The sequence below is a fragment of the Molothrus aeneus genome, chromosome 4, assembly GCF_037042795.1.
Source record: "Molothrus aeneus isolate 106 chromosome 4, BPBGC_Maene_1.0, whole genome shotgun sequence".
NCBI classification, from domain to species: Eukaryota; Metazoa; Chordata; class Aves; order Passeriformes; family Icteridae; genus Molothrus; species Molothrus aeneus.
This window is the reverse complement of record NC_089649.1, coordinates 505515-633013: the sequence shown is the minus strand read 5'-3', so window position 1 is coordinate 633013 and position 127499 is coordinate 505515. Positions and strand designations below refer to the sequence as shown.

Genomic DNA, 127499 nt, shown 5'->3' with positions numbered 1-127499 from the left:
TCCGTCTCTCCATCCACGGGTACAGGGGGTGCTGGTTTTTGAGGTGCAAGTAGGAGATGGGACAAGGCAGGAATCTGCAACGGGATGTCCTGGGGGGGAGGTGACAGTGGCTGACTGTGCCACTTCCCGCATAACTCCTCGATATGGTATCTACACATCCACCCCCTCGTCCTCGTTCCTGCAGCTTAGGGTTATTTAAGAGAGGCAGGAGATTTCCTTTATGACACCAGGAGCGCATGCGTGTAAATCAAGTGGGACAGGACAAAGGCCAGGGCTGGGCTCAATTAGATCAGTGATGCTATTAAATTAGCACCAGCACTGAGCTATGGCTGGCAGTTCTTGATTGATTCTCCTGCAGGCAGGGTCCGTGTCCTTCAGAGAGGAAATTAAAGGCTAGGGAAGAAGGATTAATTGGCCAAGGCTGCCAACCACAAATTTGGTCTCTGAACCTCATTAAACTTCCGAACAACAATAGTTCCTCTAGAGAATTTTCAACAGACATCCCTGAGAACCCCCTTTTTCATGAGGCTGCACATCAGATGCTCAGGATGAGACACTTTTGGCCTCTGAGTTGCAGCGTGCCTATAGCCGAGGTCACCCCCTCAAGCATCACACACTCCCTTTCCAGCTCCACACCCAGATTAGGCTTCCCTGTCCAAACCTCCAAACCCATCACACAAGCAGCCTGACATCAGCCTGAAGCCCATTAAGCCAGCACAGCAGAAGATCTGTCTCAGGTGAAACATGCCAGACCTGAGAGCCTGTCCAGAACACAGCTCTGCTCTTCTGTCTCCACCCTGCCTCCTCAACCCTTCCCCACCCATTTTGTTCCTGTAACAGTCCCCTTCGTGAACCAGGAGAGAGATTTCCAGGAAGAGCTACAGTACACAAAGCTCATTACCCGTCTTTCCAAAGCAGCCACTTTAAAGGGCGCACAGGTTAACTAAACTAAACCAGAGTCTCTCTGCAAGCCCTTTCCCAGCATCTCACACTGCACCTTATGCAATGCACTGTGCATCGCTGCGCGTGTTTAATTACAGCGCAGCAGCTTTGATTGCCGTGCCACACCATCACAGCGCCCGCTGCACTGCTCGTGTCAGAACTGCCTTTTACGCACGTCTGAGTAACAGTGGAGCCTCTGGGCAACGGCCTTCGATTGTTTACATGGCTCCCATAAACAGGATATCACCCATTTGTAAATATCCTGTCAGAAGCCCCTCAGCTGCACTTGACCAGTCTGATGCATGCCTGTCTGCAGCAAGTCTGCCTCTCTCTCCTGTGGCTTCACTGATAACGTTGCACAACCCCTACTGACCACGCATTGCCTCTCATGGTACATACCAGGACTTCTACCTCGTGGCTTCTACAAGTTGTTTGTAGAGCTGGTGCACTTGGAGAGCGTTTTCTGGGGAATTTTAAGTCAAAGGAATGATACGTTACTGTTGGCATTATTTCCCACAGGCTTATGCTGTGTAGCTCTCACTGAGGTAGAGAAGGCCAGGGAGTTACACTGGTGGAATGCTTATTGCTACATTTTACCTCAAGGTAGGGGTTTTTTCTCTTTCATATAAACAATCCATTCCAGCTAAACAAAGAAAATGACACACAGAGAAAAACCTAAATTTTCTTGTGAGTTTCTTCAGTGTTGCAAAATGGATTTTTTTGATGGTCAATAATTAGATACCTGTCTGTAATCTGCAAATTTTCTGCAGTAAACTCAAAGATAGCTTTCAAAAAGAAGTCATAACACCTAACTCTTTTGTTTTGGCAGTGCATCTCAGGACAGAACCTCCTAGCAGACCTAGAGAGAAGCTCAAAGTTCCCTGTCAGTTAAATACTTTATTAAAAGCAAGGCACGCCTCTCCTGGTTGGCTCATATTTGACAAACTGGGTAGCCAGCTCTGAGAGATGGAGGAATTGCTTTCATGCAGAGGGAAGCTCCAGCTTGGAAGAAAACAGAAGAGCAATACAGAAGAACTCTTGGTATAGAAGTAGAAGGACCGAGTTGAGTCACCACTCATTCGCATGGGAACAACCCACTACTGGGAGTATGCTGATGCCAAGTAGTCTGACAGGACATCCCTAGCTCCAAAAACAAGTGCCTTGAAGAACTGTAACTCCAGGCTACAATCATGGTAGCATCAGGTCAGATGTCAGCAAAGCATTCAGCTACTTCCCCCTAACTTTGGCTAAAAAGACAAGACTTTTAATGCTATATCACAAGCAAGAAAAAACTAGAACCAGTCTCATTTCAGTCTGATTCCCAGCATAACCTCAGTGGCGTTCCCAAAACCTTCCCAGACAAGACACCATTTTCTTCTCCTCTGCTCCTGTGAGTGGCACAGACTGCTCTGGTGACATCCCTACTGTCACCTGCAAATGTCAGGCCTGTGTTACACCCCTCTAACCCATCGTTAGCACCACTGGAACAGCGACAGCCGCACCTGCAATAAACGTTCACTAGAAAGGAAATCATCAGGAACTGGTTTTATTTAAAACAAGGGGCAAAGGAAGCAATGTCAAGTCCTGACCCCACTTGTTCTAAGGTATAGCACTGCACACTGCACTATGAACTCAGCTGGGATCCAGATTGCTTTGCAGATAAAGCAGGAGGAAGCTGTAACTTACACCCACTACAAGTGTACCTACAGCCAAGGAGCCAGATAACTAAATGCCCTTGGGGAGATATGAGAGGCATTTGAAGCATAAAGATTGCTTACCTTTCCCTCACCAGGTAGGCAGATAAATACAAATGCTTCTGTTCAATAGTGCCTGACAGTCTGATGCAAGCCCTCAAAAAAGCAAAGAAAATTAAGGCTTAGAGTAAAACATGGTGCAAGGATGTGCATCCCCAGTGACAGAACACTCCCCATCATCTCCAAAATAAGCAGTTCCAGAGAAGTGCGCAAGTTGGCAGAGGTCATGGGCCCAGCAAGCCTGGAGAGCACAGGCTGGTGCTTGTGTGCAGGACAGGGAGCCTGCGTGTTCCACAAGGGCATTCCCAGCTTCCCAGGTGCTGTGCCGTGCTCTGACTTTCAGTCACGTGGCTGCCAGGACACACACAGCTTACCGCATGCTAAGGGAGGGTGGGAGCAATTGGCTTTACTGCTCCTGCCAAAAGCCTCTATTACAGTATGTTATGAAAGCTCTGGAGAGGCAAAACATTCCTAAAACCACTTTATTAAAATTAGTAACACCCGAAACTCCCCCCAGTTTATGGATGGCAGGGCTGAAGGAGGCAAGGAGCAAAAGCAAAAGCAGAGGCAGAGAAGGCTCCGCTTTCTCTGCAGCGTGACAGGCCGAGGGAGGCTTTGGATCATTTCAGCTGGCTACTGCAACATTGTCTGCTTCCCCCAGAGGTCACACTAGGAGCAAGGCTGGATTTTCATCTACAGATGCAAAGTGTTAGGTATGGACTAAGTGCTGGTTTACTATGCCCCAGCATCTCTGAACCGCCTCCAAAGGCTGTAACACTGGATCCCCGTGGCATCCTTGTAGCTATCTGAATATTTGTGTGATGGCAGCAGGAGGGTCTGCAACTTATCAAACATGTGCAGAGGTAGGGACTCCTACCTCTGTCCCTGTGCTCCACTCCTACCCTTCTCATGGATCACTTCTTCTGTGGATGCTGAGCCAGAGCAGCACCGCTGCCTCCCCAGGCTCCTGTTGCTGATGCTGCAGTCCTGATCCATACTGCAGGAGAAGGGAAAGTTAAATGTGACCACAGAGAGAGATGTAAGTGTGGAAAACCATCAGGTCATTATATTCCCATGCCATGACTGCTGTCCCCTGGGCCTCCTTCCTCTAGGACAGGTCAGACCCTGTGCACAGCAGGCTCAGCCCAGCAATCCATGCTATTCCCTTTGCTCACCCTTAACACAGGCTAAATCCATGTTTGTTCCTGCCAGCCACCCAGCTAGCTTCTTGCTTTACAAGAGGCAGGAGCCACATTCAGTCCAGCCTCTGAACTAACAAGCCACCTGAAACAGATCAAGCTGTTTTTGCACCATCTCACTCTTGGTGATATGTGGGAAGCTCTGCTTAGACTTCTCTGGCAATGGCTTGCATTAAATCATATGGACGTGCAATTTTGTCTTATTTATATTAATTGTAATTTCTACCAATTATCATTTTTGCATTCTGCACAGGACCATAGACCCTAGGGAAATTTTTGTGTGGAAAGGACTGGACAAAAGCTCTGGTGCAGAATAAGAAGATTGAGCAGGTCCTCATCTGCACGATTTGCATACAGACCTGCCCCTGTGCCAGGGCAGAGCCCCCCACTCCAAACCTTCCACGGGCCACAGGAGGGACAGGGCAAGGGGGCACAGGGGCTCCAACTCTGCGCCACAGTGGTGGGATTTGGGTTTCCCCGAGTTCTTTGAAGGATAATGGAATGTTTTCTGCAGGGCTTTCTGCACATGTACTGATCTGCATGAATCCTAGCTCTGGGTCAACAAAGATTATTTTTATGAGAAATAAAGACAAACTTGTCGTTCAACATTACAGAACCACCTGATATCTACTAGGGCAGAGCCTCAGCTCCTCATCAGCACAAGGTATGGTATGCACATTAAAGTCTGAGATTTTTTTATCAGACACAGAGGGCACTTCCTGTCAATATTTGACCATGCTTTTCCATGTCACCTGGACACTGATCACAGAAAAAATCCTTTGGCATAATAGGAATTCAGCACACAGCTTAAGTGCTGAAGGAAGGATGTGCAAATAATGAAGCAATGCACAATCCTAAACAAACATACTCCAATGTTTGGAAGACAAAGGGAACTCGTCTCCCCTCTGTGTCATGTTTTCTTTCAAGGTACATACACAGGACTACTTGTATTGACAGAAGCAGTCTCACTTCAATTCACTGAAATTATGGACAATGCACTGTCCCCAGAAACCCCATGGCAGCCCAGGACTTGAAGAGGCTTTACCCAAAATGTGCCTGTGTACACACACACACACTGGGGCCAAGTGCCCCTGAGTTTCCTCCTCCAGCCAGGGTTTCTAACCTTCAAGTAGCATTCAGAGTACATGCTGTTACTGTTGTCTTACTGTTGTGACCTTCGCTTGTATCTCTCACCTTGTTCTTGATTATCATGGTGCTTCTCACTCAAGAAACCACCACAAACAAATAGGCATTTTTAAGAATCCCACAGTACTCAAAAGCCATAAACACCTTAATACCTGTGGACTGAAGGCAGTGCAAGTAGCCTGAGTCTGCACCCTCTGAAGGCAACAAATGCTTTATTACAGCCTGCAGCAGGGCTTGGAGTTAGGTCAGAGCTGACTGGGAAAATCACAGAGCCCTACTTTATGATTGTCTTGAAAAGCCTTCAGTGGAGCCATTCCACCAGTACATTTCACAAATGCTTCATGGTTTAAAAAGGAATCAAACCAACCCTTACTAGAATCATCTTTACAACTCTTTTGAAGTCCTTTCAGGCTGCAGTTTGGATGTGGCATCTGAATTACACAAGGGCACCTGCTCCTGGCTGGGAGGCACCTCTTTTGGGTAGACCAGAAAGGATGACCCTGAAAGAAACTCTGCTGGGCCAGAAGGAAAAGGTCAGGGAGGAATGCAAGGGGACACCCAACTGGGTCAGAGCACCCCAAATTCCTCGCTGTCGTGCTGAGGTCATGGACACTTCTGTGCAGGTCTTGGAGTGTGTGTGTTGGTGTAAGGTCGTGCCCTTCCCCTGCGTCACTCTCCATTCTTCCTGGGAACAATCAGGAAGAAACTCTGGGTGTTTCTTGGCTCCTGCACACACTTTTCACGCACAGGGGAGCACCTAGCCCATAGAGAACATTTTTTTCCTGCTGTAATCTTGATGGAAAACGTTGTTAGTGATGGAGAAAGGAATTCAGAAGATGACTGAGAAGTGCCTGAGGGAGAACTTTCATATCTATTTGCACAAGACACGTCGTGAACATGCCACCAAAGTCAAGAGAAGCATTAACAAAGCAAGGGGAAAGGGCAGGAGAATTTCCTCTTTCAGCTTCTTGCGAGTCCTGCCTGTTTCAGGGCATTGGTTTGCTTTGGCAAACCCGGACAGCCTGAAAGGGAAGCGCAGCAGTCATCCATCCTGAGACACAAGGCAGATTAAGCTCCTGAAGTACTGTGTCAGAACTACAAAGACTTACACCCAAAAACTTGGCACCCGAGATGCTGAGTTTCCAAGAATCACACAGACAAGGCCACTTGGAGGCCCTCCTTGAGTTTGCCTGCCTGAAGAGCATCCCTCCAAGAAACACCCATGAACATGCAATGCCCTAGCCACTAAAAAAGATGAGGAAAAGCAGAAAATTCTCAGCCCCATCTTGCATGTTCTGGCATGGCCTGTAACCAAAGGTCCCCCTCCCAGCCCGTGTCCCTGACTCATCCTGCCCAGAGGTGGCAGACCAGGGATGCGCTCAGGGGAAGCGCTCGGGTCCTCCCTGTGGCGAGGCTGCCACAGCTCTCTGCGAGGCCCGGCTGTGGCTGTGTGGTCATCTTACTGCAGGGGTTCCATACTGTTGTCTCCTTATCACAAAAGTTTCAGACCTTCTTGGTGTTTCTCGTGGGCTTTTCCTCAAAGCACTGACTCTTTCTTCTTCACAAAGTGGCCACCTAACTCCAATTCCCTTCTCAACCAGCCACCCTACTCTAAAAGACTCTTCTTCTCATTGGTTACAGCTGTGGCCTGTTAAAGTTAGGCCTGCTTGTAGTCTTTGATAATTGGCCCAGCTGCAACTCCTTAGGGGTAAAATTACTTTCTATCTACCCTATCTTTATTTTCTTATATTCTATCCCCCTACATTGCCACACAGCCTCTGAATTCGGTGTTGGCACCTATTAAGGAACAGTGCTTCTGGCCAAACCCGCTACCGGGCTCTGCCGAGCAGCCAGCACGAGTCAATAAAATTCCATCCATCGCGGGATTTGCCATAACAATGGGACACAAACAGACAGCCTTACATACTGAAATGATGTCAAACAAATTAGCTTTGCCCAAGTTACTCAGACATTCCTGCAAAGCTCAGCCCTGTCCTCTGGTGTCTCGAGCCCGGCTGTGCTGTTTGCCAGCGGGAGCTGTGGAGAGGCCTCTCTGCACAACAGCCTTGGAGAAGGAGGAAAAAGGAAGGTTCTTGCATTCCCTGTGCCCCCCAAACAAAAAACCTGAACAACAATTAAAAAAAGGGCAAAGAGCATAACAGATTTATGCAAAGAGCATAACGGGCAATGCTGCCATGCCACATTTTTCTCAGTCCTAGCCAGGAAACACAGCTGGCATTTGAATATCAGGTATTGAAAATGCAGTAAACTGTGTTTCTGCTTATTAAAGGACAAAACAACTTCATAAAAGAAATGGCACTAGGGAATCTATACAAGGAAACTTCCTTGCCAATACCAACCAGATAAATTCAACACAAAGTTCTGATTAAAAATTAGCATTTCATTGACTTGGCCTTAGACATGGAATCAAAACCTCACCTTTGGATACCTTTAACCTTTTTATGAACTAAAAAACTGAGCCCAGAGCTAAGGCAGGTGACCATTCACAGATGGCCCTAATTCTACAATGGGGCAAGACCCCCAAAACCATCAAATGGAAAATTCCTCCAGAATGGCTATGCAAGACATACCTCAACTACCAAGCTCAACTCATCCCAAACTGCTCCAGAGAATAAGCATTTAGAGCAGTTTTAACCCTAATTTGTCTGTTGAAACTGTGTCTCATGGGCTATTTTTATGTTTATACTTATGAAAAACGGAATTAGAATTTTAATTGACTCAAGCAACCTCTCATTTAGAGGTTTGCTTGCCCACAGGCCATGGGCTTCATACCAAGTCAAACCCTGCTCTCAACCAAACCCAGCCTGTGCCCAGCTCCCAACCCTGGCAGCCACAGAGAGGGAGGGAGCTCTTCCCACCTGCACAGCCAAGAGCCAAAGGGCCCGGAGTAGCAGAGCTCCCAGAGCAGCCCAGTAAACAGTTCCCTCTCATGCATACCTCCTCCAGCTCACCAGGTCTGCTGCTCACAGAACCTGCTCTCCCTTCCACTCAGTTCAGCAAGAGTAGGAGCAGCCCCAAGTCTAATCATAGTACAAGATTTTATTGCTGTCATGATAATTAATGACTACTTACACTGAGATTTTAATGAGTACCTGCACTTTTTTGCCATTGTTCCTCAACCGGGTCATAAAGGAGGAGTCCCAAGCGGTTTCCTGGATTTGCAGTACAATAGGGACCTCTACAGGCGTTTCCCTGCTCCGAGCTAGGCTCAGGAAGGTAAGAGCAGCCAGCCACACCAGAGCTCTGTGACACACAGACCACGGAGCAGCCAGCACTGGGTTCCGTGCCAGCATTCACTGAAATCAGCAGGGCTATGAAGACCCTGCCTCTGACAAGGCTGGAGCTGACTGAATCTGAATCCTTCAGATTATTTATCTGCACATCAATCCTGCACATTGTCTGCTTTCAAACACTTAGATTTTGCCATGATACTTTTCAGGACAGCTCTAAAAGTTAAAACACAAATAGTAAATCTGCACTCATATCACACAAGAGAGAACTGAAAGGAATATTCAGAAAGAAATTCTAGCTGTTTGCCATCAAACTTGCATGTTACCAAATCTGACCCATCTTTCCCCTCTCTTAACACTTACTGTGTTACTGATCTACCCAAGCAGCATTTCTTAAAAGAACTCACAGAAGAATAATGAACATCATTCTCAAAGCCTTGCTTCTTAGGGATAGTCTAAAGGCAATCCATTAAGAACTGCAACCTTCAGGGGTGACAGGAGTTATTCTGAACTTAATTATGAAATCAATTGCATTACCAAATTAGCCTTCTCCTTGTGGGATGCTACAGTGTATTTCATGGACCAGAAATGAAACAAAACATATAACAGGTATACAGAATTACAAAGCTCTTTTGCCAAGAGGAATACGATTTTTTGGGTTTGATTTTGGTTTTGGGGTTTTGTTGGAGGTGGAGGGGAGAGTCAGTTGGGTTTTTTTTTGGGGGGGGGGGTGGGTCTTGTTTTGGTGTTTTTTTTCATGAAATTGAGAGTCACTTAGAAGTGATCCATTTCGCAGCTCGTTCTTAGTACCCAAACACAAGGCAGGGCTGTATTGCTGCAGCAGCATCAATGAGATTTGTACTTTTATTGTAAGTGGGATGGAGAACAAACCCTGGTGTGTCATTTTCCAAGTATACTATGGGTTACTAAGAATAGCAGAAAACCTCCAAGGAAAAACTGTCTCTTACCTGTGTGCCAGCCACCAGTGTGCCCCAACCAGCCCGAGGGACAGGGACACTGTGCACTCAGAGCATCAATTCAGCTCCTTACACTTCCCTCCAAAACCAAATCAAGTGTCTTTAAAGCCATCTTGTCCCCAGGCTTACATCTCAGTGTTTGCAGCAGACCTTGCTGGGATCAAGGAAACTTGCAGGCCATCCACACAGCTGAGCAGAAAATGGGACCTGAATTCAGGGAAGATGTTCCAGTGGCAGCCCAGCACACCTGCACAGTGGCTGCAGATGCCAGTGGAGCAGGTTCAGGGCTGGGTGGCTTAAGGGCAACCCAGCATGAGAGAGGTGCTGCAGGAAAAGCCAGTGTGGTTCCACCAGCCTGGATCATTCACAGGGCAAGCGCTCGGTCCTTGAGAAAGGAATATCCTGGTCTTTGATGTCTCTGGCTTGCCCCTGCTAAGCTGCTGCCTCCCATAGCTGAAGCAGCCCTGCCTAAAAGTCACATAAAGCAGAGGCTCCTCTTGAAATGACAGTTTTCGGCACATGCAGCTGGAAAGGGAAGGAGAAGCTTACGACTCTCTTAATTATGCCACTACACAAAGAGTCTGAGCCTGATAAATGAGCTAGGAAAGATGATCCTGATCCTCTGACAGGCCAGTTCTGCAGGAAATTCAGCACCGTAAGCAGCAGCACACCATTCCAGACTGGCAGCATCTGTCACTTATCAAGGAAGGGCTCAGCAGGGCTGACTCCCTGCAGCAATGTGAGGCCATGCAGATTCCCTCAGCCCAAGTGCACCATGAGTCAGTCAGGCAGCCATGCCTCACACACAGCTGGGGTCTGCTCTGAGGCTGTGCTTCTGCAGGGTGGGCACACAGCACCCAGGGGGTGAGGAACACTGTGCTGGAAGCCGTGACTCCACTTGGAAAAAGAGAACTAAAATAAAGCAAGCACCTTCTTTTCCTTCCTGCCTTGCCTTCTTCCCATCGTCATGTTTCTATTTTATTCTCATGCTGTCCTGACACCAAGTCTCATTTTGCATAGCACAGGCTTACCTGGTGCTTCACTCTCCACTTCTTCCACTGGCAAAAAAATACCAGCAAACTCTCACTTCCAAAGACTCCTTGGGCCTGAAAGCCAACTAGAAAAACATTTCACTATGTAGGCTCCTGCTGAATTGTGGCCCTTAAGTAGACCTTCCTTTTCACTTACGAGTAACCAAACTTGAAAAAATCAAGTCAGAGTATGTTGCTGTAGGTACAAAATGGCTCACTGCAATGAGTAAATACCAGTGAAAAGGCACTTGCACATCCTGCAGGGCACCTGCTTGGCCTCTGGTACACAAGGGGTGTAACAAACATCAGTAAGAGGACATGCAAACAAAATCCATCTCTCCAACAGTTCTCTTTGGGCAAGGTGAAGTCCAGATGTTCCAACTCGTGCCCTTAGAACTGGTGTGCCAAGTGCACAGACCCCCTGAGGCAGTTGTGTAGGGTGTGTGTCTGCTCCAAGAGAGCCTCTGCAATGGAGAAGGGCTGGTCCTTGGGAAGTGAATCCAACACCAGCAGTGTGAGCACAAGAGACAACTCACTGGGGAGAGGCAGATTCACTCATGTGACAAAAACCCTGAGGCTTTTCATCCTTTGGATTTTCAGCGCCACCATTTTCTCCTGAGACCAACAAGCAGAATCTCTCACCTGTGCTTTCCTAATGACATGCACATCTTCCATTTCCATGTGAGATGGGTGAAGGGCGTTTTGCATTTGTGAGGATATGCAGACTGTAATTTGTGCCTAATTGCCCTCTCACCACATGTTGTGACACAAAATGATAGGGCCACTACCAAAAGCTGACTTGAAGATAGTCACAAACACAAGTTACCCAGCAGTGGAACCCAAGAAAAGGTCAGAAGAATGGAAAAAAACAAGCAGTGCAAAGATTTGAAGATTTGACTGGAGATGAAGACAAAAAGGCTGAGGGATGAATACAATGGTGTCAATGTGCAGAGGAGTGGTGTCCATCCACTCCTCACCAGCAATCCTTTTTGTGTGTGCATATGCTCCTTGCTCCCTCTGTTACACAGGATTCCAAACAGTGTATGATGTGCTGTTTTATTTACTGGTATCACAGAGCCAAGATGGCTCAGCTATTCTTGAGCATGCCCACATGAGAAGCCCCTGAACTTCAGACCATTGACATGCCACACGCACCTTTACCCTTTCAAACCCCACCTTTCATACACATTTCAGCATTGTCACTGTAGTCTCACAAATACATAGTTTTTTCAACCAAAAAACATGCATCCCTCTTGTCAAAATTAACTCACATAACCAAAAAACTGAGCTTTCAGCAGGCACCTGAATTTAGGAGCCAATATGACTCCACAAGACTTTAAAGTACCAATTGCCTTTCTCTGGTAGATGGCTGAGCACAGCAGATGAGTCTACAACGTGCAACAGCTGAAATGAAAATCTCTGAGAGCCATCTCTAGTCACATCAGCATGGCAAACACTCCAGTTGTCTGTGAGACATCCCAGTTAGTGCCATCATCTTCAGAACCAATTTTCTTCCCTTTTCCTTGAACCAAATCTCTGTACCTTACCAATTCTTTGTAGATAAGATGACTGGAACCAAGCATCCAATATGCAATCTGTTAGTCCAGGGTGGAACTGAATCCCTAAAATAACTTCTTATTTGAGTGGTCACATTGTTCCCATAATGTGCAAATGGAATAGAGAAAGTCTATTTCCTGGGAAAAACTGTAGTGAAGTTTCATACCAAAATTCCAGCTTCTCTAGCAATTCAAGTCTTGTGCAGGAATCAGGGTGCAGCAAGGCAATGTTCTGCCTGAAATTCCACGGAACTGAAGACCTGCTGTAGGATGTTTGGGAAGCGGACTGTTCTTTGTCACAAGCACACTCCATAATCCATTTTGAGAAAGGCGTCCTGTTGCTTTGCTTATGAAAACAATAAGAACATGCCATGCCCAGAGGTGTCATGGTCTGATTTTCCAGGAGAATTGCCTAGTCTCTATATTTTAATTTAAGGATGGTTTTGAGAACCAGACACTTTCCTCAGTCCGAAACATTTGTTGTCCTTTATGGCACCAGAAGCCCATACGTGGCCCAGCACACCAAGGGTAACCATTGGGTTGGGAGAGGACTGTTTATCCACACACACAGCCAGCAGACAACAAAATCAGAACCCAAATGGTTAGTGGTCAGTGCATGATGTCCAGAACACAGCTCCACTATGAGGGAGGTGGTGCTTATCCTCCAGAGGAGAAAAAAAAACGAAAACAAAACCAAACAGAACACACAAAAGACCAAAGCAGAACACTGTATGAGCACTTGAAATGACTGAAAACGGCTAAAACCAACCAGTCCTCCCCCCAGAGCAAACACTAGGCACAGGACAGTGCTGAGATGCCTGCCAGTGTCCTCAGCTGCTTGGGCCTGGGGACCATCCACCCTCACCCAAGAGAGGAAATCTTTCTTCAACCACACCCAGAGCCTGTCAGTGCTGCAGGAGCTCCCTTGGCACACTCCTCCGCCGTTCCCTCGGGCTCATCTCCTCTGCAAGGCCGGGGCACCTGTCCCATGGCACGGGGGCCTTCCTCCTCAGCAGGCAAACCGGTGAGAGTTCCAGCACAGGGCTTCACAGCGTCGTCTCACCCACACACACCTTGTAGGGGGATTGCAGTTTCCTGCATCTAAAGCAGACACCAGCATGTGATTTGCATCAGCCAAACCTGAAACTGCAGCAGCCTGCACAGAACCAAATTCTAGCCCCCCTAATTCACTTGGGCAGCCCAGAGGAGCCCCACGGTTCAGACAACTGCACCACTGGTAGATCAGAAATCAGAAGTATAGAGAGTTAGTTCCTTGAAAATCACACCATAGATTAGTAGCAGGCAAAGACACAACCCCAGTGTCCCTAAAACTCTGCCCATTGAAATTCAGAACAATCTAATCAGAAGGCTCCAGATTTACCCATACCTCTTTCTAACATAGCAGTAGATGATGGCGAGTATTCCACTGGTCAGTATTCCAATCCCAATCCCCACAGCAATGTAGCGCTCATAAGAATTATGTGCATATGAATTTAGTGTTAAATGTTCACACCTCTCTCCATTATAACCTGCAAGGCACCTACAAAATAAATACACATCACACAAAAATCATTCAGAGCATGTTTCATTTTCTATTTCAAACACACATTAGTTTCCATCAGTTTTGAACAGATCACAAGAAGTCTAAACAAGGAGGGGCTGAACCTGGTGCTCACTCAGAACCTCTTCCCTCCACCAAGACTACCAGTTGTCCCAGTTTATCCAGGTTAAAACTTGCTTGAGTACTGCAGTCACAGCAGCAACACAGTCTAAACATCCCCTGGTTGTGCAGGGTGTGGACCAAGAGCACTGTGCTCTGCAGATCCTCAGCTGCTGTTATGTCTCCAGAGGCCAAGGCTGCCCACTAAGCATCCTAGAGAACTGTAAGGACACCATGGTTCTGGTTGGTATGGAGTTGTGGAATAAGGCAGTTGGAGCTGGTATGTTGGAAGGTGCTGTTCCCTTCTTAATACTCACTGTGAACATGTATTGATTCCTCTACTACTAACTCCAGTACCAGCTGTGATTTGAGATGGCACCATGGCAGTGACCTACAAAGCTGTGAATTGCCCTTCTCCCTTCCAGTTTCCACTAGCACAGTACTGCAGCCTTGTTTGCAGTCCTGAAACACCACAGCACTCAGGTCTGTGACAAAGTTTAATCCTGCAAATATCTGACTGACACTGTGAAGCTGCACATGCAGCACATGAAGAATCAATGCCAGTGCCATTTTTGAAGAAGGGTATAACAGGCATCATTCCTTACTTGCATATGGGTTTCCTCAGCTCACTGTGGAAGGCGCAGAGCCCATTGATACAATAGCTGTGGTGCTCCTCAAGGCAGGTCTGCATCAGCTTCAAGAGCTTTGGCTGCTCTGAATAATCTACTGTGAAACAGAACAAAGTCATGTTACTTTTAGGACAGAACATTGTTTGAACATATTTTCACACCTGGAGGAGAACAGACACTGTGCAGCAAACACTCTGTATGTCAATTTACTGTGTGGTGTCTCGTGAGCTGGTTCAGTCAAGCACCGAACAGAGCAAGCTTCCCAGACAGTCCAGCACAGCTTTGAGAAAGCACTAACTGTAAATAAATCATCTGCTCTTGAGCAACATGTACAGAAATTACTATGGGAGATTCACACAGGGTAACATCAGCACTATCCAATCTGCAATGCAATCAGAAAAACTTCCCCAGTAATAGCAGGGGTTTAGGACACAAGGAGAGCACTGCATTACTCTCAGTATCCTTCCCAGTCTGGATTCAATTAATAGTTAATTTTTCCTTGTCCCAAGACAAACTATTGCACTTCTGGTGCTCCTGCCTATAAGCTCTGGGTGAGGATGAATGGTGGGACTCCTCCCTCCCCTCCCTTCTCCATGGTTCAATGTTAGCTGAGTGTCCCAGGACAGTTTTAAGCTGCCAAGACTGCCTGGTTAGTTTTGCTGTGCAAAAGCACAGTCCATGGTCAGCAAGGTGGTGAACTTGTGCTGAATTCTACACAACTGGGTCAGCAAGCACATTTCTCGCACAGAAAACACTACCTTATTCCCTTTTTCACAGTGGTTCAAATGGGAATAAAGAAGTCACAGGAACAGGGGTGCAGCAGGTGAGGAGAAAGCTCCAAAGCTTTGCCATCACTGCAGGCATCTGTTCCAACTGGTCTCTCTACCCAGTTCCAGGAATCACTGGTGGGGTGGGGTGTCCAAGCAATGACTTGCTATTTCAGGGGACTGCTTCAGTGACAGCTGAAGGTGATTTCCTAACAGAGGGCATGTCAACAGCAGCTTTCAGTTATGACCACAACAAAAATAACATCTTGCAGCAAGGTGACAAGGTCTACCCAACAAAGGTGACTCAAAGGTACAGCAAGCAGAACCCTTCCTTTCTGACTAAGTGCTGAATCTAGGTCTGGAAATGGTACAATCATGGAACCATTGCCACGCACACAAGCCTCAAGCCTCCTTGAGGGCAACTTGTGAGCCCACCACACACTTTTCAGGATTAACAGCACCAACCCCCTAAATTCCCAATCAAATTCCAGTCTGAACCATCTAACTGCAGGAACCTCCTTTGTGTGCTCTTCTAAGTAGTTTTGGAGGTTTTATCCTTCCTCCTCTCTGCAGCTTTATCAGAGGCAACAAGCAATGACAAACAGCTGTCCTTGCTAGAGCAGCTCTCAGCTTGAGCTGTGAATGATGTGGTTTGGACACCCAAAAGGCATGATGCTATCACTGACACTCAGATCAAACAATTCATTTGAGAACAGTGTCTCTCAAACCTGACAGAGTAACCAAACTCCCAGCTTAGCATGAGACCTAGGGAGAACAAGTGACAATTCAGGTCTGCTTGAAAAAATGACACATGGGCTTACTGCACTTCCTCAGAAAAGCTACAGAGGTGGGGAAAGCACATTTTGTTTCAGAATGAACTTCTAATGGCTGAGAAAAGGGCATCTTAGCCATCCTTCCACAGAGAAAAAGTTACCCCCAAGTTTCTCTTCACACTATGGGGCCCAGAAACACAACGCAAGGGAGGAAGTTGGTGCTAGCTAAACAAAAGTTTAGTATCCAGCTCTGGCTCTTTTTGGGCTGCCTCTGGGAAGGTTGCTGACAATCTCTGGAGACAGGCTTGTTGGCTAAGAGCACAGTCAGCCAAGGACCAGGCCTTAGTGGGACAGACTCCAGGAAGGCGTTAAGAAAGGGCAGTTTTCAGGATGAAAAGACAGATTTTGGGACAAGAGATAGATGACCCTACTGGCTGCACAGGAGAACTGTACACTGCTCTCTCATGAGGAAAGCACAAAGGAAAGCATGTGGGCAGCAGAGCTGCAGGGCTCAGCATGCCAAGGAGATCCAGGGTGCCAGAGACTCTCAAAAGCCCACTCTGGTTAGGTCTAAAGAACCTGCAGAACAGCTACCTAAGCTCCGCAGGGAAGAGTTTCAGAAAACAGACAATGGCAAGTCCACACTTTTCCCAGGAGCCTCCTCAAACACTCAGGCACCAACTGTTTTGAATCACCATTTCAGCACAAAGTGCACTGGAAAAACCACTAAAAATATCTTTCAATGGGAGACTTCAGCCAGCATTTCCCACTGCCCAAAGTACTGCTCTCCTGCTAGGCCCTGAGAAGGTGTCTATCGCACAGGTTTAGTTTTTCATTTCCATCTCTTCCACGAGGGGAAGAAAGAAAATAAACATGAGGAAGGTACAAATTCACACCCCAGAGGCACAAAATCCCCAGCCACCTCTACCCCAACTTCGACCAGATGGATTGCCACATCCCAAAATCTCTCCTTGCTCATGCCAGCTCTGCCGAGAGGTGGCAGACTTCCACCTACCCACACCTGCAGGAAACCTGGCTTTGCGCAGGCACAGGAACCCCTTTCCCTGAGTGCCAGTGTCATTAGAAACCCAGGTTAGCCCGGAGCAGCAGCCTGCCTAGAAAGCACTTGAGACAGACCAGCACATTCCTTCTTCGCTGTCAGGAGGAACAGCTTGTGGGTAACATCAGCTATTAAGTCTACACACAAAAATTCCGTGAGCTAATTATTTTGACATTGCAAAAGTACAAATTACCTCTGAAAGAATGAGTCTCAAAAACAAAAAGGATGATTTCCTAGCCTGCCCCAGAGCATTATGTTAATTCCTATCATACTGCCCACCTAGATACTAAACAAGTTGTTGAATAAACAGGTCCATGTGCCCTTTCATGTCACATGAGGAGAGAGAAACATGCCATGTAAGCACTTGACAGCTGCCTGCAACTGAGTCATTCAGATACACCTGGCAAGATCCGACATGAAATCAGGGTTACAGGTACTTGGAAGCCTGGGCTTGCCAAAACTAACAGACTGGCAACAAAAGGATCAGCCAGTAAGACCATGACAGCTCAGTCCACAAGTATGGTGCATCAGGGAGGAAAGGCAGTGGGAAAGAGGAGGCAGGGAAGGGCTCAGTCCCAGCTCCAGGGCCTCCTTTACTACCTTTGAGTGGAATTCTCTTAAAGGAAAATGCTGGTGTCCAGTTGACTACCACAGCTCCAGCTGCCACAAAGGTTCACAGACTACTGCAGACATGGCTGTGACCCTGTAAATAAGCCTCCTCTTTGTTGAAACATGACCCAATGCTCCTGCTTTCTAGAAACAACACTAACAGGGCACTTAACAAGCCACAGGGTATTTCCACTTCATTATCTTCCTGTTTGCTGTATGCAGCTCAGCAAGAATCATGTCACAGACTAAACCAGACCACAGTGCTGCACTGATAAACCAAAGTACTGTGGTCAAAAACCAACACCTTACCAATTTCACATGCATACAAGTGTGTGTATACGTATTTTATGTGTATATATATAAGGAACCCACACATACAGTATGTGTGTGGATGAATGCATATGTAACACTCTGCCACTACAAGAGATCAGAAATGAAAACAAAACAGCTGGACTTGTTATGAGAAAATAAAAAGCTTATGGAGCTACTAAAAAGGCTTGGAAGACATCCTGTGATGACTTAGAATTGACAGAAGATTATTTGTATGTAGGTTTATTCACCTTTCAAAGTACAGAGACACTAAAAAGTATCACAGTTAGGTTCCTCTCTACTGACCTGCCAAAACCTCATTCCCAGATGGCACAGCTCTCTGAAAGCAATGACATCACCAGCATCTCAGGTAACATCAATGCAGCTGGCAGGATAAACACAGCTCTGCTCTCAGAGGTTGGCAGGTAAAAGAGCCTGAGTTCACATTTCAGTCAGGAAAGAGAAAGGAAGAAGAGAGAGCCAGCACTCAGATCAGAGCTGTGAAAGCCCAGACAGCCAAAAGCAAAACTGCAACAAAGACAGAAACTAGTGAGTAACAACTCATGACAGGCATTGTTTGACGTTGTGCCTGTTCCTTCTCACTTCTACACACTGAGGTGCGTGCTGAGCACAGTCAGAAACCAAGCACCAGGTGAAAGTAACAGAAATTAGACATCAGCCTTAAAATGTATCCTTCAAATCATGACTAAACTTGAGTTCAATGATCCTTCAGCTGCTCATCGCTGAGCCTATCCCAGCTGGGTGGCAGCCCTTACTCCAGAGAGGCTTCAAAGACTCCATGAAGAAATCAGCTTGTCTCACAAATCCCACAGTGTCCAAGGGATGGAGCATCACAGATTTTGGTGGAAGTTTTATTTTGTTGGTTGGGTTTTTCCCCCAGTCGACAGATTAACAGAGACAAACAGAAAAAAAACCAATACCTTCAGCGTTGTTTTTTGTCCAATTAATCCGTAAGTCTGTGCTGAGGGATGAAGCAGTAATAGTGGACTCTTCACTCAGTGCCCCCATTGCTGTGTAATGCAAATAGATGCTTACTGGAACAGAAAACTCAGTGTATCTATTCAAGGTTCATTTCACCCAGAAAGCACTTCATACAAGATGCACTTCAAACAAACCCCAGAGAAGGCAGCAATACAGTAACAATTCACTTAAAACACTCTTCCTTTTAACGCAGTGTAATTATGATTGTGGGACAACAAACAATGGCTTGTAAATGTCCCAAAATACAAATCCATTATGTTTTCCATTCTATTATCCTGCACAATTTACAGCATAGATACACGTAGCATAGTACAAACCTTACACCTATTTACCAGTTTAAGAAGCTTATTTTCAGAGTCTAAATTACACCCCATCAATTAAAATTTCATCCAGGTTTCAAATGGCTGAAGTAGCTCTGCTCCCTACATCTCTGCACACCTCCCACCCCACTGCCTATCTCAGAAGGAGAAAGGCTTTGTTTCTGTTTAACAAATCCTGGCACCTCACAACACAGAAAAGCCTCTTCCAAACCTACCTTTCAGCAAAATATAGATTAGCATTCCAAACACCATGGCAGCTACTTTAACACCTTCTCAGGTCTTCTTTCCAGGTGGCTTGCTTGCTGTGCTTATCTGTGCTCCCGTGTTTTCTCTTGCACTTATACTCCAGGAAGCGTCATCTCCTGTTCTCACCAATCAAGAAAAGGTGCATCTGGTAACAACCTAACCCCCGGGGCAACCACACATGTATTTAGGAAACTGCTATTATCTAGCAATGGCATCAGGTTTTCTTTTGAAACCCTGGTTTCCTATTACCTGTGGGCATAAAGGTGCAGTTTTAGAGCGAGACCCAGAATCTGACAGTGCAGAAGAACAAAAAAAACAGCCAAACAAAGGCGAGCCAAACAAAACACGACTGAAAGTGTAGTGTTTTTTTCTCTTCACAATGTAGGTCTTGTATTACTTCCAGAAGGATATTCACCCTCAGGATGCTACACTGGAGTTCAAGTGCAGACACCAGTCCCTGCTCTGCTAATGTCCCTCCCCTGGTCCTCCCATCTCTCAGTCCCTGCCATCCAGAAGAGGAACTGCGGGAACAGCTAGTGCCGAGATTAGGAAGCGATCAGGCACAAAGATAATGGATGGTGTTCTTCATCAGTGGCTGCCAGCGGGAGGCCTTTGATCCCAGGCCCTGCAAGCCTGAGGGCTGTGCTAATCACTTTCCACTCAGCCTGGCTGTGCACAGCCCGGGAAGCCAGGAAGCCCACTGGCCGGTGGCAGGCCTGGGATTGCTGGCTAGAGCTGCAGGGCACAAGTCCAGACCTGGCCAGGCACAAACAGTGACAAAACACAGGCTGAAAGAGCAGGTAAACTGCTGCCTCCTACAGCAGCAGATCCCTTCATTTCTGCCAAAAAAGCCCATCTCTGTCTCTCCAAGAAGTGACTATGCTTAATGCAAACACTCATACTTGTTACATAGTGTTTGCAGGGTCTCTAGAACAGACCTGTCAAACATGCTTCTCATACTAAACCACTCTCCACAACTCCAAACACTGTCCAGCTTCCTTGGTCACAGGCAGCTTGGAACAAGCAGGACTGGTCTCTCTGAAGGGTACTGATGTGCCCAGACTAGAGCAGTTAATTGGAAAATCCCAGTTCAGTAACACACTGAGACATCAACAACCTGACTGACCAAAGGAGAGGTACATAGCTCACCTCAGCAACAACTCTCACTTCCTCAACTGTAAGCTCCAATCAACAAAAACATTGCACAATTTTTAGATTTTAAAACCCAAAGCCTTTTAATAAGTGCCTTGGTAACTCCAATCAGCTCACATCCTCCCTCTCCATGGCATTCTCCTCAGTGATCTATAGGACTACATCCAACCACTTCATGTGTTCAGGGAAAAACACCAGCTAGTTATGCATATTTTAATTATTGCCTTTTCCTGCTCATGGACTGCATTCCAGGAGGCTTTTCCCTTCCTTTACTATCCTGAATTACTGCATGCCTGCACACTGATTGAGTGCAACTTGCACACTTCCTGGATGGACAGGAGTGTTTATGCCTACCCAGATAACCTCTGCTATCAGTCCCAAGCAGGGATGAGGTTGGTGAGCCTTGCTTTCAACACTCAGCTGCACAATGGCAGTTTAATCTGGCCTGAATCAGAGGGCAGGCTTTGTCATGAGGCAGCACAGCAGGTGCGGTAGGCCTGGGACAAGGCTGCAGTGGGCAAGGCTGTCCTCTGTCTGCCGCAGGGCATTTGTCCTTGGACAAACCTTGACCAGGTCAGGCACACCAGCCTGCTTTCTGGGTTGTCTAATGGGCCCTTCCCTCTGGATACTCCTTCTGGATGTTCTCCCAGCAGAGAGCACTCTCATGGAAGCCTCCAGCAGCTCCGCAGACAGCATGTAGTGGAGCCAAGCCCGGGCCCCAGAGGTTGTGCTGTAATGCTAACCCAGCTCCCAACAGGATCAAGGGAAAGGCTTGCCATGCACAGTGACCTGCTTGGAGGGCATGACACAGGCAGGCTCGCTCAAGGAACACAGGCACAGTGCCTTAAATGGCTACTCTGCCAAAAATTACAGAGATGATCACAGTTAAACCAAAGAAAACAAACAGCAGTGCAAACAGATGGACACAGCAATGACTGAACACACAATAAACAAAGGAAGAACACAACCACGCCCCAAACCACATCAACACCCTCTAGCAAGACCAAGGTAACAGCAAATAAGTTTTATTCCATCTTTCAGTCATGGGTTGATGAGTCCAAGTACAGTCTCCATAGGTGCCTTCATCCTCCTACCACTTAGATTACCACATAAATTTATATTACCACCTACATTTAAAAAGACAAGCATCTGCACCATTGGCACTGTATACTTAGCAATAATCCTGTCAAACTTCTGCAAACACCGTGCTAGAGCAAACTCAAAATCCATCACAAGAACAGTCAGCATGGAAAGGATGCTCCACCTTGACTTATCACAGTAAAGGCATTTTCCCCTTTAACAGCAAGGGAACTAAACCACAGTCTTTTTCCTTCCCCTTCCAAGTTAACTATAGCCCAATAGCAAACACCTATGGCTCCTGATGAAAATAAATCAGTAATCCTGGTGCCGATATAAAGATGTAGACATCCTAACTGTCTACCCAGTGCCTTCAGTGGGAATGTCACTGTGCACACACTCAGCTGATCTGGCATCTCAGAAGTAACTGTTCTAGACCCATCCAAGAAACAGCTTTGGGAATAGAGGCACACTGATCTCATCCCATGTGCTCTTCTCTAAGCAGCAAAATACTGTGGCCATTGAAGGCAAGGCTTACAACATGGATTAAAAAAAGCCCTCTTTACACAGTTTTGAAAAATAAGAGAATAATTAAATGGCTTAAAGTTCTAACACAAATATTTCATGAAGGATAAAGCTTTGGTTTTCTCCTCCTCTTGATCTCCAGCTGCACTATATATGTTGTACATGTAGAGTAGTTTTAACTATGGTCCATTCAATTCCAATACCATTCAATTTCAATCAAATTCAGCCCAATCAACTGGTCAGGTTTGAGGGGTTTTTATGAGATTGCAGTATTAAGCACCAAAGCAATTTTCCCAGACATGGAAAAAAAATAACTCCAGTCTCAATTCTAGCTACTTATTCATGCTTACCTCTTGCAGATGTTTCAAGTCAGAATTTCAAGCTTGACTCTTTTAAAACATTTACTGAACATTTGCATTCATGTCAACATTACTGCCTGGCCACTGCTGGCTCTACTTGTTCAAAAAAAGTATTTAAAGACCCTGAACTACATCCAGAGTGCTTAGTGACCTCAGAACCCAAACCACGGATTTGAAAGATATTTAGCATGTCTTAGTTTTTATATTGTTTGAACAGGTCCCAAGTGTTTACAAGTCCTTAATAACTGCCCCAATACATAGGTGAAGTTGTAATTTATGCTTCATTCTTCATTCTCAAAGACATAATTGGCCACTACCGCCAACATACCTGTGTAGGCTGCATTCTCCAAGTCAATTTTGCTCACAATAAGTCAGTAGGAGGAAAGACAAAGTATCTGAACATTTTATAAACCATCAGATTTAACATACCTGACATGAAAAAATAAATACAAGGTAGAAATAAATATATTTATAGTAAAAATAAGTGGTTTGTGTATCAATAAATAGAACAACCCGGATTCTTCTTCCAAGGTAACCCATTTGCTCTAATAAATGAGCTTTTTAGCGACCAGGAGTGTGTTCTTCAGAAGCATTGCAACAGTCATAGGTCCTACCCCTCCTGGCACCGGAGTGATAAAGGCAGCCTTCTTCTTCACTTCTAAGAGAAAAGAGAAAAAGGCATTGACTAAGAGCATTTCCAAACCTTTTTTCCCACATATGCAGGAAGGGCTGTGACTGGCAGGTACTGCAGGGAAGGGATCAGCCAGGGCAGAAGCCTGACTGCAGCCAGGGCAGGGATGGAACGTGGCCAGCACTGGGGCTGCGAGGTTCTTCTCCTAATGTGAATGTATCACCCAGGGCTAGTTCTGGGTCATGGCTGCATAACCTGTTCCAGCTGATCTACCTGCAGCACCTTGCCCTCTCCCCATGGCAGTGCAGGCACTCACACAGCCTGTGCTCAGACAGATGGAAGGTTAATCCCAAGGAATTCTTTTGGTAAGGGGCAATTTCTGCCCCTGTGACACAGCTGACCAGCTGTCCCAGGAACATCTGTGTGACAGGAGGTCAGGATGAGCCCAGGAGAGCAGCATGAATGTGGATGTGCATCACCCCCATCTGTCAGCTGGGACACTGCACCTCCAATATCCAGAGCTATGGAAGCTGGGGATGCCATTCTGTAGGTAAGGAGGTGATCCCCCCAGCTCTATGTTCCTGAGGAGCAGCACACAGAGCAGGAGGTTGCTGGAACTACTGCCATCCACAGCAGACCAGCAGCAGCCAAGTCACCTAGTCAGCCTCTGTCCCCCACGTGACAGAGGACACACAACCAACACCACGAATGGTTTCAAGCATCAGCATTTTTAAACTCCCTAGTACAACCTTTTCTACCCTGCTTCTCACATGCACAACACCTGTGTGGCCTTTTACTCCTTTGTGATTGGTCAATGCATCTCAGCATTTCCTGCTCATTTTCCTTTAACAATGTTCACCTGTTTTACACAGCTGTGCCCCATTAGGGATGAGGCTCAGCCAGAGCCCCACTCCCTCTGTCCCATAATCTGTTCTCCTATACCACAAGCTATAAAGACACCCTGAGATCACAGAAAGAAACTTAAAACTGGAGAGGGAGAGAGTACAATTTTCTGTTTGATTTGTTTTTCTGATTCACACTATAGACAAGGACAAGAGTTTTCTTCAAGAAAAAAAAAACCAAACAATTCTAGCAGCAGAATTTCCACTGCAATTTCAGCCATAAACACCCAGTTCCTCCAGCAAAGACTTATTTTTTAAGATCAGTTTTACTAGGGTGCCTAGGTTAAACCAGGATGCAAAGGGGCAGGTTCTCTGCAAAGTATCACAAAGGAAAATCTTACTGAAGTAGCTCCAACCATTAGCCATGTTAGACTATTCAAATTCAGTGTACACTTTGAGTGCATTTAAGTTAACCTGTTTGTATGAGGAATTCATACAACACAGCAATAAATCCTGGCTTGATCTTCTTATCTACTGTGCAAAATGCCATGGATCAGAATTACAGGCTGTTGGCAAAGGAATTCTGCTCAAATTTGTAGGAACTCACCTTGTTAATACTGAGAGTCAGGGTTTTTTTAGGGCACCACCATGAGAGGTTTTTTGTTTGTTAGTTTGGGGCTTTTTTTGGCTTGCTTAGTAATAAGTTCTTGGTAAATCATTCCCCACTTACAGAAGCTTTGCTTTTTCAAAGACTCACACACAGGAGACACCTAAGCAAGCATAACTGACAGAAACACATTCAATTTCACTGACGTCCCTACAGAGCAGACTCTGCCTGCCTATCAGAAGAGATTAAGAGACTGAAAACTAGGCACCTGGCTTTGAAACAAACAAGATCACTTGCTACTGCTTTTAGTGTATTTATCTTGAATCTCTGGAATCTATGTGGTGCTTAACTGTCAAGAATAAGGTCTCAAGAAAAGAAATATTACAAAAGAATTTGAAAAACTGGACACTGGGGGTTTTGGGAAATGATATTCACTAGATTTGAGGAGCCAGACGTAAATGAAATTAATAAAATGCTGTCTGAACCTCCCCCATGGCAGGGAACTCATAAGAGCATTTGAGAAGTTAACAGCAAATATCTCACTGAACTAAAGAACAGAAGTTCAACCCTCATTGAGGAGAGCTGGTAAATACAACCAGGAGGGTTTTAATTACCCTGTTGACTGGCACCATCAGATATACTCTTAAAATATATGGAAAGGAAATCAGGCTACAATGTGGTTTTTGTTCAGATGTAAAATTTAACAAATTTAATTAAGATGTCATATGACAGTTACTTCTCAATATTCTCAAACACAAACAGTTAACCTTTTTAACAGTCATACTATTTTGAAGTACCTACCATTTCAGAATGATGCTTAGAGTTAATACAGTTACTATGAATTCTCAGATTAATGTCAATTATTGAAATGTACCCACATCCGAAGAAAACACAGCCATTCACACAGAAAGTACTGTAGGCACTTTAAACCGAAATATGATGGTCTTCATTGCAATGTTACCTACCTCTTTTTGTGGTGTTATTCAAACTACTCCCACCTTACCTACAAAGAGGACAACCCACAACCAGACCTTGTCTTTCCTCAAGAAAGGCCTTCAATGCCTGTCAGGTCACTGTCAGGTACAGCATGCATTGCCTGTGGTGTTAGTAACCCTACCCAGCAGGAAACACACAGTGCACTGTTTTCCCAAGTTGTTGGGGAATTCCTCTGCCCATATTATACCATTATGGAAATCCCTGTGGAGAGGTGTGGCAGAAGCCAAATTTCTTGTCAGTTAGCATAAAACCACCCAGATAGCTTATGCACAAGAGCTGATCCAGATTTTTGAACACACAACAGGTGTCTGTGCTGGGGAAATTGCCATCTGGTAAGTTTCCATTGGTAAGAGTAAATACAGATATGGTGAGTGCAATTTTCCAAGATGAATGCCAGCGACCAAAGGGGGAAGATAGCTTGGCCTCAAAAACGTCAATAGACTTTTCCTGGTCAAGTGAAATAGGCCCAAGCACGGTTCTCAGACACCACGTAAATGTGTGACTGATCTCATCTAGGCAGGTGAGCTTGTGTGCTGTCAGTTCCATCAGGTCCTGCTTCTGCCTCTCAGGAATGAGGTAACTTTCAGTTACTTCGATGTAAAAAAGTCCACAGCGTTTCTCCTGGTTTCTCCAGATGGGCCCTGGTCTCCCAGGCCTTCCCCTGACAATCTGGAAAATGCAAATCAGACACCTATGGGGGAGGAGCTGCTATTTTGCAGCTTCTGTAGAACCTCAAAATCTTCCTTTGATTCTTCAGAAGAAATGAAATGTAGATTGTTTCCTTGAAAAACAGGATCCACTGCTTTGGAGACAGCCCTTCATTCCTAGGTTCCTTTAAAGCTGAGGACATCAGACACCTAATAGGGTTAATCACACAAACCAATGGCAAGTCTCAACCTGAAGGCAGTTCTGGGTCCTGTGCATCTGCATTAAGCGATGCAGAGTAATTCCTGCCTAAGCACTGTTTCCACACAGCTTTACGAGTCCCCGTAAAGCTACACCAGATCCCTGCAGCACTGCCCAAGTGTGAAATCATGTGCTCAGCAGCCACACTAGATATCCTCTGTTCTGCTCCACACGTTCTGGGATTCTTCCCACTACGCACTGTGGGATACCAACCAGCAAGCATCTACCCCATTTCTCAGAGTACCTTCTTTTTCTCATCCTTGTTTCTCTAATTGTAGCTATTTTAACTGCAATATAAAGGAAAACTAAGGAATTCTGGTGCAGTGCTGTAATTCCAACAGTGTGTATCAGTGACACCGCTGAACAAGACCCTCTTCTGTGCAGGAGAAACTTAACAGGACATGCAGCAGCTCACTGACCCCCATTAGCCAGCAGCCTTCTGGCTTCTATCACAGCCTAACACCAACCTTCTGATTCATTCCTTGCAGTCATGGAGCACAACAGGTAATGGTTCCCCTAAGGTCTGCAGGGCAGCGATGTGGTGACCTGATCACACAGACTGGGCTCTTCTCCATGGCAAGTAAATGCCAGACCTTTGAAATCAACTGCAAAAGGAACTAACTAAAGTTATAGCAAAGGCACCTGGAACATGCACATTCTGTTTCCATGATGACTGTTTGGGAACGCTGCACAGGGAGCTAGTTTGGAAAAGATTCAAGGAGTGAGAAGCAGCCTATAGCCAGGCAGGTACCGCAATGAACGCGGAGAGGCAGCAAACACCATCAGATGCAGTGGCTGTCACAGAGGCCAGGCTTCCTGCACACTGCTGCCAAGACACACCTGAAGGACCACCACTTCCACTAATTAATTGGATTTGAAGACTGTGGTGGGTAATCCCATTCAGAGAAAATGCATAATATACACCCATCACCTCAGACCACATCAATCACTTGTTGGAGCTCTCTCTTCTGCTCTTGAGTGCTGGCAATCCCTCCCTGCTCATGGTGGCACCAATTCTCCACAATCTCTTTCACACTGTCCAGTCAGAAAGAACAGTTCTCATGTGTAAAGCCCTCCACTCACATCACAACTATACCACCTAACAAAAATCTCACACAAAGGATACCTTTTCTACATAGGCATCTAATCAAGACCGAACAATCAGCACTGCTGTTTGCCAAAAATCTGGAAGGAATTGTAAAGAAATACAAGCAACTTTGGTTTCATTGGTATTTCCAGTTCCACCTGCAAAGGTGAACCACTACTGCGGCGTGTTACTAGCCTGCTCTACCAGTTACTCCTGGAAACGGTGCTCCAATCAAAAGAGCTGTTTCAGCTAAATCTTCTGGGTAAGTTGTTGCTTTATTTCATGTTCCTGGTCCTTGTAGCCCTCCTCCTCCCTTGGCATTATAGTTGTGGCAACAAAAGTGTATAAAACAGGGCCAAGTGCACCCACACATCCACCAGGCTGCTCAGAGAAACAGATCTCCCTTTCTGTCACTGAAACTTGCTGCCCCAAAAGCAGCTAAAATGGTGCTGGGGATCACACAGGGATGCCACTGCTTCTCCTCGTTCGTGGAACTTCACTCTTCCTCCTGATGCCTCCAGAAGGCAGGACAGCCACTACCCGGAGGATAGAATTCTTAACATAAGCAGGGATTCTCCATGTGCTGTGGTGGTTTTACATGGAGAGTAGCACATGCAGCACCATTTATCCCTGCAGTATCAGGCTGGATCTCAGTGCTTTGCAGCTGACCTCCACATGCACAGTGTTCTCCTTTCTTGCTCTTTTAGATACCTGGGAACTGCACAGTAAACTATTCTGGACCAAACAACTACTGGTTTTTGATGTGCACACAGTTTGGAGTGTCAAAATAAAGAAGACATGTGGGGAAATGGGAAATCACGAATACTGTTCACTAAAGACATTCCATTAATTTCACAAATGTGTACACTGAATTTAACAATGAAAGACATAAAAAAGAAACTAAATTCATCCCTTTTGTTGTTAAAGAGATATAAATAACTTCAACTCTCTCACCTACCTTGCAGAGATTAGAAGATGGGATCCAAGTACTGGCAAGATAAGCAACTGAATCAAAACACCTTCCACCCACCTAATAAAATTAATTTCCACTACAGGAACATTTCAGCCAGATGACCTGGTGAAGGAAGACATTTCCATCTATTTTTTGTAAATGAAATTTGAACTCTGATTGCCCACTTAAACCTTTCTCTCTTTCCACTGCCGGATTTTTCTCCTAAAGAAGCGGATGAAGAGACAATAGATACTGGTGGGCTATGTGATGTTACACAGGTGCCACATGTCAAGCCAGCCATTTATGTGCCTGGCCTCAACCTGCAAAACCCATTTTCACTCAGGCTTAAATAGAGATTCAGCCAAGTGATTAAATGGGGGAAAAGGATAAAATTATTTGCTACACAAACTTGCTGGCTTGTTCCATTTCCTAACTGCCAGATCAAGTACTTGCCAAGGGTGGTTTACTTGCTCATCTTCAGAACTGTATACACTGGGATATTTTTTGTTGTTGTTAAAGATTCAGTGAAACTTTCACCGATACCAATGAACCAACAACAGCTTCCCTTTGGCAATGCACAGAGAAATGCTACTTGTAACTGCAGTGGCATAATCCAAGCTAAAGTTCCTCCCTCTTTTTTGGATCTTCCCTCCCCCCAGGTGAAATCTCGAGAACAACCCACAGCAGACATGACGAGACAGATACAGGGCATTGCTGAAACTCTGAATCATGGCCTTGCCACTGAATCTACACCTTTATTGCAGGCACAAGGTCCCGTGTTTGAAGAGAAATAAACAAGAAGGATGCAGGTTAACATGAAACGTTGCCAAAGTTACAGCTTTTGTCCTCCCCTACCTGCTAAAGCTAACCAAACACCTGGAAATTCTCTGTACTTTAGTTCAGCTCTGAAAACAGAAAATGGAACCGTTTCTTTGTGATACCAGAAATCCAGGCAGGATAAGGGGGGAAAAAAATTTTTTTTCAAGCTGTCCTCCAAAAGATTTCTTTTCCTGGAGCTCTGTTGCACACATCCACTTACACATTTCCAAACACATTCCAAGACAGTCGCTCAGCTATATTCATGCAGGTAATTTCACAGACTTCAACAGACAGGTAACATGCATGATGAATAAAACCAGCAGGGAACTAAGGGAGTGATGTAATTAGAAATACACGCAGCTGGCTAAAACCATTCTGAATATAATTAAGCTTTGAAACATTATGCCAGCCAAGATGTTAATAACTGTGGAAAAAAAACCTGTGGGTGATTTTCATACTTATCAAAACAAGGAACTGTTGAGAACCATTAATAATGTGGGTAAATGCTGTCTAAGCTTCCCACACTCAACCCTGCCAATAAGTGCAACAATCCTGCTATTCCAGTCTGGAGCTCCTCCAGAGCAGAGATATTTAATCAAGTTACATTGTGAACTTGCTCTGCAACAAGTTAAACATAAAAAGATCAATATATAACAACAATTTTTATCTGTTAGGCTTGCCTGGACCAAGATATTAAGCACTTTAGATGAGCCCACATTAAACTTTAGCATAAAGAATATTTCTAAAGCCAAGTTATCATTTTCACAGACAAGTGTAGAGGAGGAGAACAAAAGGAGGCTTTGAGAAGCTGTGGTTTAATAATAGTTGCTATGAACAGCAGGAGACCCTATGCTTGAGAAAGAGCAGAAATTGTTTTCATTGATTACTTTTCAAACATTCCACAAACTCAAAAGATTAAAGGAACTGGACACAAGCACCTTCTAGACCACTGCCAAAGAGCTCATCTGTGTCTCTTAGGGGTTGCTGGTACCTGTAATTAAAAATGACACTTTGTCTCCTAACTAACAAACAATTTAATAGCAGATAGATTTGTGTTCTTATTTAAGTAAACACATAAAAAACTGAAAACAGTCTCATTTGAGATGCTACCTAGTCCAAAAACTTACCATGAGTGAATGCTATGAACTTCAATGTATTTATCCAATGGATTTGTATAAAGAGTGTTTCACTAACCTTCAAAGTCCACATCCCCAACTAATTTGGTTTTTCCTGTAAGAGGATCATGGATATGGTTGATGCCTACGTCAATCACAGCTGCACCTTCTTTGACCATATCAGCTGTAATCAACTTTGGGATACCTGGAATCATAAACACATATTTCACTACCCTGGCCAGGCAATCTGAAGTTATCACTTTTGAATGATATCAAAGGGTGTGCATGCACAGCTATGCATGCACAAAATAGAAATCTACAACATGGAATATTTCTTGATACACTCCACACTGAACACAGCTATTCCTCAATTGCATACTGTTTGTAACTACTACTAGAGAAAAGAGAAAGAAAACCCACAAAAAACATCCCACCAAAAGTTGTGCCATGGGATTGGTTTTGGGTCAAGAAACACACTCAACCAGTAGGCAATTTGAACTGTTACAGTAATCCCAGCAGACAACACTGATCTTCCACAGGGACAACAGACCATTTCTTGCTCTTTACAGCAATTCAGGAGACTTCTGCACTTGACCTGGGAAGCCCACCCTGGGCACTGCACACATTATGGCCTTCTTCATCTCTGTGTGGGGTCCTGGAGTAGGAGTATTTTGCTATTAAAAAATTCCAGCTGAAAGAGCCACAACAAACCACCTCATCTTTTTTCATATGCACCATATTTCTCCAGCACATTTAAATGTGAAGCTTTTGATACTCATCACGAATATGTGCTTCAGTTGGGACCCAGAAAACCTAAAAGGTCACTTCAAAGTCAGCTAATGAAATGTATCCATGGCTTTATGACTCCTGTCAGGATTTCTTCCCTACCGTGCAACCTCCAACTTTCAGTAGTGGTACTATTTAGTTTGGAAATTCCAACTCACCTTGCTTCTTGAGCAATTCCATCAACTTTTTGTTCTGAGAGCAATGTTAGACTACCTCCAAAAAGGGAGTCTGAACTCCCCTCTCCCCATCAAAGCAGCTTTCTCTCAGATGGGGAGAAGGCAAAAAGGAAAAGAAACCAAATCCATACAGGTTGAAACTGCAGTTTTTTGGAGGGAAGTGCTGGTGTACAAGGCTCTGGCTCCATGTGCAGTGCTGAAGCACTGACACAGTCATTTGGATACAGACAGTACCAGAACACTCCTTGCTCTCCATTTCTCACTCCCCCATAAGATACTTGCTTGAAACTCTGCTTCTCATGTTGAGCAAGCCAAGATCTCAAACTCTTTCCTACCCTGTTTGATAACATCTGACTGCATCTCCTTCATCCCCCTCTGATGTAATCCATCGCAACCTGGCTGGTAACTGGATAATGCTTCAGCCTTATGGGGGTAAATGATCTGTGTGTGATAGGGCTGGAAGTATATTAATGGAAGCTGCACAGTTACACACTTTGTAAAATCGTTTGATAATAAGCCAAATACTTAATAGCAACAAATGAACTAACCCCCAAACCAAATGAGCATATCTAGCTACTTAAGCCTACTTTACATACCAAGTAGGAAGGGATAAACATTAGGATACGTTTTCCTAAAATGCATTGACTGAAGAATATGGAAAAATCTTTCATTGGCAATTTTTGCAGAAAATGATGAATCACATTTTAAACAAAGGAAAAACAAGGCCCTACCTAATCTGAGTTTAGGTGCAAGAACCAAGAATTTCCAAGGAAGCTAACCAGAATAAAAGGTCTGATCGACCAGCACTTCCGACACAAGAAGACCACAGATCATGTCCTGAGGGACAGCACAAGCAGTCCAAGCATAAGTTCATCCAGAATTTGACACAGTCACTACTTTTCCTGTTTATCCCTCCCTCCAAATGTGGCAGGCAGATGAGCCCTGTTTCTCTCAGCAGACTGGAAAGCCCAGAGAGCAGGAGCAGCAAGCTGACTGGCTCAAGAGTCCTGCTGCTTCTATCACAGCCTTGCCTGTCCTGAGGAGGCTCTAGGAGCACTGCTGGGTAAAGCTGCACTTACACTGATGCGATGGGGCTGGGCTGATAGCAAAAAGAACAGACTCCATGGGATGTCTGTACAGACAGGGAGTGCAGGCCAAGAGGGGTAACCCCTGCAGAGAGATACAAAGTGTCAGGTGTGCTTAATAGGAGACAATGCCTTAGAAATCCAAAAGCTGTGTGGTATTGAAAGAAATTTTAGGGAGGGGTAGGCTGGACAAGAGCAGCCTGTTGGAATTTAAGATGCAAGAAGTTGGGTAGGAATAAGAAGGAATCAACTGCATGGATAGTTACAATCCAAATAATCAGGAAAACTGGTGCCCCGAACCTGGGGGCAAATGAGAGCACACAGAGCCAGATCTTCTTACATTCAGGAGTAAGAGAAAAGAAGCACCTGATTTGAAGTACCACCAAAACCATGAATGCAAGTGAACAGGAAAGCACTCAGAGGTGGAGCACCTGATCAGAAGGGACTCACTGCAACAAGTCACCAATCAGGAGCCAGGATGCAGATAGCTCTTGTAAAAGTACCACGCAGGAAAAGGAACCTTGGTCTTCCAATGCAGACACACACAAAAAAGCTCTCTTCTTCTGCACATCTTCTGCAGTGGCCTGTAAAAGCAGCTGTTCCAACCTGGTAAGGTATAAGTCGCAAGAAAGGTAACACTCACTGAACAGATCACCCCTTTCCAGGGAGTGCGTGATCCCAGAGGTAAAATGTGCACAGTTCTCATGTAACAAAAGGAAGCTTGGAGTGATTCCACCTTTCTAAAACACAACTTTCCCCAGAGCATACACGAGGGCAGGGCTGAGTGCTGTTTGCACAACCTAGCCCCAAGATTTTTCATCATTCCAAGTATATCTCAAGTTGTGTAATGAGTGTTGTATCATGCTCCTGTTACAAATTATAGAAGGAAAATAATGTGAAAGGTAAACATGGCTGAATGGCTACTGGACCATTTAACTCCAAGCATAAACAATGACAAACCATGTTCAGCACAGAAATCAGAAGCAATGACTAAACTCGAAGCAGTGAATTTGGATTAAAAGTCACTGGTTTATTTCCAGTTAGCACACCATTGCTGTCTTTTATTCACAGTGGTGAATTCTGGTCAGGCCCACAGTTAACAATTAGATGTGGGATAAATAAGTTGTTTCTTGATCCTGGCCTGCCAGTGAAGTTAAACCCTGAAGGCAAGGGCATCTCACTTCAACACAAAGTGACAAGTTTTAGACAGGTACCTGTCTTCATCTAGAAAATACATAAGGAAGTCTTGGGTCTTCAGGATGAGAAAGAGGGGGAAAGGGAGCAGAAAAGAGGAAAGACAATCCTCTTGTAGTCCAACAAAACAGTACAAGAGAAGGATGATACCCCTGAGCTGCAAAGGGACCCAGAATTTTACCAAGATCATACTAAGTTGGGTCATTTGATTTTTTAAAATTATTTTGTAATTCTACTTCAAATATCTGTAAACAAATAAAAAAGCTGCTTAGAAGCAGAGTTCCACTTGTTTCTTTGGGAAAGATCAGCTAAACTCCAAGTATTTCAGTTTACATTGCTTTAAGAGTACAGACACTGCTCTTTCAGTCCCCTTCCTCTAGGCAATTACCATTGTCTTTCTCTTGACATGATAATTGTAAAAGAGAAAAAACCCCAGCCATTACTAACATAGGTTACCCAAACCTCCAGTTAATTTGGCAAGGTTGGCCTTAATTCTAACAGCAATGGAATGATACCGTGGGTTTATGAATGCAGGCTCCAGCTGATTTAAAGAAACCCTCCTGTCAAAATTTAAATGACTCATGATTTTTCCATGGCACAGGGAATATTTTAATTTACATAATTACACCTGTATAAACTATGCACTGACTGCTTCCCAATCTTGAGTTCACCCCGAAGTCTCCCTAAGGGAAAGGTGTCACATGTGACAAGAAAGAGTTTATGAGTCTGCAAATGTGAAGGGCAAGAACAAAGAGCCAAATCACTTGCCCTTCCTACAGTGATAAATCCTACCTACTGCAACACCCTCAGCAAGCACTGATTATTCAGTGGAACATGAAACAGCCAGTGCCACAGACACAGACTGCCAAGTCCTCTTTTCAGAAGGTTTGAAATACTGCAATTGGAGCATCAACACCAACGATTATTACCTGCAGCAACTATTACTATGTCAGCAAGCTGTGTATGGATCTTGAGCTGCTCTTTTGGGGTGTATCTGTGAGTAATGGTCACTGTAGCATCACCTGAAACAGAAGAGAAAAACAATGAATTGTCAGATGTAAAATACTATAAAAAGCACAGCATTTACCCTCAGGTGCAAATTACTTACTTTGGTACATTAACAACAGAACAGATGATCAGATTTGTCTTGGGATGTGACTTTTAAATCAGCATAGGCAGAACACTCACACGACTTGCTGCTCGCACATATGAAAAAACATTTGTTCTTAAAAATTCTTGCAGGATGAATTCATTTACATACTGTGGACTCAACTCCCTTCCATGGCTTTGTTACAGTCAGTGGAACCCCACAAAGCAAACCCAGCACAGAACCCTGTGTGTTTTACCAAGCCCAGTGTGTAGAGGGTGCCACAAGATTCAGCTGTTTGCCCCACACCAAAGCTTCAATACAAGACCACCAGTAGAAGCACAAGAAGCACACATCTTTCTGCTCCTGCAGAATAAACTCTCCTGGTAAGACATGAAAAACCCTTGTGATGTTTGATGGAGATATTGAGGAGAGACCACAACATGAGCAGTCACGGGGAGAGGGTCCAAAGCCTCCTACTGCATCCAACAGCAGATGTGGTATTCCCTTGAAGGCTGCCCAAGCAAGCAGCAAAGAGAACAGCTCTCCAAGAAGACTGCTTCCAACCTGCTCTGTAATTATTTTTACTGCACAGTGTTCAGGTGTTGCATACCCCCATCTCTGCCTTCTACTCATCACAGACACCTAGGCCATGTTATTTGCAATTAAACTAAAACCTTTTGCCTTCTCAGACATGACCATCACATCTGCTCCCTTTGGAATGCATCTGACTGGTCTAATATGTGCCTCTCATTAACTCTCTCAGGCATCTCATCTTCAACCTTTCTGCGCCCAGGCTTCACTGCTCTCTCCCCTCATTTTTTACCCCTCTTCTTCAGGCTTTACAGTGCACATCATCTCCCCAAAGACAAGCAGATCAAAACGTTTGCAGAAAAGTACAAAAACAGAAAAGTACAGGCTAAAAAAATAGCCTGTATTCTTCCAATACCTGCTTTAAGCAAAAGAAGTATGTCTCACCCAAAATCACAATCATGACTCATCATAAAGGTTGAGAAAAACCAATGGATAAAAGCCAAAGTTACAAGGTTATCTCTAAGGAATAAAATTGGTGCTAATTTGCCTGTAAGATTTTAGTGAGGAATGTGTCTGTAGTCAGCTCCTGAAACCAAGTAACTGCCTTCACTACCAAAAATGAAAGGAGAAAAAAAAAGCAAAAAAAAAAAGCCCCTACCTTGAGAATAGCAGTCCAGAAGCTTACAGACACCTCAGAAAGGGGAGGTTTTCCATTTATTTGTGATCATGCCCAAACAGAAAATAAACAACTATTTTTACACTGCTACTTCTGCTGAAAGAAGAGGAATATATTTAACAATTAAGATTCCACATCATACTCCCAAGCCAATTCCCTAGCTTACAAAACAGAGATAGTCTCTTGACCTGCCTACACAGAACAATATTTATTTTGGAAGGAGTTCACATAGCTTTTCCATCTGATCAGATATTGCCACCTGCAGGACATGAGTGCATCTACATATGAAACATCACAAATTATGACAGTCCCCAACTTGAAATTTTTGTTCATAATCTAGAAAGAAAACGAACGAAAATGTACAACAACAAAAAAAAAGTAGTACCAGGTATACCCACTCCTTGCATCATTTCTTAATTTAAAAAAAATTAATCAAACCAGCCCAGTCGATGCAAAAACCTCTTTCCTGACTGATAACCTGAGAAAGTTTTTTCAGCATCTCACTGTAGGTCTTCTCTGGTCCCTATCCTCCTGAGTTTCAAAAAAGAAAAAAAACCTGAAACCACGGCCTGGCCTCCCTTCCTTTCCACATGCAATCCAGCCCAACCTCTTGCTGCTCAAAGCAGAAATTAAACTCAAATGCAGAAGATGAAGCAGATCTTCAAGAAGAGCCCCATCTGTGAGTCAGGGAGGAAAACTCCACCAGATCACCCCAAATACAGAATTATTTATCATCATGTACAAAGCACAGACATTTAATGCCAGCTCATTATCAGAGGAGTACACGTTCCTTTGTTTTCTCATTGCCAGCTATTTTATACTGTGTGCCAGCACTCAGCAGACTGGAAAACAATGAAACTACCTGAGAAATAAATCCATTTCTTCAGATTAGGCAAAGAACTTCTGTGAGTTAACTCTTTCTGTATCCAGGCTCCAGTGTCAGCAAGGGACTATGAAGATTCTTCTGTCCCTGCACCAAATATGTGACGTGCCTAGAACCACTGGCAATGCCAGCGAGCAGGGTTTCAACCAAAGTCTTCTGACATGTCAGGAACCACAACTTTGGCAGAAGGCCATGAAGAACCACAAAAATCTCACAGACTGACCCCCCAAAACAAGCTGCACTACCAGACAGTCAAACAGGAACTAGAAACCCAGGATACAGGACAACAAAACTGAGCCGTGGATCCAATCCACTCAAAAGCTGGAAGCTGCAAACAGTATTTAGTTACAGCTAGAAGCTGCCCATGCAGCTGCTGAGGGTTTTGCAACAAGCTGCTGAAAGCATCACAGGTCACCAGGTCCCCTAATTTCCAGGTGGGAAATGTGTAAGTAGTCTGTAACACGACCTTGTGTTCTACCAAGCCTACTTCAAACATCAGCTACACTGCCAATAACAAATGTCACCCAATATTTGCAGCAAATGGCAAAAATGCTACTAATTTCCGTGGGAATGAGGATGAGACCAGAACTATGCAGCAATGGTAATTACAGTCCAGGCACTGAGAGAAGTTCCAAATAGCAACTTTCCCACAGAGGCTGAATGGAAAAACCAACTCTATGATTAGTATAAAGCTTTTAGCATTTTATTATATTAATAACAGATTTCACTCTGCTCCAATTAAACAGGCCTGGAATTAAATATCCATGTTTACCTCATTTGTGGATACCACCACGGCAGTTTCCAACATCAAAATGAAGTGGCAAAAGGGCAGCATTCTATCTAAGCTATATTTGCTTTAATTTCTACAGCACTATTATAGCAGCACATATAGGCTTCTGTAATTAGGATTCCTTAAAAATATTTCCACCACAGAACTCAATTTCCACAGGCATATAAACTGCACTGCAGAAACAGCCCCCAGGCCAACAAGTAATCATGGTACTCACACTGTAGAGTTCCTTGGTGGGTCATTCAGGTACTTTTACAAGCAACACCTCACTGACAGAGCACAACTCAAGGGTCATGCCACACCTTTTTGTTTATTCATACTTAAATCTGTGTGTGTACATGTATACTTATGTGTACATGTGTGCTCATTGGTGTATGACCAACGAAATCAATATTGAACAAGCATGAGGGTAAGGCATATAAACAGCTACACTGTAAAAACATTACGGGAGCCTCTGCAGCTCTTCAAGGCTACCCTCAAGGATCAGTTGAAATAGCAGCTGTTTCAAATGGAGGAAGAAGTGATGACTTAACACCACAAAAAGCCAAGTCCAGAAACTGCTCTCCTGAGAATAAGGCAGGAAATGTGTTAGCAAATTTATTTTCTTGGTCTGGTTGAAAGTATTCACAAGTGTGGAAAGCTTGCTCTTAAATCTGAGTCCTCCAGCCAGCTTTATTTTCAGGACTTCACAAATGGAAACATTGGGATAACATTCCTGGACTTACCTCCAGGCCTTTCATGCTCTCCATCAGTATGTAAAAGCATTGAAATAGGCATTCCAACATTTTTGGATCTTCCGGCTACAAGAACATTTTTTCCAAATGTTTGTATTCCTTGCAGGAAAAAAAAAGTAAAAAATTATATTCCAGTATTTTGATATATCTAAACCCTTCTTCTCAATCCCCATGACAGAATTATTTATGGTTGTGGACTGCTGACATCAACATGACTTGAAAATCCACAAGGTTGAATTTGAGCGATGAATCCACAAAACAACTTTCAGCTTACACCTCAGAGAAAGAAAACTGACAGCTCATTCAGGGTACCTGAATCACCCTTAGCAAGGACTTAATTTCCTCGCTCCAGCCACAACAGGATGTACTTATGTCTACCAGTAAGAACATGTACATTGTAAATAAAAAATTACAACTATTGAAAACTTATGCATTTTTTCCCCTTCCAGTACTGAATTAAGTGCTCCCATTTTTTGTTCTTGTTTTTTCCCCCTTCTCTACAAGAACTTATGCATCCCATCTTTTATTTGACAAATAGAACAACAACAGCACAGAAAATTTCCTGCAAAATTACGAAACCCAGAAAGTTACTGAAGTGTTCCACCAAATACTACTGTCCACACTTAAATAATAGCTGTGCTAATGGCACAAGTGGCCATCTACTTGGCAGCTCCTTATTCAGATTAATGCTCTAAATGTTTGTTCTTCAATCAGCCCAACGCATTTAGAGAACCTTGACCTTTTAGCTCACACCTGAGTTGATCCCTTGTTCACCTCCCAGGATAAGAAGAGTTCCAGGAGAGGAGAGTTGCTTACCTGTCCGTTTTATGATCTCCCAGACAGCAGCAGCGGTGGCAGGGATTATGGAAGGCTGATCCAGACACAGCCGCCCAATGTTCATGATATGGAACCCATCCACATCCTTCTCAGGGGTGATGGCATTGCAGACTGTCCGTTCATCTATGTGATCTAGGAGACACACAGCCCTCAGCTACAGCTCCTTCAGGTGCCATCAATGCATCATCATACAGCCCAGACCTGGCCAGGGTAATCAATTACTGCTCTTGATTGAGCCAGCTACACTGCCCCTAAAGGCAGTTTTACATTTTCAAACAAACAGTTTACTGAAGATTAGGTTAAGCCATTTGTCACAGTGTTGATACAACAGACTCTGTCAAAATATGAGAGCCCAGTATGCAGCTGAGAACGAGGACAGTAACTATTAGAAGAAATATTTAAGGAAGTCATTTCTGCAACATAGAATTCTTAAACATTAAATGACTCAAAAAGCCCAACAAACCACAGGAGAACAGTTATATGCATTTTTCTGGTTTCTAAGCCCACAGAGGACACATGAGCTAATTTTTAAACAAATTAATGGAAATCTCAAGCTGAAGTAACTTTGAAGGTCTAGCTTTCCTTTTCCAACAACACCTTTTTTTAGTCAACTGTTCATCAGTAGGACCAAAACATAGCAAACAGTTTGGTGTCTTCTTGTTTTTTTAATGAAGTACACTATTGTTGATCTCAAAACACTGAATATGGCTTAAATGGCATTGCCTGCACAAATTTTGTATTCATATGTACTCATACTAAATATTTTTCATATGCACTGATGATACAGGACAGCTCTCTAGCTCCTTAAAGCTTACGCAGCATAAACATTAGTACCAATTATGAAAAAAACATGTTTGCCAGACCTCTCCCTGCAGAGTTACAAACCCAAGCATAAACCTGGAATACATAACACCACAGAGGAACAGCTCCACAAAACATCCCATACCAACCCAAAAAGCAAACTGCTTAATGACTGACCCATAGCCTGCTGAGAGCCCCAAAATGGCACTGACTGACCCACAGCCTGCAGTAACCCAGTCCTGTTGAAAGGTTTGGTCTGGGAGAAAGGCAAGCTGACCCCCAGAGCAGGTAAATGGGGCAAGAGCCACTGACCCTCTATGAGTTAATGACCCATTTGTTACTGAGCCTCCTGGGAATTTGGTTGTTCCTCCCCAGCACCAGTAAGAGTGAACCAAAGTACTTTCCCCTAAACCTGACAAGTAGGCTGGGGGTTTATCATTTCCATCTCAAAGCAATTGCTTTTTGTATCCCCTATGTGACTCACAACCTGAACAGAATCCTGCAACTGTGTGGCAAAATGTCCCAGTGTCCAAGTCAGAAAGCACTACAGGAGGTTTAAAAAAACCAAATAAAGGAAAATAAGCATCAACAAGGAAATTCAGATGTTGCCAGTAAAATATTTTAGAGACATAAACAGGATGTTTTAATTCAGTAGGTTTGTGTGGTTTTCCATTAAAAGGAGCTAGATAATTAAAAGATAAGCATGCTGTAGAACTTAAACCATGCTAATCTCCTGTTAAAAGACTTCCAGTTAGAAAACCCCAAGAGTTAAACCAGGCTGCTAAGATTTACAGTTTAATTCTCCACTTGATGAAGAGAGCAAGTTTGCTTTTGAATCCTAATGAGAAAAGACTTTGGAAATTAAGATATTAAGTACATTGATGAAAGAGTCTCAGAACTGAAACTTGCCTCACAGAGACTGAAAGCAACCATAACCCTGTTTTTATGTCAACTTGGGAATTAAAGAAAACAAAACCAAGGAAGAAATTTGGAGTAACCTATTAAATGGCTTTTGCAAAAGAGAACTTGTTACCCTTAGGCAAGTCAGTTGTTCTTCCAACACAAACTTGGCAGCCATGCTTTTCCTTGTGCCTAGGATGAGCAGAACACTGCTCTGAAAAACACCTCCTCCACACTGTGTGTCTTTAGCTTCCCAAAACCACACAGATAATGGACACAATTATGTTAAAGGAAAAAAAATCATGCTTTACATGGATATTTTCAACATTCAAAATTGATTTGCAGAATTCCAGAACAAGGTTTACAGTACTGGGAGGAAATGCTGCTGCACAGCTGGGGACAAGTGAGCTGTGAGCCAGAGAAGCTCCCACATGCCTTCTTAATTTCCAGAGGAACAAAATAATTTCTTAATTATCTTACTGTCAGTCTCATAAAACATGAGCTGATACCCATACAAATTTCCTTGCTGTCATTACAAGCCACTCCCCTGGCCAAGTTACTCCCTACACTTCTCCTCTCCTTTTTGGCTGAACTTGCAGGACTACACTGGGCATCACTAGCCAAGCATTTGCCCACAGAGAAACTCCTATTTACACAACAACTGCCTCTGGTGCTAGGACATGGAAAATAAAGACTGGTTTTCAAAAGGGAAGAGTATTAAAAATAATAACATAGCACAAAAGGCATTTGAAAAAAACTACTGCATGGATTTTCATCTTCTGTTGCAAATATATTAATATTTTGTGGCCCTCCCCCAGGCAACTCAAACCAATAAAAAGGAAAACTTCTAGAAAACTATCACAAGAAATGCACTCGAAAGGTGCACAGAAAAGAATTTCTCCTGAGGCAAAGATTACAATCCTCAAACTTAAGTTGCCCCAGCTTACAATAGTGCAACAGAACAAAGCTATTTCTGATTCCCTTTTTAACCCAAAATTGATCAAAAGCCACACCTTACGTAGTTTACTGCAAAAAAGCCCCAAACCCCACACCACAACCTCAGTTCTGGAATAAGCAGCCTCCACTGACAGAGTTTTCGCAACTTCTGAGCTTTGTCTCCTTCATTACAACATTACAAGGCAAATAAAATTTGGAAAACGAGTTAAATTAACTTTTAACCCTTTAGTTTATTAAGTTCCTTAGAGGAAAAAAAAAAAAAAAACCACTTAACTGAGTTATATTGTTATGGAATAACAATATAACTCACAGAAAGAGCTTACTGAATATTTCCAGTTCATGAAAAATTGCACATTTTACTATACAGACACTGCAATACTGATAGAGTTCTGCTATGGATTAACTTGTTCTAAAGCTTTTCCTACCACAAGCAACAGCTATGCCTGTCTGATAGGTTGGAGGGAGGCTAATTAGTCTTCATGTAGTTATTGTGTCACTTCTTGGGAGGAATCGCCAAACAATTTTAGGACTAATCCTTATAAGGACTTGAGCATTTCAGCACAGAAGAGAAGCATCAGACAGTTCAATTGACACAGCTAGAATTATCATCATGCTTTTTTTCCTTTCCTCACGTTGACCAGGTTTAAATTCACTACATTTTGAGACTAAAAGAAGTTCTGAACTGTGCACTGATGAAAGCAGACTTTAGCAACCTGATATTCTCCTCATAAATGCACTTCTATGAGTGGTACCTAACCACTCCCCTGAGTACCCTCACCAGCAAGACACATGACACCTCCCATTTTTAGGGAACACTGGGAGTCCAGTGTACAAGCCTGCTTCCTTTGCTACAGACTTCAGACAGGATGATTGCCATCCCCAAGCTGCTGGTGCTTCATCTTCTGCAGTTCTCATGGCTGCAATTAAACTTTGTTAATTACATCACCTGCTGCTGCGAATCTCTGGCACTGGGAGAGATGCTCCTCCAAAGGAAACTGTCCACATTCCATCAGCTCCTACCTCGAAGGCCAGGACGTGGCTCCTGACTTGTATTATACTCCCACCTTGTGGCAAATTTATTTCACTACATGGCGCATTTTGGGGAGCTTTCATGTACCACCAAGTGCAAACCCTCCTCACCATGAGCACTCCTGTTTATTACAAATACAACCAAAGCATTTCTTCCTTCATAATACTCATTTTGGCTGTTTTATAGATAAAAAACATTTTCAGTTTAGTTCTTTATTTCTCTGCAAGTTTTATCCCCGCAAAAATACCACTTGGCCAGCTACTCCCCAGTGATATTTTATTATAAATTAAGAGAAGGTAAATAAAAACCCCAAAAATTTAGTCAAGGCTTTTAGGACCTTCGCACAATGCTCACCTGGAACACCAGGGCCAACAATGAAAATAAATGTTGAATGTTTAAGGCAAAACCTGGAATCACTATGAAAAGGCTATAGCATCACTTGCTACATACCATAATATTGCATGATATAGAGGATGAAAGCATAAAATTCAAGGCAAACCAGTGCAACAATCTCAAAAAAAAAAAAGGTTAAACTGGATAAATTATGTGAAATGCCTTGAAACACCACTGTGACAGATCATTAAAAAAGGCAAGTCTTACATATGAAATTTTTTTCTTCAAAATGAACTGCATATTCAACAAAAACCACCTCGCCTAACCCTTCCTCATGCAGGTCCTCTTTCAAGAGTTTCTTATGGCCCTAAGGTACACTTGCAACCCAAAACTATTCAACTCTTTCCTCTTATATGGACTGTGTAATACGAGGAGTGGGACAAAGATGTCACACACCTGGGAGAGGTAGCTGAACTAATAAACCACTAACTCTGGAATCCTTGTTGAGTTTTGCTGTCATATCCAAGAGCTCTTCCTGTGAAATGTCTTTAGGCCTCAGTATGATCTCACTAGAAATGCCTGATAAAAACAAAAGACAGAGGACATGTCAGAATAAGAATACAGAGCTATCAGCTTAGTTATTTAGTCCAAAAATCAGTCTGGTTCTTAAGAACTGTTTCCAAACACAAAATGAAACTTACAGCACCCATTCAAATCACATTAAAACTACTTTCTCCATACATCCATGCAATTCCTTAGGTCCATCAGAGAACATGTGGAAGAAATTGGTACAAAATTAAATTAAGACACTAAGGGGATTCCTCATGCTTTATTTTTTTCTCTTTAAAGTTTACTAAAGGAACACTCATATGACATACCCACAGCTGCAGCTGCCTTTATCTTGTTCCTGACATAGATGTGACTGGCTGGATTGTCTCCTACCAATATGACAGTGAGGTGAGGCCTCTGGTTCCCAGCAGATATCCACGATTCCACATCCCTTCGAACTTCTTTCAAAACCTGGTGTGCAAGCCTCGTCCCTGAGATAACAGCTGCTTCATCACTATAAAGACAAAAAGGTACATGGTATTTAGGGCTAAAATTGCACCAGGAAGAAAGCACCTTCAAGTGTGTACTCTACCATTTTCAACACTCCCAAATGTTTTGATTCATGTAGCAGCACTTCAAATATTACTTCAAAAACACTAAAACACTACAAACCCACACAGGAAAAGGAGTGCTTTCCCACTTGTCACAGTTGAGATGGCCACAATACACAAAGTACCACCATACAATTGCAGATGGCTTTCAGCATTCACCCATACAGAGTGACCCCGTACCTCTCCAGATCACTCCATGCCCTTACCCACACAGAGTAACAGCACACAATCCAGAAGGCTACAAGCCTCTGTTCTTTCTTGTTCAACCTTTTATACCCTCATGGTTCATGCACTGCACCTGTGTGCCCTTTCTCCCTGTGGTGCTTGGTCAGTGCCCCTGGGCACTCCATGGCTCATTACCCTCAACAATGCTCACCTGCTGCTCAGAGCTGGAGCCCATTGGGGATGATGCTCGGCCACAGCCCCACTCCCAATTCCACAACCTGTGTGCCCACATCCACTCTCTTACCTGAAGAGTGTGGATGTGCCATCAGTGCACTTGGAAGAGAAGCTCACCAGCCACAACTCATTTCCCAACACACACAGCCAGCCACGTAAATGTACATGAACTCCTGCATTTTGGAATAAAATATGAGGATGGTCTTACTCCCTTAAGTTTTACTGGTTTAAGGAAGGTTACCCATTTCCCTCCTCAAATTTCCCTAAAAATTGATTTGACGAAGCATTATTTACACTATTTTTTGTCCAAGCCTCAAAGATATAGTTCTCATATTTCATAGCTGATGGGAAGGGAGTCAGCACATAGCACTTCTCACATCTGTAAAATATAAAAATAGCAAATACTGAAATATGTTGATACTTCTTAGGTTTAGAACCTAGATAAGTCCTTTGATGGATATATCACAAAAGAACTGCATGAACAAATAAATCACTGCCTGTACAGAAAGCTTACACTGCAGCAGGCTATTCAAGACATTGAAACTAAGTCATGAATAATTATTATTGTAAATTTTACACACATTAAAACATTGACCAGGTGTTGGTCAATGACAGGTTTAATGATAGATTTGTGACAGATTTCATGACCAAGTTAAATGACAGACTTAATATGTGTCACTGCACCATCCTGTCCCACTGTTATCCCACCCACCCAGGGATGCTCTTACTCTGAACCCATAATGGATTTACCACAGAAAATTCTTCTTGTTTATGAACCCGGTGACTTGCAGGCCATGACACAAACTAAGATCTATTTTAGATCAATTTGTACTCTAAAAGCCCGAGATCACATCCAGCATCACAACAGGACATGTCCCACACCCCATAAAAACCTCTGGAAAATTATTAGTGCAGGGACATCTATGTTTTGCAGAACTGGAAAAAACAGTTACTAGCAACGTAGCACAGAAGTAGGATACGCTCTGGCCCAGAAATACAGCTGTTTCTCCCAAAACTGACAGAATCAATACTCAATACACAGAACATCCAAGGGGTCAGATGGTTATTTCAATGGCTGTTCAGTTCACTGATCTTTTCATTCTTGATATCACAAAGACAGTGCTCTCAGCATTAGCACTTGTGATGTGCTGAACCTCTTTAGTCAGCTTTCAGGCAGGTCTTAACACAATTACATGTAAATGAAAAGGTTCATAAGCAGGAGCTCAAACAGACCCTCCCATGCACACCCAGGCAAGAGCTCAGAGCTGCAGTGCTGCAAAACCAACACCAGAATCCATTTGCAGACAGCACAATAAATTAAATGCAGGGGGTGATTATTGTCAGGACACTGATCCCCAGTGCACCAAAGCATGCCCCGTTTGCCACCAATTGATGAATATACACGGTAATTCTGTATAAATCCCCTGACAGGCTCTTTAAGGTATCAGGAACAAGCAAACTCGCAGACTCCCCTCAGGTAGGGGGCAGGAAGGTCACATTGCGAGGGGTTTCTTCAATTTCAAGGGCACCGCCTAAATCCCCAATGGATCACCAAGGCCAGGGCCACGGCCCGCTCGCCCCCCCCTCTCCCGCTGCTTCTTCCCCGTTTCCCCGGGAAGAACGCGGAACTCAGCGGGGATCGGAGGGCATCCGTCCCGAAGGGCGATCGCGGCGGGCCCGAGCCCGCTGATCCCTCAGGCGTTTCCCGCCCTTTGGACACGCCGCGCCATGAGGGGTACGAGGATGAGGAGAATGAGAAGGAGGGAGGAGAATGACGAGGAAAAAGATCCGATCAGCCCAAGGTACCTAGCGGCGCTGCGGGGGAAGCTGCTGGCGCTGCGAGCGAGGGTTCGCCACCGCCTCAGGGGCACCCAGCCCCGGCGCAGCAGCGCGGCAGAGGAGGAGGAGGCGGAGGAGAGGGACAAGGCTGTGGAGGCCGCCGCCATTTCGGTCGGTCCCCACCGACGGAAGCGGCGCAGCAACCAAGCGACGGCAGGCGGGGCCACCGCCGGCACCGGGATCGCGGCCAGAGCGGGCGGAGCGCGGGGACGGCTGGAGGTGAGGGAAGGCAGATGCTGAGGAATCTGCGTGACAGGGCTTTGGACCCTCGGGGTACAGCAGGAGCCACGCAAAAGATGCCCCAAACGTGGTCTTGGCTGCAGCCTTTGGCTCCCGTGAGCTGCTGTTCCCGTCGCAATTTGGGGTGGGTAGACACGGAGCTCCACGGACAAGCATCGCTGCTGCTCCTCATAGTTATTCGCCGCACCCCGTGTTTTCTGAGGGGAAAACTCAGGGAATCGCTTGCAGCTTGCATATTGGTGACTTCTGTCATGTTCAATGGCAGATTTTATAGTAAAAAATCGGCTGTGCAGAGCGGAAGGAGTAAACAAAACAAGATCTATCTGAAATAGCATTTAAAAAGCATGCCAAAATAACAGTACTCTCACCAGCCTACTGACAGTGGGAAAATTCCTGTATAAAGCTGGGAAAAGCTTTGGAAAGATGTGTCAACTTAGTGAGGCTTCATGTTCTGCTATGGTCCTGACAAGGATTCTGACGAGTTAAATGCTTCCAAAAGCAATGTGGCTCAGGTGCTTCCACAGACAATGTGCATGCTGGGTTTTAATGGCTTGCCCTTTCTAAAATATTATTCTTATCAAATTATACCCTGGATAAAACATGCCATTGTCCGCCCGTCCCTCAGCACCGCCCGTCCCTCAGCATCTCCCGTCCACCGCTCACTCGGTTCTGCTGCTTATCCCGGCCCTTCCCCTTGTCCCGTGGTTGCGACGCCCCTTCCACCTGTGGGGTCCGGCCGACGTGGCTGCGGCCACCTCAGGGCTCTTCTCCCTCTGCTCCGCGCTGCTGCTCCCGGCCTGGGCGCCGCTGAGGGGCTGGCCAACCTTCCTTCGCCTTCCTCCCGGCGCCCCGGGCCGGCTGCAGCGCCAGCAGCGCCCCTCGCAGCGCCGCCAGGTACGCGGCGCCCACCGGGGAGGTTTCCTCCTCGCTCCTTCCTCCTCACCCTCCTCACCCTCCTCACCCTCCTCGTCCCCCTCACGCTGAGGCGGGAAGCGCGCGGCGGGCAAAAAGGGCGGGAAACGCCTGAGGGGACGGCGGAGGAGCATTTGATCAGTGTTTGGTGAGGGACCGAACGCGGCACAAATGTCCTGGTTTGACTTTCAGAAGACACAAAAGTTCAGCCAGGGAAAGGTAGAGACTTTCAAATTTCAGACACAAACTTTGTGCTGTTAAAAAAAAACTCCAAAACCAAAAACCAAAAAACCAATCGGATTCAAAGAGTAGGGAACTCTGCAGCTGTGTGACATTAATGCTACAGCTTGTCTAATTCCCCACGAAGAATATGATAACATTGTGAAGGTATAGAAGGGAATACCAACTAATATGTGCATAACTCTTTGGAGTTTATGCAATTTTCAAGAGGCTTTGGAAAAATACACACACTTTCAATAAGGAAAATGCCACTCTTATGAATAAGAAGCTTGACTGGGCCAATATTCAAGCAGCAATCAATTTATTATTTAATAAGGTAAAGTATGAGCAATACAGCGCTGGGTACAGTGGGGGAAGTTTTCCCTCCAGCTGCACACTGATAATTGATGGTTACAGGTATTTATAGGGGTACTCATCAGTTTTTTTCAACAGTTTCTATTTCTAATTTTTACTCATCAGCAATTTTTATTCCAAATTATTACATCACAATTCTATTGTGATTTTAATTTCTCAGGATGTATTTTCAAAGGAGTATCCGCAGATGGTGATGGTCCAGTTTCCGAAAGAAGAAAGACTTCTGGGTCCAGCTCCCCAGATGTGTCCACCTTTTAATTGCAGAGACTATAAATCTCATAATAGTGATGTCCAGCTTCCCTTTGGTCAAAACAATAAATCCTTGAGGTGATGTTCATCTTCCTTTCTCAAACTGTTTTTCTCTGCTTCAATAAGGCGTGAGATAAGCATATTTCCTATATATATATATTCCAAAGCTATAGTTTCAAGGATACAAGTAATATTCTAAAATTATACTTCAAAAGGTTATTATTGCAGAGCTTTTTTTTTTTTTTTTTTTAATGCAAGCAAAAAGCAACATCCTTAACACCTTAATTCCAATGCTCCTAAATCAACCAGGGTTAATTGCAAACAAAAGATAGGTTCAAAGGCCTTTTTCCATGCTTTATTTTCCTCAGTTATTATTAGAATTCGCAACTATCCCATTGTCGATGTCCACACATTTCGCATTCGCAAGTGCACACTTCGCCTGTTTGTATCTGACACGAAACACAGCTTTGCATCTCACAGTCCCCCACCTGCTTGTATAAATTTTCATTTATCTTACTCATTCGTGTCTGGGCTTCAAATCTGGCCAAAACTTTAGAAGCTTTCTCTTTTTGGTCTCTTTTCTTTAATTTCATTATTTTGGTTATCTTAGCTCTTTTCTCAATTCAACCAACTTCTCTGGTAGCCATTTCTGAGTCGGTTACTGCAATCTGCATGCTTTGGATAACTGAGTAGATTAGTCGGATAAAACATGGAATAAGGCAAGGTAGAAACAATAACCCAGCCAATGAGCACAATATCAGGAACTCTATTTTCTTCCACTAAGCTCTTCCTCCAAGCATCTGGTCCCACCATGAGGCTTGAAGAATGGAATTCCTTTTTGGACAGGGACATGAGCCACCCTTTTGATCTCTGCTGCCAAATCCCGGATGGTTTCTCCGTAATCATCAATCTCAACACAGCATTCTGATTCATTGAATTTCCCACACACTCCCCCTTCTTCGGTGAGCAAATAGTCCAAGGCTATTCGATTCTGATACACAAAAGCCCGCACCTGAGTGTGCTGCTGGCTTAACAAGTCCAGGCCCTCTGAGGAGTGATTCAAGACTACCTCTACCACTGCTTGCAGTCTGATCAACCTATGCAATAGGTAAATCGGGGTCCTATATCCCCAGCTTCCGTCTTGAGCCCAAGTGGCTGGCCCGTAATAATCTATTATTCTTTCTGCCGGCCACTCTTCTTCTCTCCATTTTTGGTCCCTTTCTGCCCTTGGAAACTCCAGTTTCAATTCTCTTTTTCTCCCTTTTAAGGTTTTCATATAAGGGTGCTCCTAACAGGTTACTCTTGGACTTTGGTAGTACAAAGAAGGAGGGTTGTATAATCCCTAAAGTACAGGATCCTTTCCCTCTACGGGACAGTTCACTGTAAGCTTTTTGCCCACAAATCCAATATATACCATTTGGGTCTTTCCATGGGTCATTTACAGCTTCAGGTTTTTCCCAGTACATTCTTAGGGTCTCCAGGGATTGGTAAGGGTTAGCTCCAGGACTTTTATGCCAGCACAACTTTGTTTTGTTGTTCCATTTGCAGTTTTTCTCTTTATTTAAGCTCCAGTATCTAGCAGGAGGTGTTGGCTGCCAAGTTCTAGTGTTATTGTTTGAATTCACGGCTAAAGTAGACATGCAAGGAGTATACCCTACCACTTCAGTATATTTTCTACCCTCCTTGCTGATGCAAACTGTCTCAATTATTCGATGATTCAAAATCCATCCTTCAGGACACTTCAATGTTTTGGAAATTTGAGTATGGTTCCATTTTAGGAATTGCTCTGGAGCTAGACCCTCACCTCTCCATGGCCACTTTTTGGCTGATTTTAATCCTCCACAAATCCAACAGTTGGATAACTCTAATTCTGTGGCAATTTCTTGCATTAGATCTACAAAAAGGTTCTTATTTGAAGTCAGAAAACCCCAATCACCATATTGCTATTCTAACTGTTTGTATTTTTCACTCAATTTCTTTAGCTTTTCTTGTTCTGCCCATTTCTTTTTTGCTGCTGATTCTTGCTTTTGTAATTTTTGAGTAATTTGTTTTATTTTACTCTCTGGGTCTCTTCCTTCTCTGTCTCTTGCTAAACAAAAGAATTTGGCGTATCACAGACAAATTTGTTCATCATCATCTTTGAGAAGGTTGGTTAACACGGGTCCATCCTTGATAGAAACCTTGGCATGTTTTAAATTTTCTCCAACCCAGTATAATTTTCCAGCCATAGTGCACATCTTTAATTGGTTATGGTCATAGCACACTTCACTAACATGGGAATGTGCCATGAACATTGATTCCATTTTTCCCCCGAACCAGACAGTGTGATTGCATTTGTCACAGACAGCTGGAGCAATAGGCTCTGATCTTGCAGCTTGCTCGTGGATTTTGTGGAGTTCAGGAGTGAGGCTAAGGCCCATTGCCTGGGATGCCATGATCAATACAGTGAGAATAATCCTCAAGGGGTTTAACTCTCACCCTCTCTCAAGGCCCCTTGGGTTGCATCCAAGGGCCGAGATATAGATCTTCTCGGTAGCAGAGTTTATACCTTGGGATTTAGTCACTGATATTTTCTGTTTCATTTTTGCCTTTTGCCTCATGAGCCTTCAGATCTCGATTTATCGTGGTTGTGGTCCGATTCTTTTTAATTTAGGCCAATTGGCCCCTGAGTTCGGGGGATATGCGACTACAGTAGGGTTGGTGTATGTGCCTCCTCATCTTCCAGCGATACTTGGCTTCCTGCCACTCTTTTGCTTTAATTTGATATTCGTCCAGTATCCAGTTGCCCTTGTCACACTCTACTTTTTCTAATTTGGCCTTTGGTACTTCCTGCAAATCAATTCCTGCTCTTGTTCCGTGTACCCAGGCTCTCCACCAATCTTTATCTCTTGTTTTAATATATCCTTTCCTTACTGCAGCCCACAAAGTTTTATCAGTTTTTTTCTCTATTTCTTTCATACAATTACAGCAGAGAGCATTAGGGATCTGTCCCCTTGGTAGGTGTGCATACCAAAATTCTTCACACTCCATACACTTAAAACAACCCCATGGATAACACTTACAGTTTGGAGTAGCACATTCTACCTCTCGTGAGTACAATTGGTTTTGCAGCTTAAGGTAGGAGCGTTTTCGTGACATACATCAGTCCCTTTTTAACTTGATTTTCAGTTCTCCGGGGGTAGATGCAATTCTCCGCTGGGATTCAGCAGGCGTCTCTCTTGGTGGTTCCGTCTCTGTTGGTGGTTCCACTGGTCCTTTGACTCGCGACACGTGGGTCCAACCTTTTTCCGCAGTTCGGACAGCTGTATCAGTGGTCAGCAGAGTTAAATATGGACCTTCCCACCTAGGAGACAAACTTTCTTCCTTCCAGCTTTTAATCAGCACCCAGCCACCCGGTTTTATGTGATGTATGCTAAATCCGAGAGGGGCTGATTGAGCAATTACCCCTTTCTCCCTTAGTTCTAGGACATGTTGTCCCATCTTCTGGATGTATTTTTGAATAGTCATATCGGCTATGACTACTGATGTTTGGGGTACTTCCTGGGAATAAGGCATTCCATAAAGCATCTCATATGCAGAAAGTCTCGTATCTGCATTTGGAAGTGTCCTTATATTAAGCAATGCTAAGGTAAACATTTTACCCATGACATTTGGGTCTCAATCATTAATTTCGTTAACTGCTGTTTTATTGTTTGGTTCATCCTTTCTACCCTCCCAGAGCTCTGGGGGTGCCAAGGGGTGTGATATTCCCAGGAAATCCCCATGGCTTGCGTTACTCTTTTTATGATGCTGGAAGTAAAGTGGGAGCCTTGATCAGAATCAATGGCCCTGATAACTCCAAATTGAGGAATGATTTGTTCCAACAATATTTTAACCACAAACTTCGCTGTGGCTTGGGCAGCCGGGTAGGCTTCCACCCAATGAGTTAGTTGATCTACTAATACTAACAAGTATTTCCATCTGCCCACCCTTGGTAATTCAGTATAATCCACCTGAACCCTTTCAAATGGTTGGTAGGCTATTTTTCTACCACCGGTTGGAGCTTGTCTCATTACCTTTTTGTTAACCTTTTGACATGTCAAACACCCCTGTGTTATTTGTTTCGCTATTTCAAAAATTCCAATACATCCATAATATTTTAAAAAATGATCACATAATGCTCTTGTTCCCCAATGAGTCTGTTGGTGTAACTGGTTTAGAATCCTTCTAGCATAAGCTTTAGGTAAAATCTCTCTCCCATCTGATAGTACCCATTTTCCCAGCTCTTTCTTAGCTTCTAATCTTTTTATAGCTTCTTTTTCTTGAGTACTGTAACTTTTTGGCAGCTCCTCTTGAATTTCTGCTATAGAGTTCAGCTGGATAGTTTCTTTTAATTTACAGGCTGCATCCTTATCAGCTTGGTCAGCTGTGTTGTTTCCTCTTGCTAAGTAGCTTGACCCTCGTTGATGACCTCTTACATGTACTACAGCTATTCTCTTAGGCCCTTTCAGGGCTTCAAGCACTCTGATTATTAACTCCTGATGGATTAGTTTCTTCCCTTGAGTGTTTATCAAACCTCTTTCCATCCAGATTTTTCCAAATGTGTGTACAATTCCAAAAGCATATTTTGAGTCAGTGTAAATAGTCTCCACCTTATCTTTTAAAAGTTCTAAAGCTCGGTACAAAGCAAATAATTCACAAGCCTGAGCTGACCAACTAGCACTTATTTTTCCTCGTTCTATTTCAGACAGATTTTCTCCTTCTACAATAGTGTATCCTGAATTTCTTTTCCCTTCTATCACCCTTGACGAACCATCGATAAAATATTTTTCCTCACTAGATAGCTCTGTCTCACTTAAATCTGGTCTCACTTTTGTTTGTAATTCAATTAATTCCACACAGTTATGAGCAAGCTCTTCAGCTGGCTCCCCATAAAGAAATTGAGCTGGGTTCTGAGCCAGAGTAACCTTAAGTTCCAGTTCAGGGGAATGTATCAAGATAGCTTCATACTTTAAAATCTGGCTATTAGTGAGCCATTTCTCTGCTTTTTGATGCAATATGCTTCTGACATTGTGAGGGGTATATACTGTTAACAGAGCTCCAAATGTAACTTTCTTTGCTTCCTCTAAGGTTACCTGCTAACCTCCTAAGGTTACTCTGGCTCAGAACCCCGCTCAACCAGAAGGGCTGTTGCTACTACAGCTTGTAAACATATTGGCCATCCCCGACTAACAGGGTCCAGTAATTTTGAATAATACCCCACCGGCTTTTTGTCTCCTCCCCAGTCCTGGGTGAGCACTCCATAAGCAGTTTGCTCAGCCGTATTTACAAATAATTGAAAAGGTTTACCTAAGTTAGGTAGGCTGAGTACTGGGGCTTGAATTAGAGCATCTTTCAAATTCTTAAATTGTTTTTCATCCTCCTGGTTCTATTTCATTGTATTTACTGTTAGTTTTTCATACAAAAATTTCACCTTTTGACTATATCTATCTATCCATTGTCTACAATATCCCAATAACCCTAAGAGTTGTCGTACCTCCCTTCTGGTATTAGGTGAAGGTAGACTTAGTATTCCCAATATTCTCTCAGGATCCAATTTCTTTGTTCCTTTACTCAGCCAGTGACCTAGATATTTTACTTCCTCTTCAGCAAATTGTAACTTAGCCCTTGAAACCTTTAGGCCTTTCCCAAGAAATTCAACAGACTGATTGTTGCTTCTCTCACTTGCTCCTGATTCTCTCCTGCAATTAATAGATCATCTACATATTGTACTAGTTTAGTTCCTTCTGGTCTTTCAAAATCCTGTAAAATTCTTTCTAAAGCCTGACCGAAAAGATTTGGGGATTCAGTAAAGCCCTGTGGAAGTACTGCCCACCTTAAGTGTTGTTTTCTCCCTGTGTCTGGATCTTGCCATTCAAAGGCAAAATAGTCTCTGCATCCCTCCTCTAAAGGACAGGACCAAAAGGCATCTTTCACATCCACTACACTATACCAAGTATAGTCAGAGGAAACCTGACTTAGTAATGTATACGGGTTAGCTACCACAGGAAACCTTGTGGCTGCTCGTTGATTAATAGCCCTTAGGTCTTGGACTAAACGGTAGCTGCTGTCACTTTTCTTCACAGGGATTATGGGGGTATTGTGGGGTGACATACATTCTTCTAACTTGCCCTGCTTTAAGAGTTCTTCAATTACTGGCTTCAGCCCTCGCCTCCCATCTAGTGGAATAGGGTATTTTCTCACTCTTATAGGAAACTCAGGGTTTACAATGGTGATTTTTAAGGGCTCTATATCTAATTTACCGATCTCCCCAGGAGTGGACCACACATCAGGACATATTTTACTCTCATCCTGCTCTGTCAATTTGTACAGCTGTACCGTTAGTTGATCATTTTGGGGTTGGATGCCAATTTTTAACGAAAGAATCAGGTCTCTCTCCAAAAGATTGCATTCTGCTTCTGAAACTAGTAATAGATTACTAATATCCACTTTTCCCTTTGCTTCAATTAATACTTGTTCAATAATGGGAACCTTAAAGGCCTCCCCTTTTGCTCCAATTACTTGAGCTGTTTTCCTGCTGATTTTGCATCCTTTTGGTAATCTTTGCACTGTTGATCTTTCGGCACCTGTATCTACTAAAAAGGTGAATTCTTCACCTTCGGGACCTGTTCTTAATTTTATCAAGGGCTCTTGCGATGGTCTGGTCCCTAATAAATAGAGCCCCTGACACCATTAATCCTGGTCAAACAGTTTTTGATCTGCCTCCTGTTTCTTGCGAAACCTTTTAACATGCCCTTCCTTACCACAGTAAAAGCAGGTAGGTTTTTTAGAACCTTCACCTGTTACTTTTCTCATGGTTTTAGCATTCCCTGAAGATGCACCACTGTTCTGTACCTCCTTTACCGCAGCCACAAAGACCTTAGCTTTGGCTTTGGCCTTTTCTTCATCTCTGCGAATATAAATTCTCTGTGCTTCCTTTAACAATTCTTGCAAACCTCTCTCTTGCCAACCGTCTAACTTTTCAAGTTTCTTTCTTATATCCTCCCAGGACTTCGCCACAAACTGAGTTTTGATTAATGCTTCCCCCACTGCTGTATCAGGATCTAATCCCAAATACATTTGTATACTCTTCCTTATCCTTTCTAACCAATCTATGGGTGACTCATCTTTCCCCTGATGTTCATTCAGGGCCTTGCTAATATTTTGCCCTCTGGGGACTGCTTCTCGGATTCCCTGAATAATTATATTCCTGAGATCCACCATATTCTGCCTGTCCTGGTCATTGTTATGGTCCCAGTTAGGGGCTGCCAGGGGCCATTTCATTTTTCCTAAAGGTCTCTGCTGGTGATCTCTATCCCAAATTCTCATGCCAGCCTGCCTTATCGGCTGCCTCTCCTCTGCTGTAAATAAAATACTTAAAATTGACTGAATCTCCATCCAGGTGTAAATACTGGATCCTAGAAACTGATCTAACCTTTCAGACACCCCCAGAGGATCTTCAAGTAACCTTCCCATTTCTTTTTTAAAAGCCTTTACATACCCGGTGTTCAGGGGTATGCTGACATACACGATGACTGGTCTCCCTTGATTTCCTACTAATGGTACTTCCCTCAATAGGTACAGCTGCCCCCCCTTCCCTTCTTTATTGCTATCCCCACTGCTTTCTGCTCGTGCCCTTTCCTGGCTTCTCGTTCTGTGTGCTGGTGGTGAATCAAGTACCAGGAGCGGAGCCACCAGGGCTTGTGGCAATGGGAGCGGAGCCACCGGGGCTTGTGGCAATGGGAGCGGAGCCACCGGGGCTTGTGGCAATGGGAGCGGAGCCACCGGGGCTTGTGGCAATGGGAGCGGAGCCACTGGGGTTTGTGGCAATGGGAGCGGAGCCACCGGGACTTGTGGTGCAGGGGGTGCTGGAATGGGTGCAAAGGGTGCCGGGTTAGGTGCTGGATGAGGCACCTCTGCCAGTGCAGCTGGCTGTGGTAGATAAGGGGGGGGGGAGGTTATCTAAGGGGTCCCACTGATCCCTTTTCTTGTTTTTTAATGCATACAGAGGAGTAGGCCAGGACCCATGCCATAAAGCAGCATAATCGCTTTCTTCTTGGTTAATAGGGTCCTTTTTATTTACACAGGCATTCAAGGCCTTACAGATCCACCCTTCAGATGACCCGTACATTGGCCAGTATAAATTATCAGGTCGTATCATTTCTTTAGTCTATTCTACCATACAATATTGTATCATTTTCTCTTTAATTTTTCCTCTCCTGGATTCACATTTGTCTCACAATTTTAACATTACCCTAAGGGGCTGTCCTGGGGTATATCTGGCAAAATGCTCCCTCTTTTTCCAGTACTTTCAGTACCTTTATTTTCCTGCTGGTTTATACCAGTTCCTGGGTATTTGCTCTGGCATTGACCCATTTTTCCACCGAACGGGTGTACCCTCACTCGCTCTGACCTCACTTATTCAGACCTTAGTCCTTTCTTGTCAGGAATTTAATTAATAACAAGTCCCTTCTAATGCCTCCCGCCTCTGATTCTCTACCAGGAAAACAAAACAAATTCCTCTCCATAACTATTATCTTATCTCACCACCCCCAACCTTTTACATACAGAGAATCCTTTTCCACACACTTTGTTCCTTCACCTGCCGCTCCCCTCGTGGAGTAGCGAAACCAAGGTTAGAAGAACTCCACTCTCGTGTTGCGACTAGGTCACGTCTCATACGCACACCATTCACACTCTCACACACCTACACCCACCCGTTCTTATCCCATCAAACCAAGCGATACTCACAGCCTCCTTTTCTTGCCTGGGTCTTCGTGCACAAGTTTTTACAGGTGAATTCACTGCAGTCTACTCCGGGAGCTCAAAATTCTTTGCTCATAATTTACCTTATGGATTTCCTCTTCCCTGAGAGATTCCCCCATCACTCAGGGCCACCGGAGGCAGAAGCCTCCAAGGTGGGGCACCTCCCCAAATTCAGGAGTCTCCCTCAATGGATTTAGAAATTCCCGGCCAATGCACCAAATCTGTTATGAATAAGAGGCTTGACTGGGCCAATATTCAAGCAGCAATCAATTTATTATTTAATAAGGTAAAGTATGAGCAATACAATGCTGGGTACAGTGGGGGAAGTTTTCCCTCCAGCTGCACACTGATAATTGATGGTTACAGGTATTTTATAGGGGTACTCATCAGTTTTTTTCAACAGTTTCTATTTCTAATTTTTACTCATCAGCAATTTTTATTCCAAATTATTACATCACAATTCTATTGTGATTTTAATTTCTCAGGATGTATTTTCAAAGGAGTATCCCCAGATGGTGATGGTCCGGTTTCCGAAAGAAGAAAGACGAATCCCATCTGGTGGAGTCCAGCTCCCCAGATGTGTCCATCTTTTAATTGCAGAGACTATAAATCTCATAATAGTGATGTCCAGCTTCCCTTTGGTCAAAACCATAAATCCTTGAGGTGATGTTCATCTTCCTTTCTCAAACTGTTTTTCTCTGCTTCAATAAGGCGTGAGATAAGCATATTTCCTATATATATATTCCAAAGCTATAGTTTCAAGGATACAAGTAATATTCTAAAATTATACTTCAAAAGGTTATTATTGCAGAGCTTTTTTTTTTTTTTTTTTAATGCAAGCAAAAAGCAACATCCTTAACACCTTAATTCCAATGCTCCTAAATCAACCAGGGTTAATTGCAAACAAAAGATAGGTTCAAAGGCCTTTTTCCATGCTTTATTTTCCTCAGTTATTATTAGAATTCGCAACTATCCCATTGTCGATGTCCACACATTTCGCATTCGCAAGTGCACACTTCGCCTGTTTGTATCTGACACGAAACACAGCTTTGCATCTCACACCACGATCTTAGAGAGGCTTATATAGGTAACATCAGCAATGTAACACGTTCGCTGAACTTTTAATATGAAAAGCACATTGAAAATTGTGACCTGGCATAAAATTTCTGGGGCTTTTTTTAGTTATGTGACTGACGTGGAGAGAAGTTAGTTTCTGGGATTGTCTATAAATGAGTGTTATCCCAAATCTTTAAATCATCTGGTGAGTACATCTATCAGAAAGTCAGCTGAAGAATGGTTTGGCAAGTGACAAGAGGACAGACATAACAGGTATGGGGATTGCTGGGAACTTCAGTGTGGGTTTGATTTGTTTTAAATTCATAAAGACATCTTCTGTTGACTTCAGTAGCAGTGCTAATTTCATCTGCATACCCAAGTAAAAGCAACGTAAAATGCTGGGTTTGTTTTGATGATTTGTTATCAGAGAAAAAGAACTTTAATGTGTGATTTTCTCCCCGCCCCTCCCCCCCTCCCTTAATAGAATAAGCTTTAAGGTAAGATCCGCAGGAAGATCCCCTTACCACACAGAATTTGTAATGTGTGGTTAGACTACACACTAGAAATCTTGGCAACATCTGTAATTCTTAATCATTCTTATAGAATAACCCAAAAGACAAGTTAAACCAAATTAAGATATGTCAATCCAGCTTAAGAGAAGCTGAAAATCCTTGTTCTCTTGCCTAATGATGAAAACCAGTGAAAAAGTCAAAATAGCACACACTTCTGCAAATATCTGACAGAATTTGGAGACTGTCACTATATAGAAAGAATTGTTTCTACTTCTATTAGGAATAGTTATTATTGTCTATCACTTATTTTGTAATATGGAAACTGCTATTTCAGATAAATCAGATTGTTTCTACTTGAAAACATGCATGAAAAAATGGGTCTAAATGATCCAGTAATATTTGTGAATGGCATTATAAATGTTTATCACTGGTTTTACTGTTATTACTTTCTAAAATTATTGCTTTTCTTATGCTATTTTCACTGTTATTACTTTGTAAAAGCAGTACCAGAACCTTTGTGCCGCGTTCGGTCCCTCACCAAACACTGATCAAATGCTCCTCGCCGTCCCCTCAGGCGTTTCCCGCCCTTTTTGCCCGCCGCGCGCTTCCCGCCTCAGCGTGAGGGGGACGAGGAGGGTGAGGAGGGTGAGGAGGAAGGAGCGAGGAGGAAACCTCCCCGGTGGGCGCCGCGTACCTGGCGGCGCTGCGAGGGGCGCTGCTGGCGCTGCAGCCGGCCCGGGGCGCCGGGAGGAAGGCGAAGGAAGGCTGGCCAGCCCCTCAGCGGCGCCCAGGCCGGGAGCAGCAGCGCGGAGCAGAGGGAGAAGAGCCCTGAGGTGGCCGCAGCCACGTCGGCCGGACCCCACAGGTGGAAGGGGCGTCGCCTGGGGACAGATAGAGAGATACAGGTGGCGGCTGAGGGACGGGCGGGGCTGAGGGGTGGGCGGAGCTGAGAGCGAGAGAAACATCCTTGAGGTAAATCTCCGCAGTTCGTAGGGGAGCTTTGGGAAAACTTGTCTGCTATTTCTTTTTCGTGACAAGCCGTTTCTGCAGAGGGCAGAAGAACCGGCTTTTTATTTCTGTGGAAACCCCTTTAAGCGTAGCGCCTTAATTTGAAATGTGTTCAGCCACTTTAATCAGATAGTAGTGGTGAAAACCCCCAAGCTCTATAATAATTGTTGCTGTCTTGGAGGATGATAGGTTCTGAGTGTACTCTTTTTGTATGGAAGAGGATAGTGAGCTCAGGTCCACGGAACAAGGTGCTTGGCTGGGTTTTTGCAGAAGTATTTGTCTATTTTTGATGTTAAATGGAATGTATTTTTCAAGAATTTTCCTGCCCTCCTAGAGAGGTCTTTACAAATGACTGACGTGTTATTCAGATGGTGACAATCATAATTTTTGATTGTCATAATTTTGCCCGTGCAGAGTAAGCATGTTTATTTTCTCCAAGAAAGCATGTGGTTCCATGGTTTGCAGCTATTGAGAACTAAGCAATTTCCTAGTCATTCCTTCAAATATTTTATAAGTGTTTTCAGTTCATCAAGCTCATTACCAGTTAGCACAAAATATGCTATTTACTCAAAGCTGGAACTTTACATGGAAACCAAACTCTCTTTTCTATTCTGGGGGGGAAAACAAACAAACAACCAAAAAACCCAAACTAACCAACCAAAACAAAAACAAAACAAAAAACCCAAACAATTTCAAGTGTAAAACGTAGTTTTAAGTTGCAATGATAGACTTACTGTGACTTTATACATTTGACTTATCTACAGGCACTTTTGTGAATCCCTTAGGGTGCTGTGAAGATTAACTTTATTCATGCTTAATACCTTGACAATTTCAAAGAACGAATGATAACAATTCCTGGGCCTCATGAGGACTTTAAAAACCTGGGAGGCTTTTGATGTATCCTGTTTTACTAGCATTTTTTCTTGGGCAATGTACTTTCCTGCTGAAAACTGGGTGGGAGGCAAAAGTCTGGAGTTGCACAAGATATTTCCATTGCTGTTTTAGTCGATTAACTTGCCTCTGAAGAAAAAACATATGACATAGAGCACAAGGGAAGAACTGTAGAAGTTTTTACTGAGCCATGGTTTTCAAAAAGAGCATATTAAATAGGCATCTATTGCTGCTGGTAAATTATCCTTTTCAGTTTTTGAGAGAATCTGGTTATTGTTAGTGTTTTAGTCACGGTCTTTGGTGTGTACTAGGCAGGGAAAGTGAAAAATCTGCCCCGGGATTTTGCAAATATCTGCTGCTCTGGTAAAGTGAAGCTGTGTGTAGCTCTGTCTGGGCTGTTCCTGAGACAGACATGGTGTAACAGGGCAATGTGGTCATTTCAGACAGACACCATTCCCAGGGGGAAAGCCATTATGTGTGCAGACACACTGGAGTTTGTTGAGAGGTGGCCAGGACAGGCAGGACTTTCTCAAGGTTCTGAAGAGGGAGCAACAGTCTCAGGTCTCCTTTAAATGGCAGGAGGGGGGGGGGGGAAATCACTGTTTTTTTAACAAGGAAGAAAATGTACATGGAAATTCACAAGGAAACAGAAGAACATTTCATGCTTGCTGCCCATGGGTGTGTAAAGGAGACAGATTTCCATAGTACCTTCATTTGTCTGTCCCATGTTCTGGGGGTGAACCAGCTTTCCCCAGGTGTCACAGGAGAGCACTCATGACTGCCCCATATCAGCAAGGCCAGGATGTGGCTTTCAGATAAGGTTTAGTCGGATTTCATGTGGATTTCATTTCAATTCATTTCATTTCAGTAGATTTGTCTGTCACTAAACCAGTACCGTGTACCCAGTGACAGAAGAGATTGTTTATCCTAGAAAAGTGCACTGAGGAATCCCGACAAGGGGATTCTTGGCTTTCAGAAGTGTCAGAGATCCTTGTTACAGATAGGACCCGAACCATTTTTCTTCTGGAAACAAATTTACTGCTGCAAAGTTTTACTGTTTCCTACCATAGCAAACACTGTTACTCCTTCCCACCCAGCAAAATGAGTTTAGCTTTAAACACAGCCCACTTCAAGGTGGGCTGGAGAATAGTAAGAATAGAAACTCCTGCAGATTGCAGGGGTGTGCTTGGGTTCCATACATCCGTCCTGGGGTTAATCTCTCTTCATACCAGCAGCTCAGATCAGCTTCACATCAGAGGGTTTAAGTAACGTGCCTCTGAATATAGAAACACATTAGCTTGGCACAACATGTCCCTGACACTTCAGAGAGAACTGGTCTGCAGGTGTGTCCAGGAATCCCTGGGTACACAGAGGTCACTGCTTCCCTGCATCCCACTAGCCCAACTGACGCAGGTACACAGCTCCAGTTAACATGGAATTCACAAAAACCTGGGATGTTTTTCAACAGGAAAACATTTTTATTGCATTATACATTTCATCACGTTATCATGAGAAATCCACCTCTTTACATATAATTTTCCAAAGCAGAATAATGAATATTAGTTATTCTTTATGAGTTATGACACTATGTCATACAAGTAGACATAAAATGTCTAAGTCTCTCCAGAACATTTACTGTTCCTTTAGATCTTGTGCATAAATACCAAATATTGTAATGTAAACCCATTTTAAAACAAACCAGCTAACCAACCTCAACACTATCTGGTTAAAACTCAAACCAGTCATGGCACAAACCCCCACAATTTCATAGAAATTATTAAATCCTTGTAAGTACTGAATAGGGGAAAAAGACTTCAGGGCAAAATTTCTGATTTCATTACACTGTGATTTCTAAGTATCAAATAGGGCAACAAGACTTCCGGGGCAAAATTTCTGATTTCATTACATTTCAGTACATTGCGCAAAAAGGTCCCAAGGCATTCTGAATTAAAGGCTGGAGAGCTGGAGTAGGAAAAAGAGATTCAGCAAAACATTCTTGCCTGAACCAGGTTTTATTCCCATGTAATCCTGGACAGGCACTGAAATGTTAAGTGCCATCCAGCACTCCTGTTATTCCTGATGGAAGGATTACCCCCAAATATCGGCACAATCCATTCAAACCTCTCCTGTCGCACTCTCTGCAGACATTTACAAAATCATCTTCATGATGTACTCATCTTCTTTTCAGATATTAATATTTTATAGGAAGTTATTGGCAAACAGAATTTGGCAAGAAGGAGTTTGCACAAAGGTGGAACAAGTTCTGAGAAGGCTGCTGAGAGGTGTCCAGCAAAGCTTCCACTGTCTTATCAAATGGATTCAATAACTTTGTCCCAGTCAATAAAACCATACATAGGATTAGGCAATAACAACTATGAGGAGAGGGAATGAAACATAGAACATCTGATCTACAAACCCATCAAAACTAGAGAGTTGAGCTATTGTGTCCTCCCAGCGTCTGTTTCCCGGGATCTTGTGGCAAACAGATAACTTCATTCCGAGGTGTTCCTTCCCTCACTCACAGCTTGTTGGCTGAACTGCAATAGGCAGAATTCAAATTGTAAAGCCAGACAGGAAGTTTTTCCATAAGTTTTCTTGCATACACCAGATATTAAATCTCATAGAAGGTGTGGAAAAGATGCCTGATGGTGATGATGGAACGTACTGTGGCTAGATTTGCAATTAATCAGGCATTTGTTGTGGATACTCTCCCTGACAAACTGCTGGGTTGTCTCTTCCCCAGCACAGAAGCAACTTTCTGGACACATTTTTGGTGTAACTAACTGGATTTCCCTACAGAAATCAATAACAGAATGTGGCTCGTTATTCTTGGGTTTAAGAAGGTAAGTTTGGTCCCAAGTTCTGGTCACAGCTGGCCCGGCACGTACCTGCGGAGGATCCTGGTGACCAGGAGCTTGACCCAGGGAGCGATGGGGTCCAGACAGATCATCTGTCCCTGCTTCATCGTGGCTCTGCGGGCGAGACAGGGAGGGGGTGAGGCCGCGGCCGGGGCCGGGGCCGGGGTCGGGGTCGGGCACTTACATGACCTCGGGCACGGCGCAGTGCGGCCCCTCGGCGAGGAACTCCAGGCGGGCCAGGCGCCGCGGTGGGATCATCTCGGACACGGTCCGCACGCAGCGGCAGCGCAGCTCGCCGGCCAGCGGCGCACCTGGAAGGCAGGAAGAGCCTTCTGAGCCTCGGCTCCGGGGTCCCCCGAAACCCCCCGGCCCCCGGACGGGCCCGGCCCCCCGCGCACCCCTGCCGAGGCCCGGCCGCGGACGGAAGGGTAACCCCGGCTCGGTCACTTACACTGGCATAGAGCGGCGGCGGCCAGGAGGAGGAGGAGACGGAGGTGCGGGTTCATGGTGGTGCTGGCGGCGGAGAAGGTGCAGGAGCCGGCTAGCGGCCCCCTTTCCCTCCCGTGCTTTTATTCCCGGCCGGGAGCTGCCGGGGAATTCCCCGGAGTGCAGCCAGGGGGCAGTGGCCCCTTTCCAGGGATGGGTGTGTGCCGCTAAAGGAGCAGGGCGGAGAGGGAAGAGCGGCCGCTCCCGGCACAGCGGCTGCTTCAGGTCCGGGAGCGAGAGAAGTGTGGCACTGCACCGTCCCGGGAACCGCCCAGGGTCTGCTGGGACCCCATTCTCCGAAAGGAGCGGCGGCTTTTTTTGGGGGCTCTCCGTTAGCTTGCAGGGTGCAGGGTGCTGAGCCAAAGGGGAATTCGGGTTCTGGACCTTGCCTTGCTGCCGAACCATGTGCAACCACGCACTCTTACTCAGTGGGCATTGCTCTCCTGAGCATCCCTTCATTCACCTAGTTTTTGAAAACCGGAAATCTTTTTTTCCTCGGATTTCCATACGTACACTCTACTACCGACAGCCTTCTGTTCCACTCCTTCACACAGAGAGGTCACTCTCTATCTTCATTCCTGTCAAGACATTTTGCTAAGTTCAGTTATAAAGAAGCAAAATAGCAGTTTCCTATGAGCTTTTAATGTAAACAAGATGACTGTTTTCTACATTTTATTTACACACAGGTTTAGATCAGTTATGGTCAGCGCACTTTCTTTTGTAATAAGTTTTAGTACAAAATAGAATATTGCACTTTATTTGTCTTAGTTTTTGGTTGGTTTGGTTTTGGGTGTTTTTTTTTTAACAAATCTGTTTTCTTGCACAGACTTTTGTGAACATGGGTGGGGTTCAGCAAATCAATTTCTTCCAGGATCAGGCAGCCGTGTGTCTTGCCCAATTTGCCTGAATGCCTTAGATTAGATGAACTGTCTGAGAACAAAACCAAGTCAGGACCCAAACTAGATAAGATACAGTGTATAAAGCCGTCCTAAAAAGGGATTAAGGAGATAGCAAGCTGATGGGACACAAAGACTCTCATTCCTGGGCTCCATCATCTATAGCTCAGCTGTTTCATACAGCTGCTGGCTTAGTCCCTCAGGAGATCAGCCCTGCAGGAAGATTTTATTTCACAAGCAAATGGTGACTGCCCCATGTTATCAGGAAATATCTAATGACTAATTTGGACCCCTACCCAGATGCAGTTTGGTAACGCCATCCTTGGGAGCATCTGACTTTTGGCTTGGTCTTAAAAGGAAGCTACATGGTCAGCTTAGGGGCAGCCACTAATTAGAAACCTTCACTGAGATCCCTTGAGATGATGGAGGTGGAGTCACCATTCCCTCCAGGTTATAGCCACACAAACCTTGGACTGGGAGTTCCCCATATGCGTGTCCCAAGGAAGTGCCATGTTCTTTGCAGGAAGAAGGATTTGCCCAGCTGCAGCAAACTGAGGCAACAAGCAGGTAGGATGGTGCACAATCTGCTCCAGGTCATTGCAATTATAGTTGGCAGATCCAGCTCAGAGTGATGTGGGGAGCAGATCCCTCATTGTCACTCGTGCGCAGTCAGATTACACACTGCTCTTAGACAGTACACATGAGTAAGGACAGCTTACATGACAGCACTTGGCTTTATGCTTGCATGACTGCTCACAAGAACTGACCCATCAGACTCATTCCACAGTGGTTACTGCTGAGGAAATTCCAGATGTCTCCTGGGGTCTGGAGTGTGAAGCTGTTTTTAGACATGGAGCAGCAATGTGTGAAACTCTGCAGCCAGCTGTCCCTCAGAGCAGCAGTCAAGTCATGGACGTGCTGCGGTGCAGCAGATGGCACAGAGCCTGGTCCTCTGAGTCAGGGCTTGCACAAACAGGCCTGGAACAAGGGAAATGCGTGTCTCTGGGGCTATTTCAACATGCAAGACCATTCTGCCTGAGCAAGGCTTTGTACCTGTAGACTTCAGATTGCTTCTAGTTCCCTTCTGTGGAAATGTGAGTAAGGTCTCTTCAGTCTAGATGACAGCAGCAACAAGGCTGAGCTGCAGAGTAATTCTCTTCAATTGTAACCTTTGCCCTGTTTCCCTTCACCATCTTTGACAAAATGCCTTTAGCAAGTACAGAAAAGATAGGGAACAGACAGCACCACTTTAGAAAGCTGAGTTTTCCCCTGCCTGCTGCCCTCTTTCATTATAAATGTTTGCCATGCACCGAGTGCAGGTGGAACTAATAGAATAATGAAATGGCTTGGATTGAAAGAGACCTTGAAGGTAATTTTGAATTAAGTTTAAATTAGTTATTTTAAGTTGTGGTGTCAGTGTAGCTGGGACAGAGCTCACCACAAGATTTGTATTTGCCTCACTGAAGTTCCTGTTCAACTCACCCAGCTCTTTAGCAGAAGCTGCTGTGTGAAGATAGGCCAGGATTCTGTGATTCTGTGAAATCTCTCCGTGTCCTTAGCCTGGGTCTCAGGGTTACTGGGACACAGAAAGCACTCCCAGCCCAGGCAGGCCCTGAATAGGTACATAAAGACAGTAAACCTTATGTCTCAATTACCTTCTCATTATCCAGTCCTTAATTCATTACATGCAGGAAATTATTTGGCTCCTTTGTTTCAGAGTTCGGCTGTGTGCCTTTCCACAACAGGTATTTATTTGGCTTGGCACCTGTAGTGTGAGCCATTCACTGGCAGCAGGCCCAGGAGAGCTACAAGACAATTAAACAAGAGATGTCTCACTTCAACAAGTGAGAACTTCTCCTAAGTGCACGAGAATTACCTTGGAGGATGTGTCCCAGATACAAGAGTAAGGTGAACTTTGATCATGACCTAGAAATCATTTAACATGGCCAATCTCTGAAGGAGCAGTCTTATTTCCTCCAGGGTTTTTATTAGGAATGGTTTATGTTCTGATCTGTAAAATGTCGAGTCACTGCTACCTAGTACAGACTGAAGTCAGAGGATATGGACTGCTGATATTCTCTCATCTTCATTATGTTACCTTTTTTACCTATACCAGCATGCTTCATAGTATTCCCTGTCTATATGAGGTGCTGCTCCCTAGCACCTATAAATCCTCCTGTGGATCCAGCTCTGTCATGAAGTACAAACACATTTGCTGGAGGCAGAAACCAAATTTCAAGCTGCAGTTTTGTGCAAGGTAAGTTTTCTATCTGTCAGATGTTTTATTTCCTTCAATTTCCCTGTGTGTTTCTCAAGTTTTAAAATGTTTCCAGTCCATATGCCCTTGAAAATAATACCAGAAGCTGTAAGAGATAGAAGTGTCCTAGTGTTCACCTTGTGTCATGGAGAATCCCAACTCCATTTTGCCAGCTGCATTGTGGCACACATCACATATTGTTGTGTGCTCCTTTCTGTAATACCTTTTGAGATGTGAAAATTCACATTTAAAATAATGATCTATAGCAAATGATGCTCAGTATTTTCCTGCCTGCCTTCCTGCATCTTCACCTAAATTTAACATTCAGGAGCCCTCAGGTTTTTTTTTTCCCTTCCCCAGAGTTAGAGGTTTTTCACCATGCCCACTGCTGGGAATCAGAGCATGAGCATACACACACACACTGTTGATAGCTGAAAGGAATGTGTTTGTATTACTCAGGCATTACCTTGGCAAATAGAACCTGTTGGCTCTGAAATCCATGTGTTTGGCCATCATTTCTGTTTTTCAGTTTCAGGTGCCAGCTGACCTTTTCTGTGATCATTGGTGGGACTGCAGAGACTGTGGTTTCACTGTCACCTTACTAAGTGGGACTCCTGGACACACAACAATTCCCAAAAAGTGAGTGACTGGTGGTAGATTCAGTGGTTCTGGTATTTTACACCTAACATATAAGGAGACAGGAGGGGCTTTATTTTGAGTTTGGGACCCAACTCTTTAAGCAATTTGATCTTACCTCTGCTGAGGGGGAAAAATCTCCTGGCTTTTTAGTGGCAGGCATGATCCTGGACAAAGATTACAACTGTGTGACTCCTTCCACTCCCACAGAGTTGTTCAATTGATAAGCCTTTGAGGTCATCACAGCTTCTGAAAGGCAGAAAGAGCTCCTCTTGGCCTTACCAGGAGCAGAAAATGCTCTTCATCCTACAAATTGCCTGCAGGCTTTTGTCCTTGGATCTGTGCGAACTTCATAACAAAGATTTTAGTCAACTTAGAAATGATCTGTTTAGAAATAAATACAATAAAATTTGTTCCATCTGCAGAGAGTTGCAAGTAAAGAAAGTACGAGTCGCTGAAAAAATGAGCTATTCAACCCAAAAAATCCCCAATCCAAGGTCCCAGAATCAACATTCCCCCCCAACATGGCTTAAGGCAATTTCAGTTTTCGGACTCAGTGGAGCTGAGTAATTTTTGGGAATGTGCTTTGAATAGTTGTGGTCTTTTGGTTAAAGTGATGGCATCACTTGGGAAAACAGTGACATGAGATATCTGATCACAAGAAAATGGGAACACTCTTTGGAATAATCACAAAATGTTTGAAGTCTTCTCTCATGACACGCAAACTTCAGTCCTGTCTGTTACTTTCATTGCTTGTGTTGCAATGAAGGAAAAATGAAGAAATCATACTTGCCTTACACCCTAGGAGACACTGAAGCTGCTATCTCAGGGAATGCTTCCTTACAGCCCTTTGGGTGCCATGTGCAGGTTTAGTCTCCAAAGTACTTGGAGTCTGTGGTAAAATGAATTAGACTGTTCCTGGCAACAAAAAATGGCTGCTATATGTTGGAAGGAAGGAAAAATAATACCAGTGAATTTGCTTAATTGTTACTGAATTATCCAAAATAGCCTACAAAGCAGCAAGAGGGACATGCAACCTTCCAGCTTGTTATAGGGAGGTGTTTAGAGAAGGAGGTGTTTGGAGGAAACACACTGGTAACATTTTTGGTAAATGTGATCACCACTGAGTTTACTGTCAATGGTTTTCTTCCCCATTATCTTGTCTTTCTTTATTTTTTCCCTTCCTTTTATAAAATTTCCAGATAGTGTGACTCCAAATTTCTTCAGTACATGCAGGATACAGGACTATACCAAGACATTGTGCTAAAAGCTGTGGCAACAAACATGAGCAAAGCATTTTTTCTTTCTTAAGAACTAAGAAATTAAAATTGCTAGTGAGTACTGCTGTCAGGAGTAAACTGAGGTGGCAAGAGAAACAGCAAGCTAGGAACATTCCATGGAAAACTGGCTAGTGAAAAAAAGCAACATTTGATTTCATTGAAATGCAGCATTTTTACCTTCGGTTTTCTTCTAGACAGTGAAAGCCCCCATAAAATGAAATTGATCAGGACATTGACTGAAAATACTAATTTTACTTAGCTCCAAATACTATTTTGCTGTGAGCTAAGATTAGTTTAATTTAGATGAACTTTGCCCTTAGCTCTTGAAAACAAGCTTGAATTTAACAAAATCATTGCTTTCTAATGAGATTTTTTTGGTTTGTTCAAATCCTCATTTTTCTAGGGGAGCACTGTTCCACCAGCAGTGGAACAGTGCTTTCCATCTGGATGGCCCTGGCTTGTATTCCTGGTACACACCATTTGAAACAAACTGCACAGAGTACTTTTCATGCATTTTCTTCTTTTTTTAATGGTCATTTTAGTATCAGAAGACCTTGCATGCTCTCCCTCATCCTTTCCTCTAAGCAGGAATAGCATTGTGGAACTTTTCAACATGGAAATGACTCCACCATTTGGCCTGCCAACAGGTCAGGTGTGAGCATGTGGATTGACAGCTCTTTCCCGTATTCCTTCCTCAGCTGAGTCTCTGCTGACCTTGGTGAAAGATTGGTGTATGCGAAAACCTCTTGGGTTTTCCTTGGTGGTAACAAGGAGTGGGTGAAGCTGCAGTGTTCAACACGAACCAGCTACAGCAGAGCCTGTTTTCTTTGGCTCTTCTCGTTGAGATTGTGCTCAGGGTGAGCAGCGCTTACGTCAATTGCTTCTCTTTTGCAGGATCACAAGCTTTGCTCTCAGAGGTGAAGCACCAAACAGAGAAGAAAGCAGAAAATGAGGACTGATGGAATTTTTGACTACAGGGGTGCAGTAAGTCAGCAAATCTAGATTTATTTGCTTTATTACTGGTCTGCTGCTGGCAATGTCTGGCTCAGCAATGAATGAGCTGGGTGGCTGTGCATTCCTTCATTGGTTATTGATAAGTCAAACACAAAGCTTTCAAAGAGTCAGGATTTTTGACAAGTCACTTGCTCTTCACTGTTTGTATTGAGTGACTAAGTTCCTTTCACACAGAGGTCTGACACCTGCATGGACCAACTCTTACTTTTCAGTAATAGCAAGAAAATGCAGGGGGTGTTCCAAGTTCAGCTCTTTGGTCCTTTTCTGGGCTTAGTATATCTTGCTTCTCCTGTACATTTTACACACATTCTCATTCCTTCAAGAAGTTCTGCATCAAGTGAAAAAGCCCATGTGGTCCATGCTCTCATTCACATGTCCTGTCTCATTCTTCATGAAATCTGCCACTGATGCTTTAGACACACTTCATACAGAAATGGTGTTTTAAGTTTTTGCAATTTTATTGACATTTTGGCTTTAGCACAACAGCTGAATTCTGATTCTCCTGTCTGCTTGCAAACTTGTAAAAAGTGTGACCTTGAAAACAGAAGAGGAAAAGAAGAATTGTCAGTATTTTGGAAGTCTCCTCATTTCAGTGCAAACATTATATATGTCTTTAATAAAACAATGAGGCTAAGAGAGTGGACTTATTAATTTGCTTCTCTTATGAGCTATGAAACTTTCATCATTCTGGATAATTATTTCAAGGAAAAAGCTAGAAATTGTGAATCTTAGGAGTGCAGCAAGAATGTTACTTCATGCTTAAAAATTATTTTTGTATTTAGCTGAGTCAGAAAAGCTGCTTAACTCTCCTTCTCAAAAACTGAAGGCTTTTTTGGAGGTAAGTTGATTCACTGGAGGTAAGTTGATTCAAATATGCTCTCAAGCCACTTGCCCAACGACTTCTTATTTCCACAGATTTTTATAAGGTGTCTATGTATCAAAAAGTTTTCTGCAAAAGATAAAAATATTAGAATTTTCCCCAGTTCACCTGTCCCCTAGTAAGGAATAGGTGAAATGGACAAACTGATACTGAAGTTGCCAATGTGCATTTTGGGTGGTGCAGTCTTAGCTTCACTTTTCTGCTAGTGTTATTGGCTGAGTCAGTGGAGATGGGTTCTGGGAAACCTAGTGCAAGCCTTTTCTTTCAAAAAAATGTTGATCACATTCCTCATGAATTTGAACTTCCATGGAATAAAATAATTGGGTGTATCAGAGGTTGATGCTTGTTAAAATAAATGATATTTGTTAGTGATGAAAAGTTATTCAGCATAGCTATGTTGAAATCTGCCCACAGAAGCTTGTAGAGACGTCACACTGCTGCCTGTTTCATGAAAGGGCAGTGAGCCTGGTTATACCTATAACCTTCCAGATTCTTCCACAGAATCTCCCTCTCCAGAATTCCACAGGGATTGTGAAGTAGTCTTTGCACTGACTGATACCAATGATTGTTACTATAAGTAATTTAACTGCAGGTAATATAAAAGTCAATTTTCATAACATTTTCCAACAGCAGAGATCTCAGGCTTATTTTTATAGGTGGCAAAATTCTTGTTTCACCTGTGCAGTCAGAAACAAAATGCCTGTTTGCTGACCCCAAAGTTTCCATGGCAGTTGGTGTAATTTCCAAAGGATCCATTTCCTGTAGAGTTGCTCATGATATCTTGTTATAAACAAGAATAAATTCCTGAAACAAATCTGCAATTTAAGTCCATTGTATGCATAATTTTCCTGGAAAAATGGGGTTTTCCCTTGTTATGTGATAAGAGCATAAGAAAAACAATCATTTTAGAATGGGAAGCAGTCCATAATCAAAAGCAAGTTAAGCACGTTTGTCACCTAACACAAAACCAGGATGTTTATGTTAGCCAACATTATGTTTATGTTAGCCAATATTCAGCACAGACAGAGAAATTGAGGCCAAGAAACTCATGTTTGCATTCTCTGTACTTCTAAGGAAGAGTTAGGAGTATTTTTCAGGGACTTTCCAGTATTTCTCCCCATGACTTCCTCTATAGTTTGCAGTGTTTATACATTTGAGAGAAATATACTTTCAATATTGCAAGGACAGCAATCATAGACACTTGAGGAGACAATTGCAGTTCTCCATACAAGAGCAGAGCTCCAGCAACCAGGCATGGGAAAGGGAGTTTGAGGAAAGGGAAATGACAGGAGGTCCTCGCTTGGTCAGTTGATAGTTGCCACTTCTCTTGCCCCCCAAATTAACCTATTGGTGCAAGAAGAAAATAAAAGTGGTTTGAAGGGAAGGTGAAGTAAAGGGGCAAAGAGAATACCAGAGGACAGAAAGGATATGTAAACACCTCTGCTGCATTTCATGATGTGGAAGGCACTGAAATGAAAGCGAGGTGGTGAATGCACACAGCAGCTGTAAAGTGGAATGGTCTTCTGACAGTCTTGTAGAAAGACAGTTTAGATGCTAAATGAAGTGACTGAGGGGAGCAGAAACTTTCATTGGATTGGGAAAAGGAGAAGATGGACAACAGCATGTAGTTAGCTGCAGTGAAATCTCAGGGTCCATCCTTTCCCTGTGGTGCAAACATCTGACCCTTAATCACCCGCTGGCCAGCTGCCTGCTGTGTTACACAGATGTGCATATGTACCCAGACAGACACTGACTGCAGGCTCTGCATGTCTCCAAAGTGTGCACTTCTCCCCCGTGGCTTCTGCATGGCCTGATAGCTGGAGGACCACAGGACACGTTGTTTAAAGTGGTAGAACTCTTCTAGCTGATGCCAAAATAACAATGGTGAAGGAGAGGACGGGCATCAAGCTTACTGAGAAGGGTCTTCAAGAAAAAACAAGCCAGAGACAGCTGTCTTATTTTATGATCACAAAGTTACCCAGCAAAAATCTCTCTGCTGTTTTATTACTATCTAGATTGTAGATTAAAGTGAAATAAGAGTGTGCATCCCTCAAAAAAAACAGTTATACTCTAGTTATAAACAATAGTCTTTAAACTTATGCCCTTTCTCTCTTATTCCCTGTTTCCTTCTGGGAAGTTTTTAAGAGAAGGAGGAATCATGTGTTCAGCACATTGCATATCAGGGACCAGAATAGGAAGCAGTTGTTACACCAGGATAAGTGCTTGCTCTTTGGGTATCAAAGTAAAGGTGGCAAATTCGTGTTTTGATGGTCAGATAGTGGTCTTTTGTTGTAGTAGTTACAAGTGTGAGGCTGAAGTGGACACTTAATGGTGTTTAGGCATCTGGGAGTAAAACTCTTTTGTCTGCAAGGGAATTAAAGAAGGGGCCTTGCCCTAGACCCCACCAGTCCCCATGGATTTGGAACAGCCTGAAGAGAGGAGAGTGAGCTACTTAGTCCACCTTAAGAGTCTGTGTTAGTGTAGTCAAGAGTGCCAGGCTACCATAACAGGGAAAGTTATGGCACCATGGACTTAAAAATTTTCATTTCAGTTCCAGAAATCAGGCTGGCAAAAATAAAGTAGAATTTTCAAATAAAGCTAAAGAAGATTTAAAAGATCAAGCAGAAAACCAATTTTTTTTTAATTTAAAACTTTTAATAGTAGATTTTTAGGAATAATTACACTCTCATAATCAAACTCTAGGTATGTAAAATACAGTTTTTTCCATTAGCTGATGGAGTAGTTAATTAGACATACAATCAAGTACAGAGTAATGAGATAGTGAATATTTCTCCACAAACAGATAGCAGGAATGAAAAATCCAGTAAAAATTAAATAAATTATAACTGTTTTCTTTCTTACATAGAAACTGCTCAATAAATACATTTATAAATACCACAGAAATCACAAACCATAAATACCAAATAGAGCATTACACATTCTGTAGGTTAGGTTCTCCAAGTGAGGCATTACAGTTCACAGTCTGGCCACAGGCTGACTGTGGTTCAGGAAGCTGTTGTTGACACAACATACTGGTGCGCTCCAGGGGAGCAGGAGGATTCATCAGTTTGCTGGTGAAATAGCAAAATGATCAGGCTTAGTGTGAGTAAGCTGTGCTGCAGGTGCATTGCACCTCACTGCATATGTTTGGCTCAAGTGGCTGCCGAGGGTTCTCCATGTCCTTCAGCAAACCACTTTTCCTTCAGTGTCAGGGCAGCATGTCCCATGGACAACACTGACCAAAGTGAGACTTCCTTAAATACACATAGTTAAATAAATAGATAAATAAATAAAACCATCCAGCATTAACATCATAACGCTCATGCAGCATGTGGAAGATTGTGCACTGCTTGAATGAAGCTCTTCCCAAATATTTCTCTTGACAGAGGAGCAGAAGCAGTTCCCAGATTTCTTCTGTCCTGGTGTTTCTTAGAGTGGAGAGTCAGAATTTTTTTGAGCCCTGTTAAGAGGTGAGAGAAGAGGATAACTTAAAAGAAGGTTCACGTTACCACTGCTTAGCATATCACAAACAGTTTAGAGTGTGGGGTCTCTTTCCCATTCTTTGTGCCATCTTGAAACACAGGGAGAAAAAAGTTGATGTTTCGAAAGCAACTGCTGAAATCCCACTGTGTGCATGCCTGGTGTCCAGCTGGGAAAGGTCTGCCAGCACAAGCTTCTGCAGTTCCTCACAGCAAGAACCTCACTAGCTCAAAAATAGCAACTAAGTAAGGGGAAGATGACTTTTTTAAAGCCTTATTTTTCAAAGGGAGAAAAACACTTCTGTGCTTCTCTGCAGACAGAGTTGCTGATAGAGGTTTAGTACTGACATATAAGCTTGAGCAAGGACCCTGAAGCACAGCCAGAAAAACTAAGACTGATTCTATAGTTAAGCAGGAAGCTTCCCTGTTCTTTAAATCTGGTTAAGAAAGAATGGGAAGTATCACCATAGAATCCTACAACTGGCTTTTTCTGGGAGGTTTGCCACTCAGCTGCCCAGAGAGAAAGGTAATGGGACTTACCTGGCCATAATTGCCTTTACAATCAGCTGTACCCAGGGAGCAGTGGGCTCCAAGCACACCTCTTTGCCATTCTTCAGAGTAGCTCTGCAAAACAGGGAATAAAGAAAAGTCAGGAAATTACTACATGGATTTGTTTTACTCACAGAATGTAATCTTGCATTTTTAGATCAGATAGTATCAATTAATCCCAGCTACTCCAGGTTAGACTTGGCTGTTTTGCTTTATACAGCTGAAGACACCAGAACCATCCTGAACTCTGAGTCTCTGTGTCTGCTCTCAAAGCAGACACATATTCCCAAAAATCTTTCCCTCTATTTATGAATACCTGTTTCGGATGTATTTATGTTACTAAAGCTTTCTTACACAATTATTGAAACCTCCAGTGGTGAAAAGTTTTGTTTGAGCAGAATAAAAATTTTAACATTTTAGTTCCTTTGTGCTGTTCAGACCAGGTTAGGTTGGTTCACTGTTTCCCTAAATGTGCTTACTGGAACTTAGTTTTTCTCCTTGAGTCTGCCTGCCTAATAAATGCAGGATTCAAACTACATCGTTACCTTGTGTACTAAGAGCTGACAAGTCCATGAAATTCACATTCCACTACTAGAAATATTTCATATGTCCCTTGACAGCTGAACAATGGTCAGTTCAGGAATATGTAAGGTCATAGGGATGTTGAAAAACAGGGTGTTTCACTTAAAACTATCCCTCCCAAAATAAAAGCCAAGTCTGGCTGCATGAGGTCAGCATGCTGACTGTGGTGCTTGTGAAGCCTGAAAGCCCAGCAGTGGTGGCAGCAGTGCAGGGGAAGGGCAGGGAACCTCTTGCAGAGCTACTTACATGACTTCAACGTTCTTGCAGTGGGGGCCGCTCTGTGTCAGCTTCACATCCTGAATGGATTTCGGGGGAATGAACCCAGAATGAGTGGCTATGCACTGGCACCGCAGCTCGGTTCCCATCCTTGCCAGGGTCCTGCCTGTGAGCACAAAAGGCACATTGGGGTTTGGCAGGTGCTGTTATGGTCCATGTATCAGACATAAAGCACAGCTGCTCTATTGTAACAAGATTCTCAGTTAAAACACTGCATTTGTCCAAGCTGCCTAAATCCTCATCTTATGGGCAGGGTTACTTGGGTTCCAGGGGAACTGATGCCCAACTACATTGGAAACTAAATTAATAAATCTTTTAAAAATGAACCCACATATTTTGCAGTTACTAACCATACTGACTACACAGTATGGTTAATTGCATTGTTTTAATATCTGGATAAAAAAACTTGGCCACTCTGCAGAAGACAGAGCCCTAGATTTGTTCATTAATTGCAGGTTTTCCCATGTTCTATGTTCAAATCGTTTGCTCTCCCTTTCAACTATGTATTACTTGCTTGAGGCAGCGTGGTCACTAAGCAACAAATATGAGATGATAAACTGTTATTTGTGTGGGAAGGGAGAGAAACATTAAAGCACTCCAGAACAAAAATCTGTCTCTAGCCACAGAAGAACCTGTCTCTAGCCACATACACTTCAATAGAAACAAAAATAAAGCAAATGCAAGTTGCACCCTTAAAATATTTCCCACAAGATGTCAGTAACTCTTCAGTCTGAGGTCTACATGGTAGATTTCTGACTGAAGAGAGGTGCTGAAAATCTCTCAAAAGAGACTAACTTAGGGAGACAAATAGAAAGCTACCCTGCAAGGACAAGCATCTCAATTGATGCCTCGGCAAAACTGCAGCCAGGGGGACTTTGGGAAGCTTTACTTACCTTGAGACACAGCTGCTGAGATCAGGAAAAGAGCCAGGACAGCTACGAGTTTGCCGTTCATGGTTGAACAGGAGTTTTTCGCTGGCCTGTTTAGGTCTGGTTCTGTGAGCTGGAGTCCCAAAGGATTGTTGATTCCTGCTGTGTGTGAGGACTGTTGATTCTTGCTTATATACCGTTTTGTGCCCAGCCTCTGTACTCTGCTGGCACAGAGATTGCGTTACAGGAATTTCCCAGATGCAGTAAAAATGAGTCACATGACTATTGTGAAACTTCTTCCTAGATGACGAGGAATTATTCTGCAAATGCAATTAATACAATGCATTAATTTGTTAAAATATGTCTATGATAGTCACACATTCTGATTATTTTGGTAGACTTGTAAACTTTCTGCTTTTTCTAAAGCATATCCTTATTTAATAATGCAACTTTAGAATGGTTTCAGTTACATTTATTAAAATAATATAATAAGTTAATATATAATATAATAATAATAGATTGTCACTTATTATTTTCTTCAGGGTTATAACTGTTCTTTGTAGATGTATCAGGTCTATACTTGAGATACTGAATTTCTTATTCCCACTTATGGTGACAGCTTCTGCTTACCTGATACAAGCCATCAGAGTGGAATTCAGGCAGTGCTGAAATTACTGAGAAGCTCTTTACTGGGTCATGATTTTACCTCAGCATTATTTTGACATAAAATATTTTCATTTTAGTTATTTTCTTCCTCTGTTCAAGGGGCATGGTTCAAAGTAAATTCATCACTAATTCTTTGTATCTAATAAACGCTGCAGTATTCAAAGCTTTCTGAAGGAAGCAGATGCTGAATTCTGAATGGATTTGAAAATCATGCCTGTACTTTTCATGTTACACGTGTTAATGGATGATAAACAGAGGAAGCTTTATATGCAAGTGAAACAGCATGACCTGCTGAACCCAGCTGATTTTGTTTCCTCCGTAATTCCAGACATTTTTAACAAGTATTTTCCGAAATCTTTTCAGTGACAGCAACCCTAGGTCCTAGCAAAGGGACACAAGAGTGAGAGCTATGGCACTGTACAGAGTTTTCTGTTAGGGATCCTTGTTGTACGAATGCTGAGCTTCTATTTGCTGTGGCTGGGGATAATAGCTTGCAAGGGAGACAATTCCAAGGGAGGATGGGGTCAAATGCTGAACTTTTGCTCGAATTAAGATCTGTATTTTCAAACCCAGCTGGAATGTGTGTGATTGGGAGAAAGCCTCCTGTTTCAGTGCAGTAAAAACACCGTCCTTTTGACATGGTGACTTTTGCTGCTTTTAGTCTTCAGACCCAAAGCTTTGTGGTTTTGGGATCTGTGGATTGAATGAGGTACTTCTCCCCAAATCTGGGGCCTTCATAGAAACTCAATCATCTTTAGCATGTAAAGCATTGCAGTTTATTTACAGTAAGAATGTTTGTTTGCCCATAATTTATTGTAGTTTCCGGTGTACCACTTATCATTAAATTGATAAGAGGAACTTTGTGATAAAAATTAATTTCTTTCCTATTGCTGCATGGACTATCCCAGGAAAAGATCCAGCAGCTTTGTCTCTCCTAACTCTTGCTGACTATTAAGTTGACAAAAGACACTGACTCCTGATAGTGCTGCTCCTTAGCTGTGTCTCTTAGACAACTTCAATGAAAAATACATTTACTTCTCTGAAGATGTGAATCAGGAGAGGGTTTTGCTAGGAACTTAGGGTTATATTTTATTGCTACTGTTCTATTATGATGTATATGTTGTGTGGTTTCACTGGTGCCAGATTGTAGATGTTGGAGTTTTAACCAGTTTACTTGGAAGGTTTTGCTGTTTTTTTTTTTCTTTTGAGTTCTCTCTGTGTCTCCACATATGTATGCACACACACAGAGGTTAAATTAACATTTGATTAGAGATCACACTTTTCTTGGTTACTACTTGCAGCCTTATTATATAATTTTGATGTGTGCTGAAATGTTATTAATATTGAGGAAATAAAAGAGAATTCCCCTTCAAATCCCCAAGTGAAATCAGTGAGTGCTTGTGCTCCTGATCACCAGGCTCAGCTATTTCCTGCGTGTGGCAGTAACAGATCTGCAGAAATCCCCAGGGCAAAAGTGAAGCCAAGAGCCTGCTCTACCTATGATGAGCCCTGCCCTGAACTAAGAGTGAGTATCTGTCTAAAAGAGCAGGATGTTTGTAATGGAATATAAATCCCTGCACTTCTTCACCAAAGTTGCAGTTTCATTGGGACTGTGTGAAGGGGGAGTAAGAGAGACAATTTGAGGTGTGAAAATGTTGAGGCATGAGATCAAGCCCAAAGGCCAGGCACTCCTGGGTTGTGTTTCTGGGCATGCCATGTTTTGCCCAAGTTCTCCCTACATCCCTTCAGCACTGTGCCCAGGATCTCATCCAGGCTTTTGTCATGGCAACTGCAAATCCATTATGGGATTGTGGCAGCTTGTTTCCCTGCCAGCCATCAGAGATGACTTGTGCAAATGGAATTGCTGCTCCTTTGGAAGGATGGCGTCACTGAGTGAGCTGATACTGCCGCGAGCAGAGACCTTCCTTCCATGCTAAACCCTGTAAAAACCACGCTGGCAGGGAACAAAACAGCACTTACACAACAGTCTGACTACTGAAAGACTGCTGAAAAGGAAGCAAATACCTCCCGTGCCTATGTTCTAAGGCAGGATATAGCTTGTGTTCCCCATGTTGCAGGATGGAAACTAGTGGCTTGTTGTGACTCATCAGCTTGTCTAATAAGCACAACAGTCAAAAGGGCATCTTTAGGATCTTGACTGGGACCCGTTAATCTTTGCATGTAGCAAAGGATGCCCCTGCACAAGGGACACACTAAGGGGGATTACGGTTTACTGAGGCTGAGCTTCAGTCCATAACTGTTTGAGTTGCTCCAGGTCCAGAGGAATGCTCCAGCTCCTGAGCTGATAAATTTACCCTGAGAAAATTAAGAGTCTGTCTTGTTTTAGGCAAATTCCATCCTCTCCCTTGGGAAGTTGTGCAAACAGACCGCCCAGGAGGCCAAGCTTTTGCTGGAATGAGGTTTCAGCTGGTCTGTCAACTCCTGCCTCCTGTGTGTCCTCTGTTCCAGCTACTCTTGTACCCAGGGAAAATCTCACTCTGGCCTCTGAAACCACCTCCTTTTGCCCACAAGGGCCTTGGCATTCAGCTGCCATTCTACTTGAGCTGCAGAGGGCTGAAGGAACAAATACAGGAGCTGGGAAACAATCGCTTCCGCTGCTCAGAAGCTATGACCAGTGTTGTGCAAACACTTGTGGAAGTCTGCAATGAGGCAAACGTTAGGGAACAGACACGCAAAAAGCAAAATATCTGCTAGACATAAGAATTGCTATAGGGGGAAGTGATAGTAAGGAAAGGAGAAAGGATTAGGTCAGCTTGTGGGGTTTTTCAAACTTCAGTGTTTAAATATAGATGGTTATGTAGCCTTAGTCAGATCACAGCAAGTGCTGGACTTTCCTGAATCCCTCTGGAATCACAAAGTAGCAGCTTTTAGGTTGATTTGCCTTTTAATGTATGTATTTATAAAAACAGTAGTATGTTACTGCATATTCATTTTTGGTACGTATTTCAGCTCTGCTTGAAAAGATTCAATTCTGTATTGTAGCTTCCATTTAAAAATTTGTTGTGGATTCCATGAAATGCTTCATTTGCTCTAACTCAACATGAAAATGCATTGAAAATATTAATATAAGGTGTAAAGTAATACAAGAAAAGGATGCATTAGTATCACCTGCAGTGTTAACATAAAATACTAGAAAATATTAACAAATATACCTACTACAAATAAAATTTATCTATGTGCTATGAACAGAAGAGATACTAAGTCCACCTAGAGAATTGTTAGGCACCAGCACTTGGGCTTTACCTGCCCTATAAGGCTGCATTTATCGCTTATCTTGCATCTGCCTCTCATCAGCTGGGCCAGAGGCATTTTCTGACTATGCAAGTAGGACCTGGAAGTGGCAGGAGGAAACACATGGTGAGTTTGAAGAAGTTTGTGCCAGGAACTTTTGATTAAATTAGAGGCGGTCAGTGGCCATAACACACATCACACCCTCATCTCACTCTCATAACTGAGATCTGTTTGGTGTAAAAGCTGTAATATGTAAATTTGATGATCCAATGGATCTCAGGTTGATGGACAGGTAAAACCTTGCTGCTTACCAAAGCCTGGTGGTGCAGCTGCAGGAAGGAACAGTGGAGGTTTTCAGTCAGCTCATGGATTCACATCTGAGTCCTGAGCTGCTTCCACGAGGGGGCTGCTGGGGGTCAAACTCCAAACCCCACTGCCCACCCTGGGGCTCACAAAACTGACCCCCACAGGGCACTCATGGCATTTTTGAGTCCTCCATCACTCTCACCATGTGTGCCTAGTCTGATGAATGCTGCTAGAATCTGCACTTCAGCACTTTCTACCTCAGAAATCAGATTTATATGGTCAGCCATAAACAGTGTGAATCAAGTCACTAAGACAAAACATCTTTTTGACTGTAGAAAGAAATTAACAATAAATCAATGGGAATTGACATATCAACAGTAGTGTTAAGCCATGTAACCATTCACCATGACCCTGGAAAAACAACACAGAATAAATATGTAAGCTGCAAAGTCCTTTTATATAACAAAAAATGTGGTCTGTTAGGGTGTCAGATAGAACATGGTGCTCATAATGCCAAGGTCACAGGTTCAATCCCCATATTGGACTTTCACTTAAGAGTTGACTTGATGATCCTTCTGGGTCCCTTCCAACTCAGACTAATCTGTGAATTAACAGGAGAGAAAAATATTGACCTAATATTTTTTGTTATATTGAAGTAAATAATGTGGTTTTTTTCTTTGGAAAGATGACTTCTAAACTTCTCTTGGTATATACGTGTATGTGTGTCTTTCTGCCTGCATCTTCCTGTCTGTGAGTGGAAACTGCAGCACAACAAACAGAAGTAAAAAGGGTGATGTAGTGTCTCTATTTTTAGCTGCTCCCTTCTGAAAGCCCTGATCTCCCAGTCTTTACCCTGAGGCTTACAGTGACTTGGAACTGTTGATGAGACAGGAGGTATTTCAGGTATCAGCCCATGCTTGCTTGCACCTTCCTTACACCCAGTCAAATCCCATTTTGTCACTTACAAACACTCTTCATTCCTGATCTGGTATTCCTATCGTGCACCCAGCATCATCCTGAGATCTCTCTCCTGTGTGCTGAAGGTCAGCCTAGAATGTTTTACTTCTGTAGGAGCTCTAATTTTTTTCCTGTGTCAATCACTTTGGCTACTTCCTGCAGGGAATTTCACCTAGTAGTTTGTTGTCATGATCGGCGGAGGAATTGCCTCACACAATATGCGTGAACAGCAAATCCCAAAGTTTATTGATAGCTCACACATATTTATATTGGTGTTAATGAAGCTTATACATATTGCAAAAGCTGAGCTCATTATTGGTTAAAGCACACTTAGATCAACCACACATACTTCTATGCTCTAATGATTATTTTGTTTCTATGTTTACGTTCTTATAGCTACTCTACCTAGGCTATCTTCATTTTCTGGCAAGCGATTTTCTCCCCCATCTTCCTGTTTCAGCGAAGGTCACTATGACTTTTGTCAGTGATTGGACACTGGTTGCTTAATCCCCAGCTTGTTTCCCCTATCCTTATCCAACGGTATCACATCGAAGTGGCCTTTCTCAGCTAGCCAATTATCCAAAAAGCTCTCCACAGTTTGTTGCATAATCAGCGACTCTTCCAAGGTCCTTCTGCAGTTCTTCATAGATAAGCCTTGTTTTCACATCATCATTTAGCATCACCAGAGTACTTCAGCTCATGGCAAATGACCTTCCCAGATCCTCTGTGGGATGGCCAAACCTAGCAGGACCTCACACAAGGTGGTGTAAGAATCCATGGGTGATGTCCCTTCATCAATGAAAATTGATAAATTGATCTTTTCATTCTGCCCTTCATCTCCATGTATTCACCTGTTACTTATCCATTTCCAAGACATGTTTCTTTGCCTCATTATTTCCAATGTTTAGTGAGGGCTGTGAAAGCATTTCAGAAAGGCAGTTTGGCTCTGCCTGTGAGACCTGCCACATCTGTCCATACTGTCTTGTTTTCATCTTCAAACAACTGCAACAAGTGTGTGAGAGATGACTTCCTTCAAAGCTACACAGATGCTTCTTTATTATGTGTTTATTCATGTGTTTGCTAATTGTATCCATTCTCTTTCTGTTTCAGTCAGGCCATTTAGGGGTAACTAACTTCATCTTGCTTATTCTCATCCTTACAACACTTAAACACTTTCATTAACCTTGAGCTTCTTGATCTATCACAGACAGAAGTTAAGAGAGAGTGACAGCAAAGAAAATAGCATGAATCAGCAACCATCTCAGGGAAAGAAAAATAATCAACTGTAGTGATGTAGCAGAAGGGGCATTCTCATCAGAAATTATGGCATTCTCAGCAGCAATGTTTTCTCTCATTTCATATCCTTGCAGAAATCCAACGTTTATTCTTCCTTGACTTTTCTTTGACTGGTGACTCAACATTGTCCCTGGCCCTGTGATTAGATTAAGTATAAAGTAAATTCAGAAATAAAGAAATAATTACTATTAATACAAGCTAAGGGAGAGCAGTAAGTGCTCACCAATCATTAATTACTTATTTTTACTGTACCAACCAATGGACATTTGTGCAAAGAAAAAAAAACCAAAACCAAAACTGTTCATGCATGAACTGCTCCCACAGAAAGAACTTTCATCTGCCTGTGTGCAAAGTAGGGATTTGATTGTCCCTGTCTTCAGCAGTGAAAGATCTTGGAAATGCCAGCTGCCTGTCTGAATTATACCCAGAAAGAGGAAGTGAGTTTTTGAGATCTTGATTTTTGGAGGTGTCAAACACACAAAATGTGCTGTCTGTCAGCAGAGGTTTAGGGGCATCATAGCCATGGCCTTTTGCGTTGTTTAACACACCAGGAAGATATCAAAGGAAACTGTTTCACTCCTCAGGCATGTAGAAATATTGCTTTAGAGAGAACTGATAGAAAGAATTACCTATGCCTGAAGAGGGTGAACATTTGCATGCCAAGAATTTAAGTAGCCTTCTAAAATTAGCTTTTAGGTGCAGGTGTTCCAGGAAAGGGAACAGCTCACCTGGATAGCAGAGTCTTTACAGTGAGCTGGATCCAGGGCGCAGCGGGCTCCACGCACACTTCCCTGCCATCTCTCAGCGTAGCTCTGCCAGGAAAGGAGCACAGGAGTTAGGGCCAGGTGTGTCCCTCACACTTCTGCTAATGGCTGCAAATTTCTCTTAGCCACTAGATGAAGGACTTGTTTGGTTTTGTCTCATGTGTTTGGGGGTTTTTATGAATGATGTCAGTACAGGTGTTTATGCTATAATCTTATGATGAACCTAATGAATTTTCTATTTGGTTTCAGTTCTCTATCTGGCCACTCTTTAGCAGATCTTTTGGGAACTTAATTATCTTTAAAAGTATTTCTTTTAACCAAGCCGGGCTTAAATTACCAATACCCAGTGAGGTGGAACAGGATGCCATGCAGTGCTGCACAGAGGGTATAATTGTATAACCATTATTTGCTTAAGAAACCATAGTGAAAGCATAAAAGCCTGACAGAGCCTTTCTGTTTACTGACTGCACTGCCCTGGTTCCTGTAAATAGCTCCAGGAGTGGTATTGAATGAAGCTTACTGTAGCTTTTGTTTCATACCCACATGGAGTATAATCCAAATTCCCCACTCCTCAAACAGGGAAATGCTCCATGTGAAATTCTGACACAAGGAATAACTTGGGACCTTTCAAACTTTGCCACATGCAGAGTTTTAATTCATGTCAAGAGGATAAAGCTTGTGTCTTTGATTGATTCTTCAATGTCTAAGTTATTAATTGTGCTCTGTGTTGTGGGAATCTGATTCTGCCCTCCGATGTTGTTCATAAGTAAGATGACAGAAAGAGAATTAAAATACTGTCTGGAAGCTGCTTGTAACACTGGCTGGGAAATAGCTTATTCCTTTGGACATAAGGCCTCATTCCTGATACTTGATGTCTCTGAGGCTTGCTAGGGAAACATCCTGCCACTCAAAGTACTTGAGTAAAAAGGATGAGAAATGCTGGGTTGGTTCCTCCTGTAGGAAGCAAGGTGCTGTTGAGGAAAAGTGCTCACATGATTTCCACATGTTTGCAGTGAGGTCCTCTTTGGCTTAATCTCACATCCTGAATAGTCCTGGGAGGGATGAACTTGGAATGAGTGCTTACGCACTGGCATTGGGAGCCTCTTTTATCTGTGTTCTCCAGGGCCTTACCTGTGGAACAAAATTCTGTTATCTCGGGGTACATGAACAGTGTTTTTATTTGCCCCCCTGTAAAGCAAACTGCATTCTCTCCTGTAGCCTCATTCTTGTTTCTCAGACACTCTGATTTGCTGCATGCTAAGATAAAAGTAATTGCATCTGCACAACACAGCATCTGCGTTTTCAGAGCTGTTGATGTGCTGGTGCATTTGAATTTAAACTTGGATTGCTAAGGTTCTGCCATGATCATCTGATCATGGCAGATAAAAATAAGATATTCCTTATTCTTTCTTGCAAACAGGATAATTCTTGCTCTGTCATCAACCTGCCTACTAAGAATAAAATTGCAAAAAGGATAAAATTGTCATTTGTAAAAGAAGATCTTTATTGACATATTTAGGGAAAAAGGTCCTATTTTAATTCAAGCACTTATTAAAATCTAGAGACAAGCATATATATTGTGGCATAGGAATAAATTCATTTGCAGACAGAAGCATATTTTACTCCTGGAAACATCCACAGCATCCTAACAGGTACAAATGATCCTTTTTACTTCTGAATGACAGTTTACTGAGGATGCACTTCTCTTGCAAAAAGTCATCATGGACATAGCATAAGCCCACTTGCATTTGCATGTGTATACTGATTAATTGCTTACATGATTTTTAATAAATAATTTTCTTACCTTCTGACCCTGCCATTGAGACCAAGTAGAGAAACAAAGTGACAGCAACAGATTTGCCATCCATTGCTGTGCAGATTTTCTTCTTGACAGAGGTCCTACTCTGGTGCTGTTTCCCATCAGGTTTTATACCTGAAAGGTGCACTCCCAGCAGCCTGAGTGCTGAGAGGTGGGATCTGCACATGCAGGTTTCCTAACACAGGAGAGCATTGCATAAGAAACCCAAACCTCTGTACAGTCCATTCAGTGGCACTTCAAACTTTCCTGCCTTTTGCTGCTGTATATTTTCAATTATTCTTTAAATTGTTCTTGTTATCCGTCACTTTCTGTTTGCACTTCTTCATGGAGTACTGGTATTAGCCAACAATGCTAAGCTTGCACTTGGAAATCAATACAACATTACCAGACATCTCTCCGAGCCAAAATAAAGAGACTTTTTCCCTCCTCTGTGCATATAGAACTTCTGTTCAGCTCTTTGCATCATGCTGAAGTGCCTTGTGCACAAACATTTACCCAGCATAATTACAAGAACTTTTCATCCCAATCTTGCACACTATATTTTGATACGAATTGGTTGAAGTTATTTGGTCAGTGTGTTATGAAGACAAGACTCAACTAGTTTCTCCTGCTCTCTGAAAGGATGTTGTCTTTTTCAGTTTGGCTAAAGGGATTTAGATGCTTTATTCTGTACTGAGAAGTCTCTCTAGTCATTAAGCAGGAAATGATGAGCTTAAAATGACTGAGGCATCATCACCAAAGTCACTTAAGCTCTTCTGAAACTCTAATCTGTTCATAATATGAAAGGAGAAAGTATCTGGCAGTAAGGGCTGTAAGGATACTTGGTTAAAATAAACACTTAGGAAGTTGCTTGTTTTTCTTTCTAACCTCATGCATTTAGAATAATCACAGGTGTTTAAGACAGCAGATAAACACATGTCATAAGTGACTTCTACAGACAAGGAAGAGCAGCCCAGTCTGGTGAAGGTAGATACCAAGTCAGAAGAGCCACAGTGCTTCACTTAGCAGTCTCCAAGAGCAGAAAAACACATTTTTGGAAGCATGAGAGTGGTTGTTGTGCTTCTAAGGAAGGTATTCTGTGACTGCACACAGAACAGAGATGTGATATGCTAGAATTTTTACCCTTGAGGTACCAATGAGCCTACGGAGGAAGGTTCAGATGCTCTGCCCAGGGTCCTACAAGTGCAGCCATTGCTGACATTTTGGACAGAAGAACTGATGAGAAAAGCCCTTTCTCAGCTGTGGTTCAGCTCCCAGTAACCTGACTGGGATTTTGCTGGTGGCAGAGGTTATGCCTATCTGTATTACACTAAAAGTGATGTCAGTCCTTTAGGATACACCCAGATTTTTACGGCTGTGCAGATCAAGAGGTCTTTCCCAACCTCTCCCCATTCTTGTCTGATACTTGCAACATCCTTATCTCCAAATTACATCTCTGAAAGGAGATATCTTATAAAAATCCCTCAGGATTATTTACAGGAAGACTTAGACTTGTAAGACAAGTCTGAACAAAACCTGTCTCCTTGAGAAACCTTGACTCCTTCGCATTCTGAGGACTAGCAGCCTGTACAATGCTGTGCAGTGGGACAGGGGCAAATATGGGGACAGGGAGGAAAATGTGGTCAGAATAGTTGTCCTCTTGCACAAGAACTCGCTCAAACACTGCCAAAAACTCCTTTTATGTCTTGCACCATGAGCAAACATGAGATGATTGTGCAGAATATGGAGTGGCTCCTTGTTGGAAAAGACCAAACCTAAACAAATATCAAAATATTTGCTCAGCTTTCCCATTTCACAAGTGTTTGCTGCTTGAATTTCAACATTCATCTGTGAATTGCTCTGTTACAGGTAGATATAAGGCCATATAATTGGAGCTCTGTTTCTTAGGATTTCCCCTGATGTAGTCCTCCCTCCTAACAGGAGTTAGGGAGGATGCTCAGTGACTTCCTTAATGTTTATCAGATTTCCCTGTTTCTTTAAGCTAATGAAACCCCTTGTTCACTGCCATGTTCTCAGGTGCTGTGCTGTCAGAGCACCACAGTGCTATGGCCTTGTGATTTCTGTGACTAACCAGTATGTGGTCATTACTATCTGGGAATTTTATTGTCCAGACTTCTGAAAACACTGACAGGAAAGAGGAAGACAGTAGATAACTTTCATAATTCCTCTCATTATCTACACTTTACAGAGGCAGCAATATGCTGCTTCAATTTGCTGGCTCCCACAAATCAGATCCTCCCCTTGCCCTTCTTGGAACCCCTTATGTGATACAAACTGAGAGAAAAGGCTTCCTCTTTTTTTCAGTTCTCTGTTCCAACGAGGAAATTAATAACAAACAATATCAAAGGGAAAACATTTCAACAAGTATTTATTAGGTAGGTAAACATAAAAATCTTCAATAAATAAATAAATAAATATTATTCTATAAATAAATAAATTTTTTTTTTTTCTAGCCAAAAGATGGCATTAAAATATATGTTTATACCTTCACAACACTCACTCACAATAAATAATATCTTGAAAATTATGACACAAAACCCGGTGTACAAGAATTTTGACGTGTTAATTGTGGAACTCCCCTCTTCAGCCAGTACCCCACTGTGAGTGCCAGTGACCCAGGTGCAGTTGAAGTTACTTGTCCATGCTTTGCTGGGGAGAAATTGTTGCTGGTCATTTCCTAAACTGTTAGCACAAAGGGAATGAATCATTTAGTGGAAGTTCCACTGGACATGCACTGCACTGTTCCAGCTGTGTTTAGCAAAAATTATTCCAGAATCATCTCCATATTCCTTCACAAGCCATTTCTCCTGCCTTCTTGTTGAGGTGGCAGTGGTTTCTTTCCTGCACAATGAGACCAGTTTAAAAGACTAAAAGTATTGTTCTCAACTAACTATAAACCAGAGAATCCATATTCTAAATGATGTGACATTGTGAATGTAGGAGGCAGGAGGAGGTGAACTGTCAGAAGCTGGGTGAATGTCTTCCCTATTTTTGCCTTGCTGGAGAAGTCAGGACATTTTTCTTCTTTATTTTAGGACTCTGTCTCAGGTTTGGTGTTGGCCCTAGAAAGAAAGAAGATGGAAAAGGAAGCTATTAAAAATCAACCATACAACAGGTAAGATTTGCTGGTGTCAGCTGAAATCCACCACTCTCTGCTTCTGTACCCAAGACCCTGAAAAGCTGTGACAGAACCCAATGGACACTGGTACGTCATAACATTCCCAAAATGATTCAACAGCAGTGCATTTCCATCATTTGATACTTCACTTGACAACTGGAGCCTGTTTTTCCCCCCACTTATCTATGTGCCAGTAGTTTGAAAAACTGATTGCTGCTTTCTGCCACTGCAAGCAGGAGAAAACCTGTCAGTTAATGCTCAGATTCTCTGAGCACTTGCGCTGGAGGTTTCCAAAATGCTTCTGCCTTAAGGGAGAGGAAGGTAACCTTCCCAGAGATGTGTGGCACAGTAAGGCTTCAATAGCTAATGCTGTAATTAAGGCTCAAAGCAATCACAGTGTTTGTCACAATTAGTGAACACAAAGGTAATAACTGCCTGAGGAGACAGAATTTTTGAGCTCTTCACACCCGTCTGTGTTTGGTAGTTCGATTAAAATACCGGTTTTCAATAAGCTGTGCTTATTGAGGAGAAGTTACTCACTTGTCCAGAATTGCCTTGATGATCAGCTTCACCCAGGGAGCACTGGGCTCCAGGCACACTTCTCTGCCATTTTTCAGGGTAGCTCTGCAACAGGGAAGAAAGGAAGGGAAAAGGGCTGTTCAGTGAAATCCAAGGCAATGTCTCCTTTCTCTCATAATAACATCATTCTACCCATACACTGACATGTTCCACTTTAAGCTGCATAAACTGAGGCTATAGCCTAACATAAAGGGATCATTTTCACTGGTTTAGTATCTTCTCATATCTATTTGATGCATTAAGCCATCTGCAGGACTCTCCCTCTCTTCAAAACAGCTTTTTTTCCTGAACTGGCTTGGTATCAGTCTTTCACTGAAGAGTTAAATCTTTCCATCTTGATTCAGAAATTGTACTGCCCAGTCCAGAGGAACTACCAGTCCATAGGAACTTGGTTACTTACAGAAAAAGTTCTGGAATGTAACTGGAACAATTTGTATGCTATTGGTAGTTTTTATCGTTGACTTGAGCAGAAGTGTGATCATTTTTTTGACCTAGCCCTTAAAAAGAATGGTTTTTATCTCTTGCTCAGCATGGCTCCATGCATTTTCACAAGCCAGTGGAATTCAGAGTTTTAGAAAGTTATTTGCTGCCTGATGACTGAGAATTTAGGTCAAAATATTGCATGTGTTCAACAAGTAGAGATTGGCAAAACAACACTCAGTTCCCAACACGTAGCACATCATCTGTAGGAGCAGGGAATGTTGCTGTCCTGTTTTCTGAGCAGCTGCTTCTACAGGCTGCTCACACTGCTCACAGAACACTTGCACACTATCAAGAGCAAAATCTGCTTCCTTCTTGTTAAGTAATCAGGAAGGTTTTGCAAAACACTCACATGACTTCAACATTTTTGCAGTGAGGTCCGCTGGGGGTGAGGTTCACGTTTTGGATGAACTTGGGATGGATGAACTTGGAATGGGTGCTTATGCACTGGCACCGGAGTTCAATGGCCGAGTGTGGCACCGCCTCACCTGGAAAACAAAAGCAGTGGAGTGGTTCAGTATTTTCACAGGAAGCACAAGATGGGGGTTTTTGCTGACAGCACTGGGAGAGCCCTTTGCTGCACTGGTAGGACAGCACAGTGTCTCCCCAGCATTTGCTCTGGCCATTAGTCAGCAGAGCTCGAGGAAAAGTTTCTTTACCTTGTGTTCCAAGTGCTGAGATCAGGAGCAGGATCAGCACAGCAGCCACAGTCTTGCCAATCATGATGTAAGACAGTGTCTTCCTGGTTTGGCCTGGGCCTGGTTGTGTGGTGGAGTGAGCTCTGGGAGATCCCAGCTGACAAGTGCCTGTGCTCCGGGGCAGGCTGTGTTTATATCCTGCCTGGCCAGCCGGGGCACTCCAGCATCACAGGGGGGTCATACCCGGGAAACTCCGAACCTGCGAGATGCTGCTGAGCTCTGAGTCACAGGTGAGTGGGTAAGCCCCTTTCCCTTGGTGACCACAAAGCTGCTTCTCACTCATAGAAAGCACTTTATGAAGTAAAGACATGTAGAATCGCCCTGCAGTGACCTGTGTGGAGTCTGTAGAGAGTTTGTAATTTCTTGGAATAATTTTTATGCGTACTTGTGTCCTCCTTGTGACTTTCTACCACAGCTCAAAGGCATTTGCTCTGTGATTTTCTATCTCTGTGTCTTTGGACTTCAATTTTATTTTTTCAATTTATTTTTTTCTGTTGTAAGACATGACAGAAGCAGGAGCCAATAATTCTAGAAATTATAGATACTAGCTCTCCATGTCCTTATATTCATGTACATTTTAAAAACTGTTTTATATGCTGAGATAACTTTACCAGAAATATTTACAGTATTCTTTTGATTAATTCAAATCTAGTTTCAATTAAATAACCAATAGTACCACTGAGACTCTGTAGAACTATTGAGAACACACACAGAATATGTAAATATGATACAATGAATTCCTTTGTCTAACCTAAGGTGGATTTTGTTTTTTGAGGATGACTGCTTCTTCTGAAGCAGAAACTTCTTAGTTATTTGCTGCTTTGAATTTGGGCAAAGGAAAATTCTAAAAGCTGCTGTAGGATTCTGCTTCTGAAATAAAGTGAGAAGATTTCTTCTGATTATGATGGAAATAAAGAAAACTGAAGATGGGATCATGAAGAAGGATTATTCTGACAATGTCAGAGGTGTTCAACCATTTCTTTCAACAGTACAGACAAATACTATAATACAACTAGGCCTTATTTGGGTTAAACATTAAGAACTCTCATTACTGTTCCTCTGCCAGGTAATGGAGAAGTCAAAGGAACAAAACATAGGGCCAAATATGAATGAATGCAGGTTATTTTTCTCTGACTGATCATGGAGGTCTCAGAGATTTACATATGCCAGACTGAATTCCAGTTCCTATCACCATATCTATCATTGTCTGTAGTTTATAAATTGCCTTAAAACGCATGATCTGAGCAGTAGCTATTCCAGAAGTTATGGAATTAAGCACCTGGTTTCCCTGTCACTTTACAGCATGCAGTAAATACAGCTGGATTAGCTAAGAGATAAACAGAAAAACCCCTCATCACAGCCCTTGCTTGTCTGACCTGAGGTCTGCCTGGGGATTGTCCTCTTCTACCATGGCAATCAGCAGGTGTCTAGGAATGTGTAAGAAAAGACTAAGTGTCTTTGAGACTTATCCCTAGCAGTCTGATTCTGGTTTCATTTGCTGCCTCCTGATTCTTTTACAGGATTACAAGAAGTAGATATTGATCCTTATCCTTGATTTCCACTAGCTTCTGTAGGCTTTATCATGTCTCCAGGTTAACCTCTCTTTAAACCTTAAAAAAAAAAAAACCTTTTTAACCTTAAAAAGAGGTTAACCTCTTTTTATCAAGTGTTGTCCTGTCCAACAGACTGGATCATTTGTTCCTATCTCTGGACCTTTTATTTTCCTCTCACACTCCATTTCCATGCAGAGCAAGCTGTTTACAGAAATGCAAACTAGTGCATGAATGAAAAAGTCTTCTAGCCTGCATACAAGGAGAAAATGGAAGGATGAATTGCAGGGCCTAAGGAGTGTGGATTTTTTTTTCCCAAATATTTCCAACAAACTGTTATTCCTCTTTAATTTCACAAATTTTTTTCTGTATCCCAAGTAAGAAGATATTCTTTCTGCACTCTATATGCAATGAAGCTTTTATCCTTCGTCCTCTTTGTGAAAAACCTTCTGCCTGTTTGGTTTTAAGGAAATGCCATTTCTGCTTTCTTGGTGCAGACAGAGCAGATGTTTGTGGGTCTGTGCATTTTACTCAAATATAAAGAAAGGGCTTAGGTGTTTAATGTCTATCAGAGACAACATCATGATTACAGCATAACAAATCTTGATACGGAGCAGTGGGACAACTGAGCACTGGAGGCTGTTCTTTTTACTTGTAAGCTATGATGTAGGGAGCAGAGTGCTCAGGAGTGGCCTGCAAAAACTTACAGTCCACAAAGATAAAATATCTCCTGTGATTACAGAGAGAAGTCAGAAGAGGTGAACTCTGAATGAAAAGGTCACATGTTTTATTGTAAACTGTGTGATTTGGGCCAAAGAAAGCGGCTGCTGTTCCAATTGATTTAAAAGGATCTTGTTTTGGAGACGTGAGGTGGGTGAATTAAGAGCTGCTGGAATCTAGTTCACGCACACTCTGACTGAAGAGAGCCATTACTAAGCCTTAAATATGGGTGTCATAAACGATATCTGATGTCCTCCAGCTGTATAAACACCTTTTTGTCATAAAGGTCATGAATACAGTTATTGAGAAGCTTCCACTTTCTTGGCAGGAGAGTGCCTTAACAGCTACCAAGTGATAAGATTTCTGAGTACTGATGCTTATCAGCAGTATATGACACACAGGCTGTCCTGTGTCAGCTTCTGACACTGGTATGTGGTCCAACAGTCCCTGTCCAAATCACATGGCAAACTGGTACATATAGGGTTAGTTCAGATCAACCTGGAGGTGCTACAGTAGGCATAGGATTCAGTAATTCCACTTATCAAGGCTTCCACATCAGTTATACTATAGAAAACAAAGGGCAGGAGAGAGGCTGAGGTACCCAAGTGAAAATACTGCAGCTCTCAGACAATTTTCTGTGTGCCTCTGCCCTTCTACGACTCAAATGCCCAGGAAATTTACATTTCCTTATGCCCACATAAACAGTGAGGAATTTCTTTCCCCTGGGGGGGATCCTTGCAGTGCCCTGTCCTTGTTTCCCTTAATGACTGTTCACTACTATCTTTAGTAATTCTGCCTCATGCCTGGAATTTTACATCCAAACATGTAAAAGATGATTTTAAAATTGCTGAGCAGCTGAGTCAGTCCCTGTGACCTGATGGGGTTTTTTGAAAGAGTGTTAGGTTCCACAGGAAAGGGTAGTCCTCTTTTGCTTTACATTTCCTTTAGGCAAACTCTTCCTCTTAATTTCTTACGCTTCTGGGACCCTGTAAGCAAAATCTCTTCATATTTTTGATCTGCAATAGGAAAATACTTCAACATCTTTGTGGGTTTTTCCCTGGCATTTGGGATCTTTAGTTTCATCTGTGTTTTAGCAGTGAGATAGTCTCTACTGTGAACCTTTCCTTGATAGACTTGAGAGGGCCAAACAAAGAATTAATTATAGTTACAAATGCCATAACTCTATGTCTTTCCCCACTACTATTCCTTAATTAGATATCAGCAAACTCCACAAGATTTTAAGTTTGCCATCTTTCTCACTGAATGACTTTTACATGAAAAATATAGAATAAAGGGCTAATTAGAAATGTAACCATGATATTCACTTTTATTATCTGTCTTCTATGAGCTTCTGCAATGTCTGATCAGTCCTGTGCAAAAATATTAATTCTCTTTTGTTTAGTTAATGTGCAATTCTGCAAGCCCAACTTGTTTTGCTGAGCCCTCCATCTCAGAAGAAGCTCACTGAAATTTGCGTGGCTGCCTCCCCACTTCCTGAAACTGCTTGTGTTTGATATTTACCTTCATTTTTAAAAAATGGAAATAGCAATTGTTTACTTCTAGAAGTGCTGGGTATGGAGTGAAGGGTCTTTGCCAAATCAGTCCTGCACTGGGCAGGTGTTACAAAGGTCACTATGCAAGTGGTTTAAGGAAGGAGTATTAATTAGTCATAAAATTGCACAGTCTTCTGAGAACAAGGATGAGAGGCAGAGCTCTGCTGGACCACAGCATTATTTCCTCAGAGCACAGGAGATGATGATCCCTATTCCTGTATTTTCCGTGCAGCCCATGATTCTTGCTGCAGAGAAGCACAGTTGCAACATCTCAGCTGGTGAATGGTTTTTTCCACCTGCCCTGCTGATGAGATCTCTGGTTCAGAGGCAGGTGAGGCACCTTGGAGCTCTGTCTCAAGAGCACACGGAACGTGGATGTCCCTGCTGCAAAAGCAGCTGCTCCAGGAATACACAATCATATCACACACCTAAAGTCATTGCGAGCACTTCTCTCTCTCCTGAATTTTCTGTCAGCCAGCTTGATTTCCCAGTGTTCATCCTACTGGCTCTTCTAGGTCCTGGTGCTGTGCATTTAATACTCCACGCTTGCAGCTGCACATCTGAAATTCACTAATGGAGATGCTGAGCCTTGCTTCAGCACTCCCTGAGCTTCCAGCAGAATATTTGTGGTTGACTCAGAACTTGATTCACATTTTTAGCACTTTGAAGGACTCCAGAATTGCAGTTCTTCCTTTCTGTGCCCTTTGGCAGATTCACAATACAACAAAAGCCATTTACTGATCAAGTTTGATGGAAAATATCTGTCTTTGTGTATTCCTGGGTTTTCCCCATGTATGTAATAACTGCACAGGAAATGAAATCATCTCCAGAAGGGGAAGTAGTATTGGGGGAAAAAAAAAAGAAAAAGAAGAAATGGACAGGATGCTGCCTGAAACACTGTCAGGGTATTCAGGCTACTCAGCAACTTTTTCAAAGAACAGAAGAGACCATTTTAATTGCATTAATTGCATTTTTAAGGAAAAAACTAATTGCAGTAGGATTACTCAGGGACTTTCCAGTATTGCAGTATTGCAATACATGGTATTACCATGTATTGTCTTTCCTATTAGATAGATACCTTTTTTCATTAATCATCATATGTAACTGAAAACCTATTACAATGCATGAACAAAAGAGTTACTCAGAAAAATATTTTATTTAGTGTGACAAAGCCAAGACTTCCAGGACTGAGCAGGAAGAGTAGTTGAGAATAGGGAAAGGACTGGAGAAGATCTTTGGGAGTAGCACTTGCTTATGCTCCCTTCCTTACCCCCCAGCCTCCTCTTTGGCAGCCTCTATCCCCTCAGCTGTCCCAAATCTAGAAGCCTGTGTTCTAGGGTTTACCTGCTTGGGAGAGAAGGATAAAATAATGACAGCTTTTCCAAAGATATCATCTTTTCAAGAATTTAAGCGAAGAAGAATTAGCAACCCTATGGCACATTCCATGGGCATTGCAGTTCTAATCACCCCCCTACTGGTGTAAATCAGGAATAAATTAAAATCAATGGAGTCACACCTCAGCACTGAATGTAGATCCAAAGAGAACAAGGTCCTGAACTCAGAGGCACTGAGATGATGCAATGCACAACAGCTATGAGGAGACAAAGAGGGTGCATTGGCCTCAAATTCCAGCATGTACTTTCCCTGCTTGGGAACACTGTGCTGGAAGCTAACGATTTATAGGGAAATCAAACTGATTTTTCTTGTCACTGGATTTTCCTCTTCTTTCCTTCATTTCATGTTGTTTCATTCCCATGTGAAATGGAAAGGGAATAATTTACATTACGTTGATTTGTTGGGAATTCCTGCCATAGAGAACTTCCTTTAACTCCAGTGAATTTTGTAACACTGATCATGAGTTAGCAGCTGGTCAAACAAATGCTTCAGGTATGACCTGTTTGCCCTCTCCCATTCCTCAGAGATATGTAACAGCAAACCAGAATACTTGTGTGACAGGGAGAGTTTGGGAACTTGCACCTTGGATTTTTCCAAGCACTCTAAATTTTTAGCTCTCTAAATTTTTAAAGGCCCAGTGGTACAAAGACAGAATTCATATTGTTTTAAGCCTCTGTAGCTTGCCTAAAGAATTACAGCACTTTTGGAAAGCAACACTATACGGGTATAAAGCATCTTGGATTTTGTGAACTTAACATTTAAAATACCATTGTTCAGGAGTGTAAATCTCTGCCTAACTCTCTTGGTATTTATACACTGAATCATATCTCCTCTGCACACTAACTTCCTAGTGCACTTGCAATTCACCCTGGTGCTTTGGGAGAAAAGGATGAAGCTAATCTTTAACTCTTCAGATGAAAGTGACTGGACATTTTGAAGTAGTGATTTGTAATCACTTCCCACCCAGATCAATCTTCTTCCTCAGAGGAAGATCCTTTCTCTGTATGTCTGACTCATGTCCCTGGACCTGATGTTTACCAGACCACCATCAGCCAAGATCTCAGCTGGCTTGGACAGTCACTGTTAGAACTCTAAGTGTGTTTATACCTTTAGCAATTCCTAAGGTGTGTTCTGAACTTGGAAAAGTTCTACTCTCCTTCTCCTATTCCCACCCTACCCTCTCTTCAGTATTGGGGCTCAGTGTTTGTTATTTCTGGGCTTGGATTATCTTTGCACTAAAGGCATATCCTCCTCTTCATTTGAGGAAAAGTATTTGTCATTTGGATTCAATGAAATGTGGAAATTACTCTTGTATGCCACTGTTTCCCCTACTTTCAGCACAGAGTTAATTTCCTTAGATGAAGGAATGTGATTAGAAGTCAGGAATTGACCCACTTTTATTTAGCATGAAGACCTGCATTGCTGTATGACACAGAACATCAGTGGTTGATACCAAACTCAGACAAATGAATATCTAATGTAGATCACGGATATACACCCGCAGCAGGCAGTTTGATTTTCCCCAGCACCTTTTTCCCAGAGGTCTGACAATACCTGTTTGTTAGGTCCAACCAGCTGAGGTATCCAATCCCAGCACAATTAATCAGGAAACTATCCACTATGAGCACAGGGCACGAAGCCGAATGTTTAATCACCCACAGAAAACCATATCCCTTCCCCATTCCTCTGAAGTGCAATAACCACCAGAGAGCTTGGAAACTGCTAGGAGTCATTATGGGCTTTGATGCCAGCCACTGTTTTATCATTTTCATTTCTGAAGTGGCATGTGTGACTGCATGCCAGCTGGCAGCCTTTCATAAGGTTCGTGCCACCAATCACACATATTCTTCAGAGGATGTTTTCGTATCTGCTGAAAAACCCCATTATTTCAGCAGCTTTAGAGGACAGAAACTCCTTGGCTGGTAAGATGTCCTCCAGAAGAGTTTCTCACAGACTGTCAGAGAGTAAATATGAAATTCATAACACCTAGGAGCAGTTCTTCTTGGTTAGACTTCATGCTTCATCTACTTTTTGGCTTATGTAAGGTTTTAAAGATTCTCTCCTGAGAAGGTTATCCCCATGTATTCTAGTTTTACTGTTCTACTTGAGCCGTTTGGCCAAGTTCTGTCCCACCAAATCCACTAAGACTCTCACAGCACATTGACACAGTGGCTCCAACTCTTCTCCTGCTGCACAGGAGCTTTATTGTTACTCTTGTAAAAATAGGTGGGTGCACCTTGGTTGCTGATTGCATGTGGAGTATGACAAGTGACAAAAGCCTGCATGAGCACAGCAGGCCTAGGAAGCTCCTACAGCTGGGACACAAAGAGTTTTCAGGCAATAGTGTCATAAACAGCAATTACCAGGCCTGTAGCAATGGTGGTGCATAATTATTGGTACATCAGGATTTGGTTTGCACTTTAGTGAGAGCTATGTGACAGTGGTTTTGATCAAAGAACAGTTACTTAACTAAAGTTTGAAAACAATTTCCTTCCAGCTTATGTTGCAAGATGAGCAGGATGTTCACTTGTTGGCTTGAACGTCACTGTTCACCTTTCGCACAAGTTCCTGAAGTACATTATAGAGGTATGGGAAATAGCTACAGATCACACTTCAGCTTGCAGTCCTCCTTATTATAAACTTCAAGTAATAAAGCTTCAGCTTCAAGGTACAGAATTGGACAGGAAGCAGAAAATTAGTTCTGGAGTATTTGTGCAGCCTCATTAATGTTTATGTTGTCCGCTTTCAAGATAGGCTCCATTTATTGACCTTCAAAACCCTGAAATGCACACTCAGAATGAAAAAGTTGCTGTATTCTTTGTTGCTCTGGTGTAAACAATCTTGCCATGATGGACAGTCAGATCCTATCAAATGCTCTCTGTCACAGTAAAATTTTTTATCATGCACTTTCTGGATTGGGTGTTTTGTGATCCCTGTTTACAAAGTTGTGTGTCATGGTCTGAACTCATCCCAGAGCACTCTGAAGGTAATCCTTGCAATCCTTTATAAGCCACTGCATGTCCTATCCTTTTCACAGCCTATTCCAAAAGGAAATGCCAAACATAATGGTAATCATTTACCAAAAGAAATTGCAGATGAAAAGCATGTGTTTGGGGCAGAAGGCATAAGAGCAAAGCAATTTGATTTTTAAACACATTTTTTGAGTACTTATGTGATTTTTTTGACAGTAGGAAACATAAGCCAAGTGGCAGAAGTTCAGACAATTGCCTCCCTTCTGAAGATACCAAAAATCACATTTTATTCTTTAAGCAGAGCATTAAGGGAAATTATGTTACACATTGAGAGCTCCTTGGAGTCCTCCTTTATTTGCTTGTCTCTATTTCTTCTCTGAATCAAAGATAGTTCCCAATCTACATCTATTGTGCTGTTTTACTATGTTTTCAACAGATTAATCCAGAAAGGAATAGTGGTTCTCCTTAATATGCAGTCACAGTGGATTTTCAGTGGAGGACTTTTGGAACTGACTTTGAGACCTGGGAATAGGATGTGCTGAGATTTCTGGGGTGCTTGTCATTGTAGACAGATTTCCTTCATTTCAGGGCTGGTCATTTTTCTTTTAGTGTGATTCTTCTTCTTTTGAGGGGGTCCATTTTATAATCTGACTCTAGGACACCGGTGGTGAAATAACTGAGGAGGTGGTGCAAAAGCTGCACTGCAAAGGTGGAAAGAAGAGGCCAGGACTGAAAAAGAAATAAAAACGTCTGAGTGGCTTCCTCAAAACTGTGTGTCTCAGTGTAACAGCACAGCCTGGAAAATTATTTACTGTGATCCATTGTATGAAGCGCCAGAGACACTAGACACTGCATTAGCTGGGAGAAAATACCTGAAGGATTAGTGGCAATGGCTCTACAGCCCTTATGAACCAAGGCACCATGAATTTAAATTATACACCAAAATGGAACTTCAAGGCATAGTGCCATTTTTATCACAGAACTAGCCTTACTAACATATAGGTCACTTCATTTCATGACAAGTTGAGTCACGTTTGCTCTTCCTGCTTGGAGCAGTGGGTGTAAATTAAAGAAGTGCTGGATATCTCTGACAGCATGCTGGATCCCTGAGCCTTAGCAGCAGCCAGTGAGGGTATGGAGCACTCAGTGCTGCTCAGGAAGCAGTCAGACCATACTGGGATGACTTGCAGTGCACATCTTCTATACCAGCTGGAGCACTGCAGCTGGAACATGGTGCTGCATGTGACTGTGATGGGACAGAGGGAGAACAAGCAGGCTGGAGGCACAGGAGCAGTTGTTGCCCAGGGGAATTGCAAAAGGCCACTACATTGCACCTTTGCTGCTTTTCAGGGCCTCATCCTCAAACCTCTGAGACAGGCATCACCCATTTCAAAGTGATTCATTGCTGGGACATCCAAAGGCCATTTTCATGTCATTCCTGTTCTTGGAGGCAGGAACTTGGTAATGAGTTCCAGCAAGACAATCAAATCCTCCCCACATCATGTTGCAATGTCCTGGTACTGCAGTGTCATCCTGGGAGCCCTGTGTGCGGCGTCACCTCTGCCCTGGTGGCACGCACACGAGGACAGTGCCATTTTGGAAGAGGTGTGGTGGTCCCGCTCTCAGGAGAGCAGGGCACTATCCTGCCGGGAGCAGGAATTTTCCCTAAGGCTCAAGCCAAGGATATGAAATCACTTTGTGATGTGTCTGTTTTCTGGATGTGTGGAATGGGAGGCTAACTTAGCTCAGGCAAGTTAACAGGCGCTGGCCTTTCACGTTTAAAGCTGTACCATTGAATAAAAGGCCTGGTTTTCACATTTTTAATTACAGTTGAAGTCTTTGGGTATCTGGGAAAGCAATAATCAAGAGAACTTCAGTATTTTGCTTTCCAAGTGCACCTGTGAAAGGACACTGCAGTGGATGCAGTCCTTGCAATGTAATGTACTCCATGGACCCATTAGGAATTTTCAGCTTTAGGCAACTCTGTTGTGAAAGAAAATTATAAGGACTATCCAAGACAAATTCAGCAAGTAAATTATATTTATTGCATGCACATGATTTGGAAGATGGATAGATTCAGAGAAAAGACAACCACGTTCCAAAAGTGTTAACCTGGAACTGCAGAGATTTCAGTGCAGCTCTTGGCTTTGGAGCAGAGGTTTGTGACTCTGGGATAGTTGATTAAGCCAGGATTTGCCAAGTCCTCATCAAAGATGAGACTGTCATCCTCAAAGGTACTGCCAGAGCAAATTAATTACGGCTGAAGATCAAAGTTTTATTTCTTTGTGCCTGACTTCTCCTCAACACAATTACATGGCTGCACAGATTGAAGGTGCTTGTCTACCAGGAGATGAATTTGAGTTGCTGAGGCTTTCAGAATAATTTCTAGAGGTTCAGAAAAAGAAACACTAAAATATACAGTATGGAGAAAAGTTAGTGGCCTTGAGAATTTCATGATTAGTATTTTAATATTTATATACATATATATGCATCTTAAAAAACAGGTGTAGAGGATTGCCATGGATAAGGAATTGGCACAATTCTCAAACACAAGTAGTACAGACCTCGGACAATGTAAGTGATACTGGGCTTTCTTTCTTTCAAAAGTAGGGATGGGAGTTACCAAGCATACTTGGAAGTATGGACTTAGAACACCTCTGAAAGAAACATCAACTTTATTCTGTATGTTTTGTGTGAAACAATACAAATCATGGGTACATAATCTTATCTTTAATGTTTCAGGCACTTTAACCCTTTGAAAAGAAATCATGTAAATCTGTGACTCAGAAATATAGTGTCTTGCTTTCTTTGTTTCTGCCTTATAATCTGCCTTATAATCCTTTGGGAAGGACTCAAGCAATATATTTCACCCTCAACACGTTTCATAAACAAATAAACTATCACAGGATAAAGGATTTAAGGTGGATTATCATTTCGTTCCACACCTCAGAGCCAGGAAATTCAGCCACCAGTGACACACTGGTTTCAACGCAGCCCATTTTGTTTTCCTGTAGTGCCTGTTACAGATACCACCTGAAAGCTGAACTTCCTGCTTGTAGCTGACACAGGTATCAATCCTTTAATGAAGGATTTGCATGATTTATTTCTCTTCTCTTCTGCATTATTTGTCCTAACACATTGTTGGGGATTGCAAGGGTCTTATTCACCCCACTGAAGTCACTGAGGTGATTTCCCTGTCCCACTTTCCTCTTCTGTAATCTGATAATTTTCCTCCCATCTCACATGCATTAACAAGATCCCTGAAATAAAAAACAATGCCAAGACTTCCTGTTGGCATGTGAGGCATTCCTTTCTTGTGGGCATCCTTCACCACTCTTTGGCTTCAAAGGTTTAATGGCTCTGTTTCAGAATGTTTGAAAGAGGTGAATATAATAAGCATCTGATCATTTAATATTTCACTTCAAAAGGTCCAGGATGAAGCGTTAGATGGCCAGACACCAGTACAAAGGGGATGCTATTGCAGGGTACCAACTGAGAATGTTGCTACTTGCAGCAGAACTGAACTCAGAGCATCCACTTGAAAGCATCTTTATGTGTTGTCTCCCCTGCTCTTACATGAATCACAATACTTAAATTTTTCCACATTTATTTTCAATTGATTTTACACCTTCAGTGAGAGAGCACCCAGAAAATACTACCAGCAGTCAGTGCTGAGGTTTGCAGCAAGTGAGCAAGTTCTGGCAGGTGGATATTGGGGCCCAGGAGGGACCAGCAGCTCCCTAAGGCACCAGGGGCCAAGCACCCAAACCCAGCAGGCTGGGCAGGCACCTCACTGGCCCTGCTCCTTCCCACAGAGCCTGAGCAAGATCTCAGCAGTTCTGGGTCCAACCAAGAGCCCACAGCAGCAGCAAAGTTCAGGGCAATGAGGCCAGTCCCAGGTGAAGCCAGAAACCCAAGTGACAGGGCAGGCACCCGGATCAGTGCCATCCACGGCCAGGAAAACTCGAAGCTGAGGCTGAGCCCAGCACAAGCACTCCTCCAACAAAGTTCAAACGCAGGAAAATTGCCAAAGCCCAAGCTTAAATGAGCCTCTGGGCCTGTGGGCAAAAGAGGATGCATGGAGAGGTCCCAGGACTTTGAAGGTAAATTGCTAGAGGAGTTTGACGGGTCATGAAAGGATTTAGCTGGAAATACTGAAGGAAGAAAAGACTCAATGGACTTTTGTCCTTCAACTTCCTTCAGCTACAGACTGCAAACAAGCTTCAGCTTGTGATACCTTCTGTGACCTTTCTGCATGCCTGATTTTTTCCTAAGTCCTCTGACCATAAATAAAACTCAAATCTTAATCATTTCTGAAACAGCAAAGGTAAAATACAGAAGCTTTCCTTCAAGTTACAGCACACCAGAAACTCCTTTTCTGGATCTCCTGGCCTTCTGTCTTTAAATGACAGCTGACTTTCAGACACATATCTCTGATTTTTATTTTTTTAAAATTGTCTTGAATACATGCCTCAATGGAAACCGGCCTCTACTACTTTCCTATGTGAGGTTCCTTGCTCAGTGAGAAACTGAACAACTTTAAATCACATGTGCTTGCTCTAGGCTGGATCTTCTGTTCCTTGGCAGTGGTGGCAGAAATTACCTAGTGTGCTTCCTGGTCCAGTTGTTGACTGCAAATGCTTTTGGTTTTTCTGAAAGCCTGGATGTGGGGTGATTTTCAGAGTGAGCCTTCTCTTCTTTTTGTAAACCAGGTATATTTGAATCTGGGTTACTCAAAGTCGTGTCAGCATTTGGAAAAATCCTTGTCCATGGATTTCACTATTTTTTAGGTTTTTAATAATAATACTTCAGTCACTAATTGGGAAGTTTTAGACTAAATTTCTTCATGTTCCCAGGTGAGAGGTGTTACGTAACTGCAGCTCTTTACTATTAATAGCTACTGCACATTCTTACCCTGGGAAATTGCTTTTTCTACTCTAGCAAAAAAAGAATGAAGAAGTAGTTCCTCCTGACATCACACACAATGAGATTAAATGTTTTCCCATACATTTTGGTCTGGCTTTTATTTTGAACAAAGTACAGCACAATAGCAGGGCACATTGATAACCACCAGAAGGGTTGTCAGTGAAATGCATGAGACATGTATAAAACCACCCAAAATGAAATGGTTGCATCTTGTAAAGGCTTTGAACTGCATATTTAAAAGCTTTCTTATATATTTTGGGGTTCTGCTCCAACAGTGTCCAAACATGGACTTGAATTGTGTTCTTGAGGATTGCGTTTTCCAGAAATAGAACAAACTGATGCCCACATGACTTTCAGAAATGATGACAAAGAGATACTCATGTTTTATTTTATGAGAAGCAGATTAATTTCTGAAGCTACCCTGGAAGTAACCTGCAGCAGCAAGTCCCTGCGTGCACACACAAACCACCCAGGAAATAGCAAGCTGCTGACTGCCCAAGTGGGCCTTTTCTCTTGAAGACAAGTGCTGCATTGTGTTGTTAGTCTGTTTTGAGTTTTGTGGTCGTAACATTTTACTGTGTCAGTTTCAGACACATCAGCCTGAACCCAGAAATTGTCAGGTTATCCCGATGGGTCATAACTAGTCAGAAGCTTACAATATTTAACGAGGTGCCATTCAGCAGCCAATACAAACAGTGTCCAACAGACAGGCAGAGCAGCAGCTGGGATAAAAAGCAGTTCCCACACTTCCTGCAGGTGACCCAATGCTGGTACACCTCCCAATACCAGTATCTCAAACATTTTAGATCCAGTTGACAGGATCCCTATTTATGTGATTGCAGTGTTTGATGGGAGGAGACACTGTTTCCTGTCTAGGAACTCACAAATCTGCAAGCTAAAAGAAAGAATATTTTCCAGTTCACAAGGGCAGAAGCAGCATCTTACCCTTAGGACAGAACAGGCTACACTGGCCATGTCCATTTCTTGTTTTGTCCAGGACTCAGCACTTTTGGTGCAGATTTTTTCCTTTAATAGTATTTGGCTTTTCTAGGAATATTGGGATTTCTCTTTCAAGTGCTTCTTTAACACCTTGATCCAAGCAGGAGCCTGTAGTACTGTGTTGTCCAGGACCAGATTATCTTTCCTGTCATTGGCACACTGTCAAGTTTGTAACCAAAACTGAATCTTTCATGTCCCAGTATCATTGAGGATGGATTCCTTTTTTAAGTTCCACATCCACTCCTGCAGCCCCAGAGCCTATAGGGGCAGCCCTTGGCAGGGAAACCCTGGTGTGGGTGTTCAGCATGTGCCACGCAGCGTGCGGAGGGCAGCTGCACCTCCGTCCTTCTTTCTCTCTTCTGCCGCGGGTCACTGCATAAAGCGCAGCACAATAAAATGTAACAGCAGCGCTTCTTAGGGCGGGCTAGTTGGGAAGGCAAGTTGTCCCCGTGCGTGTTTGAGCGAGGAGGTGTACGACAGAGCTGAGAGGCAGTGGTATCCATCCTCGGAACACGCTGCTCCCGGGAGCACCGAGGTTCATCCCGCGGGCACAGCGGGAACGGTCCAGAGCCCCGGAGAGTTAGGCGGGTGAGCAGCACCCCCTCGTACCAGAGCTATCCACGCTCGGAGCACGCTGCTCCCAGAAGCACCAAGGCACATCCAGCGGGCGCAGGGGGACCGCTCCGCAGCGCGATCCGCGGGCGAGCAGCACCCCCTCGCGGCCGCGGCCGGGCACGGCACCGCGCCCCGCCGTGGTACAGGCAGTCCAATAGCAGAGCCAAAATCTGCCTGTCTGGCTGGACCCGGTCACGCACACCGAGTTCACGCCACCCGAGCTGTGTACGTACGAGAAGGTTTTGCCCTCACCTGGGAGCTACCACTGACATTTACTGCTCAATGCAGTTCGTGTTTCTGCAACAACTTAGGCATAACATTTCATGCCTGAAACTGTGTCCGTTCCTGCACTGGTTAGAACCTGTGCACTGTGCACAGACCTGGGCGAGTACAGCTTCCAGGTAACAGTCCTACAGACACTCTGCAGCTTTTTAGCTGACTGACCATCCTCTTGTTGGACATGGGCTCTGTCAGCCAGCATCCTGTGGTTTCCTGCGCACTTCTTAAAAGCTAGGGCAGCATCAACTCAGAGGCTGACTGCATTCCCAGTGCGTTCAGATTCTTCACTTGTAAGGACATGTGTACTGGCTAGGATCAAGGTTTTGCCCATGGGGCTGAGAATGACAGTTTCAGAGGGATCAAATTCCAAATTAGAAGACACACCCTCCAAAAACCTGCACAGGGAAGAATCTTTCCAGAATTTCAGCATCTCCCAAACAGCTATTGACATGTTTATATTGCCTTACACAGGCACAGGCAGAGCTCGTACTCCAAATCAGATAGTGGTTTGATACTCCACCACGTTCCATGGCCTTCTCATCTGGATTTGTTTTTCCAAAGCCCCTCTATGCCAGAAGGACATTCAGATGTCCTCGACAATCAAATGAAAGTTTAGCCTCCTTAATTCCCATAAAGCCTAGCATAGTTTGGTAAATGTGTGACCCAAGAATGAAAAAGGGTTTGGCCCTTCAAATTAGAGACTCTATTGTTTCCTCCAATGCTGCTGAAATGCCACCGCCTCTGCCCTGGAGGGGACATATAAATGCCACCATAAGCTCCAGGAGCCTAAGAATTTGGGCCTTGAATATCTGAATGAGAAGAAAAATGTGATCCATACAATCAGACACTTAGGAGAAGGATATCAATTTGATGCAGTAAGTATATAAATGAATTTATTCTTGGTGAAATGTGCTCAACAGCACAATGCTTCAAGGGGTTATTTGATACTGTAAGGGAAAAGCAGCATTATGGAAGGCCAGGAGTGACACAGAGCAGGCAACTGCAGTGTCTGCGGGGTGATTTCCAGTGAGAAGACTGAGCTGAGTCAAGGAGTGTCTGTGTCAGAGCATGAACTTGCTCAGAGAGGAGTCACAGTGGTCCCCTCAACACACCCAGCTCAGGGCAGGACCTCAGTGAGTCAGCCTGATCTGTTCTGCTTTGCACTTTCTCTTCCCCAGTGCCCTCTGGGCTCATGTTTTCAAGACCAAATTAATAAATAAGTGCCATGGATGCTTCTGAGTCATCTGCTCTACTGTCTGTATAGATCTCTAATGCACACATATTACATAGTTGTCTCCATGAACAATTTTTCTAATGCTTCAGAGCTGTTGCTTGCCAATATTCACCGCAGGGACATTTTCAGGTGTCAGATGTGGCTGGTTTCACAGCTTCCCAGCAGTCTGAGGTGTCAGTGGGAGGATTTGTGCTCAGCAGCACTCAGAGCTGTGTGCTCTGCAGAGATGTGAAGAATGCCCACAGAGCACAGGGGCTGCGAGGGCAGGAGCGTGGGCTGCTCAGGCACACTGCCACTGCTGCCATTGCCCAGTGGCACCAGCCTCTGATCCCCTGCTGCTCAGGCAGAGCTACAACAAGAGACAGCTGTTTCTCACCCTTTTATTGCACTAATTGGTACAAATTTAAGGATTACTGATGCTTATTTCAGCGTGTTTTGCTGCAGGGACAAACTGTCCTCTTGTCTGTACAGGAGAAGCTTTGATGTGTAACACCTTTCACATTGAAAATGCATATTTATACCTCATCTGAATGGAAGTATCAGGAAAAATGACAGGCTGTTTTGGAAGGATGTCCCAGCTGTAGCAGGTGAGTCTGCCCTTCCAGGAATGATGGTAACAATTTCAGTTCAGGATTAAGATCTGAATTCCCCAGAAGTCTAGGAAGTGACTGCTCAATTGAGGGGAGCTCTGGACAGACATTTTTAAAAGAAATAAAAAATAGGAGACAGTCCATATCATGACTCACCTGCCTTAAGGAAAAATTGAAGAAAAGTCATTGTAAATGGGAAAAGGGAGCCAGGGGATACAGTCATATGGCCTCAACTGGTCAGAGGAGTCACTGAGCATAAAAGGATCCAGTAATGCATTGGTGGGTGGTTGTTTTGTGGGGATTGGGAGGGTGTTGATAGCAGTCGTCAAAATAAGGGAGACCAAGGGTTTTGTATTTTGAAGACAGAAAAATCCATATATATAGCATGACCTACAGAAAAAGAAAATGGACAAATTATGTTTTATGGACTTAAGAAAAATGCACATCTGAAAACCTTGATTGTGGCCAAGTCACAGTTTTTAAGGGCTGTGCAAGGTGGCTGGGTGTGATATGGTGATTTTACTCCTGCCTGAGCTCTAGTGGGAGTGACAAGCTGTATTACTGTAGCTCTTTGGGACAGGACAGTCCCCTCTGGGTCTGCCCTCTAGGATATTTTGTAGCTCCAGGCAGTAAAAATCTGGGTGTACCTCTATGAAGTCCTGTACTATTAAATGGGTGACTTCATGGGTGTGGGTAGGCAGTGACAGCCACGAGGCATGACTAAAGGTGCTGCAGGTGCTTAGGTCAGACCTGCCCATCCAGCAGTGCCTCATGAGGATAATAACAGTGACACCTGCAAGCTGCTCTCCATGCAGGCAAAGGTCAGTGTTTGGTAAGCTTCAGCTCTTGATGTGATATTTAAAAACATAGACTTTAGTAGGTGTGCTGCTGCCAATTTCAGCTCTGCTTCTTTTCTGTTCGTTAAAAGCTCATGGCCCTCAAATCCACCAAATGGTGTGTGTGAGGAATTATGGCCTATGGCAGAGCACAAGCCTTTGTGTGATTTTAATTTCTGTGATATATTTCAGTATCTGAGCTAGTATCTGTTACCTACTTTCTGCTTTCTGTGCTTATCAATTGTGGCTCCAGAACATGTCCTGGCACACAAGTACTGCTGTTGGCACTTGGTTCTGATGACAGAAAATAATCTTGCTAAGGAGTGGGAGGCCCTCTGTAGCCTAAATTCAGGTTTTAATTCCTTGATTTGTTCCTATGATCATGCCACCCCTCTGGTAGCATTTGTAATGAGAATGAAAGGATTGATCACTTGTTTTTTGAGTTAAATTCATGTCTTTTCAGATGAGGCTCTCCTTTTGCATTAGAGTAGGTAGCTCAGAAAATCCTGGAAGAATTTTCTGTGCTTGAAGCTAATGAATTGTGTAGAAAGAGGTGTTTGCAAACAGGATTAGGGATTTTCCTTCTCACTGTGAAACAAAGGAATACTTTGTGTTTATCAAAGTCCTTCCACTGAAGTGCAGCACGTGTGTGTGATGCTGCCATGGCAGCCTGCTTATTGTGATTTGCTACTACAAAAATAGAACAGAAATCTCTGTTTTTCCTGTTAGAGGTTCTCTTCTATCTTCAGCAGTGTGTTGATGGTTGGAGGCCAAGTCATGAAGTAGCTCAACTCCAACTTCCAATTACTTATTAACCTAAAATAACTTAGTTATTAATCATGCAAGGAGCAGAAGTTTAACAAAGTCTGTAAAGACTCCAGGATTATCACATTCCCTGCCTGCTCTAAAGAAATTATTGTTACCCTTTCACTCAAGAGGTGAAACAGTATTACCAAGCTGTGACTTGTTCATAGATTTTCAGGGAATGCAAACCATGCTGATTATGAAAGACGAAAAAATAATTGTCTCTGTGCATTGATGATTGAATTTCTATGAAAGGGACCAAAGCCTTCTGTTTCTTGGAGGTGACAGTAAAGTAGTTCCTGCTCTGTGGCCCTGAGGACTTGTTTCCCCTCCCCATACCTGCTCCCAGCCTGCACTGACCAGTCCTTCCCAAGTATTCACCAGGTAATTTTGTGTGACTCAGATGAGGTCAGAACTTGCCCAGTGGTAGGAAGAGTTCAAGGGTGAGAGAGAGCTAGAAACAAGGCAGAGCCACGTTGCCCAGGCCAAGGTAAGGACCAACACACCTGGTGTTACTGGAAATGGGAACCGCAGTTTTTTATTACAATTAGAGGTTTCTTTGCTTTATAGTATTAGTTTCTTACTGAGACATCTTTGCATGAATCTAAGTACTTTAAGCATTGGGTTTTCAAAACTTGGCTATAAACTTACAAAAAAAAAAGGAAAAAGAAAAAAGCTATCCCTAGAAACCTGAGGTTTTGTTTGCTTTTTAAGTTGAAAAGTTTGGGGTCAGGATGAAGCCTGATTTATCCTTGGGGGAAGGGGAGGGTTAACATCACATTTTGCTGTTGTAAGCCAATTGTCTGGTCTTCCATCATAAAAATACCCAGGTACCTCCTGGTGCCCAACAGCTTCACAGTGTGAGTGTCCAGCAGGGTGTCAGACTTGTCAAAAACAGGTATTTGACATTATCTTGGGTTAGAGACTTGAAGGAGTTAGGCTGCTATTGCTCTCTGCTCCAGCTCTCTGATCCCAGAGCATCAGGCAGCACACTCAAGTACCTGAAGCTGGGAAAGGAAAAACCAAACCTTTGGTTTTACAGCAGTTGGGAAACTGTGTGTGTTTGTGCTAAACTGTCCCATTTGAGATGGAGCAGCTCCAGAGACTGAGCTTGGCACAAAGCTGCAAGCCCCAGCACAGAGCTTCTATGCTCTTGTGAACTGAGTTAAAAAACCTTGTGTGCTGCCTCCCTCCTGTTTTCAGTGATTCTCAATGTTGTAAATAGCAATTAAATCCTTGTGTCAATATTTTCAAGGTGCAAAGCCAGAAACTGCAGCACAAACTTTAATCCCAAACACCAGGATTGCTGTGGTGTGTGTTTGGCAGTGTGTCCGTCTCTGGACAGAAGTATGCCACAGGACAGGATGCGATCAGGAATCAAACATTTCAGTATTTGAGTCTGGTCTGCCTCTCCCTAACATCAAATTATATAAAGCAAAAGGAACTTGGTATGAATCAGTGCAATAAGATGGGTGTGAAGACAAAGTCAGGTCTGGCGGTTTTCATGCTCCTCTCTGTGGCCCAGTAACTTCTGCTTTTGGGGTTGATCTGGTGAGTGAATTATTTGCTAGAAACAGATGGGCAAACAGTAGGAATGGTGAAGGTGTGTCTTGGTTCAATACTTTTTTCTAGCTTAAGCATCTGCTTATGCAATTTACTGCTGAGCAATTAAAGTAAGAGGCCATGCCTTCCTTCTTACAGATGCAGCTCTTCCCCAGTAATGTTCATAAAGGTATTACACAGTTCAGCAAAAAGAACTGTGTGGGGTTAAGGGATCAAGCTGTGCTGTCACAATTTGTCATAACGTTCTAAATCTGTGTATCTACACTGGGGCATGATCTGATGGGTTGTACCAGTTATTCCCCCAAACACTGAGGATGGGCATGTATGTACCTGAGGGAAAGCCTGCTTTATCCGATGGATTAGGAAACAGAAGAAGCCTAACAAGTGCTTTGGGCACAGGATGTTTCACGGCGTGTCACCAGACGATTCCAAGGAGCCGGCAGGTTGCCTCCCTTGGTCAAGTTAGTGATTAAAGCGTTAACCGGAGCCTCCTGGAGGTGGAACCGTGACTAAGGGCGGGCTCCTGTCAGCGCTTGGAGAAAGGAAAGTGGTAGGTAAATATTCCCGACGTGCACCGAGGTGCGGGGAGTGTCCTGGACTTCCAGCATTCCCAGTTTGTTAAGCAAAACAATAATTACCAGCCCGGTGGGTCCCGAGCAGCAGCAGCGGAGGCGGCTGTCCGCGCTGGCCATGCTGCCATGCCCCTTTCGCGGCTCAGGGAAAGGCGTGTGAGACTCCTGCTGCGCTTCTCCTGCTCGGATCGCCCGGCCAGGTGAGTGCCAAGGGCGGCTAGGGCAGTTCTGCTGCGCTCTCGGGGGAAGCGAGGTGTGCTTGCAGCCACCCGAACTCTGGGCACACTCCTCTGGGGCATGGGGGTGCCGGGGGAAGGAGAAATGCCCGACAGGAGTTCCCAAAGGCTGTGTGAGAGCCAGCTGAGGCTGGGCGGGCGGTCACAGGTAGTGCCGCTCCTCCTGTGCCCGCGGCCAGGAGCCCGCCGTGCCCTTCATTCGCTCCGGGAGTGACCGGGGAGCGACGCCGGTGACCTTGTGCGCTCTTTTCGGCGGCTGGAAACGGCCCGTGCCGCTCGGGTGCGGGCACAAAATAGCTTCTCCTAAAATGGGGGAACACAGTGTTTGAAGGGGATGTGTGCGAGCCCCGCTCTGGCAATGCCCGAGGGGAGGGAGCGTGTGCGCGTCCTGCGGTGTGCCTGGGAAAGTTATGGGGCCATATTCACATAATCCAATTTACTGCTGGTTTTGTCAAATCCCATTCCGAGCCTGCCTGAGCAGAGGGCTTATGCTGTGATTTGTACTCAAGGAGTGCCCTTAATGCTCTGTACTGAACAGCTAATTATTAAAATAAGGTGTGAAGAAATCTGAAAGCCCGAGAAAAAAAACAAAGCCCCCTTTTTTTAGTGGGGAAAACATTGTTGCTCAGAATAAGTACTTTTTTTAAATTACCACCTTTTTCTTTGGTGGTAGGGACATCTAACGTAAACAAAAAGAACAAAAAAGGGGAACGTGAAGTCCCACAACTAGTGTATGTGACTGGTAAAATTATTCTGCTGATACTGAGTTTATCTATTGGAACAAATCTTAAATTCATCTTTATAGAAACCAATCAGGATCGAAAAATTTGCTAAATACCAGCCACTTGTGAGTTTAGAAGATGACTCAGCTGGACATGGTGTTCTGCCTATGTACAAAATATTCTATGTGCGTGTAGTGGATAGCTGAGTTAACAGGCAGCTGAGCCTCGTGGTTTCTGTCAAAGAAATGGAAGAGGTTCGCCCTATCCTGACTTCCTGTGGGTTTGGAAGAGCTTTGGGGAGCGCTGGGTTAAAATACCTAGGGATCTTTGCTGAGCTTTGGGGTTTCAGTTTCTCTAGCAGGGGCAGAGGCTCTGCACAGTGCAATGCACTCTGCGGGCCCTGTCTTCAGATATGGATGCACCAGAAAGCACATCCAGGCTCTTCCACAAACTGAGCTGCTGCCTTGCTGTCCTGCTTGGCTCAGTTCTGGATCCTGGGTGTCCCTCTCCTTCCTGTCCTCCTCTGCTGCTGCCTTTTTTTATCCTTGTCTAAAAATCTGTGAAGCCATTTGCTCTTAACTTCTGCTTTGTCATTCCTGCACTCTACTGTCCCTGGTCTGTCCCCTTAAGTAAATGACTTAAATATCACTGTATTGAATAAAAGGGAGTAAGTCCTCTTATCTGCCTCTGCACGGACACCTGGACTTTTTCTTTGGGGGGGAAAAAACCCATTTCAGGTAAGATATGAAACTTACAGGCAAGTACAGCTCATTACCTTTGTGAGATTTGTCTTGTGCCCTGATGTGCTGATGCTCTTGCAGCTTTGAAATGTGCACTGGTCTGTTTTCCCTTTGCTTTTCCTAGACTCCTCCAATAGTTGCAGTCCTCTTCAAGAGATGCTCAGTTTGCAGCTCCCCCAGTTTTCATGTCCTCCTGACTTTCCCTTTGCTTTCCTTTCTTTCCTTCACTACATATTTCAGGCTTCAGTCAGTCTTCCTTCAAGCATTAGGTTTCTACTTGGCTAAGTCTCAGGCCAGCAGTTTAGTCCAGCCAAGATCCCACTTTCCTAACCTACCTGAGGAAATTCTACCCTTCTAATCCAGTTTAACATAATGGTAAAGACACCTGTGTGATACCAAGTAAGTCAAGTGATGGCTTTGGATAAATGGCACAGGCAGATATGGCTGGAGTGGCTGGAAAATCAGCATGGTTTGGTTAGTTCAAATCAAAGGGAGCAGTGGAAAAGGCATTTCACTTCTGTTTGCTTCCTCAAAAGGACTGCAGGGAAGTGGCATGGAAAGCAGCAGGATAGCAGGAGGTGATGGGAAATGTCCCAGCTTTGTGGGTTTAGGGAGTGCCAGTGCAAACATCCTGGCATCTGTCGTGTCAGGTACTGATGCTGGGGAAGGCACTGCGCCATGGCAGCCCACAGGTTTGGGTCTTGGCTAAAAATAAGCCAGAATGTGCCCATGGGAAGGGTCCAGGGAGAGGAGGTTCACCTCTGCAGTGAGCTGGTGCTGTGGAAGTGTTTGGTGCAAGGCTGATAAGCACAGCAAGTCACATAACTGAGGAGAACAGTGAGAGTTGTGCTTCTCCCCCAGCAACAGCAGAGAAGGCTCTGTCCTGGATATTGCAGCTGTGAGGGAGAGAAAGGCTTTGGTGAAGAATTGTCCCCATCACTACCCACTCTTCCAGTTAGCTTTATTTTCAGCATTTTAATGGCACCTGGCTGATTTAAAATCTGTTTGGGGTGCTTAAGGCAAATAATTTAATAGGCAAATAATTTACTAGCCATCCAGTGCGTAGCAAAACACAGTGTTCATCTCTCTTGTGTATGTGTGTAAAGGTCACTTCTCTCTATGTGCAGAGATCAGCTTTTTCCTTCAGATGAATCATTTTAAGGCCAAACAGTGTAGAAAAGAGTGCAGCTACAAGCAGTGAAGCAATGCTGGAGCTCTCCAGTGTCACTGCTCTACAGTTAATAGAGGTGACTTGGCCATCCACTACTCTTAACATGTTGTTTCCTGACGAGTGCCAGGAAGCTGAGGTGTACATTCAGTTATTCAGGTGCCAAAGTACATAAACTCCTCTGCATCCTGTAAAAAGGTCTTGAAATTACACTGACACAGGCAGCTGCTTCACTTAGAGGTCTTAGGTAAATCCCATAAAATCAGATTTCAAGGTGTGGCCAGTGGTTACTGAAGTCATTTCGGAGGAAAAACCCAAGCAGTGGTATACAGCAGTGTATTCCTCACACACAAACTCATGTCTGTACAGAAGTTCCTGGGCTTGTTTGGCTTGCAGGTATGTTTTTGTCTTGATGGATGTCACCCAAAGGACAAAGGGACTGCTCCTCTTTTCAGTGAGCTCCTGACAAAGCACTGCTATAAACACCAGCTGCTCAGGTAAAGCTCATTTTGGTAGTGCACCCTGGTTTTAGGGGTTATGAAATTACTTCCTATATATTTTGTAGGGTGAAGGTCATGTGTTTTATATGCAAAACTTCTCACTTGTCCACATATGTTGTTTTTTAGAAACTATTTATCTATGATTTTGGAAAATAGGTGGCATCTAAAAAAGCAGCTCAGTAGTGCAGTACACAGAGGTGAGGTGTTTACTCTTCACCCAGTCATGATCTGTTCAAGGTTGAATGTTCCCTAAATCAGTTTTTGGAAGGCTGCTTGTCATGGGGACTATAGACAATCTACCACTTTTCAGACATCTTTGACCAGGCCCTATCCATTGCAGTCTGAAATCAGATTCAAGTCAATCCCCTGGCATAAGGGACAATGGACATCGAGTGCTGTGAGTCAAATTCCTTTGTCATCATACCCAAATGAGAGAAATGGAAGTGGAATGATGAATTTCCAGTGCAGTCTTTGGAGGTGTTACTGCTTTTCATGGGATTCTCTGATTTTTTTTTCCCCAGACATGTGTGATGCCACTTGTTCAGTTAACTCCTCAGTCTTCCTTTTATCCTAGTACCTGAGGGTGAAGGAAAGAGCCTAGACTCCATAATTAAGTTTATTGAAGAATGCATTGTTGAAGTCTCATGGCTCTGGCTCGTTGCCTGCATAACAGGCTTGAATCCCAGTGTGGAAACCTGTAAATTGTACTGCTACCTCCCTGAAATGACTGTCTTGTTCTCTCTTTGCTTTCTTTGTGTGCTGCAGGACACTGCTAACCATCACCACTCCTTCCCTTGCCTAGTTTTAGGAATCTGGATGGGGTGGTTGTCAGAGTCACAGTGTGTTTTGCTGTCCCTGGGTCATGCTCTGTCCATAGTAGACACATGGATCCTGGCCAGTATCTCAGACTGCTAACAACTCAAGCATAATCCTGGAGTTGAACAAATCCTAAAACTGCTTGAGAAAGTCCTGGTAGATGTAGTGCTTGGGATTTAAGGTGCTGTTATAAACTTGATGGGAATGGCTTATGGCTTTTTTTACTAGGAGTGGGAAATACTTGGGTATTAAGGCTAAGTATGAAGTAGTCAAAATATGATGTAGTGAGCCCTCAGCTTGATTGTCCCAGCCTGTGTCACTTAGCCAAGTAAAGCTTTGTGCTTGATTACTATTCCATCTTTTGTAGTAGCAGTAGTGGATGTATTTACTTTTTTTTCCCCTTTTGCTTAGATTCATCTCTTCTGAGTAAATGAAGAAAGTGACTATGAAGGCACAGCATCTGCCTTCTGTTTTCATCAATGAAGAGAAGTTCATAACCAGGTAAATTATTAAAGCCCTGAATATTTAATGAGTTTGCTGCTTTCTTTCAAGTGATTCCACATGTATTCCTTGACAGGGGATCCTGTAGACAGCTGAGTCTGTAGCCACAGCAATCCCTACCACTTAGCTTAAGCTGTCTACAGAGCAGAGCTGGCCTTCACATGGAATCAAAAGAACAGAGCATTAAGCCTTAGAGTCTGTGGGATTTGTTCCTTAAGGAGAGCAGCCCTTCTAGAGGATTCTGAAATAAAATTACGAGTTAGGGAAGAAGGCCTTCTTGTCCTGGAGATCTGTTGGAATTGACCCTAAGTTCCAGAGTTGAGCTCAGCTTGTCTGCAGCCTGGGGTTTGGCAGCCCTGGATGGCAGGGTGTCTGTGCAGAAAGACTTTTAGGCTGCTAGCTCTCTGCTGTGGTCAGAGGAAGTGTCTCTTTCACCTACTTGTAGAAAAAGCTCAGAATTGCAGCCTAACTGTCATTTGTGGGATGCTTTTCCACAGTTCAGTCTCCCTGGGAGGAATTTTTCCTACTGCTGCCCCAAACTCTGAGCCACCTGGCCTTTAGCTCCATCCCCTTTCTTAGGGAATTGTTTTTGTCTGGTGACAAGAGTGCAGGAGCTGGAAGGAGCCTCTCTTCTCTCTTCTCTCTTCATTTCCATGGCTCTTAGTCCTCCCATGGGAAAGAAACTGCCTGTGGACTCAGCCAGGGATGGGTCTGCAATGGAATTTATTGTGCTGCAGGAGAGATTTGTTCTGACTCCTGATGCTTTCCTGTGTGGCCTGGGCAATGCTGGTTTCTCCCTTTCCAAGGAAGGCTGTCAGGGCTTTGCCCAGGGCACACAGGCAGCAGATGCATCATTCCCTTTCTCTTCAAGAGTTGTTCCCTTTATGCTGCTGTTAATTTGGGATGCAGTGCTTTTGTGTCAGAGGTAATTCATGTGTGTGAACTTGGCATGCAGAAGCCTTTGGAAATGTACCAGGTGAACCAGAGTCTCTGGGGCTTTATTCCTCTATGTACTTGCCTGTTCATGTGGTGAAATGTGCATCCCAGTTGAGACCTTTCTGCATGACAGCCATGGTTTAAATTTTCTTCACCTTGCATCAAGGGAAATAAGTGTTTCAAGAACAACTGACATTCCATATGCACTCAGGCTTGCTTCCAATGCAATTTCCAGACTGTCATCCCTCATCTCTACCTTGAATCTGCTGTTACACTGCTTCTCTTCCAGTTCTATCCTGCAATCTTGCTGATGGGGCAAGCTTGCTGTTTGAGAATTGCACAATGGCTGGATCAAAAGGCTGACCAAAGGTTGTGGGATGATTTGGCTGGCTGAACTGCTGCCTCTCCAGCAAAACTGCCATAAATATTCAGGGATTGTGTGTAGGGCTTGGGCAGGAGAGAGCACAGGTGAGCTGTCCTGGGTTGGTGTTTCCAGAGAGCAGCCTGGGCTCTGTTGTGGTTCACCACTGGGGCACCTGACCTTGCAGCTCCTTTGTATCCTGCTTTTGCTACTGGATAAAGTGGTGAATCTGCAGAGCATGTTATGTTTTTGGGCTGAGTTGTTCTGCCAGTTACTTGGCTTTGGTTTCTGTTAATGGCTGTGTTTTGCTGTTGTCACAACAGCTGCTGATTTTCCAGACACCAAACTCAGCAGAGATGGCATCTGTCTCTAGTTTAGAGCAGGAGGAAGATGTGTTACAGTAAGGCCACTCCTGGAACTAGGCTGGTGCACGTATTCCCTTCTGGGGCAAAAAGAAGGAAAATGGTTTTTTTTCTCTTATGTTTCTACTACACAAGGACAAACAAGTCAGAGTGAGCTGCTGGTAATCTCTCCCTCAGGGCTTTTCTAATTGCTTGTGTGGTTTGTCACTGTTGGTTGCACTAATGCAAGGCTGAAACCTGAAAGATCTACTTATGCAAACTTCTGAGGAAGGTAATGGCAAGTTTTTTTAGACAAGGCAAGAAACTCTGTGGAAATCTTGAGGGCTTGCTCTGAGAAACAGAACCTGTTTCAGAGATGACCCTTACCAGACCACTAACTGCTGTTAGTCTATGATTTTATTTGCCTTTGCAGTCAACATAGACTAAGAGTAATAGGTGAGTCTCAGAGTGTGCCCCAAGTCCTTAAGTATTTCTAATCCATCTTCAGGAAGCTCACCTTCCCAACTTCCTACTTGGAAAAAACCTGTGAGATAACAGCTGTCAATAAAGTGATTGCCAAATGCTGTGAAGTGCAGAGACTTGAGTTTGAAGCACCTCTGGAGCAGGATCAGCAGGTCTGTCACAACATCTGTCAGACAGAACTGCAGATCTATCTCCTACTTGCCTGGTAATCCTGAGCTGCATCTGGAGCTTGCCTGTGTACGAGGCCAAGGCATGCTTCATCTTGCTTGTCTGTAGCCAGTTCTGTGATCAGAGCTGGGCTTGCTTCTGATTCACATCCAAACCTCCTTGCATTCCCTTTTGGTGGGATGGCCTGAATGTGGTCCCTCACAGAGACACAAAGAACCTGGAATGAGCTGTCTCAACCCAGTGCAAGGAAGGGCTTTTGCCACCTCAGTATTCTGAGGATTAAAGAACAAAGTAAGTTAATGTTGAGAATCCTTGTTTAGAATCCAGTTGATAAAGCTAGTTAAAAATATTTTTTGTGTGTGGGATTGCAATAATGTAAAATAAATAATTTACATCCACAGAATTAGCAGGGAATGCAATGAACCCTGAGTTTAGTGCTGCAGCCACTGTCCTCATGTTACCTGCTAGGTAAAAGCCCAGTTGATCTTTTCCCTTCTCACCATGGGAAAAGGCTCTCTCAAGCAACAGGACACTGTCCTGTTTATTAAGTGGAGAGAGAGGGATAGGTGTGCCAGGGAAAGCTCTCCATGTTCATCTCTGCACGGCCCTCTCCGCCAGGCACAGCCTGGATGTGTACCTGCCCCCCTGGCTGTCCCTGGTTCCTCTCTGGTGTGTGCACACCTGGGCCCAGGGGAAAGCAACATTCCTGGGGCCTGTCCCCATGCTGGGCTGCCAGTTCTCTGAGGCACTTCTTCATTTTAAACTGGTGGAGGAGTTGTAATAGTATTTCTGAAGGTACATGAGTTGTGAACAGCTCCAGCAGCTCTCTGAGGAACGTGTGCTGCAGAGTTTGCAGGTGCTGTGTGTTCCACCTGTGGGCCTGCTGTTCCAACAGCTCCCACAACATGGAAATAACAGGCAGTATTTGGAAACAAACTCAGTGTCCTCACACCTCACTGCGAGGCAGGACATGAAACCATTGTAGTCCTTAGTCCACAAGGAAGGATTTGTACACTTCCATGCAGTTGTTCCCCATGGTTAACCACCTCTGCTGCTCGGAATTGCTTGCTTGAATTACAGTCTGAGCCATCTTTAAATGGTGTGGGGAACAGTGTTTCATTCTCATGGCCTCTAAATGCATTTCAATAATTCTGTCATTGCTCAGCCCTCCATAGCCTGAGCTGCAGCTGGCTTTGTCTCCGTGGCTCCTCGTTCTTGGCAGAGGTTCTCCTCATCTCCTTCCTTTCTCCTCTCAGCAAAGACATGGTGCAAAGCTGTTTTGTTTCAGGCAGAGGGAAATAGAAATGTTAGACATCCTGCAGATGTTTGGAGACAGGAAAAGTATCTGCAGCAATATGAGGACTAAATGGAAGCCAGCATGCAGGGAAAACCAAGTGCAGCCTAGTTAAAGCAACCTGCAGCACTGGTGCATGTGGATGTTGTTCTGTTTGCTTCCCCCTCATGACTGCTACAGAGGTGCAAAGTACGAGCTATGCTGGGGCAGTGTTATTAACATCATGTGAGGCTGACTAATTAATTTCCTCTGGGTCTTTAAAGGAGCAACTTATGAGCAACCCAGTAGCCTGGCAAAACTTTTCTCTCAGAAAATGATGTATGGATCATTAATAAACCTATACAAGGGTGCAGTGGGTAGCACAGTTACAGGGTGTTACCCTGCCACATACCACCTGCATTTTACAGAGATGTTAAAAACATTTCTTTTTCATTGTGATCTTCATTCTAGAGAGCAGCTCAATTCTCTTCTGAAGAATTATAACTCTTACTATTCAGATCAAGAGAATCTGCAACTGACATGTAATCAGGTAAGGATTTAGGGGTGAGAAACTCCACTAATCTGGACATCACAAATTAGTGCTCTCTTCTCCTCACAGCACTGGACTCCAGCTCCACTCGCTGTGGTGTTGTTATTGCACGACAGGTTCCATCTAATGTAATAAACCAGAACTGGTTTCCTGAACTGATCAGGTCAGCCTGCAGCTTTGGCTGTTTTGGAAATTGCTCAAAACTGAGGTTACACATTCTCCAGGTAATCTGTTCCAGGGCTGTGTCAGCCTCAGTAATTTCATTGTAGTCCTGTTACTTTGAGGGGAGACAGATTATTATTAGTTGATTATTTTTACTCCATTATTATGCAGCACTGACTATTTCCCTGTTTTTCTCCAGCAAGAAGGAAGCACCCCCTTCATTGAAGGAATCCTGTCGATATTCTGGGGCGTGCGGCATCCTATCAGATTAAAGATTCAGGATGAGAAGCAGATACTCTCTTTTGTAACCCTGAAGTCAACAGAGAATGTGGGCTTTTTCCCCAGTAAAAGGTAATGGATGGACTTCCCTAGGGAGGCTAGCATTGCAAGATGGCTCGTGTTGTGCCTTCAGTGAGTGGCTGTGGCTGGCTGCCCTGGATATCCCAGATTCCCCAAAGGCTGTGGTGGTTGCTGGACAGCAGAGCCTTTGAACAGTCTCTGCTGGGCAGGAAGGTGTGTGTTTGTAGCACCTTTGTTTGGCCCTCAGGCTGAGGAGCTGGAAGGAGGCTGCTCTTTTCATGGGAGCTGACAATTCCTATACAAGGACTGGGAAATTGATGTATATAAATGTATAGGAAAAGAGCCAAACAATCCCCCTGTGTTTCCATGTGCACCTGATACTGGTAGCCCCTGAGAGGTCTCGTGTTGGTGCACACACTGGAGCATGAAGCCAGAATCTGGTGGGTAAGTGCTGAGGGATTGTCTGTCCCAGCTTACAGGTATGTGAGGTCTGCAACCATTGCTGCTCAGGTGAAGTTCAAGTCAGGCAATAGATACTGGCTTTGTCTGTGCAAAATTTGGTCTAAAAACCCCTTAAAATACTTACAGACCAGCTGTTCCATAAAATGACATTTTATACCCCAGTGTGTTGTGCTCAGCTGATACAGGTACTCAGTGTACTTTTCCTTTGTTTTGAACACTGTTTCCCCAGCCTTGGTGAATTTGATGAGCTGATTCTGAATCTTGTAATACAGAGGCAGAGCCCATGTTCACCCTGAATGACTCCCTGATAAATTGAGTATTGCAGAGTTTATTTTTCTAATGACTTAATGTCCTAGCTTGCATGTGAGGCATGTTGGAACTGAACTGGGGATTTAATTCTGCCACCTTTGCAGCTGTGGAGTTCCAGTAAAGTCTTCTTCCCCATCTCTGGCTGCTGAAATTCAGGGATGAATTTTGACAGGAGTAACTAGGAAAGAACCTGAGTTTTAGGCAAATCTGGCTCTCAGTTTACCTTGACCAGGTCTGCTGGTGTGGGGTGCACGTGGCCTGTAGGGCACTTCTTAAAAAACTTCTGGCTGGTGGAAATCTGTATGCTAAAGTAAACATTCACTCATGATCCCAGAAACGTGGGGCTGCCCTGACATGCTTTAAGGTATGCAGGGCAGCTTGGCTGTCTGATCTTAAAGGAACTTGGTAAATGTGTACAATACAACCAAGATCTTGTTTGGCATGTAAATTGAGGGTAGCTGAATATTGTTGGGAATACATATATATATATATATATATATATATATATATATATATACATATACATATGAAATTCATTTTTAATATTGCACTACAAATTGGTTTATTCACAGTCAGAGCAGTAACTGGAAGACCTTATGCTGAAGAGTTTGGGCATAAGTTTGAGTTAATATGATTTATGGAAATATTGACATCTGAAAGGCTGGATGGAACTTCCTGCTCTCATACACAGCTGGTTTGGACAGCACAAGTGTAACCTGTGTAACTCTGTTCTGTAACTATTAAAAAACAATATGTGTGTTTTGTGTGCCTGCCTGGTAGTCTGAGTGTGATTAATCTAGGATGTTGCTGTAAAACAGATCAGGAATTACTGCAAGTTGTTTAGGTTGTGTCCTCGTTGATGTTCAACAGGTTTTACATTGGATGTGTTACATTTAGGATCCCTGGTCATACTGTATTTTAATATGAAGTTGTTATGACTTAAACTAAAATGACCATGCTGAAGTCTGTATGTTGAGCAGGGATAGGAATGTATGACATAACCCCTGGCCACAGGATAAACTGCAGTCACTGAGGAGTTACTGAGGAGCAGTCAATGGTAACTCCGTGTTTGTCTTTCAGGGGAATGACTCGCTGGGGAGAGTTTGATGACCTCCATCACATCAGCGGGGATGCACTGAAATCTGCTGAGGAGCAGCCAGACCTCGAGCAAAGTTAGTGTTGGTGCTCTCAGGTTAACCAAAAATTCTGTGTTCTGTGACAGTGCAAGAGGCCTCTCACACATCAGCCCTTCCCTGCCAGCCAAGGGAAATCTCTTTGCTGTGTGTCACATGCCCTGCAAGCTGGGGAAACACCCACCTAGGGCTGCTTAGGGCTGTGCAGGTGACTTGGTGAACAGCCAGTGGCAATGAGCTGTGCTTTCATCCAAGAAATCATCCCCAAGGGAGCAAATCAGCAAACTGCAAGCCCTGCAAGCAGCCTATTCCTCATCGTATGCCTCTGCCTTGTTCCTTTCCTGCTCCACCGCCCCAAAAATAATAAATAGTAAACAGTAAATGAAGCCCTTCACTGAGAGCCTCCCTCCTCTGGGGGTGCTGGCAGCTGCACAGGACGTGTGGTTCTCTTCTGTCCAGGTTATCCATGCTATGAAAGTCACACTCTCAGGTCCAGGAGGGAGCAGGAGCTCGACTGTGCCACCCTGCCCCGCAGCAGCAGCGATGCCACGGCCGTGCGCAGGAGGACCAAGCTCCCCACCATCACCAGGACAGAAGTAGAAACTCACAGGTTCTCCATCAATGGCCACTTCTACAACCACGAGGTAGGAAATTTTAGGCTTGGCTTTGTCACCTGAGGGGCAGGGAGCCCTGCCCAGTGAGGTGTGCCTCAGGCTCAGGCCGTGGTGTGGCTGTTCTTGTTCCCAGACATCAGTTTTCACTCCGGCTTTTGGGTCAGAAACCAAAATAAGAATCAACAGCCAGATGAGGACCAGACAAGTGATAGAGCAGTTGCTTTGGAAGTTTAAGGTAAGTCTGCTGGCAGGAGGAAGCGTGGCCGTGTTCTGGAAGCGTTCATTCCCATGTGCACTCCCTCCAGCACTGTGGGAAAGATGTGGAATAGCTGGGTGAGGACAGTGCGTGGAGCGGAGTGTAAAAAAACCCAGATGGACAATTTTAATCCTGGCGGTGCTGCCCTCCCACAGACAGCCCCGGGAACTGCAGCTGGCCTAAAACAGCAGCAATTATCCCAGCGCCTGTCTGGGACGGGCTTTCTCTGAGAGCCAGGCGTGTGGAAAGATGGGAAGGTTACAGCTACAAGTACTGCTCAAGGCCAGTGCCATGCTGTCTGAAACTACTTTTTTTTTTTTTAATTTCCTTGGAACCATCTCCCCCAACAATGTCGTACATAGTCAGAAGTAGCTTTGCCCTTACTGCTGCATATTTCTCAAATATCTTGATTTTCCATGGCTGCTTAGTGTTTAATTTATACTTTAATGGTCTTAAACTTCCCATTTAACTTGTCTGGAGACTTCACTACTGCAGAATTACTTTGTGTGGTTAGTAAGGCTTGTGAGTGTCTTGAAAGGAAAACAACTTCTAGGAGTAACAAGGAAGGGAATTACAGAGCAGGGAGTAGAGTTGTAGGGAATACATTGCAAAGTAAGTGTTCAAAAGCTGTGCTGTTTTCACTGTCCCTGGCACAGGGACAGTGAACATGGTACCACAGCTTTCTGTCTTGTCCAGAGCCACTATCTTTAACTCTTTTACAGAGAGGATCCCTGTCTCAGGCTTTGATCCAAATCTCTGAACTGAGACACACAGGGAAAATGTGCTGAGAGGGAAGTTCTGGGAATATCTGTGAGTCTGAATGGAATTTCTTTTTTTTTCACAGATAGAAAACAGCCCCCATGAATTTGCACTTTACGTTATCCATGCGTCTGGAGGTAAGCCAGCCACTGCTGCCTGAGCACTTCAGCTCTGATCATTCTGTGTGTGTGTGGAATGTGTCCCTTGGAGTAACAGGACTTGTGCCAGGCCTCTGTCCTTGTTTGTGCACTGTGTGTGTGCTGTGGCATTTTGCCTTCTCAGGCACCCTTCAGAGATGTCTCCTCTGGAGAGGAAAAGCTGAATAATTGTGTGTATTTCAGCTGACAGCTTTGCATTGCATATGCTGAGTTCAAAGTACTCACTGGTCAGTGGAAACAGGTTACTTCCATAGCAGTTTACTTTCCAGTTACTTCCATAGCAGTTTACTTTTCCAGGAAAAGGGAGATTTGATCTTTATTAAAGGGAACACCTGAGAGAATAGGAGGGAACTGGGGGAGAAGGTATTTCAAATGGCACAACGTTAGGGACCTGTTAGGTATCTGGTCATTGCACTCGAGTCAGTATGGGATCCTTGTCAGGGAAAAAGGCTCATGACTGCAGGTGGTAGATGGAGCCCCTGTGGGATGTTCTGTGTTTTGTGACACTGCTTATACATTCCAGAAAAGAAGCAGCTGAGGAGTAGGGATGTTCCCTTATTGCACAGGCTGCTGCAGGGGCCCTCTGAGAAGGTTGCCAAGTTCTTTCTCATGGATGGGGACATGGAAGAGATCAGCAGTGATGTATGTATATCCTCACTTCTCATAGCTCGTGGGGTTTTCCTCAGTGACCACAGTCAGTAGTGCCTTTCTTGTCTTCTCCTTGGTAGGTGGCTCAGTACATTTCATTCCATCTTCCCTTCTTGGAATCCATTCTGCACAGAATAAATGAAGAGGAGGAGCGGGAGATTCGACAGACAACTGCAAGGTAAACAGACACAAAATGAGGTGTCACAGAGTCCAGGGCAATCTGTACAATTGGCTCATGAGGAGAACATATGGATGTAGCAGAGTGCAGGTGACTACACACAGAGTGGGGTCTTCAGAAAATTTGGACCCTCAGGGTAACTTCTCTTTATTTTGTTTGCTGTCTGCTTTCTGGGCCTTTGACTGGCTCGGTTGGTACTTGCTGCTGTTCCCTTGGAAAGGGTAAATGCAGTACCACACGTGATACCATTTTGGTTCTGTAGCATTTCAGCCACATCAGTGCCTGATGTTCCCTTAAAACTTGAGGTGAGTGATGGAAATCCCCCCAGCAAAAAGGGGGATTGTCCCACAGGTACAAGCCAGAGGAGCTGCCATATTTGTGAGCCTCTCCTGAGTCCAGGAGCACTGAGAGGCTGCAGCAGCCACAGATCTGTTACTGCATGATGGGCTGATAACCACGTTGAATCCAAGTGTCAGGAAACATTTAGAAAATACTAGACTTGCCTGCATTGGGAAAGTGGGACATGGCCACAAAGGTTGGGAATGCACCCATATGTGAGCAGCTGGTTGGAATTTGGGCTGAAGGTTTGCAGAGGTTATTTCAATGCCTTCTCCCTCTCAGGTACACACGAGAGAAGAGGCTGATCCTGCAGCACCTGCGCAGTCGAAGCGTTCAGAAAACAGAGACCACGGTGTGATGGGGCGGCCCTGGAGAGCACTGGGAATGCCCCTGGGAATGCCTGGGCTGCTGAAGGACAGTCCTGCTGCCTTCTGGGGTGGAGCTGAGCAGTGAGAGTGCCCCGTGGGAGAAGTCTCCCCTCACCATTAACCCCTGCAGCGCTGGGGTGTGGGCTGCAAGCACCCACGGAGATGCACGTTGCCCAAACTGCAGATGCTGGATCTGACTTGGAACTTGGGCAAAAACTCCCCTGAAAAGCCCAAGGCTTTAAATCCTGCTGATGTGTCACCTGGCACCAAGAGGCTGGCGTAGAAAAATGCTGCAATAACCAATGTGCTGATAGAAAATGTGCAAACTAGGAATATGGTTATCCTTCTGTTAAAGAAATGTTGTGTTATATTAGCAGAAAGCTTTTCAGTAGAGCCAAGTGGCAGAAGATATTTATGTATTTAAGACTGCAGGTAGGATTTCCATTTAAGTTATAAAACATCCATGCAAGATGCCTGAAATCCACGGGCTTCAGGCTGGTGGATGTCGAAACTGCTTAAGCTTTGAGCTGCTGTTAGAAAAACATAACTGGAAACCCTCCCACTTAGGAGCTGCTCAGCTCTTAGCAATGACAGGGAATTTATTGCTGAAATACCTCGTGCACTGCAAAGTAAGAACTGACTGAACACTGTGGGGTCCTGAAAGGCACCTCAGTGGTTTCTGTAGTTGGAATTGTTGATTGCGTTCCTTCCTGAGTGTTCTGTTTGACGAGGAATGGAGGTGCTCAGTGAGAGGCTGCGTGTCACAGCCAGGGAGGGCTGGGCCCACGGCCTCCCCAGGGATGCAGTTTGGCTCCAGCCCAGCCCCACGCAGGGCACTGCAGCCCCTGTCAGGTCCTTCCTGGATGAGCTGTGTTCCATCTTAGAGCTCCAGTTACAGAGATGTAAATAAAATAGATCTGTGCACAGCTCCTTGTCCTCCTGCACTAGCTGGTTGTTTCTACCTGGTGTCTGTGCCTTACCTCAGCTGCTTTGTCTCATGCAGGTAACAAATGCTTGTGAGGGAGGAAAGGGATGTGCAGAACATGTGGCCTAGAAATTGTATGGAGTAAATCAAATTGTAAAACTTTACACTGCCCGAAATCCTGTTACTGGGATGGGAATTCAGAAAGTAAAGGTCAAGGTGCTGATATTGAAGCTCCTCAGGCTGCAGCAAGTGTATTATTTCAAAGTATAGTTTATAATCCTGCCCAGGAGAATGGGTAGGGACAAGGGAGCACAGAGGGCAGAAATAACAATAATTCATGGTTAAGAGGTAGGAATTAAATAGGCCATTTTTGTCACCATCTGATGTTCAAGACTTGAATCCTTTTCAATTCTCTTGTCTTGCTGAATTGGGACTGAAAACTTTGGGCAGACAGAAGTTTGGAGATAGGGCACAGAGCTGGTGCTGTTGGCCAGGATTTCAGGGTGAGTGCAATGGTGCCGTGACTCCTGTGGGGCTGGTTCTTTGTGAGTGCTGTGCTGTCTAAATGAACCATTTCTGACAAATACAGACAGGAGCAGGGGAAGAATCTCTTCCAAGGTATTCTGGGACACTCAGGGAAACACAGCAAGGACACACAGGTGACAGAGGAGAGGGGGGTCACTCAGGTTCGAACATGAAGCCATTAATCACAGAAACAGTGATTACAGTCCATATCTTACCT

The 127499-nt window shown here is 43.7% G+C and overlaps 5 protein-coding genes across 9 annotated transcripts; 1 reads left to right on the top strand and 4 right to left on the bottom strand.

Annotated features, from left to right (window-relative positions):
* Nucleotides 1-11342: 11342 nt before the first annotated feature.
* On the bottom strand, nt 11343-21292 carry EPGN (epithelial mitogen). Of its 4 annotated transcripts, none has more exons than XM_066549288.1 (5): nt 19201-21292; nt 18605-18718; nt 14122-14242; nt 13244-13396; nt 11343-12957 (listed from the first exon to the last, which is right to left on the bottom strand). In XM_066549288.1, exons 1-5 carry the CDS (start codon nt 19235-19237, stop codon nt 12903-12905), a joined length of 480 nt encoding a protein of 159 aa, XP_066405385.1. In that variant the 5' UTR covers nt 19238-21292; the 3' UTR covers nt 11343-12902. The 4 variants fall into 4 exon arrangements, with proteins under 4 accessions (XP_066405385.1, XP_066405386.1, XP_066405387.1 ...); XM_066549289.1 differs by having other exon boundaries at nt 14122-14239; XM_066549290.1 differs by having other exon boundaries at nt 18605-18694.
* Nucleotides 21293-21392: 100 nt separating this feature from the next.
* On the bottom strand, nt 21393-46659 carry MTHFD2L (methylenetetrahydrofolate dehydrogenase (NADP+ dependent) 2 like). 2 transcript variants are annotated; one of them, XM_066549286.1, is made up of 8 exons: nt 46468-46655; nt 43981-44165; nt 43559-43681; nt 39061-39213; nt 38236-38343; nt 34470-34562; nt 30379-30504; nt 21393-23002 (listed from the first exon to the last, which is right to left on the bottom strand). In XM_066549286.1, exons 1-8 carry the CDS (start codon nt 46605-46607, stop codon nt 22890-22892), a joined length of 1041 nt encoding a protein of 346 aa, XP_066405383.1. In that variant the 5' UTR covers nt 46608-46655; the 3' UTR covers nt 21393-22889. The 2 variants fall into 2 exon arrangements, with proteins under 2 accessions (XP_066405383.1, XP_066405384.1); XM_066549287.1 differs by lacking the exon at nt 30379-30504 and having other exon boundaries at nt 46468-46659.
* Nucleotides 46660-67808: 21149 nt separating this feature from the next.
* On the top strand, nt 67809-126758 carry RASSF6 (Ras association domain family member 6). The gene is made up of 14 exons (XM_066548879.1): nt 67809-67882; nt 70054-70143; nt 70956-71011; nt 88904-88983; nt 115945-116034; nt 120068-120146; nt 120508-120659; nt 122460-122551; nt 122972-123156; nt 123260-123361; nt 124227-124278; nt 124823-124941; nt 125028-125125; nt 125747-126758. The coding sequence occupies exons 5-14, from the start codon at nt 115964-115966 to the stop codon at nt 125820-125822; spliced, it is 1026 nt and encodes a 341-aa protein (XP_066404976.1). The 5' UTR covers nt 67809-67882; nt 70054-70143; nt 70956-71011; nt 88904-88983; nt 115945-115963; the 3' UTR covers nt 125823-126758.
* LOC136555851 (interleukin-8-like) lies at nt 74409-76937 on the bottom strand. Its single transcript, XM_066548881.1, has 4 exons — nt 76833-76937; nt 75910-76045; nt 75073-75156; nt 74409-74513 (listed from the first exon to the last, which is right to left on the bottom strand). Exons 1-4 carry the CDS (start codon nt 76891-76893, stop codon nt 74483-74485), a joined length of 312 nt encoding a protein of 103 aa, XP_066404978.1. The 5' UTR covers nt 76894-76937; the 3' UTR covers nt 74409-74482.
* On the bottom strand, nt 88900-90768 carry LOC136555850 (interleukin-8-like). Its single transcript, XM_066548880.1, has 4 exons — nt 90705-90768; nt 90398-90533; nt 89527-89610; nt 88900-88930 (listed from the first exon to the last, which is right to left on the bottom strand). Exons 1-4 carry the CDS (start codon nt 90766-90768, stop codon nt 88900-88902), a joined length of 315 nt encoding a protein of 104 aa, XP_066404977.1.
* Nucleotides 126759-127499: the final 741 nt, after the last annotated feature.

What these genes read in the sequence shown, in the direction of transcription:
- LOC136555851 (XM_066548881.1), bottom strand. Translation starts at nt 76,893, where the DNA reads ATGAACGGCAAACTCGTAGCTGTCCTGGCTCTTTTCCTGATCTCAGCA. An exon ending in CTCAGCAGCTGTGTCTCAAG is followed by an intron (nt 76,046 to 76,832) that starts GTAAGTAAAGCT and finishes TTGTGCTCACAG; the next exon opens with GCAGGACCCTGGCAAGGATG. An exon ending in TGCAAGAACGTTGAAGTCAT is followed by an intron (nt 75,157 to 75,909) that starts GTAAGTAGCTCT and finishes CCTGTTTTGCAG; the next exon opens with AGCTACTCTGAAGAATGGCA.
- RASSF6 (XM_066548879.1), top strand. Translation starts at nt 115,964, where the DNA reads ATGAAGAAAGTGACTATGAAGGCACAGCATCTGCCTTCTGTTTTCATC. An exon ending in GAAGAGAAGTTCATAACCAG is followed by an intron (nt 116,035 to 120,067) that starts GTAAATTATTAA and finishes TCTTCATTCTAG; the next exon opens with AGAGCAGCTCAATTCTCTTC. An exon ending in TGCAACTGACATGTAATCAG is followed by an intron (nt 120,147 to 120,507) that starts GTAAGGATTTAG and finishes GTTTTTCTCCAG; the next exon opens with CAAGAAGGAAGCACCCCCTT.
- EPGN (XM_066549288.1), bottom strand. Translation starts at nt 19,237, where the DNA reads ATGGTGTTTGGAATGCTAATCTATATTTTGCTGAAAG. An exon ending in CTGAGGAAACCCATATGCAA is followed by an intron (nt 13,397 to 14,121) that starts GTAAGGAATGAT and finishes TTTATTTTGTAG; the next exon opens with GTGCCTTGCAGGTTATAATG. An exon ending in TACTGCTATGTTAGAAAGAG is followed by an intron (nt 12,958 to 13,243) that starts GTATGGGTAAAT and finishes TGTCTGCTTTAG; the next exon opens with ATGCAGGAAACTGCAATCCC.
- LOC136555850 (XM_066548880.1), bottom strand. Translation starts at nt 90,768, where the DNA reads ATGATTGGCAAGACTGTGGCTGCTGTGCTGATCCTGCTCCTGATCTCA. An exon ending in CTCAGCACTTGGAACACAAG is followed by an intron (nt 90,534 to 90,704) that starts GTAAAGAAACTT and finishes TTTGTTTTCCAG; the next exon opens with GTGAGGCGGTGCCACACTCG. An exon ending in ATCAAGGCAATTCTGGACAA is followed by an intron (nt 88,931 to 89,526) that starts GTGAGTAACTTC and finishes CTTTCTTTCTAG; the next exon opens with GGCCAACACCAAACCTGAGA.
- MTHFD2L (XM_066549286.1), bottom strand. Translation starts at nt 46,607, where the DNA reads ATGGCGGCGGCCTCCACAGCCTTGTCCCTCTCCTCCGCCTCCTCCTCC. An exon ending in AAAGGCAGCTGCAGCTGTGG is followed by an intron (nt 43,682 to 43,980) that starts GTATGTCATATG and finishes TGTTTTTATCAG; the next exon opens with GCATTTCTAGTGAGATCATA. An exon ending in AGTTCAGCTACCTCTCCCAG is followed by an intron (nt 39,214 to 43,558) that starts GTGTGTGACATC and finishes TGTGTCTCCTAG; the next exon opens with ATCACATAGATGAACGGACA.